The sequence below is a fragment of the Mauremys reevesii genome, linkage group 1 (genome assembly GCF_016161935.1).
Source record: "Mauremys reevesii isolate NIE-2019 linkage group 1, ASM1616193v1, whole genome shotgun sequence".
NCBI classification, from domain to species: domain Eukaryota; kingdom Metazoa; phylum Chordata; order Testudines; family Geoemydidae; genus Mauremys; species Mauremys reevesii.
The window spans coordinates 91440156-91584334 of NC_052623.1; the positions used below are offsets into that span (position 1 = coordinate 91440156).

General features: G+C 41.3%; 1 long non-coding RNA gene across 2 annotated transcripts; it reads right to left on the reverse strand.

Moving 5' to 3' along the window:
* Positions 1-8947: 8947 nt before the first annotated feature.
* On the reverse strand, positions 8948-120777 carry LOC120377075. 2 transcript variants are annotated; one of them, XR_005587475.1, is made up of 4 exons: positions 120595-120777; positions 89537-89636; positions 50812-50883; positions 8948-11448 (listed from the first exon to the last, which is right to left on the reverse strand). It is a non-coding gene; the product is annotated as an uncharacterized LOC120377075 (long non-coding RNA). The 2 variants fall into 2 exon arrangements; XR_005587474.1 differs by lacking the exon at positions 89537-89636.
* Between the last annotated feature and the right edge of the window lie 23402 nt (positions 120778-144179).

The window sequence follows — 144179 nt, forward strand, 5'->3', positions numbered from 1 at the left end:
TAGTGTCTCTCCCTTGGAAGCCAGCCTCTCAGAGCATGAGGGACTGTGCTCCATTTCAGAGCATTCCACTATGTCAGGGGTAGGCAACCTCTGGCACGCTGCTCGCCAGGATAAGCACCCTGGCGGTCTGGGCCAGTTTGTTTACCTGCCGTGTCGGCTGGTTCAGCCGATCGCGGCTCCCACTGGCCACAGTTTGCCATCCCAGGCCAATGAGGGTGGTGGGAAGCCACAGCCAGCACATCTCTCACCCACGCTGCTTCCCGTCACCCCCATTGGCCTGGGACGAAGAACCATGGCCAGTGAGAGCCGTGATCGGCCGAACCTGCTGATGCAGCAGGTAAACAAACTGCTTACCCTGGCGAGCCATGTGCCAGAGGTTGCCGACTCCTGCACTATGTATTGTTGCTTCTCCCCATTGGATGACTTCAAAAATGAGGTATCATTCTTCCTCCCTGATAGTGTATAAGAGTTTGAAGAAGTCGAAAAACTTGCATGCCTCTAAGTCTAATAGATCTTCCTCACTGAAGAGATCTCAGTCCCCAGAGGAACCCTACAGAAGTAAAACAGATATTGGTAGGAGAGCACCAGCTCTGGATAGGCTAGCACCAGCTCTCGCTAGGCTCTGCCCAGTATTGCATACTATCCTGGCTCCACAAGCAGTGTCATTGATTCCAGCACTGACATCTGAACCATTGCCTGTGCATCTGATTCCTTTGTCTGCACATCAGCAGGCAATTGAGGACACTGCATTTTTGGTACTGCCAATACCTGAGTTGTATGCAGCAACTAAAGACTTGCTTTGCTTTTCAAAGTTATACAGGAAGTAGTTATTGGTACAGACTACTTCACAAGCTCTGGTACTGTCTTCTTCATACAATGGTATGCCATTCAACTTCAGCTTTGGTGCAGCAAACCTGCAATGAGGAAGGCTTCCACATATAACCTCTTGGTACTGTCTCAGGCCTCGTCCACACTTAAAAAAATAGATTGATCTAGCCACGTCACTCAGGGCAGTGAAAAATTTCATACCCTGAGCACTGCAGCTAGACTGACCTAGCCCCAGTGTAGAGGCAACTATGCTGATGGGAGAATTTTTCCATTGAGCAAGCTACTGCCTCTTGGATATGTGGATTAACTACATCGACTGTAAATCCCCTTCCAGTGATATAGAAACCCTTGACACTACAGCTGAAGTGCCATAGCTGTGCCGCTGAAATGGCTGTAGTGTAGATAAGGCCTCAGGGAAATCCACTGATGCTTTACCCACTGCCCATCATGTCTGGTCTCAGATGATATTCACCTGCACCACATGGTACTGTTTCACCATGGCTGTTTGACTACTCTTTACTCTTCTTCAGATGCAGAGGTGGGATTTTATACAGCCCAGTCTTAATATAGGAGTTCTAGAAGCAGGTCTAGAGATAAGGGATAATGGGACACTTTTAACTGGGGACCCATGCTTATCAATGGCCCTTTTGGACATATCACCAGCTTCACGTACTTCTCCAGTTCCTTACTTGGTTAAGTCACTTCCAAGGCAACAGGAGATATCCAGTGCTGATCTGAGTGCCAGACCCAGTATGACCTTTATTGATCAAGTCCCAGAGGGGTCTCGGGCTGATCCTGACCCAGTTGATTCACCCTCAATGCATCCATCTGTTCAGGATATTTCTGTACAGGTATACCTTAACATGTCATTGTCCTTACCTAATGAGGTGACAGTATCTGAGTCCACTCCTCTGATTCAGGATGATAATAAGACATACCAAGAGTTATTGAAAGGGTGGACAATTATCTTGGTATACAAATTGAGTTGGTGCAGGAGAATCCACATAAATTAGTGGATATCTTGCAGGGCCTAGCAGAGTAGCTTTACCAATTAATGAAGCTATCTTGAAGTCCTCGCAAATTTTATGGCTGACTCCAGCATCTCTTCCACCAACTACAGAAAGAATGTGGAGGGAGGAATTATGTGCCATCCCAATGTTATGAAGATTTTTATTTGCACCCTACCCCAGGTTCATTGATGGTGACTTTAGTCAATGAGAAATCATGCCCAGGTCACACTAAATCCACCCACAAAACATAAAGACTCAAAAAAAAATCTGGAAGGAAAATGTATTCAACATCAGGGTTACAGTTCAGGATTGTAAATGCTCTCATGGCCAGACGAGGTTTTTCAACCAGAGATGATATGGCAATATATTTACTGATAAACTACCAGAGGACACTAACCGGGAATATCAAACCATGATAACTGAGGATCATGTGGTAGCCAGACCCTCCCTTCCAGGGGCCTTGGATGGTGTGGATTCCATCACTAGAGTGATGGGATCTGCAGTCACTTGGCTGCAATCATCTGGATTTCCTGCAGAGATCCAAAAGACAATTGAGGATCTTCCATCTGAAGAAAATGGACAAAGCACTCTATTTTCTACAAAATTCTAGGGCAACCATTAGATCTCTAGGTCTGTATACACCAGGCCCTAAGAATAATCAGTTTTGTTCTCAGACACCCAGAGATATCTGTTTTACCCTCCAAGGCAATTGAAGAGATGATTTAAGTCCCAGAGGAGACCACCTACTCTTCCCTCTGCTTGAATGTCATTCAAACAGAGTGCATCCTCTACAAAGTCTATTTACTTCTTAGTTGAGGACAGCGAACCATTGTGTCATGATTTAATCTGTGCTATACTTCCCTTTGGCAACAGGTTATCCCACTTCCAAAGTGCTTGGACCCCTATTACAATGGATTTCTGGGTTCTAAGCACTGTGTGTAGAACACACTGCCCTTCCCCATTCTTTTTCAGGGACCATTCTCACAAGACTGTTTTTATCCAAAAACCACTGTCTCCTTTACAACTGGGTGCCATAGAAGAAGTACCTCCTCAGATAGGGGAAAGAGATTCTTTTCCCATTGTTTCCTTAATTAAAAATCCAAGGGAGTCCTCAGACATATTTTGGATCTGAAAGACCTGTACAAATTGGCATGGACACTCTAGCTTCTATTATCCTGTCTCTGTATCCCAATGATTAATACTCTGCACTCAACTTGAAAGACCCTTACTTCCACATGGCTATATAAACAGGCAAATACCTGGACTAGTGAGGTTATTTTCTCCTTGTGTTTATCATTGGTGAGCCCACAAGTGGAATACTGTATCTGCTTCTGGTGTCCATGATACAAGAATGTAGAAAAATTGGAGAATATTTAGAAAAAAGTCATGAGAATGATTAAAGGAATGGAAAATATTCCTTTATAATGAAAGACTCAAGTTCAATCTGTTTAACTTATCAAAGAGAAAGTGAAGGGGTAACTTGATCAGTGTATAGGCAGAGTCCCCTCTTGTGTAAGTATGTTCCTAGAAGGTATGCAATTAGCCATATTAAAACTCATTGTTTGCTTGCACCCATCTTACCAAATGATTAAGATCGCCCTGTATCAGTGGCCTGCCCTTTTCATTATTTACCACTTCCCCAATGTTTGTGTCATCTGCAAACTTTATCAATGATGATTTTTTGTTTTCTTCCAGCTCATTAATATAAATGTTTAATAGCATAGGGTCAAGAACTGATCCCTGTGGACCCCACTAGAAACACAATTTTGTGGTGATGATTCCCTATTTACAGTTGCATTTTGAGACATATCAGTTAGCAATCTTTGAATCCATTTAATGAGTGTCATGTTAATTTTACATCTTTTTTTTGTTTTTTTTTTAACCAAAATGTCATGCAGTACCAAGTTAAATGTCTTATAGAAGTCTCAGAACATTATATCAACACTATTTATGAACCAAACTTATCTCATTAAAAAAAAAACAAGTTCATAGAATACCAGGGTTGGAAGGAACCTCAGGAGGTCATCTAGTCCAACCCCCTGCTCAAAGCATAACCAATCCCCAGACAGATTTTTGCTGCAGATGGCCCTCTTTGGAATTGAACTCACAACCCTGACTTTAGCAGGCGAATGCTCAAACCACTGAGCTATCCCTGTTTGACAGGATAGGCTTTTCATAAACCCATGTTGATTTGCATTAATTATATTACCCTTCTTCAATTCTTTATTGATCAAGTCCCATATCAGTCTCTTCATTATCTTGGTCAGGATTGTAAGACTAACAGGCCTATAATTACTGGGTCATCCCATTTACCCTTTTTAACTATTGACACAACATTAACTTTCTTCCAGTCTTCTGGAACTTCCCGGGTGTTCCAAAACTTCTTGACAATCAACATTAACAGTCCAGCAAGCTTCTCAGCCAGCTCTTTTAAAACTCTTGGATGCAAGTTATCTTGACCTGCTGATTTAAAAAATGTCTAACTTTAGTAGGTGCTGCTTAATTTCCTCATAACATACTAGGGGAATGGAAAGTGTGTTATCATATATGAATACATCTGATTTTTTTCCCAAAATCAGAACAGAAATATTTATTGAACACTTCTGCCTTTTCTTCATTATTCTTGATAATTCTACCATTTCCATCTAACAATGGACTAATACTTAGGATTATTTTTGTTCCTAGTATACTTAAACACCTTCTTATTGTCCTGCTGGCCATAGCTCTCTCCTTGTGTCCATGTGTTTCCCTTATCAATTTTCTACAATTCCTACCTTCTGATTTATATTCATTACTACCAAATTCCCCTTTTTTCTATTTGTTCTACATTATTTTTTATAGCTGACCCCACTTGCCCTATAAACAAGGCTATTTTTTTAAACAATACTGCCTTTTACCTCAATATTGGGTTTGGGGCCTTTTTGGACATCTAGTGGTGGTCTTAAAAAATCCCAAATATTATTCAAATTTTTTAAATTAAATTCTTCTTCCCAGCTTACTACGAGTTGTGGTACATTCTCCATCACTGACAATTATAAAGCAAGTTGTATTGTTTTCCAAAAACAACTTCCCTAGTTCAAACAGAATTAAATCAGGCAAGTTCTATGGCCTGTATTATTCAGCGGGTCAGAGGACATGATCACAATGGTCCTTTCTCACTTTATTATGAATCAATCTATGAAACAATAGATACTCATCTAAACAGTATTTTCATTTTTCTCTTAAATTGCATTTTTCCTGTGTCTGTGTTCTTCCTATTATCTAGTAATCACCATATAGTCCCTTCCTGGCTGCCAACTGAGTACTAAGACCTAAGAGCTGTGCAGAAACACACTTTTATTGTTAAACTGGTGAAAATCGTACCTTACCCTAATGTGACAGTTGCCCCTTGAAAATCCCAAAGTATGAGCAGCTAGGATCAGAACTCCCAGTATAGGCAGCCAAAGCATGGGCTAATTTTCAGAATTCCTGGACAATCCACTCTCAGCTTTGAAAATTATCTCAATTTTAAGAGTACCTGATAAATAAATCTCAGTGCATACTCCAGTGCCCACCTTTGAAAGTCATCCTACTAACCTCTCTGAATGAATTTCCACCTTACCTTCTCTAAGATGGGAATTACCATACTTAACTAGCACACATGGGGTCTTATGAATATTAATGTTTCTAAAGTGCTTTAAATTAAAAAAAATATATTTTAATTGCTGGATATTATTAATAGTCATGTGTTGTACACACATAATTAATGTGTCCCTGAAAAAATAGACTCGCAACGTCTATGACAGCATTTAACGGGTTGAAATCTAGCTTTGTTGTTTGAGTGACAAACATGTCTGAAACTGTTGGGAACCGTAATTTGTCTCTTGATTATTTTACAAATAATTGTGGAGACTAAGGTAGATAGGGAACGTGTTAAAAAAACTGCTGATATGCTAATTTGACTGCTGTATGGAATGGAAGTGAGTGGTTTGATTTCTCAACCCACGAAAGATGGAATATCAGAATAACTGAGACTCATGCATACTGGACACTGAGACTGGATTCCGTATTACTGGTTTGGTGTGCAGATGTGTATGCCTGTGTAATGCAAGTGTATTGATCTGTAACTACATTTTGTCTTCTACACACAGGACACTAACATTTGTTCAATTGAAGAAGTATTTGTAGTGAAGCTTAGAATCTCAGCAGGTCTTGGACATAAACCAGCTATCCCTACTCCCAGGTTTGCATAATTGGATCTTAACTCTATAAGGCATGAGTTAGAATCAAGACACAGCAGCTACTTACTATATTTTTGACCAAAAAAGTTCAGCGTTTGTCAGCCTAAAGTTAGGCTTCTAAATTCATATTTTATCCCCTTTCCTGGACTCTTTTTTTTCAAAAAGCACCCTCTGGTCCAAGTAATTAAAATATAAATTATAGCTACTCAGCACTTCTTAAAATTAGACTACTTCTTTATAAAGCCCAAGTGTAGAATTAAGTGCCTACTTTGGGATAACAAAGTTTGAAAATTTGAAAATAAGAAACCCAGATGCTGTATTTTGAGGTGAGAGATTTTATCTCTCTGTGTGTGCTGGTGAAGCTACAGTATTTTTAGTATCAGCTATCATATTTCTGCATCTTAAAAAGTATCTCACCAACAGCTCAGTTAACATTAATTGAATTGCTTGTTAGTGGCCAGGAAAATGAGCTTTTATTTTTATTTTTAATCAAAGTGGTAGAAATAGACACATGCTTATTAAATAACACACATAATGCATAGCTTATTTTCCCCTTCATCTCATTCAGAATGGAAGGATGACTGTGTTTAAGGATATGGGAAGAAAAAGGTTTTCATCAACTGACTTCCTCTGGAATGTTTCCTAAGGGTGTAATTCTGCACTAGGAAATCTGAATTCCACAATACATATTTTCCCTATGTGCAGCTTTGTCCTGGAATTCTAATACACAAGATCAAGAAGCTGGAAGAGGAGGTAAAAGGTGTGGAAAGATTGTGTGAAAAGAGGAGAAATTGGCCCCAGGAGAAAGTCAGCATATGCACAGTACAGTCATAGACTGTTGAAGCAATGCAGGTAGATAGGTGTGGTGGGAGGTTTGCCAGAATATGTGCTACCATAGTTTCTTTTCCTCTGTTTCCACAGATGTCTTGTAATTTTGCTTCCCTCCACCTTATCCAGTGGAGGAAATACATTTCATTGTCCCAGGTAATTTGAATTATTCTAAACTCTTTTAGGAACAGTACATTTTAATCATAATATGCCAAATATTGCATAGAGAAACAGATTTGCTAATTAACTAATAAATAAATCTCATCCGATAAAGATGTTTAGTTCTCTCTATGCCTTTGTCTTTAGTATAAAAAAAGGTGTGGTCTTAACTCTCAAGTTAATTAACCTGACTTAATTAAGTTAACGTAAAATCCCACTGAAGATAAGACAGTTTGTACTTAAAGACTTTTTTCATTTTGGTCTAAATCTTTTACAGTTCCTTGTCTTTTCTTCTTTTTTTTTAAGAAACCAAACCAGAAACCATAAATTTTAAACATTGTAGGAAATGAATCCCATGTGACTTCCTGGAGTGACAGGGAGAGGGGCAGACCTTACGCTCCCTGCCCCAAATGATGCATGAAAACTCTGCTAGTACTAACTAGCAGGATTCTGTCCCCTAGACAGGAACCCATGTGAGAGAGAACATGTGCCTAGGGGAAAGGATGCTAAAAGTCTGACTTGAATTGTTTGCTTTGAACTGTAAATTCATATACAATTACAAATATCTTTGTATCTTTACAAATTAGTCTTTAATCAAACCCCTTTTGATAAAAGAAACCCTGTTGTCCATAACTCCCTCTGCAGTAAGGAGGGTTATCTGTTGATGCATGTTTTACTACCTGGCATGGTAACATTGGAGAAAGCATGTATCCAAAAGCCCACAAGAGGATCCAGAGGACATATGGAGACAAATACAATCTCACCAAGAATGCTGCTATTTACAGTTGGAAAGTAATCAGCATTACAGTACTAATTCTTGTACTGAATAGATTGTACCACATGCATGACAATGTCAAGTACCCATTATGTGGGCCAAGCAGTGGACCTAACCCTGACCTCACTTTCACTGGCTTTATACCCATATAATTCTGCAGTCAAGGGGACTACTACAGATTTATATTAGTATGAATTGAGAATCAAGCCTGTCATGAGGATAAATAATGAAAAGTAAATGGAATAATTTGATCAGAGGTGTTAATATTGGATAGAGTTTTAGCTGAATGGGAGTGATAAATAGTTATCAGTTCTAGCAGTTGATTGACATTAATAGTTAGTTACCATGGTGTGCTTTGCCTAAAACTATTTCTATTCTATAATTGCATACTAAGACAAAATCTATCAGTCAATGTGTCTAGTCCAATATAAACTACGTAGGACCAGATATAGATATACTGTTGGTCTTCCCCTCACCCCAATTTACTGCATCATTTGAAAATATTACAGAGGTTTCCAAATATTGAACAGGGCACAAAGCAGTGAAATTAAAGGAAGTTTCACAGAGCTTAATTTTCTTGTTTTGTTGGTTCTTCCAGAGTAAATCAATTTAGCTGCTTATTCAGGAAATCGCTTAAGCACAAGCGCAAGTGTTTTCCTGACTCTGGATGAATTAATCTGGCGCCTAAGTGTCCTCAGCGTAATTCAATATAAGCATTTGCAAAGTGCTTTAATGAATGAGGATGCTTTCCTGAACCACAGGCTTAGTTAGTAAAAAAGAATGCAAAATTGTGACTGCAAACCACCATGCTTTGCAAAATGCAGGGTTTTTTTACTCAGATCAGGAGAGAAAAAGAACAGAAAGCTGTCTCTTTGTATAATATCTCCCTTTCCCCACTTTAGATGGAATATGGAGTTGGAATTTATATCGTTATTTGTTCATGAAAGTATGAATAGTTGTCACTTTGCTACTGCTACAAAAGCAAAATTGAAGTGACAGCAGAAGAAAGCTGTCACTTACTTCCTTCACTAGTCTTCAAACATAAAGTATTGTCAAATGTGATTCTTTTTTTTATTTGAAAGAGAGAGTGAGAGATTAATAGAATACAAATATGGTCACTGGTGGCTAAGAAGTAAACAAGATAACAACATGTAGAAACAAAACTCTGCATGGGGCAGTTGTCTACTCTTACAAGAAAGTAAACATAACAGGAGTTGACAGTACACTCTCACACATGGATTCTTTTTTGTTGTTGTTAAGTCTGTCTTTTAGGAGGAGAAAATATTGAACAGAATACAAGAGTTTTCTAAGAACTTTTTCTTGTCTAACTGGAAACTGTTGCCTATGTTTCAAAGAGCAGAACAGTAATGGCTGTCATGTTTATCCTCTCTCAATGTGGAATCCTGTCAAAGTGAAATGAGGCAGAATCCTCCAACTCAGGAGATATAGAAAATGGCACAGTTAAAATACAAAATCTGTGGAGAGTTTGAGATCAAATCAAAGTTGAAGCAATGATTTTAAATTATTCTGCTTTGTTCTGACTTGACTTTAATTTGCCATCCTGCATATTTATTGTCAAAGTTCTTCCAAACCAATGTCTTATCAGGCTGACATGACTAAGGCACATCAGTTTCATAGCCAATGGTACATAAGGGAGTAATGTGGCTAGCATCACATCTGACCACCTTTCACTGCCTTAACACAATATATCAGGTACCTATTTTGCAGCTGGGTGAACTAGAGATGACCCAAGCCTCAAGCCCATGATATTCAGGTTTATAATCAAGTACTCTTACCACTCAGCCACCTTACCTTGTTTGACATGCACACTCCCTCACTCTCAAATTACACTGGTAAACTGAATTTATTCTTCTGTCTTTTTTCTCTATCAGCAGGTGGTCTCTTTCTTCTCCCTCTGCCTATAAAGTACCACAGCCACTATCTCCATCTTCCCAAGGTGATTGTGTGTCACTTTTCACCTGCCTCCAGCTTCATGTTAGTTCTCTCCCTGACCTTGTATGTGTGCTGTGCTTCTGTCCTGCTGGTTCACAGCTCAACGGTCAGAGAGAGAAACTAGTGATGGGGAAGAAGGTCCTGCAGGTAGTGCAAGCTGGGGATTGAGAAGGATACTGGGAAAATCTGGATTTATCTGAGGGAAGAGATCTGATTAGTGCATTGTGATGTTGTCAAAATGGCAAATAGCCTCCCTGATTGCCACTTGGGAGGTAGGCTTAAAGTGAGCTCTGCTCTGAGAAGTTACTGTCTATAATCACTGTTGTTTGTTCCTTGTTTTTCATCTCTACACAACTGTTTTCAGTTTATAATATAAAATTTGGTTTGTTTTCCCGTAGTCATGAGCCCTGCAACCTGACTTGGGTTTTAAAAGTACAGCTTGGGTTTTAAAAGTCCTTTTGCATGCCATCAAATCTAATAAAAGCTGAGATAGACTCTCAGTTACACTTGGGTGATTCCATTGTCTTAAAATCATGCCCTCAGTGACAACTGTGCAAGCCCCATTGCCTTCAGTGAGTTTGCACAGGTATAACTGGTTGCAGCTTAGTAAAAAATTCCATTGGTGATGCACAAGAAGGCAAAGAATCACGCTCACTCAATCTTAGCTCTGTTGGCCTAGCAATGCCAACCAACTATAGGGGAATAACTATAGGTCACCTTTATACCACTGCATCCATACTAGAACTTGCATCAGCAAACAAAATATATCCCTAACTGAAACAGTAATGCTGATAAAACTTTTAAGTATAGACCACCTGCACCTCATTTTATTTACTAATGTGTGATGGATTGTATCTGTGGCAAAGGAACTGCAGTGGAGAATGCTTATCCATCGGTGTAGGTCTTGTCCACAAATTAAGGACTCACAAAAGTACTTACTATTTGTTAATAAGACTAAAGGGTTGGGGAGGGGAGAACCAAGCCCAGACAGCTAATATTTATCTTCTACACAGCAAACAATTCTGCCAGTAATTCATTGTAAAAGATAAAAACTGGAACTACTAAACATCTTTCACTTCGTTATGCCTTACTAAAGCTAATGAATAAAACAAGTCAGTTGAGGTTATTAAATTTAATGGTTAGAATTTAATGGTTTTCTGTTTTTTTCTGCATAATGCAACTGTTCATGTCAAAGAGGAAGAACAATCTTGTGGTTAAACCACTGGACAGGGATTGTTCTTGTCTTTGCCAGAGATTTCCTGTGAGACATTGGGCAAGTCACTTAGGACAATATTTAAAAAAATGGCCCCTGAATTTGAGTCCCTATATTATTTCGAGTGCAACGCTGTGTACCCAGCTTTGAGTACTCATGACTAAGGCAAGTGTGCCAATAAAATGCTGACACCTGTACTGAAAAATTTAAATAGGAGGAAATGACAGCTGATCTTAACAGCTATGACTAAATATGCAATAGAGTGAGAAGTGCTATTTCAAAACATGCTATCTTTCCAACAACAGTGACAAAAGTTGGGCAATATAAAAAGGGCATTCTGAAGAACATTACAAGGCTTTGCAGTGGTAGACTGGTCCCACAATGAATGACTGGATCATTAAGATGAGAATGGTCATAGGATGAACTGAAGTTTGTAGTGCTGTCCATGTTGTTCTTTTCATTCTATTTGAAACAATGAAATATTGGCTGGTTAGAAACTTTTTTTAAGAGCATGGAATGTTTTGGTAATGGAAACAATGCAAGATTGTGCAAGTAATCAAAGGTTTTACACAGGACTCATGTAAAAAAAATGATAGGTGTGAACTCAAGGCAGCCAAAGTGGCATTTTAGCACATTTAGTCCCATTAGATTTGAAAGTGACCTCATTAACATATTAATGTATGGACTTGTGTATCTTGGAGAGCATTGGAATTTCATTGAATATGGTGGACTCTCAGACTGGTCACATATACCAGTTGTGCTTGCTGTTTTACCTTTTTCTTGGATCAGTCCTTGCTAAGTGAGCTACACTGAGCTAGACAACCAAAATATATGTGTTTTAACCTTGAATTTTGTTGGTATTAATAAAACAATAATAAATACATAATTTACATTAAAATAACAATAAAGGTATTCAGTATCATTACAAAAGATGACCTGGTTGGTCTGGAATGTACTGTATTCCAAAATCTATTAAGCAGCGCTTCCTTCTCTTCTATTTGCCCACAAATTGATTCCAATACGTTTTCAGTTATTTTTTCTAAAATAGGTTCATAGGCCACAAACTATTTGGGACATCTTTCTCTCATTGTAGACTCAAGCCACGTTAGTCTTCTTCCAGTGCTTTGGCACCTGACCTGATTTCTGAAATGTATTAAATATTTATTGCTAGAGGTTCATCTGTTTCTTCAGCCAGTACCTTCAGAACCCTTGGGACTCATTCCATCTGGCTCTGGAAACTTGTGTTCATTAAGTTAGCTAAGTAAACTTTTATCATCTCCTTTCTATTGTTTAGTTCTATACTTTTCTTTTTATTTCTTGAATTTGGCTCCTGGTGCATCTCTATTCCTGTCTCCCTCTTCTTAAAAACAGAAATACTAGCAGCTGCATCTCTTCTCAGTTCTGTTTTCCTCTTGCCTTTCTTTTGATTTGCATATAAATAATCTCCTACATTTCTTTCATTGCAACAGGCCCCAGTACTGCTTGTGGGTCCACTATAATGAAATCCTGGACCTGTGAGAAATCTCACTGATTGTAATGGGACCCTCTATGGACCCAGTGATGGCAACAATGGATCTCCATGAAGGATACTGGATTCCTTAGTCAACAGAATTTTATTGAAGGGGAACATGAAAGAAAATACAAATGTTAGGGGGCAATGCATATAAAACAAACTAGCAAGAGAGAAGCTTGGGCAACCAGAGAGACCAGGAGGGAGGTAAAGAAATGAAGTTGTGAAATGCCTTGAAAGTGAAGAAAAACTGGTTTTGTTCTGCTCCATACCCCATTAGTTGTTATATAGCAGATTTGAACTGTAAAAGTGCTTTGATTTCATTTATTTTATAATTATCCATACGGTTTGATTTGCATTTATGCTATGATGACCTACTGTTCCAGATTTTCCTGATTTCTTCGCTTATAGGGTCTGATAAAATATAGCATGGTTTTGTTATTGCCTATGGAGAGTGAGTGCCCTCTTCCTTTAGCAATATGCAAGATAAGCATCCAGCAAATTAACCCAACTGTCCTTGTGTCTGTCCACCAGTTATTAGTCACAATGATGGTCATAGTTACTCAGTCATAGTCATAATTGTGGATATTCAATAGTCCTCAGATAGTAGGGTCCTATTGTGCTTGGCACTGTAAAATCAGAGAATAGAAAACAGTCCCTGACACAAAGAGTGTACAAGTACAGCTGGTTGGAAATTTTCCAATGCAATTTTTTCTGTCAGAAAAAGCTAATTTGTCAAAACCAAAACATTCTGTGGGGAAGTTGAGATTTGTATGAATCTTTTGGTAGAATCCTGGCTGATTTTCTTCCAGTTCACCTGCTTGTCTCCCTGGCTCCTTGGCCTTCCAGCTGCTGGGCTATACAGAACCTGGGCAAGCTAAAAAGGTACCTGGATTCCAGGGTCCCTATCTCCACAGCAGCCCATCTAGCTGGGAAGCACAGGCTATTGGTCAGAACTGGGAGCTGATTGAAATTGATATTTATTTTCTTCATAAATAATTAAGAAAGACAAACAACAAATAAAAGTAGCAAAAAGTCCTGTGGCACCTTATTGTTGCATCCAACGAAGTGGGTATTCACCCGCGAAAACTCATGCTCCAATACGTCTGTTAGTCTATAAGGTGCCACAGGACTCTTTGCTGCTTTTACAGATCCAGACTAACACAGCTACCCCTCTGATATTAAACAACAAATAAGCAATTTGTCAAAAGTACAAAACTTTGCAATTTTTCCCTGCTTTCCCCTGCCACAGCCAATCTCCTGCACTCTCAATGGCCACAAACAGTGGCCTCTGTCTACATCCTGTACAAAAACAAACAAACAAACAAACAAACAACAACCTTTCAGCCTGAGTCTGGGAAAAGAAAGGCCAGGGGCAATGGCTGAATGTCTACTCCTGGTTGTTTCTCACCCCCTGGAGTTGGCGGATGTGTCCCAGCCATAGCCCTAGGAGGAGAGGGCAATCCCTGTCGACTCGCCATTTGCTACATACACTATTATTATAACTATTTCATTTCTTATTCATTTCTTATAGCTGGAGTTGGTAGTTAGGGTTACCTGATTCTTTCTATGATAAGATTCGGTTTCAGTTGCTTATAACTTTTGCCAAACTTTAATTGTTCAGGCTGAAATTTTCCATGTTAGATGATTGTCTCAGTCTAAACTTTACTGGAGAGTGTAAACAAAAACAGTTCTGAAATATTAAGTTAAAATATATTATTTTGCCCATGTTTAAAAAAAAAAGAAAAGAAAAAAGTTTTGTTGAGATACTGTAGCACTCCTATACACTCGAGCAGGGACTTGAATTGTTGCAGGGGGGTTACCCTGGAAGTATGTGCTTTTTGCTGTACCTGTGGGGAAAACACTCAAATCTGGAAAAGATCTAAGTTCACATATGCTCAATACGCACTTGTTAGAGCTAAATTCTAACATTCTGTGAATTCTCTAAACCAGGGCAGAGCATGATCTTTCTTGCAATTGCTGCTGTATGATGCTGTGATACCAGACATGAGAACTGAGCACAAGGGGTCTGTATCTCTTGTATTGTCAATGCTCCCCCTGTTGGCACCCAAGAAATATGGAGGAGGAAGAAGCCTGACTGAACTGGAGAGGAAACAAAAACTGGCTATGTGAAGGTAGGCAGGGGTCCTGTGGGCAGAAACATGTGATCACATAATTAAAGAGACTTTATTAAAATGCCTACACAAACGGGGGCCAAATAAAGATTGCACAGGCAACCTAAACGCTGACATTGCGTAATGCTTGACTTTGCAGCCTTTATATTCTTTTCATATAGCTTTTGTGTATAATTTATATATATTATCACAGTATCAGAGATCAGAGCTGCATTATGTTAGGTGCTGTACAAACACCAAGTTAGAAACAATCCTGCCCTGAAGAGCTAGAAGTCTCAATAAACAAGACAAGCTAGTAATAGAAAGTGAAACAGAAGCACAGAGAGATTCCATGACTTGCCAAAAGTTCCAACATGTCGTTTTCAGAGCTGTTAGTTGAACCCTGCTCTCCTCACTCTGAGTTCATTATCTTATCTGATGGATTGTCCTGTCCTTCTAATATTTAATGGGCAATTAATTGTTTATTTTAGTACATATTTAAAGCTTCCTGTATGTATAATTACTGATATGCACTCCCTCTTCTGCATTAAATGTTAGACAATGTATGCTCTATTATTTTAGTGAAATAATATACATTGTTTAACTTTAAGACAGTTTTATGAACTCTCACCGCACAACTCTGCACATAGGCATCTCCAAAAATAATATGACATAGGTTGTTTGCCCTAATTCTGATTCATTCGATGAGTGATCGTATTGATGGCTGTGAATGACAGAAGCCAGAGGCATTCTTGCGCAAGGTTTAAGGAGTAATGAGACATGGTCTACACATTGTGCATATACATCACCTAACCTGGAAATGGTAGCAATGTACTCCGCTCAGTAGATTAGTTTTATTTAGAGTAATCTGCAAAGTATTTAGAGGAGCTTGCAAATGGGGCTACTTCTACCTGGAATATATGGGGATATTTATATTCTTTCACAGTATTAATGTGAACCCTTTTAGAAGGAAATTACTTGTTGAACCAAGCTTTAGGCCCTAAGTGAGGAAATTCAGTATGAACGCTTTTATTGCATTCCCAGATCACACCATCAAGACTGACATTTTTCTTTCATAGTTATGAGTTAGAAATTTTAATTTCCTGGCTTATCTGTCTGTTTTACATCCTTACTCTATTTACATCATCAAATTTTGTCTTTAATTGCATTCTGTATAATTACTTTTCAGTCATTTCTCAGATAACGCGTCCCTCAGCAATAGTTGTTCATGCTTGATTATCGTTGTGTGTAATTACCCAATGAACTTTAACTTGGTTACTTGACCCTTTAATACAGAAGAGGGAAAAAGATATTGATCTCACTGTTGATTAGAGAGAAACAAATGAATCATATTATTGTATGACCTAGAAAGTGGAAATGCAAGTCTTTAATTAGAAATCATCTGTGTGTGTTGCTCAGCTCCTAAGCCTTTTTTTAAGATTGTCTTATTTGGTTGTAACATCATCATTGCACAAAAGAGGCAGATAAGTGTCATACAGTCATAAATCTAATATAAGAATAAAGGTGTTTGTCTGAGGGGGAGGGGAGTTTTAATTATGTAAAGACAAAATGAAATTATTATTTAAAATATTTTACTTATCTTAACAGTACATTATCATGCTCTTTCTCTAACAGTGACCCCACACTAGGAGAGAGAGCTGTTTGCATTAGCGATCATTTTGGACATGATTATTAAGTTCTAGTAGATTTTATCAACATTTATTTTTGCTGTTGAACACAACACTAAATGATTACCAGTACATAATAGGGAAATGGAAAGGGGATTGTTAGTTCTCTTTCCAATGAACCCCACATATAGAAGCTAAATTATATATGAACATGTCTGCTTGCCCATCAGGCGGCTCAGCAATTTGATAATCCCCCCTTCAACACATCTTACTCTTGTTCAAAAAGTGGCTTCCATTCCCGGAGCAACACTCTTCTGAAATCATCCTTCTGCTACTGGAATGGGGCAAATCAAGTGAGCAGGGAATTGCATATACCAAGGAATGGTCAACTTTTTGTAGAAGTTTTATTTTATGTGTTGGTGTGTGTTTGATAAATATCTGATTAATAATATAAATACTGTTGATGGTCCATTGAGTTCACATGACAAAATATAACTTGTATATTGGCATGTCTCTCAGAATGAATAGCTGCACCGGAAAGCTTATGGGAATAGTCATGCTTTGTCAAACAAAGACAATAACCATCCTAAGAGGAGGGAAAGAGAGGGATATTCCGATCCCATGCCCTTTACAAACAGAAGGCAAGCAAACAATATTACATTATCCTGTCATGACAAAAGATTTTAAGTAATACAGAAATAAGTGACATATAGGTTGCACTTGGATAATAGGTGAACTTGGATGTGCCATAATAACTTATGGTCTGGATCAGAATTCAGAGTATCTGTGATATCCACTAGGTCCCAAAGGAACCCTGAGAACTACTCTAAACTGGACAGCAACAGTTGTCCAACCGTGTATCAACGTATTATATAATTTTCTGTAACCACTGGACAAAGGAGAGGCTTATTTTGTTCCTGAGCCATCCTGCTAATTTGAAGATGTAGATAGATATGTGATATGTTTATAGAAGTGAATGTTTTGTATAGGAATGGGTGAAGCTTGTGAAGTTGCAGGTTTTTGTAAACCTCTCAAACTATTTGTTGGGTTCAGAGTACTAGTCTGAATTGTCAAACTTTTGATTCCTGTAATTGTAAAAACATTTTTCCCTAAGGTGATTCAACTTTAAAAAAAAAAAGTTTTTCTAGCTAAACACCAGACATAGAGCACCATTAAAAGTAAGCAGTGGAAGTGGATACAAATATACTTTTGGGTTTGTTTGGTTTTTTTCTATATTTTCTCTCTCACCACTCTCTGCTCTTTTTATCATACTTTCTTTTGTTTGTTTTGTTTTTACTCTGCTTCCTTCATTGCTTCATTTCACAGTTTATTCTAAGTGGAATGAATATTCAGTAATGATGAACTTCTGAGCCATCTTTAAAACTTCTATGGCTTTAAAATTAGGCAAACTGATTCTTAAATGTATAGCAACTAAATAATGTAGCATTTAATATCCGTTCAAAACCTCAGAGGAAATAATTTCAATACTCTGGCTTCACTGAAACAGGTAGCAGTTTTAAATTAGTACATGATTGTGGAAGTGCTTAAGGGGATGGTGAAGAAAGCCATCCTATTCTTTCCACCTGTAAACTTGGGAGCACAAAGCAATGCTGGACAGTAATGTCAGTAGCACTAGTGGGTCTTGTCGTATCTTTGCTCTCTACATAACATTAAGAATATGAAGAAACCCCACAGCCATAGTTGTGTGTAATGAATAACTGTTTTAGTAACTATATACAAACATACAGGCCTAGCCACAAATGTGCACTGTTGCTCTGTTAGCATCTAGCAGTGTTTTTGGCAATAGAGCATACAGAGACCCATTAGAAAGCTCCCAAACTATTTAAAGGTAGAGGTAAAACCCTAGTGCAGACAAAGTAGTTTGTAGTTGAGTTGACAGGTTGATCTACAGACTAGTGTGCCCCATAGATTTTAACTTGACTTTCCAGCCCATGTGACAACTGGAAACTGCCTTGTCAGTGCTATGGTTTTATCTTCTAATTAACCTGAGTTAGGTAACTTTCATTAAGAACACACCTGTTTTTCCTAGTAAAGACAAGGCCATAAGAGACAAAATTGAGCCTTATGTGTTTCTATCTTGTTATCCCCAGATTTCTGCTCTTTTTTCACATGGAATAATTCCTTACTATATGAATAGCCTCATTGGTTTAACGGAGCTCCTGATGAAGTAAGGAATTACTCCAGGTACAAGTGAAACAATCTGGCCTGTATGGCAAGATTGTAACATGCTAATTTGTTCTCTGTTTCCCCATTTCCTTATTCTGGTGGGGAGAAGTAATCTGCTACTTGACCAGCAAAACTGGTTACATGCCCAATTCTTTAAATAAATTAGGAAACATAATTCTATTAATGCATCAAAATTCTACTCCATTCCCTCATTTTAAGCTGAGGGAATGGAACAGAAACTGAGATGGGTTGGTGACACAGCTGACCATACAAACCTGTAAACCAAGGTTGATACATGTACAATGTTGCAGACCTGATTCACCTCTATGTTATGATTTAGCAACACTAAATCATTTGATTTCCTATGTGAGGACTGTACTACCTGTGTAATATTTCTACTGTAATCTCCCTAGATTTCATTTTTCTCCATTTCCTGTACAGTCTTGAATGCAGTATTTATGTTCTATAAATAATGCAATAAAAGTAAGCTACAGTGAATTCAGAAACCAACTAAGAGTTAAAATAAGTATTTGGGAAGACCCAGTGTAAATACTGCCAGTGCCCTTAATCTCATCGTAAAATAGCAGTAGTTACTTGTCCAGGAGCATTTCCTCTGTAATTACTTGAGCCTTACTAATCCTTCTCACTATAACTTTTTTCCCCCCCACCAGCATGCCTTTGTGGGGTTGGTCTTCTAAAGTTGACAGAAACAAGCACCTGCAATCCTGCAGTGATACTTTTGAAAATGGCAGCTGCTTGCTCCATATTTCTCTCTTCTTTCTGTTAAGTTGTATCCTGTTAAGTTTTCCCTTAGTTCTGGTTTTTGTTTTGTTTCCAAGGAGGTAGTTAATTCTCACATCTGTCATTTACTGAGAAGATATGATTAAAAAAAGAATCCACCCCACATATGATTACATTTCTCTTGATGGTCATTTAGAAAACTAATGTATTTATACACTGCTTTCTCTGCCTTTTGGGAATCCCAACATTTTATAGATTCCTAATATCTGGTTGAATTCCACAATGTGTTTGACATTAAAGATACAGTGCCCGACATTTGGAATTTACAGTCTCTAAGTCCCCTTAAAGTAAAATGAACTAATCACATGACATATGGCTTCAGGATAACACACTAATTTGGGTGCATAATTGATAAACATAAAGCAATTTTTGTGTCTCCAATAAAATATGTTTACTTCCGGTATATTATTGAGACTGAATTCATCTATGGGCTCTCTAGAGTTTCAGAGTATAGTTGCAGGTAAACAAGTCAGACAAAGCTGGAACTTGAGTTTGGAGAAGGCCAGAAACTGGGAATGGGCAACAGGGATCACTTGATAATTACGTTGTTCTGTTAATTCCTTTTGGGGCACTAGGCATTGGCCACTTTTGGAAGACAGGATAATGGGCTAGATGGACCTTTGGTCTGACCCGGTATGGCCGTTCTCATGTTCTTACGCTGTTTATTTGTTCTGTACATGTAGCTGTTTTCTTTAATAAATATCTCCTATTCAAGATGTGCAGTGATTCTATGTATTGTGATACCTAGGCCCTAGTGTAAGGAGCCTTCTGTGAGGGAGTTTTCAGTGTATTGAATTAGGAGTAGAACTATATAAATAATTCTGTGATCTGTCTATCTGTATGTATCCATCTATCCAGAGTGTCTATTGATTTTATAAAGTATTTATCTGTGTGGTATTAACTACTGTACACAGTCTAAAAATACAGTAAGAATTATACATTGGGCAGTCAGGTGGTCTGTCAATAAGTTTTTGGTTTCTAACTGAAGAGAGGCTAAGTATACCTGTCTGGCATTTAAATAAATCAATTACTGTGTGAACAAGGCTCAACAGAAGGATTTTTTTTCTGATTTCAGTAGGCAATAAACAATTGTAACTTTCTGTCTTATACTCTTTTAATATATCAGATAGTCACTTTACTTTTGTTTGTCATTTATTATTGAAACAGAGCTCTAATAAATAATTTACCAACCTAATTACACCTAAGCTCCATGTTCTTATTACATTTACAAGCAATTTTAGGTTTATTTATTTGAATTTTAATAACCATCTCAGGATGATATACATCAAAATAGAACACTCGTTTTTTGTTTTTAATTTCCTTGCTAAAAGTATTTGTCTGGATGATACTGGAGACAGCGTGGTTCCTGTCTGGCTAAAGTGGTAACATCAGGTGGCTAAAATATTTCAGAAGTAGCATTGCTAACTCCAAATGTTCAAAAATCATGAGTCAATCCTCCAAAATAATTAGTTTTTGTTTTGTTTTGTTAGTAATGATAAATGTTGGGGGCTTTTTATTTGCCTTCTGCTTTTAAGCATTTAGTGACCATTTGCTTCATATTTTCAAGCTTTTCTCCATAGCTGTGAGGGAGAGAAACTTAGTTTACATGAGAATCTCAACTTTCATAAAAAAAAGATCACATGAATCTGGGTGTTGGGATTTGAAGAAAAACACCAAATATTGAGAAAGAAGGCAGACGAATAAAATATCTACCATTTGCATCTTATGGTATTAACTTGCAATTTCCAATAACCCTTTCAAAATACTCCATTATGCTAAAGAAATAATACAGTAACACTATCAGTAAATTGACTGCAGTGTTTTGGCCCATTACAGTTGAATACTTATTTGATATCAGGGAAAGGGCATAAAGTAATGAGACTTTCAGATATTCCATGACTGCAAAGCTCAAATCACCATGGCATCTGCACTACGCCACAGGATCCCCCTATCAGAAATTATATTCTAAAAAAGATTTTGGTTCTTTACAGGTTGACTAACACTGCTCTTTCTGGAGTTTACACCTGCCTTATTTTTGTCTCTCCTCCACCATAAGCATTACTTGCAGATGATTGATTGGAGCTTTAAAAAAAATCAAAACACTCGGCCTCTTTCTTCCCAGTGGGAGCCGCGATCGGACGGACCTGCGGACAGGGCAGGTAAACACACCAGCCCTGCCCACCAAGAGCTCTCCTACACAAGCGGCGACCCCTGTTTGAGAAACCCTGGTTTATGCAGTGTTTTTTTTAAATATATAATTGTACAGTTGTCTAGAAATGATATAAAATAAAACAGATTTGAATATCTCAATTCAGGTAGGGATAGGGTCCACAGTGACATAGACAAATTGGAGGATTGGGCCAAAAGAAATCTGATGAGGTTCAACAAGGACAAGTGCAGAATCCTGCACTTAGGACAGAAAAATCCCATACACCGCCACAGGCTGGGGACCGACTGGCTAAGCGACAGTTTTGCAGTAAAGGACCTGGGGATTACAGTGGACGAGAAGCTGGATATGAGTCAATAGTGTGCCCTTGTTGCCAAGTAGGTTAATGGTAGATTGGGCTGCATTACTAGGAGTGTTGCTAGCAGATCGAGGGAGGTGATTATTCCCCTCTAACATTTTTAATGCATCTAAAGCCCTTACCCTCCTTTAGAGCTGGCAAATAGCACCACACACCTAACTTTTTTCAATTCCCATTCCTTAAGCCTTTCTTTCAAACCACACACACACACACCTGCAACCCAGCCATTGCGGGAGAGGAAGCACATTAAAGTATCGACAGAGTAGCATATCTTACTGTCCCACAGTCCATCTATCTGGGCTGCTGTAACATTGCTGAGGTCACCGTTATGGGTTCTGTGTGAGTGTGAGTTTGATGATGGTAGAGTATGAATTACTTTTCCCTATCGGTTGGAACAGGAAGTGAAAGCCTTATGGCCTATTAGGGTGATATTGCCTAACATGCTGTCAATATGAAGGGGGCAAATAATTTAGGGAGACTTCATTCTTAACTTCTTATTTCCACGTTTTTAAGATTTTATCATGGTGAGGTATATCTTGAGGCAATCTTAACTGTCACTAAATATAATGTTTGTTTAAAATGAAAAAAAAAAAAGGTTGGAAGGGTTATTAATCATCCTTCTTCAGGGCATAATGAGACCTTTAACTTATGGAGTTGGAAAGAAACTGCCCTGATAGGCAGTTTATTCTACAGCTTCCCAGCTTGAGCTATCACATCTTCCCCTGAAGCATTTGATATGGACCATTTGTCTGATACAGAATGGCAATTTCTATGTTCTGGTGTTAGCAATGGTATAAACTAATGTTAAATTCATAGTTGAACTACAGTCTATTGTTGGAGATCTTCTAACATTGCCTGAGAGTGCAAGCTCCCTTTTTTAGTATAAGAACATAAGAACAGCTGGATCAGACCAAAGGTCCATCTAGCCCAGTTTCTGTCTACCGACAGTGGCCAATGCCAGGTGCCCCAGAGGAAGTAAACCTAACAGGGAATGATCAAGTGACCTCTCTCCTGCCATCCATCTCCATCCTCTGACGAACAGAGGCTAGGGACACCATTCTTTACCCATCCTGGCTAATAGCCATTTATGGACTTAACTACCATGAATTTATCCAGTTCTATTTTAAACACTGTTATAGTCCTAGCCTTCACAACCGCCTCAGGTAAGGAGTTCCACAAGTTGACTGTGTGCTGCGTGAAGAAGAACTTCCTTTTATTTGTTTTAAACCTGCTGCCTATTAATTTCATTTGGTGACCCCTAGTTCTTGTATTATGGGAATAAGTAAATAACTTTTCCTTATCCACTTTCTCAACATCACTCATGATTTTATATACCTCTATCATATCCCCCCTTAGTCTCCTCTTTTCCAAGCTGAAGAGTCCTAGCCTCTTTAATCTTTCCTCATATGGGACCCTCTCCAAACCCCTAATCATTTTAGTTGCCCTTTTCTGAACCTTTTCTAGTGCTAGAATATCTTTTTTGAGGTGAGGAGACCACATCTGTACACAAGATGTGGGCGTACCATGGATTTATATAAGGGCAATAATATATTCTCAGTCTTACTATCTATCTCTCTTTTAATGATTCCTAACATCCTGTTTGCTTTTTTGACCACCTCTGCACACTGCGTGGACATCTTCAGAGAACTATCCATGATGACTCCAAGATCTTTTTCCTGACTCGTTGTAGCTAAATTAGCCCCCATCATATTGTATGTATAGTTGGGGTTATTTTTTCCAATGTGCATTACTTTACAGTTATCCACATTAAATTTCATTTGCCATTTTGTTGCCCAATCACTTAGTTTTGTGAGATCTTTTTGAGGTTCTTCACAATCTGCTTTGGTCTTAACTATCTTGAGTAGTTTAGTATCATCTGCAAACTTTGCCATCTCACTGTTTACCCCTTCCTCCAGATCATTTATGAATAAATTGAATAGGATTGGTCCTAGGACTGTCCCTTGGGGGACACCACTAGTTACCCGTCTCCATTCTGAGAATTTACCATTAACTCCTACCCTTTGTTCCCTGTCTTTTAATTAGTTCTCAATCCATGAAAGGACCTTGCCTTTTATCCCATGACAGCTTAATTTACGTAAGAGCCTTTGGTGAGGGACCTTGTCAAAGGCTTTCTGGAAATCTAAGTACATTATATCCACTGGATCCCCCTTGGCCACATGTTTGTTGACCCCTTCAAAGAACTCTAATAGATTAGTAAGACACGATTTCCCTTTACAGAAACCATGTTGACTATTGCTCAACAGTTTATGTTTTTCTATGTGTCTGACAATTTTATTTTTAACTATTGTTTCGACTAATTTGCCCGGTACCAACGTTAGACTTACTGGTCTGTAATTGCCGGGATCATCTCTAGAGCCCTTTTTAAATATTGGCGTTACATTAGCTAACTTCTAGTCATTGGGTACCAAAGCCGATTTAAAGGACAGATTACATTGGGTACCAAAGCCGATTTAAAGGACAGGTTAGTTAATAGTTCCGCAACTTCACATTTGAGTTCTTTTAGAACTCTTGGGTGAATGCCATCTGGTCCCGGTGACTAGTTAATGTTGAGTTTATCAATTAATTCAAAACCTCCTCTAGTGACACTTCAATCTGTGACAGTTCCTCAGATTTGTCACCTACAAAAGCCAGCTCAGATTTGGGAATCTCCCTAACATCCTCGGCCATGAAAACTGAAGCAAAGAATCCATTTAGTTTCTCCACAATGACTTTATCGTCTTTAAGTGCTCCTTTTTGTCTGAATTAGCTGGGGGTTCGTTCAAGCTTGGTATTGAGTGAGGAAAAACAGGCAGGACCAGGGTAACACTGAAAAGCCAAGTGGCTGCGTTTATTTAGGGAATAATTACAACTTGGGCTGGGATGGTATTAAAAGTACAAACACCCCCCAAAACACAGTAATAATTCACTTTATACTGCTCACCACACCACACCAAATAGGCAGACACACCAATCACACAGATAGGAATCAGGTTCGTCAGGGCGATGCCTGGTGCAAACACAGAAAAGAGACCCACAGGCCACTGCCTCAGCCACCCTTGCTTTCACACAGAGGGTAAACCCAGAGTGTGGTGCGGCTGCAGCTGGGCAGATTCCACTCACTCAGACCGCGGGGACTGGACCCCCTTGGTCAGCCACCCTCTAAGTAGAGGCAGCTCCCCAGTTAAACACACACACACTGGGCACAGACAGAGCAGTGATTCAAACACATAAAACAATTTGCAATTAACAATTCAATAACTAATAGAACAATAATACAAGCTAGCTAAACAATTGTGCAATTCTGAGCTCTCTAATACAATCCTGAGTAGATATTTGGTACCAAGTTAGGGAGGGGAAAAGTAAGAGGCTAAATAAGCTAACTGTCAGATATCAAAAAGCAAATACCACACTCCAGGGGCAGCTGACCAGCAGAACAGACACCAGAAGCATGACGAGCTGACAGGGATCAGGTCCAAACGACAACGAATCCAAACGATACGACACGAGTGCACTTTACCGGGAGGAGACCCTGGCCGAACGAGTGATCAGGTCCTTCAGCTAACACGCGGATGCTCCACACAAATTTTGGGGGGAAACCTAGTTTTGTAGAAGGGTCTCACTCCCTGTGTCAACATCTGATTGGCTCCCTGGTCCCTCCTCCCTTCAGGTTTCGAGCTGTTGCCACCCCACGTCGGAAGGCTTTGCACACGGCACACTGGAGTTGACGAGTAAACAAACCTGACCCTTAGATGACTGGGTCCAAAAAGAGCGGGAAAGTGAGTCTCTGGGCAGAACTAAGGCTCTGTATACAGTACTCTGGAGTTACTAGGCAGAACTAGCCTGACCTCCAGACGACCGACCCAAAAAAACAGGTTGCTGGGCAGAATCAGGCCTTCATACATAGAACTAGCCTGACCTTTAGATGGCCCAGCAACAGAACAAAAAAAACAAAAACACAGGAGAGCACAACTGACTTGGTTGTGACCAGAGTTTTTTGCCCTCTCATCTACAACAAGAATCTGGTCCAAAATGGAGGCTGCCTTGTCCTTTTAGCAGGACAAGATGGCCGTGGACCAACAATTGGCCATACAGAGCCATAACTATGAATCGGATTGCGACACTTTTGTATTTCGATCGTCAAGGGGCCCCACTGGTTGTTTAGCAGGCTTCCTGCTTCTGATGTACTTAAAAAACATTTTGTTATTACCTTTGGAGTTTTTGGCTAGCCTTTCTTCAAACTCCTCTTTGGCTTTTCTTATTATACTCTTGCACTTAATTTGGCAGTGTTTATGCTCTTTTCTATTTGCCTCACTAGGATTTGACTTTCACTTTTTAAAGGAAGTCTTTTTATCTCTCACTGCTTCTTTTACATGGTTGTTAAGCCATGGTGGCTCTTTTTTAGTTCTTTTACTGTGTTTCTTAATGTGGGGTATACATTGAAGTTGGGCCTCTATTATGGTGTCTTTAAAATGCGCCCATGCAGCTTGAAGGGATTTCACTTTAGTCACTGTACCTTTTAACTTTTGTTTAACTAACCTCCTCATTTTTGTATAGTTCCCCCTTTTGAAATTAAATGCCACAGTGTTGGGCTGTTGAGATGTTCTTCCCACCACAGGGATCTTGAATGCTATTGTATTATGGTGACTATTTCCAAGCGGTCCTGCTATAGTTACCTCTTGGACTAGCTCCTGCGCTCCACTCAGGATTAAATCTAGAGTTGCCTCTCCCCTTGTGGGTTCCCGTACCAGCTGCTCCATGAAGCAGTCATTTAAAGTATTGAGAAATTTTTTCTCTGCATTTCGTTCTGAAGTGAAATGTTCCCAGTCAATATGGGGATAATTGAAATCCTCCACTATTATTGGGTTCTTAATTTTGATAGTCTCTCTATTTTCCCTTAAAAGCAGCAAAGAATCCTGTGGCACCTTATAGACTAACAGACGTTTTGCAGCATGAGCTTTCGTGGGTGAATGCCCACTTCATCAGATATAAGAGTGGAAATTTCCAGGGGCAGGTAAATATAAGCAAGCAAGAAGCAAGCTAGAGATAACGAGGTTAGATCAATCAGGGAGGATGAGGCCCTGTTCTAGCAGTTGAGGTGTGAAAACCAAGGGAGGAGAAACTGGTTCTGTAGTTGGCAAGCCATTCACAGTCTTTGTTTAATCCTAAACTGATGGTGTCAAATTTGCAAATGAACTGAAGCTCAGCAGTTTCTCTTAGAAGTCTGATCCTAAAGTTTTTTTGCTGGAGGATGGCCACCTTAAGATCTGCTATTGTGTGGCCAGGGAGGTTGAAGTGTTCTCCTACAGGTTTTTGTATATTGCCATTCCTAATATCTGATTTGTGTCCATTTATCCTTTTCCTTAGAGACTGTCCAGTTTGGCTGATGTACATAGCAGAAGGGCATTGCTGGCATATGATGGCATATATTACATTGGTGGATGTCCCTTAGCATTTCATCATCACTATTACTGTCCTGGCCAGGTGGTCGATAATAGATCCCTAATGTTATATTTTTATTAGAGCATGACATTTCTATCCATAGAGATTCTATGGAACATGTGGATTCGCTTAAGATTTTTACTTCATTTGAATCTACATTTTCTTTCACATATAGTGCCACTCCTCCTCCTGCACGACCTGTTCTGTCTTTCCGATATATTTTGAACCCCAGGATGATTGTGTCCCATTGATTGCTCTCAGTCCACCAGGTTTCTGTGATGCCTATTATATCAATATCCTCCTTTATCACAAGGCACTCTACTTCACCCATCTTATTATTTAGACTTCTAGCATTTGTGTACAAACACTTTAAAAACTTGTCCCTGTTTATTTGTCTGCCCTTTTCTGATGTGCCAGATTCTTTTTTATGTGACTGTTTATCATCTGATCTGGCCCTTATATTATCCTCTTCCGTCCTCAATATATATAGATATTTGAGGGAGTCTGTCTGGCGGAGTGCAATTAAGTTTAGGAGCTGGGTGTTTCTGCATGATAAGAAAATACTGTCAAAACATATACACACATAGCCAAATTTTCAGCTGTGATTAGTTCATGCTCAGTGCAGCTGAGTTACACTGGGAAAGAAAGTTGTCTGTAGGCTACCTTTCCAGACCCCCAAGCATGAGTCTGCAGCAGACCTAAAATGCCCCCCAATGTAACACAAAGCCTCCAAAATGATACGCTTAAGTTGCAACAGTTTGCAAGAGCCTATAAATCATCTGAGGATTTGAACCACTGTCTTTTCTCTAATCGTCCCATTGTAATCATCTAATTGCCATCTAAATATTGAAGAGAGGGGGCTTGAGCAACTGTCACCCTTTTTTATTATTCTCATAAGTATTGGTGTAACAAGAGAGTGTTCTTTTTTTCAGAGTGCAATAGTATATTTCCATACATTATTCCTTAGTGTGCTACTACTATAATCTCCTAGCTTCTGTGATTATTGTTCCAGACACCTCATTGAATGAAGGATGACATTCCTCGCAGAGGAGAAGTTCCTCACAAGTCTCTTCACTGAACTTCACTTTAAAAATTGTTATGTAGAATTGTGTAGAGAACACTTGTGAATATCACCTCTGGTGACTAAGTGCATTCTTGTACTAGGATGAAACAGTTAATGTTTGTACAGTACTTCTGGAATTAAAAATTGCTTAGTAATATCATAGTCTTAATTCTGAGTGTAGCCCCCCTTAACTTGCTTACAACAGCAGCAACCAAAGTCATTCTGCATGTAATTAGTTCTCAAGTTAATTGTGTCATGGAATTTTGAGAACTTCCTGAAGAAATTTATGATTACTTTGCAGCCAGTGACAAATACAATAAAATGTGCTACAGCTTTGAAAGACATTGCTAAACATTTAATATGAACCACAATATTCAGGATTCCCCACACCAATCCTGGTGGGGAGTGATAGCTCAGTGGTTTGAGCATTGGCCTGCTAAACCCAGCATTGTGAGTTCAATCTTTGAGGGAGCTGTTCAGGGATCTGGGGCAAAAATCTGCCTGGGGATTGGTCCTGATTTGAGCAGGGGATTGGCCTAGATGACCTCCTGAGGTCCCTTCCAACTCTGATATTCTATGATATCTTCCTCCTACTTCAAAGAAAACTAAATGCCTTTCATAAAATAACTGTCCAATTGGAAAATAGAGGCAGTAGTATTGCAATATGTAAAACTGCTATGATTCTTACTGTTCAGCATATTAATGGATTTATTTTACATATTTTCTTGTATTTGTACATAATGGATAGTGTACCCTATGGTGAAAATATAGATTGAATAGCCATGTGCCTGCAGCCTTCTTGCAGACCTAGCAGGTTTTTGATTGGCTATGACAGGTTTGGGGAAATGACCATTTCAGACAAGGCACAATGAAGCAGAAAATGGGCAGATGCTGTAAGTTGCATAATCAGTAAAAAGAAAATTCATCTGCCATTTATAGTACATAAGGAAAACTGATGGGATGCTGACTGTTAAAGGCTAATTTAATGACAATCTCTAACCATCTGGATAGAACGCCGTATTTTGCGAAGGCCTAATGCTGACCCACATAAGTGGATCTAAAAACAGTTGGAAAGTTTTAATAATGGATTATACATCAAAGCAAGAACTCATTACTGTTACAAGCCATGAAATATTTATTTTTAATCTGACAGTTCTATAACTGCTAAACAATAAGAGATTACACTGTGAAGCAGCATATATAATAAATGACTACTTTAGCTCAGTTAGTAAATGCATAGCTTTCTGGGTGCCATGCTTTCACATGCTGGCTGTGCGAATCTATGGGAAATCAAGCTGTTCTCATACACCTCTAAGTGCTCTAGCACCAGATCTCCCTGTGTTGGGGTTTCCTCTCCATACAAGCCCTGAAAGAGTTGAATTAGGCCAGATGGGCCCAATTAAGCTGCAAATAGGGGGAGGTTTAGGCTGTGTGGAAGGTGCTAATTAGAAAGAAGCTCAACTGTGAGGGAACAGCGAGGGCTAATCTATGAAGCCAAGAGGCTAGTATCAGTGTGGAAGGGGGTAAGGAGAAAGCCTGTGGTCTCTTTCCCTGAAGTAAGAGAGAAGGAAGGGGAATAGGAACCCATGACGAAGGGTGCACCTAGCAGGCCAAAGAGAAAGGGGTCTGACTAGGAAGGCTGGAGAATGAAAAGCTTGGAGAATCATGGTGGGAAGTAGTACAGGGATGAGAGCGGTAAAGTAGATGTAGCCATAGACCTTCACTGATTTCCACCGGCCTTGGGCCGGCCTGGGTTCCTCTACCATCCACTGAAGACTGGTGTGGCTTAGGGCAGTGAATGCACAGACTGTGAAAGTGACATAGTCAGGGCAGCAGGAGTGAGGACTGCCTGATGCTGTTTCTTCAGAGAGACTTGAAACAACTGCTCCAGAAGACGAAAACACAGAGTGAGTTAGCTGGCCATAGGGTTGAGTCATAAAGCAGCCGTATTCCAACTCCATGAGCGGGACAGGTCCTGCAACAGGGAAAGAGAAGAAAGGGGGTACTGAACCAGCCAGAGCTAATCCCCAGTATTGCAAGAAGGCGGTACCACCCAGCAATGAGCAGAGCACCCTGTTACACTCCCCCACACTCTATGCTATTTGTCTGTAATGTTTGCAAAGTCAGTTACTTTGGGATCCAGCTGCCTTGAAGTGTTCTTTCCACCTTGCATGTCATCATCAAAAATAAAGATCCTACAAACCAGATTATGCCCTCAATGACATCTATGTCACTTAAAAGTATTTTAAGTGCATCAAAAGCAGGAAGCCTGCTAAACAATCAGTGGGGCCACTGGACAATCGAGATGCTAAAGGAGCACTCAAGGACGATAAGGCCATTGTGGAGAAACTAAATGAATTCTTTGCATCAGTCTTCTTGGCTGAGGATGTGAGGGAGATTCCCAAACCTGAGCCATTCTTTTTAGGTGACAAATCTAAGGAACGGTCCCGGATTGAGGTGTCATTAGAGGAGGTTTTGGAACAAATTGATTAACTAAACAGTAATAAGTCACCAGGATCAGATGGTATTCACCAGGGGTCGGCAACCTCTGGCAAGCGGCTCGCCAGAGTAAGCACCCTGGTGGGCTGGGCCAGTTTGTTTACCTGTCACATCGGCAAGTTCGGCAGACCACGGCTCCCACTGGCCGCGGTTTGCCGTCCCAGGCCAATGGGGGTGGCGGGAAGCACTGCGGGCCAAGGGATGTGCTGGCCGCGGCTTCCAGCCACCCCCATTGGCCTGGGATGGCAAACCGCAGCCAGTGGGAGTGGCGATCGGCCGAACCTGCCGATGCAGCAAGTAAACAAACTGGCCCGGCCCACCAGGGTGCTTACCCTGGCGAGCTGCACACCAGAGGTTGCTGACCCCTGGTATTCACCCAAGAGTTCTGAAGGAACTAAAATGTGAAATTGCAGAACTACTAACTGTAGTCTGTAATCTATCATTTAAATCAGCTTCTGTACCAAATGACTGGGACTATTCATCTTAGAAAAGAGTCGACTAAGGGGGGATATGATTGAGGTCTATAAAATCATGAGTGGTGTGGAGAAAGTAAATAAGGAAGTGCTATTTACTTCTTCTCACATCACAAGAACTAATGGTCACCAAATGAAATTGATAGGCAGATAAATAAACAAATAAAAGGAGGCAGCAGGTTTAAAACAAACAAAGGGAAGTATTTTTCACCTAACGCACAGTCAACCTGTGGAACTCCTTGCTAGATGATGTTCTGAAGTCCAAGACTATAACAGGGTTCAAAAAAGAACTAGGTAAATTCATATAGGATAGGTCCATCAATGACTATTAGCCAGGATGGGCAGGAATGGTGTCCCTAGCCTCTGTTTGCCAGAAGCTGGGATGGATCACTTGGTGATTACCTGTTCTGTTCATTCCCTCTGGGGCACCTGGCACTGGTCACTGTCGGAAGACAGGATATTGGACTAGATGGACCTTTGGTCAGAACCAGTAGGGCATTCTTATGTTCTTAGGTTCTTATAGTCTACTCTGGGAGGGTATTAGTGCCCTGTCAGCTTCGCGATAACCCTCGGAAAGAATATTGTTTAGCTGCCTGACCATATTCACTTCCTATTTCACCCAAGGATACTAGGTATATTAGAGACTTGAAACAAAGACACACTAATGGTGGAGTAGTCTTTCCTGTTTTCTTCTAGCCTCAAATGTAGGAGAGAGTCCATTAAAATTAAGTCTCTTTCAGTGCATACCACCAGGCTTTTGCTAAAAGGTCCAATGGGACTGCTGTCAGATATTGAAGTTCCACAACAGACCTTTGTAGAAAGGATATAATTATTACACTTCCTCAGATGGGTCACAAAATTTGTAGAAAGAATATAAATTTTCTATTAAACTGTAAAGTTTTTTTTCTTTTCTTTTTCTAGAAGGGTTGTGAGACTAGGCCTCAGCTGAGGAAGATGTCAATTTATGATACAGGTCTGTCACCACAGTGGCAGCAAATTTATGCAGAACTGTTCTGGGTAGTAAGTTATTTTATTAAACTGGAGTGTTTCCATTAAATCCCAGTAACCAGCACATCCCACTATGAAGACCTATATGCCCTCTACACAGATAACACCTCCTGCATTTGCGGTGGCCGCTCTGGACACAAGAACAAGAACTTGCCCTTTCATACAAAAGAAGTCCTGGAAGCTCTAAGATATACCCAAGCCACTGCCCTTGCCTATGGTCCTTGGTCTTCATGCTAGTGAAAGAAAGCTGATATAACTTAGGAATTCTATTAACAGAAATCATTAGAACTCATCAAATTGTGACAGTCTTTTCATTAAAAATTTCATTTAATCAAAACCAAAATATTTTGCTGGAATGTATTTGGGTCAAGAGGAGAGATAAAGACTCCCAGAGTAGCTAGTAACTTGATTAATAGGTCACTCACTGTGTATGTGGGGAATCCACATTGAAGTCCATGCCCTGAATCAGTCACAGCAGAGATTTGAACCTGTTTCTCCAATATACCCAGTGAGTGGCCAACCCCTGAGCTGTTGGGTATCCTAGTTTAGCCCTTTCTGCATTAGAGATTACAGTTTGAGCCTATATTTATTTCAAACCTGTTTTTTTCCGTGTATTTATTTCCATTAAGCAATTACTGGCCTTTTCTCCTGCTCTATTCTTTTCTCTTTTTTCATTCCTTTTTATATTTCTCTCTTCCTCTTCTTTCTTTCTTGCCCACATAAAAATATGCACTGCCCTTATGGGGTCAGGACTATGTCAAACTTCTAGTGGAGTTCTGCTGCTTCTCTTCCACATTAAAAGAGAAATAATAGCAAACATTCTTTCTTTCTACAGATCTGTAATCAGTTTGCCCAGGGAAAAAAAGTCAAGGTTCCAATTCCTAACCCCAAAATAAGGAAATTGTGGCCCACAGGTTTATATTTACTCAAATTCACAATCTGGTTCTGGATGCAGGCTTCAGATTTCTAGTGGAAGGGAGGGAAGCGTAGCAAATCAGGGTGTTGTCTTTTGGGCTCATCTCTATACCTAAACAGAATCTGAAAAGAGGTTCTTGAACTATCAGCCATATCTTACGGTAAGAGTGTTTCTTCCATTAATTCCTATTAGGAGAACAAATGTTTCCCTCCATGTTCTAATGCCCATGCAGAAATCTCACTGTAAGTCATCCTTAAAATCATTATTCCAGTTCTCCAGGTTTTTTGTTCTTTCCAGTGTCTGACATGAGATTTATGTCATATTGTCTTGTGATATTTGCATTAAAATCTATGTGTGACTCTTTACAAATTTGCATTTTGGAAATGCGAAAACCTATGAGAAGAGGAAAACAAGATTACATTCCTAAAGTACAAATAATATCCCTTCAATAAAAAGGCTCTCTTTGGAATAGCATTTTTTATTTCTTCGGTGGAAACATCTCATAAACTATCCTCAAGTGCTCTTGGCACATTTTTTTCTCTCACTTTTAAATCATAGGTCTAGAGAGCATTTTAGTCCTGTTTCTTTATTGATCGTGTACAGAGTCTGTCAGTAAACTGCTGCCGAGAGAATTATTGAATGACAAGTTTAATGAGAAGTTCCAAGTTGTTTTAATGAATTTTGTTCTTTGCTTTGTTTTACTGTTTTTTCTGAGCATGAAAATAAATGGCAGAACACAATCAGCAACATTTTGCCTCTGCTACTTCATTTATCTTAACCCTTTACTTTGCTCACAGAATTGTTTGAGCAAATTGTAAGTATGTTTAAAAGAAAAATGGTATTCATAATCTGACTTGAATGCCCCAAGAAAGAAAAGTCAGAGATAGAATGGTGTATCTTAATATCACAATGCCTCACTCGTTTTTCTTTTATTCCATCTCTGACTCACTGCATGCTGTAAACGAAGAAAAAGGGTCCATTCTGCACTTCTTACTAAATCAGTACTCCCACTGAAGCCAATGGAAGATTCAAAAAAAAACTTCAATGTTACAAATCAGCGGTGACTTGCTTGTAGTCATTGGATTTGCAAAGATGTAAAACTGAGAGATCATTATAAAGTCCCAAATCGCTAACAAGTCAGTCCCCTCCCTTTATCATAATAACTCTTCCCATAAAATACAAACAGACATTCTTCCATTTTGTTACTCTTTAAAAATAGTCTCCTTCCTACCCTGATATACATCATGATAGAAAAAGTAGAAAACTCTCAGACTTCTCCTGTGTTAATGAGCACTGGCCTGTTAAGGGAGCCTGGGATCTGCTTTAAAGGGTTATTTCCCACTCTTAGTTGGTAATTGGCAATGGGAAATCAGTGAGCTACAGGGGAAAAATAAACAACTCTTGTGTGTAAGTCTTCTTGTTTGATGGGGTGGAACTCTTTTTAAATGGCTCACGGAGCCCTTGCATTAGCTTGCTTTATCAGTAGTTTACCCCTTGTTGTTGTTTATCTGCCTGTAGCCATCAATGTGCTAGGATTTTATTAATTAAAACTGAAACTACTAGTACATACTAGGTTGAGACCAACTGGAAGAAAACAAACACACTGAAAACATAAAAGTCCTATTCACTTAAGTGGGCCCTTAGTAATAAACCTCAGTATTTCATAGAAAGATACTGGACGTAATTCAGAACTCACTTGCACCAGTGTAAATGAGGGATACTTACAACAAAATCAATGGTGTGATGCTAGTCCACTGTATGCACTACCTAACTTGATGTGCTATACAACTGAGTTTCATGGAGCTGCACAGTGTGTGTAAAATTTGGCCCATCTTGTCAATCCTTCCAACAGCGCTGTGAGGTTGGTAAGCAGATATATGGCTAGATTTATGCCTGAATCATACTATACAGGGACCCCAGAAAGTCTGCTTGTAAGAAGGGGATACCACAGTGCAAGTTGCTTGCAGTTCCATTCCACCGTGGAAGGGGAAGTCATGGTCTGCAAGCATAGCTCCAAAGGTGGGTGGCGCTAACTCAAGAAGGGACAGAGTCAGTGATGCATTTATTCAGCATATCCCCTTGGGAGCTTCCACAGGTGCAGCTCCTGTGGAGGACTGACTAAAGACTTTCCATTGACTTCAATAGGCTTTGGTTCAATCCCATGGAATGCCAACCACAAAGATACTATTCTTCAGCAGTAATCCCACAGACACACAATGGCTTCTGGTGGAGCAATTTGAACTGACAAATTTTACAAATGATGAAACTAAAGCAGATACATCTTTTTAGTTGCCCAGTGTAACAGAAGCAGTATTATATTGAGGATTAAAAAACTGATTATTCCCTGTCGTTGGTTAAAACCACTAACTAGAGCAGGTTGGAAAATAGTAATATTTTCATGAAAATTTTCTCAAAAAATGTCCTTTTATGTCAGAATTTTGCACTTTGTTTTTTTTAACCAGCCTTACCACTAAATCACTCTCTTCTCACAATTCCAAAATACTTTAGTTCATCTTCATACATAACTTCTTAGGACTCATTCTTGAAAACAAGCCTATGGATAACTTACATCAGGGGTTCTCAGCCCCTCAAGGTGCTATAAAAACTCTGCAGCCCACCTGTGCCACAACAACTTTTTTTCTGCATATAAAACCATAGGTGCTGGAACTAGGTGAGCTGGGGGAAGGTGCAGCTGCACACCCTGGCTTGAAGTTGTTTCCATCACATACAGGGTTTAGTTTTGTTCAATGGCTCTCAGCACCCCCACTGTTCAAATTGTTCCAGCACCCATGTATAAAAGCCAGGGCCAGCATTGGGGGTAGCAAGCAGGGCAATTGCCTCTGGCCCTACACCACAGGGGGCCCTACACCACAGGGGGCCCCACAAAGCTAAGTTCCTTAGCCTTCGGCTTCAGCCCCAGGTGGCAGCGCTTTGGCTTTCTGATCTGGGCACTAGTGAGTCTAATGTCGGCCCTGCTTGGCAGACCTCCTGAAACCTGCTCGGGGCCCCCCCAGGGGGCCTCAGACCCCTGGTTGAGAACTCCTGACTTACATGAGTAGGCTCAACTCAATGGGACTACTTACATGATGAATCTTCCAGAAAACACCATCCTGGCTACTATGGATGTAGAAGCTCTCTACACCAACATTCCACACATCAGGAATAATATCTCCAATAATGTGATGGCAAACCTGGTGGTTGAACTTTGTGACTTTGTCCTCACCCATAACTATTTCAGATGTGGGGACAATTTATACCTTCAAGTCAGTGGGACTGCTATTGGTACCCACATGGCCCCACAATATGCCAACATTTTTCTGGCTGACTTAGAACAACGCTTTCTCAGCTCTCAACCCCTAAAGCCCCTACTCTACTTGCGCTACATTGATGACATCTTCATTATCTGGACCCATGGGAAGGAGGCCCTTGAGGAATTCTACCAGGATTTCAACAATTTGCACCCCACCATCAACCTCAGCCTTGACCAGTCCACACAAGAGATCCACTTCCTTGACATTACAGTGCTAATAAGCAATGGTCACATAAACACCAACCTATAATGGAAACCTACTGACCACTATACTACCTACATGCCTTCAGCTTTCATCCAGACCACGTCACACGATCCATTTCTAGAGCAGGGGTCGGCAACCTCTGGCACGCAGCTCAACAGGGTAAGCACCCTGGCAGGCCGGGCCAGTTTGTTTATCTGCCGTGTTGGCAGGTTCGGCAGACCACAGCTCCCACTGGCCGCAGTTTACCATCCCAGGAGAATGGGGGTGGTGGGAAGCCACGGCCAGCACATCCCTCGAGCCGCAGCGCTTCCTACCGCCCCCATTGGCCTGGGACAGCGAACCACAGCCAGTGGGAGCCACGGTCGGCCAAACCTGCCAACGTGGCAGGTAAACAAACTGCCCCCAAGCCGCATGCCAGAGGTTGCTGACGTGTAGAGTCAAGCTCTAAGATACAATTGCATTTGCTTCAATCCCTCAGACAGAGACAAACACCTACAGGATCTCTATCAAGCATTCTTAAAACTACAGTACTCACCTGGTGAAGTTAAACAGATTGACAGAGCCAGAAGGGTACCCAGAGGTCACCTACTACAAGACAGGCCCAACAAATAAAGTAACAGAACACTACTAGCTGTCACCTACAGCCCACAACTAAAAGCTCTCCAGCGCATCATCAGGGATCTACAACCTATCCTGAAGGACGATCCCTTATTCTCACAGACTTTGGGAGATCAACTTGTTCTTAGATTAAGTCTAAGCATTGAAAGAATTAATCTCAAAGACATTTTCTTTTCAAATATAAATATTTTGGACACTTACCTATGTAACTGCAGATCAAAAATAAGTTTTTATACCAGGACAGAAGTGCAGTATTTTTTTCTAGAATTAAATCCAGTTAGCCTTCCCATGTGGGGGCTGGTCAGAGAGACTGCATGTAACTGCAGCTGACTGTGTCCTTACCTGTATGTATGCTGGTGAAAGTGCAGGCTAGAGGGCTTTGCAGCTTGTCACAGAAATGCAGTGTAAAAGAGAGCCCAGGCTGGTGGGTTGGGGGGATCATAGAATCATAGAACATTAGGGCAGGAAGGGACCTCAGGAGGTCATCTAGTCCAACCCCCTGCTCAAAGCAGGACCAATTCTCAACTAAATCATCCCAGCCAGGGATTTGTCAAGCCTGACCTTAAAAACCTCTAAGGAAGGAGATTCCACCACCTCCCTAGGCAACCCATTCCAGTGCTTCACCACCCTCCTAGTGATTTTTTTTTCCTAATATCCAACCTAAACCTCCCCCACTGCAACTTGAGACCATTACTCCTTGGTCTGTCATCAGGTACCACTGAGAACAGTCTAGATCCATCCTCTTTGGAACCCCCTTTCAGATAGTTGAAAGCAGCTATCAAATCCCCACTCTCTCTTCTCTTCTGCAGACTAAACAATCCCAGCTGCCTCAGCCTCTCCTCATAAGTCATGTGCTCCAGCCCCCTAATCATTTGTGTTGCCCTCCACTAGACTCTTTCCAATTTTTCCACATCCTTCTTGTAGTGTGGGGCCCAAAACTGGACCCAGTACTACAGATGAGGCCTCACCAATGTCGAATAGAGGGGAATGATCACGTCCCTCAATCTGCTGGCAATGCCCCTACTTATACAACCCAAAATGTCGTTAGTCTTCTTGGCAACAAGGGCACACTGTTGACTCATATCCAGGTTCTCATCCACTGTAACCCCTAGGTCCTTTTCTGCAGAGCTGCTTCCTAGCCATTCGGTCTCTAGTCTGTAACAATGAATGGGATTCTTCTGTCCTAAGTGCAGGACTCTGCACTTGTCCTTGTTGAACCTCATCAGTTTTCTTTTGGCCCAGTCCTCTAATTTGTCTAGGTCCCTCTGTATCCTATCCCTACCTTCCAGAGTATCTACCACTCCTCCCAGTTTAGTGTCATCTGCAAACTTGCTGAGAGTGCAGTCCACGCCATCCTCCAGATGCAGCAGGGTGGTCACCCACTCCTGTCCTGAAAGGGTTTGAAGCCAGCCCTGGGAGAGGGTTGGGGCTGTGAGCTAAAGCCTCACTGATTGGGGAAGCAGCTGCAGCAGGGCCACACCCCAATCAGACTGCAGATGGCCCTATAAAAGCCAGTGAAGCCAGGCGCTCAGAGGACTCTCCCTCTAGCTCTTGAGGGAAAAGGGCCTGGATTCCTGGGATCTGAGAAAGAGAACTTAAAGTGGAGCAGGGCTGGGGGAAGGCTAGAGGAGAGCTCCAACCTGGGAACCCCCCTAGTCTGCAGGCCCTGTTAAATGCCAGAAAGGTTAGTGGGGTTACAGAGGGGCAGCCCAAGGGTAGGCAGAGGCAGCAGGTCCAACCCCCTCTTGCCGGATATGAGTGCCATTTACACTGCAGTTTGCCCCAATGAATGGGGGCTAGATCGAGACTGGCAGTAGCCATTGTCTTAGGTGAGGTGGGGATAGAGGGTGGGGAGGAGAGACCCAGATCTGTGGGGGTACTGCCAGGGGTAGCACCCCAGCCTGAAAGGGGCACCAGGGTCCAGGAGGGACTTGGGACCAGCGGCAAGCGAGACACCGGCCTGCAGAGGGAGCTCTGGAGGCTGGAAAGACTAACTCCCTGGACGACCAGCAGGAGGTGCCACAGGGGTGAGTCCCGCCCCATGACATCGGCCCAGTGGTACCCCAGTTCCAGTTGGCACCCTGTGGGGAACCAGTTACAGTGTGGTTAGAGGATTTTGGTGTGAATGGTCCTGTGGATCCCCCATGATCTACCACAGGGATCGACAACCTTTGGCTTGCAGTTCACCAGGGTAAGAACCCTGGCAGGCCGGGCCAGTTCGTTTACCTGCCACATCCTCAGGTTCGGCCAATCACAGCTCCCACTGGCCGTGGTTCACCGCTCCAAGCCAATGGGGTCATCGGGAAGTGGTGGCCACCACATCCCTCAGCCTGCACCACTTCCCGCAGCCCCCATTGGCCTGGAGCGGCAAACCATGGCCAGGGGAAGCCTCGATCGGCCGAACCTGCAGATACGGCAGGTAAACAAACCAGTCTGACCCACCAGGGTGCTTACCCTGGTGAGCTGCATGCCAAAGGTTGCCGATCCTACTGTGGATCCTACTGCAGCCTACTGTGTAAGGATGGAGGCAGGGAAACTTGTTTCAGATCACCACACCACTGGGGAATGGAAAACTCAATGAGGAGATTCACCTGGAGAATTCCTTCCCCAGTGTTTGAATTAGTTGTTATGTTGTATATACCCTACAAGTGACAAGCAAAACCACTCAATTGATGGTGAGCCTCATGATTGTATATCTGTTACTGCTGAGCTTATGACCCCTAGAGATGATCTGCAGGATGTCCCCCTTCAAAACCCTGATTTGATATTTTTTGTAGATGGATCTTGTCTTAGGAATTCAACTGGCCAGCTTATGGCGGGATATGCTGTTTGTGATTTGTATAGTATTGTAGAGGCTTTTTTCCTTCCAACTGTTAAATCTGCTCAAATAGCCGAATTGTTTGCCCTTACCAGAGCTTGCCACCTGGCTACCGGATATTCGGTAACCATTTATACCGACTCCAGATATGCCTTTGGAGTTGTGCATGATTATGGGCAGCTCTGGAAATATAGGGGTTTTCTTACTTCTAGCGGTTCACCTATTTGTAATGGCTCTTATGTTTCGGCCCTTTTATTTGCCCTCCAGCTCCCTTCTTCTATTGCTGTAGTAAAATGTTTGGCCCACCGAAAACCCTGCGATGATGTTACGCGAGGAAATGCCCTGGCGGATGCTGCCGCCAGGCAAGCGGCCCTTTCCGGGTCTCTGGCTCCCACCGAAATATTCCCCCTTTGTGTACTTCAGCCTCTTTCTCCAGCTACGTCCTCTCAGGACCTTGCACTTATGCAGGAATCTGCACCTGAGAAGGAGAAGGTTGTCTGGAGGCTGTCTGGGTGTTCGAAACACCCAGAAGATGCTTTGTGGCGTGATCTAAATGGTCGCTTGGTTGCGCCCCAGGCTTTTCTTCCCTACCTGGCTCGCTTGGCCCATGGCTTGGCCCATGTGGGTAAGGGGGGGATGATTGCATCGGTAGCGAGACATTGGTATGCCCCAAAGTTTTCCAGTGTGGCTCAGCACTATTGCAATTCTTGTTCCATCTGTTTAGCACATAACAGCGGTAAACCAGTCCGCACTAATCTGGCAGCTCACCCTGTACCGTGGGGCCCATTTGTGAACATTCAAATTGATTTCATAAGTATGCCAAGGTGTTGTTCTTATGAATATGTGCTAGTGTGTGTGTGTATGTATTCTGGGTGGGTTGAGGCCTACCCTTGTGTTAAGGCTGATTCCATCACAGTGGCGAAAAAGCTATTGAAGGATTTTATTCCTAGGTTTGGACTACCTGTCTCTATAAATAGTGATAGAGGTACTCATTTTACTGGCCAGATCATGCAGCATCTTTGTAAGGCCCTCAACATCGTGCAACATTTGCACTGTGCTCACCACCCTCAAAGTGCAGGGGCAGTGGAGCGTAAGAATGGGGAGCTTAAGAACAAGCTTGCCAAGCTTTGTTCTAAAACTGGCCTGATGCCCTGCCCCTAGCTCTGATGCAAATGAGGAACACCCCGATGCGAAAGCATGGGTTGTCTCCACACGAAATTCTCATGGCTCGACCAATGAGAATGCCAGTCTCCCCACCCTTACTCCCTAAGCAAAGTAACTTACAGCTAGATGATGATGCTGTTTTAGATTATTGTAGGGCACTAATCCGTCATGTCAGATTTATCCATTCACAGGTTACAGACGCCCTACCTGAACCTGCAGATACTGCATGCCACCCATTGCAGCCCGGTGATTGGGTCTACCTTAAAGTGCACCAACGGAAATCCTCCCTGGAACCTCGGTGGAAGGGCCCTCACCAGGTGCTGTTGGTTACTCACACGGTGGTCAAGTGCCAAGGATTCCCACGTTGGGTCCACGCCTCTCACTGCAAAAAGGTTACCCCACCTTTGGATCCCACTACGGCACCCTTCGTTCCTAAGGTTCAAAACCAAGTCACTAAAAAGGACTATAATCCAGTAGAAAATTCTTTAACACCTAAGCCCCAGGAAAAGGAGCTGAGATATAATCTCAGGAAAAGACTTTAAAGGAGAACTAGGAAAAGACTTATTTCCGATCTGTTAAAAGACTCATTGCAATGGCTGATCCAAGAGCAAAAATCAAAGAATCAGCCATGGTGCGAAAATGGCTTATGCCGTCCCTTTGGTTTATTTGTGTAACCATGTTTTTTTTGTTGCTTTTAAATTTTCATGATACCCTTATGTTTTTTTGGATGCCAGGGAAAGTTAGTGCTCCCGTTACCCCGATCCCTATAACATCTTTAAGTCCCCCCTTACGAAAGACCAAACCAATCTTGTACAAAACAAAACCAACCCCACCCACGAAGCCATGCCCAGCCCCAGTAAAGAAAAGGATAGCGCGGTCGGCTGAGGTGAGGAAGGGAATTAAACCTTTGACCATAAATGATATAGAGAATTGGCCCTGGTATAAAAGACGCAATATAGTCCACTGGCAGGGGGGAACATGTGGAATATATTCTTGGGAATGTGGTACCGAATGGCTGGCAGGGTTTATCCCACAAGCTGCACATTGTACAAGGGGCCAAGTACCATACCCATGTCAAACTATTCCCTACTTCTTATCGGAACCTACTCCTTCTTTTTCTATGGCCCCAACAAGAAAAATTGTTCCTACACTCCATCCCCGCCCCCACCAAGAACAGAACATGACCTTTGACGATTTTACATGGCCTAGGCCCTCTTCTATTAGCAATTTATTTTCTTATTGTTCAACCAAATTAATTTTTTTCGCTCAAGGCCGCCTTTACCAGCGGGTAATGGAGTGGGAACCTTTGGGAACTGTACATGTTCATTCTATTAACGTTTCTGTTTATTATAATACCAAACCCACAAAAACCGTTTCCTTTATGCAACAGTGGGGAAAGGATACAGATGCAATGTTATTTCCTGGCCTGTGTCAAACCCTTAATACCCAGGGTACCTTTTGTTTCCTAATCACCCAGGTGACAGTAGACGCTGTAACCACCCATAGACGATGTTCCACGCAGACCAAATTTTTGTGTCAAGAAACTTTCCCTCTCACTGAAAATATTACATGTACTCTTGTTCAATTTACCCCTACACATACTGTTAACGAGACCATATCTAAGCAGGGTGTACAAGTCCACCCACAGCGGTTGTGGTATGAACCCTTGAAAACTACTGATCCCGAGGGATTTAAATGGACTATACTTAATGCCACATTAGGGACTATTAGGTTTATATTGCCTTTAACTCATTTTCAAATTGCCACCATTTATCCTAATTGTTCCCGGGGGGCGGCCATCCCACTAGTATTACAACGTGTTTGGATTCATAAGTCTAGGAAAAGGAGGGATCTTCCTAACACATTGTGGAAGGGGGCAAATAGTGTTGCCTCCGCTTGGAGTGTCTATAAGACCTATCAACATGAAAACAGATTGGGACAATTGGAACAAGCAGCGGGTTTTATTACCGGGGCACAGATCACTGGGGTCAAGGCTGGGGTTGGAGAACTGCATTTAATCTCCACCCTTAGTGTCATCACCCACGACATGTTAAGCCAAATGATCCGGAGCGTTTCTGAAGCTGGGAAGGCATCGCAGTGGGACCACGCATGTGCAGAGGTACAAGAATTCCTTAATGCCCAATTAAATTCTATTCAAGAAGACCTCAAGCACCAAACTTGGCCCACTGCCCTTACAGATACTTCGGGCGTGCCACCTGACTTATGGCCATGGAAACATACTTGGAGATTCTCAGAATGGAATTGCTTAAGCTCATATTGCTCCTTCCAGGCTTATGGTCCTGTGACAGGTGTTTGGGCCCCCACATACCGCATTCTACCTGGACCTTGGGGAGGTTGCTTGTGGGACTGGGTAATCCACCGAGATGTGTGGGAAGTTAAGCCACCCCATGGCCCCAATTGGTTTTTGCTCGGTGCCACGGAAATAAGACCTGATCTTTGGATAGGATTGGGTAATTTGTGGACTTTATGGCCTTTAGAACCACCCCAATTGCAGTGTATTCGTAAGCTTAGCCCTGGAGAGATTGTTACTATACATGAGCACATATGTTGGGAAGGTAGCGGAAACTTAACAAATCTCACTCCCCAGCCCATTATCCAAGCCAATAATAGTTGCATAATAGTTAACTCATTTGACTTAAGGGATTCAATTTTTAATTTAATTACTGACTCTGGCACGCACGCAATTTATTGGCCGGCAGAAAAAAAATATCAACTTTCTTTGTCTTTTATTATTCCAGTTAATTGGACTACCCTAGTATATGATCGATTTTCCTCTTTAATATCTCTTTTATCACAGATTCAACAAATTTCTCAACTACAAGGGCAGATTCACGTCCTTGAAAACATATACAACACTGAACTACATGCCTTTCAAACGACCCATAGAGTTACAACTCTCTGTACAGACACAGATGTCCTCTGTTTTATTACTCAAATTTTATACTCCCGGACCCATAGGTACATTTTATGGGGTCTCTTAGGCGGATTGTTGTTATGTTTTTGTCTTTGTTTTTGTTGTTGTTTTTGTTGTCCCCGTTTAATACCCATTTTCTATAAGCCCTCTCCCCAGGTGACCCTCGTTCCATTGAGAGAAATAGATGTGGACCTTTGCCCCCCTGACTCCCCTCTTAACCTGAATACGCCCCCCATCGCTAAAAGTAACTTTTTAGAGAACCTCCAGGAAATCAAAGTTATTAACCCAGACATTCAAGACCTAATGCATATTCAGATTTAAATGGGTTGATGCCTATAAAAATAGGCATCAAAAAGGAGGGAATGATAGGGAAAATTTGCCCCACCTGTCCAGCCTAGGTTATTATTTGCTTGCAGCTTTTATTGTAGTAGGCCTAAAGGCCTATAGTCTAGACAACTGTGATATATAAGCCAAGGTTTGCATTTTTTGCTCTTATATATTTATCTGTATAAAGGGCATTCAGGGAAAATAAGGAACCGAAAGAAGGAAATAAGATAGGCGTATTCAGCTTGTTTTTTGCTTTCTGTATGAATTTTAGCTGGCATAAGTAACCGCAAAGAAAGGGTCTTAAGACTGGCAGACTACCAACGAAAATTGCCCAGAAACAATGAAAGGAAAAACCATATATGGAAGAAGATTGCAGTAGCTTGCTTATGTTATAAGTGTTACTCCCAAATAAGGGAATTTTAAGAAAATGCTAATTTGCGGTTTTAACCTTTATAAGCTTGATAAGATTTGTAACAGGCAGAGGGGAGCTTAACCCTTACAGGGGAAAACGCTACCTCTCTCCCTGCATGCATGTTTGTACTCCAATAAAGTGCCTCAGGCTGCCTGATTCTAAATTCAAAGGTGTGGTCAATTTTTCCACAACATAAGTAAAGTAATAAAATATAAAAATGAAAACACATTTTGCTGTTACTGAATGAAACCTTGAAGAACTCTACATTGTAGAACTCTATCATAATTGAAAAAAAACAAACAGAAACTTAAAAATATCCATGTATCATTGAATAAGGATGAATGGGGAAAAAAGGAAAACACAAGAAACAATGGGATGTGAAAAAAAATGTTTCTATTAAATAACTGATCTTGATAAAAATATAAAAAATTCTGAAAAAAATAACAGGATGTGGTGGCAGGAGAAAGAAAAAGAACAAGGAAATAGAAGGGAAGCCACAGGGGTTAAGGTTATGAATGATTGGCACAAGTGGTTAGTTTTATTTTCTGTTTCATTAATTTACTCTTGAGAGTGATCACCAAATGCCTCTGTGCCCAGCCATTGGAAGAAAATAAAAATACCAGAATGCATAAAGGAGAAGATATGTTGGAAACATTACCTACTATGAAATAAGAGTATCAGAGGGGTAGCCGTTTTAGTCTGGATCTGTAAAAGCAGCAAAGAGTCTTGTGGCACCTTATAGGCTAACAGACGTACTGGAGTATGAGCTTTCGTGGGTGAATACCCACTTCGTTGGATGCATGTAGTAGAAATCTCCAGGGGCAGGTATATATTCTGTATTTGTGCAAGAGGAATGAAATAAGAGGAATTTTACTGCTTTTGGGGAATCAGGCTATTGTGATTTCAGGAGATACATCTTGATGATTTAACAAAAGCAATTGTGAATAGAAATAATAGGCTGTAGCAAAATATTTCCTATTTTGGAACAGAGTTCATCCTGTTTCTAAAGACGTCCTAGACAGGAACAGACTAAATGATGGAAATTAAATTTATTGTAAAAAAAATAATAATAAAGAGTTGAAGGTTAGACAGATTCTACTTGTGCATTAATGGGCTGGGTTTTGCACACTGTTTTAAGACTTCCCCTTCTGTAGAAAATTGTCCAACATTTTAGAGGTGATGCAGTTTTTTGATGAATGTTGCTTTTTTTTAGAACTTCTCTCTATAGTCATGGGTTATGGATATATAGAATAAGCACCTAAGAAATCATAGAGTGGCATTTTATTTAGGAATTATCTTAACTTCATTTGACATTACCCAGGGTTCAATCTGGACAGATGGCCAGCTGTATCACCTCAATTCTCCAACCTGGGGTACCTTTTACACTGCTTTGCTGTGAGAGTAATCACTCCTGGTCTGTTTACACCCAGTCTCCAACATTTAAATTAATCCCAGCTATAATGTATAAGTGTTATAGCCAGGCACTTTTGAATTACACTGCAGGGCAACACCTGCAAACTTGCAGTCCCAGATTTCCTCCAGAAATGTGCATTTTATACAGCCCAGTTCTCTCCTTCTGGACAATACAAGTTCATAGAAAGTCCATAATTTATTAATAGAATTGATTACAAAGAAATAAAGTATACAACACCTAGCAAAAGTCTCTCCATCACCACATGTTTTAGCAGTCTTTCTGGTGGAATTCCTTTCTGCCATGATCCCTCCCCAGTCCAACAATGCTTCCTTTGTCCTTCAAGTGTTGCTGATGCCCTGAGTAGAGCTGAAGGGAGAGATCTTTTGGAGCATCTGTTCCCCTTTCTTATAGATCTTTTTTCTTTGAAAATTATTTCCAGAGAGGTTCAGGAGACAGTAAACCTATGGAATGGGAAATTCTATGTGTTTCTTTATGAGAATAGAGATTTCTCACTCACACTCTTTTTCCTGCCAAAGAATGGCTGCTTAAGCATGTGATAGAGATATATGACTCAGGCATCAGTTTGCCTTTTGTCTCTCAGGAATTGGTTTGTGCCTGATTTTCTAAACTTGGAACATATCTCAGCAATGTTATACAGTAGAATTTTAGAAATTTACATACAATGTTGCCACACATATTTTACCAGAACAATAATGTGCAGCAAATTATGAGTTTTCAATGATATCTTAGAAGGCATACTTTGTACAAATGTATCATAGTCTTGTAAAAAGGGAGAACACAGGGATACAGATTGTCACATACAGATACCGAGATTCTGGTATTTGAGACATCACGTCAGGAGAAAAATTCAGAATACAGCATGAAGGTAATGGATTTGGATGTTGAATAACTTGGATTTTCAGAGCAAGAGTACAGATGTATAGTGAATGATCTGTGCTGAATTGAAGCTTATTTGCAGAGATCTCAGCCATATTGGAGAGCGCTCTTGTAATCTCTTGTCCAAAAGATGGTCTGAAATTCTTTGCCAGTGGAGACCTGGGAAGTGATTGCACGATCCTACACCTCACAGTAGGAAAAGAGTAATCTATTACAATAAATATAATTGAGCTACTTGATCTAACTTTTCCCATGGGGTATGCAAATACCCTAACCCAGGGATCGGCAACCTTTGGCACGCGGCTTGCCCGGGTAAGCCAGGTTTGTTTACCTGCCACGTCCGCAGGTTCGGATGATCGTGGCTCCCACTGGCTGCACGGTTCGCCACTCCAGGCCAATGGGGGCTGTGGGAAGCAGCGCAGGCTGAGGGATGTGCTGGCTGCCACTTCCCGACATCCCCACTGGCCTGGAGTGGTGAACTGCGGCCAGTGGGAGCTGTGATCGGCCGAACATGCACACGTGGCAGGTAAACAAACCGGCCCGGCCTGCCAGGATGCTTACTTTGGTGAGCCGTGTGCCAAAGGTTGCCAATCTCTGGTATAGGACCAGTCTTGTTCAAAGTACTTGGACTCCAGAAATAGCCACAGAAAATCTTTTAGGACAATCTGAGATGCAGTTTTCCCTACTGTTAGTATCTGTTTTGAATGTTGAATTCTCACTAAAAGCAGCATCAGATTTGTCCTAATAGGGATGTTGGTTGATATTTTATTTTATTTAAAACAGGTAAACAACCTGCAGGTAAACAACCTGCATATATATATTCAATTTACTTTTTTGTTTTCATTATGTGCATGTCTTTCAAGGACTTTTCATCTGCTGTACCATTGCTGTAAATGACTGTTATGTTTTAAAGCATTTTATTCACAACTGATATGAGGACTAATACTGAATGCGCCTCTTCAGTCACAGTATTCAAATGCTGCACTGCTAGAATATCACAATATCAAAATAAATCTTTACAATTCCATCATATTTGCAAAGACTATTTCTTCTGCTTCTGAAGGCCAATCATAACAGTTAAAACAAATAAGGCATTCATTAGTAGTGGGGAAATCTGTTTTGAATATGTTACAAAAAGCAACCCATTAATACCATTAATCATATTTAAAGCTAGAAAACTGAAAATCCATGAAAAACACCAGGGGATATATTTGCACTACAGTGAAATAGACATACAAAATCAAAACTATGTATACACAGGCTGTTCATAATTTTAAAATGTCAGTGTTTGCCTTCACATGCGTATGTACAATACTGTACCACAGTTTTGTTTATATACTTAGGATAGGAAATAATTGTGTGGGAAACTGTTGGTAATGCAAGTTGGTGTATGAACTTCCATATTTGTGCTCACATACACTGAACTATTCACTTTATAAAAGCAATTTATTGGAAGGACTGCTCTATATTTTTACCCCTCTAACTATTGCAGAGAAATTATTTTCATGATAATGTATTCAGAGTCTAAGGTGTTACTTTTGAGTTTGTTTATAAGGGCTGCCTGTCTGTCTTTTTGGAATTACAGCATGTTATTGTGAGCAGCAGGGGTGACTTCAAGTGTCTTGTAGTGCATGCAATCATGTACTCCATAGGCATGATCAACATAAATGGAGTACGGTTTTCTTTCATTTCATTACTGTACATGTTTGTAGTACAGGAGTAGTAAATTATTTTTTGTCATAGTCTAAACTTCTTGGTCAAGGTAGACTCAAGATCCAGACTTAAGAGAAACATTTTTCACACCACAATAAGAATAATTATAATAATAAATAAATAAAGTTTTTGTGGTCCACAGTCCACCTATTGACCAACCATGTTGTAGTAGTTCCTTATCTCCGCTATGTTAGGAGTTTGAGTTCTGGGTAAGCATGCATTTGTTTTCTTGATTTTTTCCTTCTATATGTGTGTTTTAAAGAAATAATTGCTGAAAGCCTGGAATAGGTACCTTTTTTGTTTCTTATAAATAAAATTTTGGCAAAATAATAAAAATAGTAATTTAATTTAATTTACACATACTCAGGAGTAGGTATAGAACCTTAGACCTTTCATTCCATAGACAGTCATCACTAGTAAAGCTGGGTGAAATTTTTAGGGGGCAAATACTTTATTTTCCAAAAATGCAGTTTGGGGCTGACTGCACTATTTGTGAATTTGGCACAAACTTGTGGAATAGTTCTGGAAAACTCTTTTTTTCAGGTGAGGTTCATAAAAGAGGAGGAGATGGCACCCCACTTGTGCCATTAGGACATTCACCTGGGATGTGGGAGGTTGAGCTTTGAGTCCCTGCTCTCCTTGGTGTCCCCTTAACCTGCATGAGTTTGCCAATTTTAGTTGGACATACCTCTGGAGGTTTCATCACATGCTACAATCATTAATTAAAGATTAATCTTTCATTCCTGGAGACTCCAGGACAATCCTGAAGAGTTGCCAACCCTACTAGCCACCAGACTACTCAGTATGCTGGAGTGTCTCTTTTTCAGTCTTTCCTGTTGAAGCTGTTACACTTTGTATAAAATACTTGGGTGGTATGTGGCCAAAAGGACTAATATGATCCTTAGATATATAAACAGGGGAATATTGAGTAAGGAAGTTATATAGCCTCTGGAATCCATAGTGATGGGACCACTAGAGTAATACTGTGGTGAGTTCTGGAGCCTACAATTCAAGAAGGATGTTGATAAATTGGAGAGGGTTCTTCTCTGAATCACAAGATTGATTAAATGATTGGAATATATACTCTACAGTGAGACTCAAGGAGTTTGATCTATTTATCTTAAGAAAGAAAAAAATATTTCAAGAGGTAACTTGATGAGTCTATCAGTTACCACCTACATGGAGAACAGAAATTTGATAGAAGCCTCTTCAGTCTGGCATACAAAGGTATAACAAGATCCAGTGGCTGAAAGCTGATGCGATATAAATTCACACTAGAAATAAGGCACACCTTTTTAAGAGTGAGAGTAATTAACCATTGGAACAACTTAATTTCTTCATCTCTGAAATTTTTTAAGTCATGACTAGATGTTTTTCTAAAATATATTCTCTAGTTCAAACAGAAATAAAAATCAGGGAATTCCTTTGGCTTGTGCTATGCAGGAGGTCAGACTAGATGATCACAATGGCCTCTTCTGGATTTACAATCTATGAATCTACATTGGTGAACTGAACATTTTTGGAGCCTGATTGATTTCAGTGGATCTCTGTAAGATTCTGCCAATTGCAGGATCAGAGCTTAGACTCAAAGCACTTCTTGAGCAGGCACTGCCTCTTAAATATGTTTGACAGCTCTCGTTGCAACATGGCACTGATCCTGCTTGGGGCCTCTGGTCAGAACTTCTATAATACAGATGCACAAAAACAAGAATAACAAATAATTTTACCTTGAAATTTCAAGGAAACACAAAACTTCTAGAGCATGAAATTGCTCAATACAAAATGTGAAAACATGATAACATTTAAAAGGTTGTGTCAGCATTGCTAAAAAGAAATTACAATTCTTTACCCTGTTGCATGAGGTTTCCTTTTGGAGGTCTTGATCTCCTGGAGCTTAATGTTTGTTTCTGCTCTTCAATTTCTGTAGTAAAAACAAATGGAAATCTGTCTGTCTTTCTCTTGCCTTTTTGTTAGGAAATATATAGAAATGATTTATGTAAATTAAATCTATGCCCTTGAGAGTCTCTTTCATGTTGGTCTTCTCTTGCCCCTCCCACCCCCATTTGAATTTTTCCAGGTGAGAAAAGGATAAAATACTTTTGAGTACTTTTGTTGTGGGAAGTGGTGGCCCAATCCGCACTGCTTCCCACAGCTCCCATTGGCCGGGAACGGCAAACTGGGAGCTGCAGATATCTGCAGATGCTCACATAAACAAAGTGTCTTGCAGCCCGCCACGGGCTTACCCCAAACAAGCTGCAAACCAAGTTTGGGAAACCCTGACCTAGGTGATCTGAAGGATAGAGTAAAGGATTATTGTGAGTCAGAAAATGGTGTCTACAAATTCATCAGAGCCTAGCTTCTATAGACTTGCATTTATTGTTCCTTCTATGTTCCATCTCTACAAGATAAGCCATTCAGCCAAACAAAATTTCTGGATTATAAAATAAATTAGATAAATAAATTAAAGAACCACTAACATATGCTCACAGAAAATGTCCTAGATTGTAGACTGTCCTGAAACAAAGTAAAACAGGCTTAAGAATACTAGAAGCTGCGGCTTGCATATTCTCTAGAATTTAGAATTTGTGGAAATAAATGCTGTACTTTACAAAATTTAAATTTGAGTACTGTCTCATTCAAATTGTGGATTTAAGATTAATCTTATTTTTAAAAAAAATTGTGTCTAAAGTGAGACAATTTTCATTTGGATTGGAAAAGTGTTTGAGCACTTTTGGTTTTTCAGTGCAAAAGTATACAAAATTCTGTTTTGAGACAAATTCCTGTGTCTAATTACATGAATATACTGCAAATATAAACAGATGTTTCAACATTTTTGCAACAACAAAAAAAAATCCAGTTTTCCCGCACTTCTTAGCTTGTTAACTTGTTAAGATTTACATTAGAAAAAATGTTGGCTGTTTCTGTTTTAACATAATTGTATTTTTCTCAATGTTAGGGTGATCAATTTGTATATGAGAATTTTTGTAGAACTTCTGGTACCATTACAGAGCCAATACAACCATTGCAGATTGGAAAGAATTCTTTCCAGGCTCGCGCCTCATCAACAGAATTGTTAACCTACATTCTGACTACAAATTCTTAATGGTGGTGGTTCAGAAATTGAAAAGAAATCAGTTTCACTTTAAGATCTGACGTTTAGTTTCCAGGGCTAGCAATTAAGTGAAAAACAAACATTATTTTCCTTGTAAAATGAGCAAATTCAATGTGGAGTCAGCAAGAGATAATACAAATTATGCTCCATAATGTCATATTTACAATTCCTTTATCATTGCACCTTAACATTGATCTCAGGTGAAATATCTGTCTAATGTAATATATTGCCGCACCTTTTTGATACCCTGGTAGAAACCTCAATTATCTTCTTGATAATTCCCAATATCTCAATGGTGATTCTAAGTAACTTACATTCTTAGACATACTGGAGAACTAGCATGTTCACAGGGTATTCCATGAGGAACATCATATCACTTGTCAACCTGCATGTTAGGAAGGGAGTTAGCTGAAGCATAAAAATGATACACTTTATAATACAAATGTGTTTTCCCACAGCTGCATGAGAGATAGCATAAGGTTTTATATGAATTGTGTCTGTCTGGATTTTAAAGTAGCATGAAATTTTGACTTAGATGTTAACCATTAATCTTCTCTTAATAATAATTTTACCAGCTTTAAGAAGGAATATCAAATGCATACAGTGTAGGGGAAAACTGGGGAAGCTCCTCTAGCAAATGCATAATAATTTTTAGTAGGTAAATTTTATACAAGGATAATTAGTTGAGTTAATAGTCTTTAATACCTCAAAACATACTGTTAGATTATATTCTAGGGGTTGGCAACCTCTGGCATGCGGCTCGCCAGGGTAAGCACCTTGGCGGGCCAGGCCAATTTGTTTACCTGTCGCGTCAGCAGGTTCAGATGACTGCAGCTCCCACTGGCCGTGGTTCACCGTCCCAGGCCAATGGGGGCGGTGGGAAGTGGCGTGGGCGAGGGATGTGCTTGTCGCGGCTTCCTGCTACCCCCATCAGCCTGGGATGGCAAACAGCAGCCAGTAGGAGCTGCGGTCGGCTGAACCTGCTGACGCAGCAGGTAAGCAAACTGGCCCGGCCCGCCAAGGTGCTTACTCTGGCGAGCCCGGTGCTAGATGTTGCCGACCTCTGTTATATACTCTAAATAAAATGCATGATTATTTTGTGTATAAAATTTACCTATCTTTGTTCCTTAGATTAAAAGGAGGGCTACTTAGCTTCCAATTAAATTGGATACCAAGTGAGAGCTTTTGTCAGGTAAACTGACACCCCTTAACATCAATTCTTCTTTGTAATGTAAATGTCAGACTATCAATACAACTGGGAAGAGGAAGAATTTGTGGTTTCCTGTGTCATGTTCTGTTATCTGACTATGGCGGAAGAAGGACAGGACACCCTGGATGTGATTTAATTAGGTCACAATTTTATTATTAACTGTTTGGGAGTACTTGGCAGATAAACATGTACCGTGTAACTAATTCCATTATCATTTCAATATATATCCAGAAGGCTTCCATTGGCTCTCCCTGTTACCTATCCTGGTCCCCTGTCCACCCTCTTCTGTGACTGCACTTTCCCCTGCTCCTTTCCCCTAAAGGAGGGTTAAAATTGGCTATAAAGGGCGGGGAGGGGGACTTCCTACAGTGACAGTCATAGGAGCCCTGAACTGCCCCCTCACCCCATATACACTCCTTCAACAAAGACTCATTTAAATCAGTTACCAAAACACTTATCTAATTGCTGTATCGTGTCCCTATGGAGTACCTGCACTGGAAATCTGCCCCACATCAGCATAATGAGTTGTGAAATCATAGCCTAAATCCTGTTTCATGTTTCCCACAACTAACACCCCTTCTCCCCTGTGATCCTGCCGTGGGGAAGGTGAAAAAAACAAACAAAAAACCAAACAAACCATGTAACCTAAGCCAATCTGACAGGGAGCAAAAAATTCCTTCCCAGCCCTCAGAGAGAGGAGGCACTAGCGCAATGCCCACATCAGATCCTGACCAGGTACTTCACTACTTTCATGGATGGAAGGGTGGGTGCTGCTCCTCCTGGTCAAAGTAAAAGAGGGCTTTTCCTGCCTGGTACGTAGTTATATAACTTATCCTTCTCTTCCGGTCACCTGGAGGGTATGGGTCAGTGTTCTCAAGCTGACCTGCTCTGTGGTTGCTGCAAAATCACTCTGTATGCCTCTACATCATCCTCCATCAAGCCAGAAAATGCTCTTGCACCCCTCACTTAATCTGTGGTGTGGTCATTCTCTTTTGTTTTATATAGGTTCCTATACTGCACTTATCATAGTAGTATCTGAAACTCATTCACATGCAGAAAATTTTGTGAGGAGAAGCATTTAGCTACTGAGCTTCCTGTTCTCCACCTATCTTCTCTCATGCTTTTTTCTGCTCTTAGCAATTTAGTGCACACTGAATGTTCAAACGATCCCAAAGCGCAGAAAGAACAGCAAATATGGCAGGCAACCAACTTGGCTTAACAGTGGAATCTTCGGTGAGCTTAAACTCAAAAAGAAAGCTTACAAGAAGAGGAAATTTCCACAGATGACTACGGAGGAGTATAAAAATATTGCTCGAGCATGAAGGGATGTAATCAGGAAGGCCAAGGCACAATTGGAGTTCCAGCAAGCAAGGGATGTGAAAGGTAACAAGAAGGGTTTCTACAGTTCTGTTAGCAACAAGAAGTAGGTCAGGGAAAGTGTGAGACCCTTACTGAATAGGTGAGGCAACCTAGTGATGGATGATGTGGAAAAAGCTGAAGTATTCAATGCTTTTTTTGCCTCTGTCTTCACAGACAAGGTCAGCTCCCAGAGTGCTACACGGGGCAACACAGTATGGGTAGGAGGTGAGTAGCTCTCAGTGGTGAAATAACAGGTTAAGGACTATTTAGAAAAGCTTGACGTGCACAAGTACACGGGTCAAGATCTAATGCATCCAAGGGTGCTGAGGGACTTGGCTGATGTGATTGTAGAGCCATTGGCCATTATCTTTGAAAATTCGTGGTGATCAGGGTAGGTCCCGGATGACTGGAAAAGGGCAAATATAGTGCCCATATTTTGAAAAGGGAATAAAAAGAACCGGGGGAACTACAGACCAGTCACCTGACTTCAGTCCCCGGCAAAATCATGGAGCAGGTACTCAAGGAATCCATTCTGAAGCACTTGGAGGAAAGGAAGGTGATCAGGAACAGTCAACATGGATTCAACAAGGGAAAGTCATGCCTGACCAACCTCATTGCCTTCTATGATGAGATAACTGGCTCTGTGGATATGGGGAAAGTTGTGGATGCGATATATCTTGATTTTAGCAAAGCTTTTGTAACAGTCTCCCACAGTATTCTTGCCAGCAAGTTAAAAAAGTATGGATTGAATGAATGGACTATAAGGTAGATAGAAAGCTGACTAGATTGTCAGGCTCAACGAGTAGTGATCAACAGCTCTGTCTAGTTGGCAGCCAGTATTAAGCAGAGTGTCCCACGGGTTGGTTCTGGGGCCAGTTCTGTTCAACGTTTTTATTAATGATCTGGATGATGGGATGAATTGCACCCTCATCAATTTCGCAGATGACACTAACCTTGGGGGACAGGTAAATACACTGGAGGGTAGGGATAGGTTCCAGAGTGACCTAGACAAATTGGAGGATTAGGCCAAAAGAAATCTGCTGAGGTTCAACAATGACAAGTGCAGAGTCCTGCACTTAGGAAGGAAGAATCCCATGAACTGCTACAGGCTGGGGACCGACTGGCTAAGCAGCAGTTCTACAGAAAAAGACCTGGGGATTACAATGGATGAGAAGCTGGATATAAGTCAGCAGTGTGCCCCTGTTGCCAAGAAGGCCAACGGCATATTGGGCTGTATTAGTAGGAGCATTGCCTGCAGATCATGGGAAGTGATTATTTCCCTCTATTCGACACTGGTGAGGCCACACCTGGAGTATTGCATCCAGTTTTGGTCCCCTCACTACAGAAGGAATGTGAACAAATTGGAGAGAGTCTGGTGGAGGGCAATGAAAATGATTAGCAGGCTGGGGCACATGAGTTACGAGAAGAGGCTGAGGGATCTGCAGAAGAGAAGAGTGAGGGGGGATTTGATAGCAGTCTTCAACTACCTGAAGGGAGGTTCCAAAGACGATGGAGCTAGGCTGTTCTCACGGGTGGCAGATGACAGAACAAGGAGCAATGGTCTCAAGTTCCAGTGGGGGAGGTCTAGGTTAGATATTAGGAAACACTATTTCACTAGGAGAGTGGTGAAGCACTGGAGTAGGTTACCAAAGGAGGTGGTGGTATTTCCATCCTTAGAGGTTTTTAAGTCCCGGCTTGATGAAGCCTTGGCTGGGATGATTTAGTTATTGTTGGTCTTGCTTTGAGCAGGGGATTTGATTAGATGACCAGGGGCAGCTCTAGGTATTTTGCAGCCCCAAGCATGACAGGCAAGTTGCCTTCAGCGGCTTGCCTGAGGGAGGTCCCTTGTCCCGCGGATTTGGCGGCACGCCTGTGGGAGGTCCTCCAAAGCCGCGGGACCAGCGGACCCTCTGCAGGCATGCCGCCGAAGGTAACCTGCCTGCGGCCTTCACAGCGACGGGCAGAGTGCCCCCCGTGGCTTGCCGCCCCAGGCACATGCTTGGCGTGCTGGTGCCTGAAGCCGCCCCTGTAGATGAGGTCTCTTCCAATCCTAATATTCGATGATTCTCTGATAGTTTGGTAGAAACACCTTTAGAGCTTACACATACATGTTAGTGTAAAATTTCTACATGCACTTATTTGCTCGTGTACTTAGGGGAGAGGTCTACACAATTTCTGTACTTGAATGTATTTTTTATTCACACTTAGGGTTTTGATATATTGAGAATTGTTAAAAACAGTCATGTCTGCTGGTTAAGTTTATACTGTAAGGTTATCTTTGATATGAGCAAAATGTTGCTTTAGTGACCTTATTAGGGCAAAGGGGGATGTTTTTAATACAGGATATGCTTACATTGAAGACTACAGATCTACAAAATGTACTGCTAAATGGCAATTGGGAAAAGGCAAATGTTAAAAAAAAAAAGATTCCAAAGTCCCCAAAAGCCCTCATGTAGAGAAACAGGTCAAACTGACCTGGCTAAAATAGGCACAACTACAGACTAATATGAAAATAGCAAGGGACACCAAAATGTATGCCATTTAAACTTCATGCATTCATATTGTATGAGTTACATAAGAACAAAAGAATGGCCATACTGGGTCAGAACAAGGGTCCATCTAGCCCAGTATCCTGTCTTCTGACAATGGCCAGTGCCAGGTGCCCCAGAAGGAATGAACAGAACAGGTAATCATCACGTGATCTATCCCATATCAATCAAGTGATCCATCCCCTATTAAATAAGATAATTATTCATAATACTAAATGGAAAATAGATGAAAACTAATGAATATGTAATTTGGATGCATATAATATGTGGGATATTGTAAGGGGCAGTTAAGAGCTTCATGGGAAAAATCCATCGTGACCCATCTATGCTCCAGGAGAGGATAACTGGCTATTGCTTTTTTCTCTGTGTCTATCATTTCTCACTTTAATAGTAACTGCAATCACAAGGAAAGATTTTGGTTAAAATAAAGGTTTGAATTAATAAACCCAAGCATCTTGAATCTTCATATGTGGCATTCTCACCCAACATACACAAACGGAGGTCACTGAAAATTGGGCATTCTGGAGAGTGTGTGTATAGTTTTCTGTTAAAGGGTGATTTTATTTTATTTATTTATTACTGTGGGAGGCCTTGTTTGCTGTCTTGTTTGTTGTATGCATTGTTTACCTGCCAAAAGCCTTTGTTTAAAAATAAACTAATAAGACATACATTAAAATATTGAAAACACATCCTGCATCTGATGGGGGAAGGGACATGCTGCTTCAATCACTCTCTCTGCATCAAGTGGAAAATATGTATATGTCCTGAGCCTTTATTAGATGATGATTTGATCAACCCCTGAATCCTTTAGTATCAGGATGCACAGACGAGACATCTTCCTAGAATTCTGTGTCAAATTTTCCTCCAGGGAAGATTGGCTATGGCCCTGGAGGTTTTTCGCCTTCCTCCGAAGCATGGGGCAGGGTTCACTTGCTAAGGAGTGGGTGGATCGGCTTATGTGGCCTGCATCTTGCAGGAGGTCAGACTAGATGATCATAATGGTCCCTTCTGATCTTGAATTCTATGATTCTATGATTCTATGAAATGAGGCCTCTGTGAAAGCCAGCTTAAAAAATACACTACCATGCTAGAATTCTTGTCAGTTTCCCCTTTGAGCTTACTCCTTATATCAAACTTTATATAGAGCTAGCAGGCTACAAAGAGAAACTGGGTAGGATCCCACAACTACAGTTGTTCTCTTTTTGCAAACAGCACCCTGTAGAAGATGATAGAAAAGGAAATGGGTTAAGATTCCTGGCTACTCCAAGGTGGTTTTATTCAGTATCAAGCTCTTTGGGGACCTAGCTATTTTGCTGTCTCCTCTGAGGGTAAAATTTTTGAATGGGATAAGAGATAGACTAATACAACTATTAGAATCCTACTCATTTTCCTTTGTAATCTACAGTCTTTCTGAGCCAGTTCATCCTCTATGGCCATGTCAACATGAAGAAAATTCATTAGAAAAATTCCCAAATATAGAATCATAGAACTGGAAAGGACCTCAAGAGGTCATCTAGTCCAGTCTCCTGCATTCAAGGCAAGACTAAGTATTATCTAGATCAGGGATCACCAACCTTTGGTGTGCAGCCTGTCAGGGAAATCCGCTGGCAAGCCAGGATGGTTTGTTTACCTGAAGCATCCACGGATTCGGCCAATCACAGCTCCCACTGGCTGCAGTTCACCATTCCAGGACAATGAGGCCTGTGGAAAGTGGTGGCCAGCACATTCCTTGGCCCACATTACTTCCCGCAGCTGCCATTGGCCTGGAACGGCAAACCATGGCCAGTGGGACCTACGATCAGCTGAATCTGCGGACGCTGCAGGTAAATGAACCGTCTCGACCCGCTAGCAGGTTTCCCTGAAGGGCTGCATGCCAAAAGTTGCTGATCCCTGATCTAGACCATCCCTGACAGGTGTTTGTCCAACCTGCTCTTAAAAATTCCCAATGATGGAGATTCCACAACTTCTCTAGGCAATTTATTCCAGTGCTTAACCATTCTGACAGTTAGGAAGTTTTTCCTAATGTCCAATCTAAACTGCCCTTGCTGCAATTTAAGCCCATTTCTTCTTGTCCTATCTTCAGAAGTTAAGAAGAACAATTTTTCTCCCTCTTCCTTGTAACAATCTTTTATGTACTTGCAAACTGTTATCATGTCACCTTTCAGTCTTCTCTTCTCCAGACTAAACAAACCATATTTTTTCAATCTTCCCTCATAGGTCAAGTTTTCTATATCTTTAATCATTTTTGTTGCTCTTCTCTGTACTTTCAGCAATTTGCCCACATCTTTCCTGAAATATGGTGCCCAGAACTGGACACAATACTCCAGTTGAGGCCTAATCAGTGTGGAGTAGAGAGGAAGAATTACTTCTTGTGTCTTGCTTAGAATACTCCCCTAACACGTCCCAGAATGTTTGCTTTTTTTGCAACAGTGTTACACTGTTGACTCATATTTAGCTTGTGATCCACTATGATCCCCAGATCCCTTTCTGCAGTACACCTTCTTAGGCAGTCACTTTCCATTTTGTATATGTGCAACTGATTGTTCCTTCCTAAGTGGAGTACTTTGCATTTGTCCTTATTGAATTTCATCCTATTTACTTCAGATCATTTCTCCAGTTTGTCCAGATCATTTTGAATTTTAATCCTATCCTCCAAAGCACTTGCAACCCCTCCCAGCTTGGTATCTTTATAATTGTACTCTCTATGCCATTATCTAAATCATTGATGAAGATATTGAACAGAACCAGATCCCTGTGGGACCCTCACTTGTTATGCCCTTCCAGCATGACTGTGAACCAATGATAACTACTTTCTGGGAATGATTTTCCAACCAGTTATACAATTACCTTATAGTAGCTTCATCTAGGTTGTATTTCCCTAGATTTTTTTATGAGAAGGTCATGTGAGACAGTATCAAAAGCCTTACTAAAGTCAAGACATCTACCACTTTCCCCCATCCACAAGGCTTGTTACCCTTTCAGAGAAAGCTGTCAGGTTGGTTTGACATGATTTGTTCTTGACAAATCCATGCTGACTGTTATTTATCACCTCAGTATCTTCTAGGTATTTGCAAATTGATTTCTTAATTATTTGCTCCATTATCTTTATCTGTAGTCAAAGCTGCTGTACCTATGCCATTTGTTATCAACATGTCATTTAGGTTTGTGGGGACCGATCTTACCCACTCTGGTTCCTTTATGCTGACTAAAGGGACCAGAATGTCATACAGGAGCCTTAAGCCTTATATCTGCCAGAGGGAGGAATACTCCAGTGTATGAACAGCAAGAGATAGCTCTAAAGAGACAGGGAAGTAGACCAGTTCCCACCTGTCAGCTGGGTTGTGAGCTCCAAAAGGTGGCCTGTCAGGCCACAAAGCTAATAAAATGGAAGAAGCTATTATTTGGAGGAGCTCTCACTGAGTTTAACTATCACCAAGCTAGTTTCTCTTCTCTTGCTGGTGATTCTGCAAGAATTAGTGCTGCTCCAGGCCTTTAGTAACGTCAGAGTTTGCAGGAAGGTGAACTAATAGAGAGGATGAATAGTTCACTGAGCCCCTTGTCTTTTCTGACCCTCCAGGAGCTGGACTACAGAGAGGCTGAGCAGCTGCTTTCAGCACCATATCATGCTGGCTTAACTGTCCAGAGTGTCAGCCAGAGCACTACACTCAACTCCCCATTATAGTAGTATGAGCACAGCAAAGACCTTAGGAAGAGCCACAGGCAGAAGAGAAAAATGCCATATCAGATAAAGACTACTGTGTATCCTCTTTCCAAATGCTACAAGGCAAGCCAGCCTCCTGACTCATAAATGTTCTAAACACTTGTGCAATGCTGGATGCAATGGGTGCCCCTGACCCTTGCAGGAGTACAATTGTTATTGAAGCAGGAGATTTGATTATACTTATCAATAGCTTAGAAAGAGGAAGATATTTACCGTCTTAAATTCCAACGGGTTGAAGTCAGTATTGTTCAGTTATTTATCATTTATTGTTGGTGATTCTAGGGTTTGAACATTTGTTAAGATTATGACCAAATGAAATTTAAAAGCTACATTTTATAATAATTTAGAGAAGTGTTTTGTGAGAATTTAGAAATTGCTTGTGTCCTATAGTAACCATTTTTGTGTTTGTATTTGTACAAACAAACTTTGAAAACAACATGAATTTTACACAGCTAACACAAATCTAGTGGCTTTCTAGTGGGAACAATTAAGGATAATCAGAGTGCATTGAAAGGGTAATTGGTAACCAGATGAGTACTTTCTACTAAAGATGGGACAGGTGCAGATGTCTCTGCCTACAAGGAAACACAGCCATCTGTATGTATAACAGTTTAATTGCTATGTGACAGCTTCCTTCTGAAAACTGTGCAGCTGAGTTTGGAGTAAATTGGACAAAGTCACTTTTCATATATATCAGTCATTTATTTGTACTGGAGTGCCACAGATTATGTTTTGTTCTGTTTCTTCAGACACTATTGGTAATTTTGTTCCACTTTCAAGAGCGAGAATGCTACGTGTTGGGCCTGGTGACTTTTCAAAAGGATTTAAAATTACATCATACCATCTGTTTGGAGTCATAGTGCCTAAACACTTAAGGATACGGAATTCACATGAACAAATATAATTCATTATAGCATGCATGCTGGGACCACACATTATGGTTAAAATTGCTGAGTGCCCACACCAATTCCACTACAAATCTCTTCTTAGAGGAAAATGTACGTGCTTGGGTTCAGCCCAAAGGTGATTATTTATTTTAATAATCAAACCAAAATCAGGTAAAAGAGTTTAGTTATTTGCACATGAGGGAAAAGGAGCATATTAGCCCATGGGTTCTGATCAGAATTTTTTTCTGTAGAAAACCTAATTATTATAAATTTCAGTTATAAATGTATACTACATTTATTTCCATTATAAAATGGAACTGTGCTATAACTCTATTTTAACTGGACCTTCTTGAATGTTCAGAGTCCTTTTTCTCAGCAGGTCTGGCAGAGTGGTCAAGGTTCCATTTATATTATAAAATAGAACTGGGCTGTAACTCTATTAAAACTGGAATCCTTGATACAAGAGGACCTAACTCAAAAAGAGTTGAAGGTATATTCTTTGTACTTGCACAATTTATATACTCATATAAATGTAGGGTTGGAAGGGACCATCTAGCACAGCCCCATGCGCTGAGGCATCACAACATATACCTAGACCATCCTTGACAGGTGATTGTTCAGCCTCCAATGGTGGGGATTCTACAACCTCTCTTGGAAGCCTTTTCTAGTACTTAGTTATCCTTATAGTTAGAAAGCCACTTGTGATAAATGAAGGGAGGGGCATAGCTCCCTTTTATGTACACCCAGCCAGCCAGTAGCTATAAAATCCCTTGCAGTAGCTGTTCTCTAATTGCTTTACCTGTAAATTGTTAAAAAGTCTCACTGCTATGCACAGGTGAAAGGAAGTAAGTGGGCACCTGGCCAAAAGAGCCAATGAGAAGGCTAGAACTTTTAAAAATTGAAACAAAGACTCCTCTTTTGTCTGTCTGTTATTATTCTCCCAGGGAGAGGTGGCCAGTGCAGAGTTATGCTGTGGGAAGCTTGGGCCAGGTATGAAAAAGTCATCAGTTTCATACCTAGGAACTACTAATTTAAAACCACAGATATGTAAGAAGATCAGGAAATGTCTAGGAAGACGCGATTAGGTTTATCTCTTTTTATTTCTTTACGGCTTGTGGACTCCTCTGTGCTAACCCCAGGTGCTTTAGTTTTGCTTGTAACCTTTAAGCTGGACCTCAAAAAAGCTATTCTTGGTGCTTAATCCTTGTAATTGCTCTTTTAAAATCTAGCAATAGCCTGAGTTCCCAGATGTATTTTCTTTATTTTTATTAATAAAATTTACCTTTGTTAAGAACAGGATTCAATTTTTGTGTCTTAAGAAGTTTGTGCACAAGTTGTTTAATTAACTGGTGGCAACAGCTGGTTTCTTTTTTTTTTCTTTCTCAGCTCTTCCTTGGGGTGGGGCGGGGGGTGAAAGGGCTAGAGGGTACCCCACAGGGAGGAATTCCCAAGTGCACCTTCCTGGGCTCTCAAAGGGGTTCTGCATTTGGGTGATGGCACAATCTACCAGTCCAAGGTCAGAGAAAAGCTGTAACCTTGGGAGTTTAATACAAGCCTAGAGCGGCCAGTATTAATTTTTAGAATCCTTGTGGGCCCCAACCTTCTGCACCCAATGTGCCAGAGTGGGGAATTAGCCTTGACACCATGTATTCCACATTTTACAGTTGTTCATTTGATTTTTCCTTCCTAAGTAAAGTACTTTGCATTTGTCTTTATTGAAATTCATCTTCTTGATTTTAGACCATTTCTCCAATTTGTCAAGGTAGTTTTAAATTCTAATCCTGTCCTCCAAAGCCCTCACATCTTGGTGTCATCTTCACATTTTATAAGCATCTCCACTTCATTATCCAAATAATTAATAACAATATTGAATAGTACTAGCCTCAGGATTGACGCCTTCTGGATCCCACTAGATACATTGCCCCAGTTTTACAGTGAATCATTGATACTCTTTCAGTATAGTGATTCAATCAATTGTGCACACTCCCAATAGCAATTTCATCTAGACCACATTTCCCTAGTTTGCTTATGAGAATGTCATTGGGGACTGTGTCAAAAGCCTTGCTAAACTCAAGATATATCATGTCTCTACAGCTTCTTCTTCTCCCAGCTTGCTTGCCTTGTGAGCAGGGATCTACATATCTGTTCCCTTTCCTGCCCAGGAGAAAATTCATAAAATCCATTGCCTTAGGATCATTGGCATGGGCTTTCCACCCCTGAACTGTGACACTACCCCACTGTGACCAAATGCCCCCCTGTATTTACACCCATTGTAATAATCTTGGTACACAATATGCTTTGTGAAGTATCATTTGAAAACTAACTCACTGAACAGTAATATCATGGCGAAAAGTATTTAGCAATATTATATGTAAAGTTATAAATCCCTCCTGTATGGTGGTGTTAGTACATGTTCCAACCCACATAGCCCTGACTAAGCAGAAGATGTTAAATAGGTCCATCTTAAACAAAGGAATGTGTGTTACCTCAGTTTACATATAAGTAGTAATCCATCTTTGGGACACCAAGAGGGCATAAATCATTTTCTCAAGGACAAAGAACAAGCTGATGCAACGAGCTCAGGAAAATGAATTTCAAAAGGTAATTAGATTACAAAATTGAGGAGCAAAACAAAGGAAGACAAAGGAACCAGTCATTTGACTTTGGTAGGGGTCCTGACCTCAGAGTTTGATAAACAATGTTGCTGGGAACATATCGTAGGGATTTTACTTTGAACCAAGATTTGTCTGTTAAGTTTTAGCTATTAGAATTTTTTTATCTTTATGTGTCTTGTAACCATTTCTGACTTTAATTCTTATCCTTGTAGCTAAATAAACTTGTTTAATTTTTAATCTAAACTAATTCAGTGTTGTGTTTAAACTAAACTGTTTGGTTACTCCAGTTAAAGTAGCACACTGTTGCATATTGATCCTTACAGGGGCAATGGGTCTCTAATATCTGAACTGTCAAGGAGAGGGCTGGACAGTGCAGGACACATGTTTTTTGGGGAAAAATCAGTCTTGGGAGTATGTTGGGGGTCACCCATCAAGTAGTAACTAAGGTGGGTGGTAACCAGAGCGTGATTGGTCTATTGCTAACAGGCTGCTGTGGTCAGAGCTTCTGGACCAGAGCTGTAGCTATACACAGACATTCAGGGTCTGACTGGCATGCTGTTTGGCTGTGAGTGGCCCAGACTGGGAGCTACAAAAGCAAAGCATTATAAGGCACCCAAGGTTGCAAGACAGGTGGAGACACAGCTCCTCACTGGTCTGGATTGCACCATGGAATGTGATGCCCACCTGGAATGGTGGCGGCAGGAGGGGTACATTATCATCACAGGTAGGCTGCAACAGTAGCATTGCACCCGTTATTGCCATCAGAAATAGTAGCAGAGGCCTCGCTGCCCATGAGAGTGGGCCAAAGTAGTAGCTGGGATGTTTCCCTCTGGGTGGGTGGGGTGGGACATCTCTGCCACACACGGAGTCCTCTTTCAGAGAAGTGTGGGCACCATCCCCACAACAGTGGGTCTCAGAGTTAACACCCTGTTCATGTGCCTGGAGGTCAGGGTTGCACCTCTTAGAAATATTGGTTATAGATGTCTGCAGACTCAGGCAGATGTCACTGAATTGGTTACACTCAGTGCATATTTTCAGGCTTTTCTTTTCAATCATGAGGGCTAGAAACATAGTGGTTTTTCCCCTAGAAGCTGAACTAATCACATGACTCCAGGACCCAGGGAACTAGGGATCGGTTATCGTGCCTATGCCTTATCTAGCTTTGTTCCTACTTTGGGGATGGTATGTTGACTACAAAAGTCCGCCCCCCATCAACCCATTTCTGAAGGACATTAGAAGAGGAAGTCCCTGATCCTACCCTTTCCCTTCTTGCTCCTCACCCTGCCCTACTAGGTTGGCTGCAGGGTTTCCTTGCTGATAGCTTTATTTAAAGTAATTGTCTGAATATGTGTACAGTACTCAGAGCATTGCTGCTCTATAGAGCTAGTCAGACAACAGAATTTTGTATCCTGTGGGAAATCATGACATTTTGAAATTTCCTTTTGTTCAGAATCAGGACAAAAAATTGAAATGTCAAAATTCACAGGAGAACAAACTATTCAAAATGTTTCATTATGGAAACTTCAAGCTATTAGTACTGTAACACCCTGTACCCCACATTCACCATTTTTATATGGTCATATCTTTGTAAAAATAGGTCTTGTGAGGCATCATTTGAAAATGCATAATCTAATGAACATCATTGTCCTATTAAAATGTGTGTATCAACATTGTATATGGAGCTATGAGATTTTACTTATGATTGTTACTTCAATATGCTGTAGTTTTAGGTAACATCCTCAGACCATTTTCTCAAAGACAACAGCACATTGGCACATCAACTAGGAGCTAAATGGCCATTACCTGCTTAATTGGAAATTCACCAGCAGTGAAGTTGTAAGCAATAAATTTACAAGTCACCTGAAGGACGATTGGTAACTGATGTACACCATGGAAATGCCTGATCCCATGACCCAGCAAAGACTTTTCCAGTACAGAGGGCCAGATTATAAAAAGCAGAGACAGTGACCGCCTCATCATCTCGCCTCCCCCATTTCTACTCATGGCAGGAAGATCATTTGAAAGACAAAGGTGCATCATTGAACTAGGTGGAGTTGTCCTGCCCTGGAGAATTTCCAGCCAGTACAGACTGTGGAAAGCCTTTGGGTGTAAGAAACCTTTTTGCTTATTAGCTTTGGTAAAGTTTAGGAAAAAGCTTGTGTGTTTATCTTTTTATTTCTTTTGTAACCAACTCTGACTTATATACCTTATCACTTATAATCACTTAAAATCTATCTTTCTCAAATTAATACACTTTTTTTACTATTTTATCTAAACCAATGTATTTGATTGACATGTTTGGGAAATCTCTACTCAGGTCACCTGGGCTGGGGCATATAAATTACCCTTTGCTGGAATGACAAACTAATTTATGAGCTTATATGGTCCAGTTGACTACTCAGTGGTACAAAAAACACATTTCTGGGTGGCAAGGCTGGGGCTGAGGGATATGCCAGTGTCACCCTGTATCTATTCACAAATGGCTAGGCATAACATTCATGTACTCAGCTGGGAGTGACTTTACATGCTGGCGGATGAGAGAGACAGGGCCTGGAGAGGTTTGTTCAGTAGCGGAACAGTGCAAAAGATATCCCAAGCTGGAAAACTAAGGGTATTCAGCACTTCAGCTTACACCCTGGGGAATGTCACAAATACCTATTCTCATTATTTAATATTTGCTTGTAGTAGTGGCCACAATATACTATGTGATTCCCAGATATATAAGGAGGGATGATCCCTGCTCTGAGGTGCTCACCAATGAAGGACAATTAAACAAGTAGACAGGCTAGTGGAAGGGGAACAACAACAATGGGCAATTTATATGAAAGTCAGTTGACTCTACTACATGCAGCATGACAGAAATTAGCCTTTAAAAAGTACTTAATGGTGCAGGCTCCAGACAATGTAACAAGCACAGCTGGCCTGTAGTAAGCTTCCTGATTGGCTACATCACCTAATTGGTAGGAAGCTTTAGTAGACCAGCTCTGAAGCCTGGCAGCAACACCAGATTGGGGACTGCTGAAAGCATTTGCTCATGGGTGTGATAGCTTCTGTGCCTGTTCCCAGCCCTGCCCCTGTCCTGCCTCACTCCAGATAATCTCGCTCGTACCAGTAGGTAAGACTCTCCATGTCCTGGTCGCTGATAGTCTGCATAGTAAAACAAAATGCCAGTAGTGTATTGAAGTACCTGTAGCTCAAGCATGACCATAACTTTTCTGGAACGACTATTTCTAATTAAAATGGCCCCGTGCCTGAGAAATTCACTAAAATATTCATTCTGTCCTTCCCTGCTCTAACAAGGACTCTAGCTGGCTGCTGCTACTACATGAGTTTTTTGATGGATGCTCAGTGGTCTGCTGACATAACTGCAAGCTGTTGGAAACTCACTGGCCATTTTAATAACTTGGCTTGCATCCCAGCTGTGTTACCATTTCTGCCTGCAGTTAAAAATATACTTAAAATCATCTCAATATTTGTCATAGGACTGGGGGAAGGGGCACAATCTCTCTGTCTTCACAATTCAGTCTGTATCAGTGATAATGAGCTTGAAACTAAAATTCCCACTTCATCAGTTGCAGCATTCACTGTGCACTCCAACTCTTACACTTCAGTCTTCACTAATGGGGGAGGTAAAAAAAAACAGCGTTAAAGGAATTAGAAACTGCTCCTGCTAAGAAACATTTTGGGGTGGCTGTTTGAATCCATTAAGTTTTGGTTCATGAAAAATATGCAGATTAAAGCAACTCCACTAGATTTGCTGGATGAATCAAATTCAGTAAATTCGGAACAAGCAAAAAAATAGTTAATGCTTGCATTTAAAAAGTGATTGGCTTTTGAGCTAACATGCCAATGAGATAAATGTCAGGCAGAAGTTCATACCCCTCAGCCAGCATTTCAGGCTGTCTGCCTACCCAGGAAGATGACATATTTCACACAATGTTAACTTTTGAAAAAAGTTTTTCTTTGTAACCGGGGGAAGGGGGGGGGAGGGCGTTGAAAGTTACCTTTTAATTTAACAAAAGTCCATTTTTTAAATTTTTATAGCAAAGTCTAGACTCTAGATTCTATATGTGCAGACCATCAATACAAGTTCTTAGTCAAGTGACTGTTTATTTGTGGAAGCACAAGTGTATCCATCTGCAAAAAAAAAATCTGCTTTGGAGGTCTCATAAGGTCAATAATTATTCACATTGCTGTTTGACAAATATTGCATGCATTAGTTGGTATTCATCTGAATAATGAAAATTGCTATTCGCCGCATCCCACACCAAACTTCCCATTTATACAATCACTGACAATGAGTAATAAAGTTGAATCTTTCTCAGAGTAAGCACATCATCTCAGCAATAAACTATAACCTTGTAGATTCCAACAATAAAATATGCAGAAGCTGTGGTTTAATTAAATAAATTGCCAAATCTGACAAGACAATAAGCAATAAAATGGAAGGAGGGGAACAGACTTATTTCCTGAAACTCAAAGGATGAATGCAAAGGCATAATACGTTGGCATGTACTTCATTTACTCATTATTATGGTCAGCTGCTACTGCTAAATCCCCCACCCTCCTAGGATATTAGGAGTGAGCCCTTAGATCTGATTTTTCAAAATACAATTGATAAATTATTATACTGAAAGTGTTAAAGTGAGACCATTCAGCAAATTCTGCCCATGGGTATCCACCTTCTCAAAGTTTGCTTTAATGGTGACTGAAAAAGAAAAACAACCTCATAACCTCATCAACATCAGCCTAAACTCTCCCCTTAAACCTATTTATGCCAAGAATTTCCTGCAGGACCTTCTTGTTTCTATTCCTGGTAAGTTATGTCTTCTTCTGCTATGTCCTTGTGAAGTAATTGAACTTCACATGACACAGGGAGTCAACAATATTTGCTCAACAGATTTATGCAAGGTTCCAACTTGTTGTATCAAACCAGGCAAGGCACTAACAGTCTTCAACAGGACTTTATTTTTACAATGGAGACCTCTTTACCAAGCTGCAGCTGCACCCTCTGTAACTCTAACTCAGCCTCCTCAACTCCTCCGCCTTCCTTCCTGTTTCCTGTCCTTTCAGACTCCCAACAGCCAGTGCTCCCAGTTCTAATAATACAAGCAGCATCTAAACACCACATTCCCTCCTCTCTTAAGAAACTTTCCCAAATAAAATAAACATTGTTGTTCTAACCACAGGAACAAATATGAAACAAGACACTATACTATTGGCAAAAATATTACACTGAAAACACTGTAGAATATTTTCTCTCAGCATTACTCAGTGTCCTTGAAGCAAATGCAACAGTCCTCTCGGTGCTGTCCTCATGAAGTTGTGTGAGGACAGCCCCAAGTCCATAATCAGAAGCATCAGTAGTTACAATTGTGAACAATGTGGGACTGAATAGTGCAAGTACTGGACTATGTACAATCAAGTCTTTCACCGTTTCGAAACTAGCTTGTGCATCCATTGTCCACACTGACGTTGAACTTCTCTGTAGTAATTCTCGTAATGGTTCAATGACAGAAGCATAACTAAGAATGAATTTTGCATACCAGGAGATAAGACCCAAGAAGGAACGTAAGGTTTGCAAATCTGTTGGAGGAGGAGCATTTGAAATTGCCAGGATATGATCTGGATCAGGTTTTAGTCCAGCCTGTGAAATTGTATGCCCCAGAAAGGAGAGTTCAGTTTGTCTAAATTTGCATTTGGACCTATTGATCTTGAGGCCTGCTTTGCTGATGCAGTTTAGTATAGACTGCAGGTTATTGTCATGCTCTTCAGTAGTATTTCCAAACATGATAATATCATCCAAATAGCACTGAACTCCATGTTGATTCTTCAGAATCAATGGTATCATTTTTTGGAAGGCACTTGTGCCTGATGCGAGACGGTATGGAACATGTTTAAAACGAAATAGTCCCTCATGTGTAATAAATGCTGTGAGGTCTCTGCTGTCTTCATGCAACATAACCTGGTGGTAGGCGCTCTGCAAATCAAGAGTAGAAAAATTATTTGCTCCATGGAGTTCTGCAAATACTTCTTCTGTGTGAGGAAGAGGATGGCTGTTAATCCCAATAGCTTTATTTGGCTCCCTTAAGTCCACTCAAAGGCGAATGCCTCCACTCTTCTTCTGCATCACTACTATAGGTGAAACCCATTCCGAGGAGTTAATCTCTTCAATAATGTCCTTTTGAACAAGTTTTCTAAGTTCCTCTGAAACAGCTTCCCTGACTAAAAATGGTAAGTGCCGTAATTTCTGTTGTACAGGCGTCACATTATTCCGCATTTTAACTTTATGTAGAAACCCATAAGCACAGCCGAGTTTTTCCTCAACCTGGTGTTGGATCCCAGCTGAAACTGGTGTGTGTACCGCAAGAGTACTTTGCTGAGGAAGATCAATTCGTCCATTAACTACCCAATACATCTCTGCCAAGGATAGGAGTGCCTTTGTGGACAATGTAGAACTCTGCAGTTACAAAGCAATCACCAAAAGTAACTACTGCTGGCAGGCAGCCATGCACTGGAATATGGTTTTTCAAATGGTACACCAACTGAAGTTTGGGTTCAGTAAGAGGCACATTTTTTAAAGTAATGCAAATAGATGGAATCAGGTAGTATAGATACTGCTGAGCCAGTGTCCAACATTAACTGAACAGAGTGTGATTTGCCTGAGGGTATGGCGGAAACGTTTACAGTGCACTTTATCTGTTCTGGAATATGTGCAGTAGTGATTTTGTCCACACTCAGCACAGTAACATCTGGTATTGTAACTGCATGCACCTGTTGATTGAACTGGCTACTGTGACATACTTTAGCAAAATGCCCAATCTTTTTGCAGTGATTGCACTGAGCTACTTTTGCTGGACATCCTGTGTAGCTTGCAAGATGTTGTGGGGATCCACAGTGAAAGCATGTTTTTACTATATTTTGCATTTGCTGATTCAGTGGCTTTTTATTAGTTTTCCTCTTGCAATTGTTTCTCTGCAGAGATAGTGAATTTTTCTGCAAAGGAGTCACAGCGTGGATTGTTGCTCCTGTATCTTTGCTCATTATTTTAGCTTCAGCTGCAGCTGACTCAATCTGAGTAGCAATAGTTATTGCTTTTTTCTCGTGTAAGTTGTGGTTCTAGAAGTAAGCGTTCTTTTACATGAAGCATGGTTGTTTTCTCAATGAGCTGGTCCCTAATCATCTCATCTGCCATATTCCCAAAGTCACAAGTTACAATCAGACTCCTCAGGGAAGCAACATACTGCATTATAGTCTCCCATGGTTTCTGCTCACGCTGGCGAAATCTGTAGCGATTAGCTACTACATTCACTTTTGGCACAAAAAAGTTCTTTAATGCAGTGAGTGCAGTCTCATATTTATCATCTGCAAGGGGAAAAGTGTAAAATATATGCTGCCTTTCTGCTCCAAGGCAGTGGGTTAGCAGAGCATGCTTTCTTACTTTAGAAATCTCTGTAGCACTGATTGCAAGCAGATAAGTCTCAAACATATGGATCCAGACAGTAAAAGCAATTGGAGGCTCACCTGGGCTTTGCAGAAAGGGTGCAGGTGGGTTCAGAGGCAGAAGATCCATCCTCATCGCCAAAATGTTGTATCAAACCGGGCAAGGTACTAACAAACTTCAACAGGACTTTATTTTTACAGTGGAGACCTCTCTACCAAGCTGCAGCTGCACCCTCTGTAACTCTCACTCAGCCTCCTCAACTCCTCCCCCCTCCTTCCTGTTTCCTGTCCTTTCAGACTCCAAACAGCCAGTGCTCCCAGTTCTAATAATACAAGCAGCATCTAAACACCACACAACTTCTGCTATCAGAATAGCTCAGTGGAAGGATCCAACATAAGTTTGTGTCATCATTGACCCGGACAAATTTTTGCTTGAGCCCTCTGTTTGGATTGGATGTGTATATTTGTTGGGTTTAATCCATCTCAGTATACAAAAGAAATATGAGTAAATATGGCAAAGTACAAGATCAGAGTAGTGCAAGGAAATGTATAACTGTCAATCACAAAAGCTAGTTGAATAGCCCACCAACTATAGCTAAATTGCACTTCACAAACTGGTGATGAAAAAACCATAGCAACAAAAATGTAGAGGCAACGTTTCACAGAATTTGCTAGCAGTATGAAATGCCTCCAAGCGAGGAAATGGAACACTAATGGTTTAATATAGAAAACAAGATGACACCTTACAGGGATAGCCCTCAAGCATTATTTAGCAACAAAAATGGGGCCCACATTGTTGGAGCAAATAGATATTTCTCAGTATGAAGATAAGAAGTGGCAGGCTTATAAGGTCAGAAAAGCTGGCAACTTAATGTGGAAACATCTGACTCCAGAAAACACCCCATCTGAGGTGAAAAAAACACAAACATTAGATGTTTTCCTAATGTTGCATATTAAAATAAACAAAACCAAGTTTTGTAAAGTATGTAGAACTAAACAGCATTTGTTAATTTTATTATCTTAAGAGACAGATTTTTAAAAAGATTAGATGCACCTTTTCACAGGCAAAGGTACTAATATTGTGTATGTACATTCAAGATTGGTTATAGCTGCGAGATGAGTAAACAAATAATGGTGCTCATACAGCAGAACCAGAATCCCCTGAATGTAATAGTATTAAAATTAAACAAAAAGTAATGTATAGAAAGACACACTATTATATAACACTTTACACCTTAAAAAAAAAAGTCTCATTCCCTGTCCTAAGGAATATGCAATCGAAGCCCCCAAATCCTGCAAAGGCTTCTTTGTGAGAATAACAGTTTTTACATGTGAATCCCTTTGCAAAATCAGGCTCTAAGACATAGTTTTTAAATCTAGTGTATATATATATATTGTTGCAAAAATCAAAATTTGAAACTTTTTGATGATAAAAAGGACATACTTGGGGGAGAAAAAAAATTGTAGGAAATTACCATTTTTTTCTCAACCAGTTCTGCTATAATTTAAGAACTATGGCTTCCTGAATGTATGAAAACATAATCTTCACAATACAAACTTTATCTAAACACAAAAATTATGTGAAAATGTTTTCCTGTATATGAAAATGCAAAGGTCTGTGCTTTAATACAGGGAGAAAGGGAAATGTTTAAGGCTACATTTATTGTGCTGTATTAATAGATTTCATTATTACTCTTACCCAACCTTAAATGTAGGGTAGAGAATTTTGCAGAAGAGGAAATTATGATTCTCTCTAGACAGTCTCCCAAAGTCCCTCTTTCCTGACAATAAATTCAGTCATTGAAAGAGACTGATTCAGGAATAGCACAATTGATGTACAGAACCAGGCTCTTATTTTTAAGCAGATGCTTGCCAGCCTTTGCACGACATGCAACATCCCTAATGCCAAAGAACAGTGGGCAATCTGTTCTTCCCTTTTTGATGATGATTAGCTAGTCATTCATCTCATTCCTTAATTACTAGGGGTGGGCAAAATAGTTTGGATTTTAAAAAAAAAACATCAACCTGTAACTCTGACTAAAATAGAAACAAATCCCAAATGTTTAGTTGAGATTTAACAAATTTCTGGAAGCAAAAATACCTAAAGAAAAGCATTTTTATACAATTTCCAGCCCAGTTGATATCAGGAAGTAGTGAAAATCACACAAAGATTGTTAATATGCAGTTTTCTGAATCATTCACCCAAAGGTTTATGTGAATTTTGACTATACGCAAACCTTCAAATCTCTTCTCATTACTTATACTATATCAAATGACTTGTAGATTGAAATGTCTCTAGAACTAATATACTGTACCTATACAGTTATTATTCTGGTAGCACTGCTAGCATTTTGTTAGGAAAGGAGAGTACTGTAAGGAAAACTAGGGCACTGTTGCTAAGTGCACTCCAACTTTAGTTATGTTTATTTAAAGAATCCATATAATTGTATATTTCACACTGACATTCTGAAACTGCAGAAACAGATTACTGTCCAGAAATGTTAATTAATAGGTGTAAGTAAGACTTCCTCATGGAGATAGATATATATATTAATTTTTACCTTTTTTCTGCCAGTCTGATTCCTCTCTTGAATAAATATTTGTTGTATGTGTGTTTGTTTGTTTTATTTGCTATTTAAGAGTCAGATTTTTAAAAAGATTAGATGCACATTTTCACAGGCAAAGATGTGCACCATTCAGTCCTTCATTTTTGCAAGCAATTTCCAGAAATACACTTACAAATGGCCAGAGTTGACCACTTGTGTAACTCAGCATCCAATTTGTAAATGCAATTTCGCACACGAATTGAGCATGCATTTGGCAGACACATGTTATGTGCCTAAATCTTTTAAAAATCTGTCCCAGAGTACTGAAGCATAGAGTAGTCTTGAAAAAGATCAAAATCTTGCATGGCTCAAGTTTTATATTCTCTCGCTTCTGGGCTTCCTCCCTTGTCTCAGATTCCTTCCTTTGAGTCCATTATTGAGCATTTCTTATACTAGTCGATTGGAGATTCTTTGCTTCTTTTGTTCCTCCCTGAGAAAATCTTGAAAATGGGTTTATCTTAATGTAAAAGGAGGAAGGAAACATACTAAAATGAAAAGATGGAACTCTAATAATATTCTTTATAGTTATTTCCAGGAGTGGTGAAACAAACTGTGTAGTGGGGGGTGCTGTGAGCCATTGACCCAAACTGTAAAACCTGTATATAATGGAAACCACTTCAAACCACTTCAAGCCAGGGGTTGTGGCAGCTGGTATAAATCCACTGATTCTGTTGGCTACATTAATTTATTTCAGCTAAATATCTGGACCTCACTTCTTGTTATTAGGCAATTTATGGTTCATTATCATGGGATATTTTTATAAGTATTTTTTTAAGGTTTTCCTTGAATTATATCTCTGAAGAAGAGCTCTGTGTGAGCTCTGGAAAGTTTGTCTCCCTCCAATAGAAGTTGGTCCAATAAAATATATTACCTCATCCACCTTGTGGCTCTAATCTGGAATCTCTCTAAAAGACTTTGTTCTATCACAAACAGTCTTATATATGTGGAATGAAAGTCTGGCACCATTGAACTCAATGGCCAAACTCCTAGGGTTTCATATCTGGTACCTAAGTATCTAGATATTAAAACTGGCCCCTTAGAAGTGTCAAACCCAGAAATGCGCTTTCAGAAATTATGGGGGAGTCTAAGGGTATGTCTACACTATGAAATTACTCCGATTTTACAGAAGTCAATTTTTGGGAACAGATTGTTTAAAGTCGAGTGCATGCGTTCACACTAAGCACATTAATTCGGTGGTGTGCCTCCATAGTACCATGGCGAGCGTCAACTTTCGGAGCGGTGCACTGTGGCAGCTATCCCATAGTTCCCACAGTCTCTGCTGCCCATTGGAATTCTGGGTTGAGCTCCCAATGCCTGATGGGGCCAAAAATTTGTCACGGGTGGTTATGGGTAAATGTCGTCAGTCAACCCTCCCTCTGTGAAAGCAACGGCAGATAATCATTTTGCGCCCTTTTTCCTGGATTGCCCGAGCAGACGCCATAGCACTGCAAGCATGGAACCCGTTCAACCTTTTTCACTGTGACCATATGTCTACTGGATGCTGCTGACAGACTCGGTACTACAGTACTACACAGCAGCAGCTCCTTGCCTTTGCAAGTTAGCAAAGATGGTTACCAGTCATACTGTACCATCTGCTGCTGTCATGGGTGCTCCTAGCCGGCCTTGGTGAGGTCGGGGGCGCTTAGGCAGACATGGATAGTCCTGGCTGGCCTCCGTGAGGTCAGTCGGGGGCGCCTGGAAAAAATAGGAATGATTCCCCAGGTCATTCTCTTCTTTAAGTTTTGTCTAATGGAGATTCAGTGCTGCCTAGAATATCAGGAAAGCCTACTAAAGAGCCACAGATACAAATGGCCGCTCCGGGTCAGAGCCCCAGACATCCTGCAGAAATGATGAGCTGCATGCCATTCTAGGGGGTGCCCCTACAACAACCCCAATTGTTGCTTTCCTCTTCCCCCACCCCTCCTGGGCTACCATGGCAGTTATCTCCCCATTTGTGTGATGAATAAAGAATCCATGAATTTGAAACAACACTGACTTTATTGCCTCTGCAAGCAAAGATCAAAGGGGGGAAGGGAGGGCGGTTGGCTTACAGGGAAGTAGAGTGAACCACCATTCTGCACTTGATCAGCCTATAGTTGGACTGCTCCTTACGACTGTCCAGACTTCATGAGCCATGGGAGCAAGGTGTAGGCTGGGGTAGGTGCAACTGCGCAGTGCTGCCGACTGGGAGAGCAGCCTGAGGCAGAAGCCTCCAGCGCACATGATATTCCAGGCAGGACTGAATCTCCATTACACAGAACTTAAAGAGAGAATGACCGGAAGTCATTCCCTTTTATTTCCAGGGGCTCCTGACCGACCTCACCGAAGCCAGCCAGGAGCACCCATGTCTGCCCAAGCGCCCCCGACCGACCTCACCGAGGCCAACCAGGAGCACCCAGGGGCCAATGATGATGATACCAATCATACTGGACCATCTGCCATCCTCAATGCAAGGCAAAGGGATGCTGCTGTGTAGCACTGCAGTACCGCGTCTGCCAGCTGCATCCAGCAGACATACAGTGAAAGTGAAAAAAGGTGAGAAATGATTTTTTCCTGTTGCTTTCATGCTGAGTGTGTGTGTGTGTGTGTGTGTGTGTGTGTGTGTGTGTGTGTGTGTGTGTGTGTGTGTGTGTGTGTGACAACATGTACCCAGAACCACCCGCGACAATGTTTTTGCCACATCAGGCATTGGGAACTCAACCCAGAATTCAAATGGTTGGTGGAAACTGCGGGAACTGTGGGATAGCTACAGTCGTCAGTCACCCCTCCCTCTGTGAGAGCAGACAATAGTTTCGCACCTTTTTTCCGCGCAGACGCCATAGCACGGCAATCATGGAGCCTGTTCAGCTCACCACAGCAGATATAAGCATTGTAAACAACTCACGCATTATCGTGCAGTTTATGCAGAACCAGAAGCTGAAAAACCAGGTGAGGAGGCGACCGCAGCGTGGTGACGAGAGTGATGAGGACATGGACACAGACTTATCTCAAAGTGTGGGCCCCGGCAATGTGGACATCATGGTGTTAATGGGGCAGGTTCATGCCATGGAACACCGATTCTGGGCCCCGGAAACAGCAACAGACTGGTGGGACTGCATAGTGTTTCAGGTCTGGGATGATTCCCAGTGGCTGCAAAACTTTTTCATGCATAAGGGCACTTTCATGGAACTTTGTGACTTGCTTTCCCCTGCCCTGAACCGCAAGAATACCAAGATGAGAGCAGCCCTCACAGTTCACAAGCAAGTGGCAATAGCCGTCTGGAAGCTTGCAATGCCAAACAGCTACCGGTCAGTCGGGAATCAATTTGGAGTGGGCAAATCTACTGTCGGGGTTGCTGTCATGCGAGTAGCCAACACAGTCACTGAGCTGCTGCTATCAAAGGTAGTGACTCTGGGAAATGTGTAGGTCATAGTAGATGGCTTTGCTGCAATGGGATTCTCTAACTGTGGTGGGGCGATCGACGGAACCCATATCCCTATCTTGGGACTGGACCGCCAAGGGAGCCAGTACATAAATCGCAAGGGGTACTTTTCAATGGTTCTGCAAGCACTGGTGGATCACAAGGGACATTTCACCAGCATCAGTGTGGGATGGCTGGGAAAGGTTCATGACGCTAGCGTCTTCAGGAACTCTGGTCTGTTTAAATGGCTGCAGGAAGAGATTTACTTCCCAGACCAGAAAATAACTGTTGAGGATGTTGAAATGCCTATAGTTATCCTTGGGGACCCAGCCTACCCCTCAATGCCCTGGCTCATGAAGTCGTACACAGGCACCCTGGACAGTAGTCAGGAGCTGTTCAACTGCAGGCTGAGCAAGTGCAGAATGGTGGTAGAGTGTGCATTTGAACATTTGAAGGGTCGCTGGCGCACTTTACTGACTCACTCAGACCTCAGCAAAACCAATATCCACATAGATATTGCTGCTTGCTGTGTGCTCCACAATCTCTGTGAGAGTACGGGGGAAACATTTATGGTGGGGTGGGAGGTTGAGGCAAATCACCTGGCGGCCGATTTGCATTCAGACATCAGGGCCTTCCTGTGAGTCAGGCTGGGAGGAATGAAGGCTTGGGGTCTTACAGTGACATGTGATCATGTCACCTGAACTGGAATCCATCTTTAACCTGGTGCTTTTCCAGTGAGGAGGGGTGGGAACTTGCCCAGGTGACTCCTAAACTCCATCTTGGAACTGGACTTTGCATAGGAAGGAGGAGGGGATTTCCACCCACAAGAGAAAGTCTATGTAAACCCTTGGGAGACCCCTTCATTTTGGTCTTCAGATGGCTGAGGAGAGGAGCCATCATGAGGAATCCCCTAGCTACCACCTGAGCTGGAACAAGAGCTGTACCAAGGGAAAGGATTGTGCCCAGACTAGGAAGGTGTCCAGTCTGAGAAAAGAAACTTATTGAAACAACTCTAGGGTGAGATTTTACTTGCATTCAGTTGTATTACTGTATTAGGTTTAGATTTGCATGTTTTTTTTTATTTTACTTGGTAATTCACTTTGTTCTGTCTGTCACTACTTGGAACCACTTAAATCCTACTTTCTGTACTTAATACAATCACTTTTTACTTATTAATTAACCCAGAGTATGTATTAATACCTAGGGTGGGGCAAACAGCTGTGCATATCTCTCTAACAGTGTTATAGAGGGTGAACAATTTATGAGTTTACCATGTATAAGCCTTATACAGGGTAAAACAGATTTATTTGCACTCCATTGGGTGTTGGGCATCTGAGTGTTAAAGACAAGAACACTTCTGTTAGCTGCTTTCAGTTAAGACTGCAGCTTTGGGGCAAGTAATTCAGACCCTGGGTCTTTGTTGGAGAAGACAGGCATGTCTGGCTCAGCCAGACAGGGTGCTGGGGTCCCAAGCTGGCAGGGAAAGCAGGAGCAGAGGTAGTCTTGGTACATCAGGTGGCAGCTTCCAAGGGGGGTTCTGTGATCCAACCCGTCATAGGCTGTCACTTTAAAAACGTGCTTGCACATAATGGAAGTCCTAAAATTTTACCAGACCACTGAGTTCAAGATGTTTATATTTTTTAAAGGTCATTTTCCATTTGCAAAACCATATTTTGCAAACAGTTAGTTTTCTGAAGTTATTCTTGGCAGTCTCGGAAGAAGCGATTCTGCAGTGATGGGCATGTCTTTTCTGATACTGTGATCAAATGTATTCAATAATTCTTTAAAGGATATATTTTTTATGTTTCTGATCACAGGAAACAGAGACGCTATCTTGGATTCCTTGACTTACAGAATTAAGTGGCTTTCATGGGACTCTACAAAATCCTGCTGGAGGCTCCCAGAGATAGCCATGCTCTTCATGTGATCATAATATTAATATTAATCTTCAGAATAATATTAATTAATGTAACATAATATTAATATTAATCTTCAGAGTCCACCAAGTCCACATATATGACTTGGATTTTGTTACAGAGATAGGAAAATAGAAACAAAATTTAAATGCTGGTGCTTATAATCTATTAATGTAATTGACTTGTTGAATAGAGATGGGATTTCTCAGATGGTTAATGCTGAGCATGTGTCTATGTTCTTTGCTGAGACTGGGCCTATGTTGGGAAAGATAATCTATGGTTTGGTGTCTGCCATTTTAAGTTTTTACATGTCTATGGTCAAAGGGAAAATGAGTTTGTGGAACTAGGGGAGAATGAGCTACAATTTTCATCCAGGGTTAAAACCGAGATGAAACATGGTATTTTTATATTTTATCATAAGCACTTGGAATGCAGTGTAGAAGAATGTGACTTGTTTTTGCAATCGCTACCTGTTTTTCCTAATATCCACCCTTCTCATAACATCACTTCAGTGTAAACCTGACAGCAGCAATTATCCAAATTATGGGCCAGATCCTCAGCTGGTGTATTTCAGCATAGCTCCATTGACTCAGTGGAACTATGCCGATTTAGACCAACAGAGGATTTAGTCCTATGAGCTCTGGGGTTTTCCTGCTTGGAAAGGGCTTAACGTTGCTTAAATATCCAGGAAATCTTTGACATTCCCAGCATGGTCTTGCACTTACACACATAATGGAATTATTTAAAAATCCATGTTGTGCAAACAAATCTCTCTGCATATCTTATGACATCGCTCTTGTCTACTCCTCATTTATTAGCTAATTATCCATAGACTGTGGCATTTTGAGAAACACGCTCAAAAGGATTTTGTTTCATTCTATCCTAGTTTGAAACAAGACTACCTATTTTTAGGTGTGGAAATGTTAAAAATAACCATTGCCTGATATTGTTGAAAAGTGAACATAGAAATACATTTAGCTAACTGTGGAGATGATGACATTGGGATTAACTGAGGTTTCAGTAGCTACGTGGATAGGTTTGGTTAGATCCGCTACATGTACACTTTGACACAGCTCCATTGATTTCAGCAGGGGCATACTTGTTTACAGCCACTGAGGACCCAGATAAAGATGCTTTACTTGAAAAAAGAAATGGCACAATGTGTAGTTTAGGAAAAGTTGGCGCAAACTGCTGATATTTTTCAAAAATGCATTGTTTATCCTTTTTTTTTTAATGCATAAGCATATTTCTTTTTAACTTTTCCTAGAAATGCTTTATTTTAAGACATCTGTGGATTCAGATTACATAAGCTTTTTTAAACTGAATTCATGAAAACTTAAAACTAATGAGTACTACAGTTATTTTCATCTTCCTGCCTTTTATTTCTCAACTGCACAAGCTTTTCAGTGCTACCAAATATTAAACTTTTTTTTTCTTTTAGAAATATACTTTAATAAAAATAATAATACGGCAGACATATCTCATTTCAAGCTAAGTAGCTTGAGGGTAGATCTACACTGTAATCTGAAATATGATTGCAGCTTGGGCAGACATATCTGCACATGGAGGCCTAAAAATAGCAGTGTAGATGTGGTGATACAGGTGTTCGAAACACATTCACTGGCCTCATCATGCTTGTACAAACTATGCTAAAGCCTGTACCACCACATCTACCCTGCTATTATTAGCCATATAACGCCTCCAAGTTTTAATATAGTCCAATATGATTTAAGGCAGGGGCCAGCAAACTCTGGCATGCGGCTCGCCAGGGTAAGCACCCTGGCGGGCTGGGCCAGTTTGTTTATATGCCGCATTGGCAGGTTCAATGGACCGTGGCTCCCACTGGCCGCGGTTTGTCATCCCAGGCCAATGGGGGTGGCGAGAAGCCATGGCCAGCACATCCCTTGACCCAGGACGCTTCCTGCCACCCCCATTGGCCTGGGATGGCGAACTGCAGCCAGTGGGAGCTGCGGTTGGCCGAACCTGCCGACGCGGCAGGTAAACAAACTGGCCTGGCCCGCCAGGGTGCTTACCCTGGCGAGCCACGTGACAGAGGTTGCCATCCCCTGATTTAAGGTTTAATAAAACAGTGGACTCTTTGAAGAAAAGTACTAATTTTAATTCAGAGGTAGCCTTGTATTTATGGATCAAGTACTGGACTGGGAATTAGGAGATTTGTGTTCTATTCCCAACTTGGTCATTGACATGCTTTTTAACCTGAGTCAAGTCACTTCATCACACTGTTCCTCTGATTCCCATCCTACACTTAGTCAGTCTTATCTGATTGTAAGCCATTCAGGATAGGTAAGGACTGTCTTTTACAGTGTGCTTGTACAGCACCTACCAACATGGAGCTTCATTCTCATTTGGGGCTTTGGGGTATTATAATAATAATAATAATAATAATTCTTAATTGTGACAAATGGTGCTTACTGGAAAAGTAGGCCCTCAAGTTTCTGAACCCCTGAGATGGCACTGGAGAAAAGGGATACTGATTATTCTTCACATGTAGCTGCAGTTTGGGTGAAGCTATTGGCTTTCAGAGCTCCTGAGCACCCTCAGCTCCCTTTGAATTCATTTGGGGTTGTGGGAACTCAGTGCTTCTGAAAATCAGACCCCTCTATGAGAATAGCTTGGACAGGCCTCATCTTTCAAACATTTAGTAACTTTATTTGGGTGAGTTGTGGACCTCCCCTGTTCATATTGGACCATGTCCCCTGTCCAAGTGGACCTCCCCTATTCATATTGAAGGGTGTGGGCTGTGGTCAGCAACCTTACCAGCAGTACTCCCCCCATACCCTATAATAGGGGTCGGCAACCTTTCCGAAGTGCTGTGCTGAGTCTTCATTTATTCACTATGATTTAAGGTTCCGTGTGCCAGTAATACATTTTAACATTTTTAGAAGGTCTCTTTCTATAAGTCTATAACACTGGTCTACAATTTTTGAGAAGTCGTCTGCTTCAGAGATAAAATGTGCTATCTATTATGTATTTTGATGTGCTGAATTCAAATATGACAATTAAAACAACTGGTTGGCTACTGTTTTTAAGTTATTTAAGTTTTTACATTTTATGTCTATGTATATTGTGTAGATAGTAGAGTTTTAATCATAAATTGTAAACCTAGGTCTTTTCATGTGTTTATGGTTGCTTTACATGATAATATTTCACCTGTCCTGTTTATGTAACACTTTAAAAATCAGCAAAAGGTTATATAACTAAAATTTATTCTGAAACAAAAGGCAAAAAACTATTATGTACATAGTTTAGTCCTATTCAGTGTCTACTCGGCGCTTCTTGGCTTGTCTCTTGTATTCATTAAATGGAGCATCTCTTGTCACTGTCCAGCACTAGTCTGCAAGCATTGATGGGCTCCATTTGCCCTGATAGAGTTTCTCCATTGTTGCAATGTCCTGGTGAAATTGCTCGCCGTGCTCGTCGCTCACTGCTCCGCAGTTCGGTGGAAAAAAATCTAGATGAGAGTGCAAAAAATGTCTCTTTAGTGACATGTTGCAACCAAGGCTTTTGTATGCCTTGAGGAGGTTTTCCACCAACAACCTGTAGCTGTCTGCCTTGTTGTTTCCGAGAAAATTTATTGCCACTAACTGGAAGGCTTTCCATGCCGTCTTTTCCTTGCCACGCAGTGCATGGTCAAATGCATCATCTCGAAGAAGTTCGCGAATCTGAGGACCAACAAAGACACCTTCCTTTATCTTAGCTTCACTTAACCTTGGAAATTTTCCACGGAGGTACTTGAAAGCTGCTTGTGTTTTGTCAATGGCCTTGACAAGTTCTTCATCAGACCCAGCTTGATGTGTAAGAGTGGTAACAAAATCTTCTTTGATTCAACAAGTGGTGGATGCTGAATACTTTTCCTCCCAGGCTCCAATGACTGTCGGAGTGGCCAATCTTTTTTGATGTAGTGGGAATCTCTTGCACGACTATCCCATTCGCAGAGAAAACAGCAGTACTTTGTGTATCCAGTCTGCAGACCAAGCAAGAGAGCAACAACCTTCAAATCGCCACAAAGCTGCCACTGATGTTGATCATAGTTTATGCACCTCAAAAATTGTTTCATGTTGTCATAGGTTTCCTTCATATGGACTGCATGACCAACTGGAATTGATGGCAAAACATTGCCATTATGCAGTAAAACAGCTTTAAGACTCGTCTTCGATGAATCAATGAACAGTCTCCACTCATCTCGATCGTGAACGATGTTGAGGGCTGCCATCACACCATCGATGTTGTTGCAGGCTACAAGATCACCTTCCATGAAGAAGAATGGGACAAGATCCTTTTGACGGTCACGGAACGTGGAAACCCTAACATCACCTGCCAGGAGATTCCACTGCTGTAGTCTGGAGCCCAACAGCTCTGCCTTACTCTTGGGTAGTTCCAAATCCCTGACAAGGTCATTCAGTTCACCTTGTGTTATGAGGTGTGGTTCAGAGGAGGAGGATGGGAAAAAATGTGGGTCCTGTGACATTGATGGTTCAGGACCAGAAGTTTCATCCTCTTTGTCTTCCTCGTCTGACTCAAGTGAGAATGATTCTGGTGCATCAGGAACCGGCAGGCGTTCTCCGTGGGGTACTGGGCGTATAGCTGATGGAATGTTTGGATAATGCACAGTCCACTTTTTCTTCTTTGACACACCTTTCCCGGTACTGGAGGCACCATGCAGAAGTAACAATTGCTGGTATGATCTGTTGGCTCTCTCCAAATCATTGGCACTGCAAAAGGCATAGATTTCCTTTTCCTGTTCAACCACTGGCGAAGATTTGTTGCACAAGTGTTGCAGCATATGTGTGGGGCCCACCTCTTGTCCTGATCTCCAATTATGCAGCCAAAATAAAGGTGATAGGCTTTCTTAACCATAGTGGTTATACTGCGCTTTTGTGGTGCAAAAGTCACTTCACCACAAACATAGCAGAAGTTATCTGCACTGTTCACACAAGTACGAGGCATCTCTGCTCTCTTTGGCTAAACAGAAATGTGTCCCTTTGCAAAATCAAACACTGACAATAAGAGAGCACGACACTGTATGATTTCTAGAGCTGATATAGGGCAATTTGTTCAGCAGAGTGATGTAAGCTTTGTTATGATTGCATCATCCATGACTTCTAGGAATAACATGATGCAATTCATATCATGTATGACGCAATACCAACTTCAGATTGCATCATTCATTGTTTTGCCTAAAAAGCAAGTACTGTCCAAACCCAGTCATAGATTTATTCATAGATCCAGTCAAAGATGTATTTTAGTCATTTCTGGTTTAAATTGAGATCCCTTCCCTTTATAACTTACTTATCCTCCGCTATTCCCAAGTCAAGGGTCGTATATACTGACCCAATAGCATATCTTGAAAACTAGAGCCAATCAACAATTTTAAGCATCATTTTCGTTCTCGGTGACCCAGAATTAGTAAAGTTTGACTACATTTATTTCAGAAGCATTTTGCCTGTAGAGCAGTGTAATATATAACTAAACTATTGTTGTATGTAAAGTAAATAAGGTTTTAAAAATGTTTAAGAAGCTTCATTTAAAATGAAATTAAAATGCAGAGCCCCTCGGACTGGTGGCCAGGACCCGGGCAGTGTGAGTGCCATTGAAAATCAGCTTGCATGCCGCCTTCGGCACGCGTGCCATAGGTTGCCTACCGCTGCCCTATAATCTCACAGAGGGTATTATCATAGAATCATAGAATCATAGAATTCAAGATCAGAAGGGACCATTATGATCATCTAGTCTGACCTCCTGCAAGATGCAGGCCACATAAGCCGATCCACCCACTCCCTATCAAGCGACTCCTGCCCCATGCTTCGGAGGAAGGCGAAAAACCTCCAGGGCCATTGCCAATCTTCCCTGGAGGAAAATTCCTTCCTGACCCCAAATATGGCGGTCAGCTGAACCCCGAGCATGCGGGCAAGACTATCCAGCCAAACCCTCTGGAAAAGGTTATATCATACCATTGACCCATTGTACTATTTACCAGTGTGGCACTTAATTGACCTATTGACTAAGCCCGTTATCCTATCATACCATCTCCTCCATAAACTTATCTAGCTTAATCTTAAAGTCATGGAGGTCCTTCGCCCCCACTGTTTCCCTCGGTAGGCTGTTCCAGTATTGCACTCCCCTGATGGTTAGAAACCTTCGTCTAATTTCAAGCCTGAATTTCCTGACTGACAATTTATATCCGTTTGTCCTCGTGTCCACATTAGCACTGAGCTGAAATAATTCCTCTCCTTCCCTGGTATTTATCCCTCTGATATATTTAAAGAGTGTAATCATATCTCCTCTTATCCTTCTTTTGGTTAAGGAAAACAAACCGAGCTCCTCAAGTCTCCTTTCATACGAAAGGCCTTCCATTCCTCGGATCATTCTAGTGGCCCTTCTTTGTACCTGTTCTAGTTTGAATTCATCCTTCTTAAACATGGGAGACCAAAACTGCACACAATACTCCAAATGAGGTCTCACCAACGCCTTATATAACGGGACTAGCACCTACTTATCCCTACTAGAAATACCTCGCCTAATGCAACCCAAGACCGCATTAGCTTTTTTAATGGCCACATCACATTGCCTACTCATAGTCATCCTACGATCAACCAGGACCAGCTGGAAAGACTTTAACCTACCAGAATACCTACTTAACTGATGGACAATTTCTGCTATGCTTAGGAATCATGTCGAATCTTTTATTGTTTTATGTGTTTTTTCTGTAATTTTTTTGTTCTTAAAATAAATGTGCTTTGCTTTGCGAGGTCCATGTGGTCACTTGTAACTGTTAGCAATACACTGTTTATAGCCCTGGGAGAGAAAGCATAGCATAGAGGCTGGCTGTTATGCAGACTGGCTTGCTGGGGATATCACAGTGGAAGGGGACTGTGCAGCCTTAAAAAACCCCAGTTAAAAAGAAGTGGGACACAGGTCCCTGCTCAGAGACAGATGATTGCTGCAGACCTGACACTTGGCTGAGCACTTCTGGAGAGGACAACGCAGGGGGTGATAAACATGCAGTTACCTTGCAGGGGCATTATTACTAGAATTCCAGAACCAATAAAAAACGAATGGGCAGATCTGTCTGATCATTTTACATTTTGTGAATATTTTGATTGCCTAAGATTATTGTGAAACGCCTTGAATCTATTAAATGATAACTACATTTGTAAATTAAGTGAGTAGCATTCACTACAGAAATAGTCTTCTAACAAGACTTTCAATGTCATTTACTGATGCAGCTCTAGTTTTCTTCTAGCTGTTTAGTTTTGAAATACATCTCTAGTAGAGCCTAGAACATTATCTGGGTACTAGTATAGACTGTAGTTTTTAAATTGATTGTAAATAAGGATAATTGCAAATAGATTCTCAATTCATGGAGGATTTGTTGAAATTTTTAGATTAAAAATGGCCATGTGCCAGCTATTTCTCAAATTATAATAGAATATATCCCTCTTTGTTCTGTCAGTCGTCTTCATAACATCCTTCCCATTAAATAAAGTCCAATGTGATATACACCATTTGATATATTTTAGACTAGCTGTTGAAACCCTCTCTGTCCACAAAACAAATGGATATTAGCACGTTTTGCTCTGACAGACCAAATTGGTAAGATGGATGATATCAGAATCTTCAAAAGAGTTTCTAAATGAGTAAATTCAAATCTTGCTCTACAAATTCCTAAAGCTACTCTTTCCATTACAGGACTTTGTTTTGACATACATAAACAATTAAAGTCAGGGGAACAGCTTTAAAATATAAACAATGCAAGAGCCTCAGCTGGTATAAACTGGAGATTTGTTAATACACAGGAGCCAAGCATATGGCCTAGAGAGTTTATTTGCTCTAACTTGACTAGAACATTTGTACTTTGCATGCAATATTTTTATTTTAAATCAAGTTCTTAAGCATTAGGTATTATGGATCCAAAATGTTAAACACAAGTAGTTTAGTGTTTAACATTTTGGATCCATAATACCGAATGCCTAGAAATTAGTTTTTGTTGTTGTTTTTTTGTGGACATCAGCAATACTGGGTGGAGATATATATGGTTTTAGTTTTCCTCAACATACAGACTTATTAGTGTTAGTTGGATATTTATGTATCTTCAGCAGTACTTTATTCTGGAACCTAATTAAAGTTTTGTAATCCACTATATAAAATATAAATGCCTATAAAGTTATGACAGGTTTCAGAGTAGCAGCTATGTTAGTCTGTATCCACAAAAACAACAGGAGTACTTGTGGCACCTTAGAGACTAACAAATTTATTTCAGCATGAGCTTTTGTGAGCTACAGATCACTTCTTCGGATGCATAGAATGGAACACACAGACAGGAGATATTTATACATACAGAGAACACGAAAAGATGGAAGTATGCATACGAACAGGAAGAGTCTAATCAATTGACTTCATGTTGGTATGCATACTTCCACCTTTTCATGTTCTCTGTATGTATAAATATCTCCTGTCTGTGTGTTCCATCGTATGCATCCGAAGAAGTGAGCTGTAGCTCACGAAAGCTCATGCTGAAATAAATTTGTTAGTCTCTAAGGTGCCACAAGTACTCCTGTTCTTTTTATAAAGTTATGGGTGATTTAAACAAGGTCAGTAAATATAACAAAGCTAATTATTTTAAAGCCTCCATAGTTGAAACCTGCTTAAATTACTACTTTTGAGAATTTATAATGGTAACTTTGAAAAAAAAATGAATTTATTGTTGGGCTGAATTTATTGATTGCACTGAAGTTCAATATTCACACAGAGTTATAATATAGACAAAAAAGTTATAATATGGGCTGTAGCTACATAGACTACCTCACACTACATTGATACAGTGCCAAAGTCTGAAGTTCTTGAACCGAGAATGTAGCCCAATCTTCATGATTTTTCAGCCGTTTTATGCCTTGGTTACCCTGGTGGTATGCAGACATGACAAACCTGAGGGGAAAAAAATAAAAATTGGGCATGTTTTTGGCTTAATTTTGCTTGTGAGTTGCTTCTTGGCTAGTTTTTGGCTTGTGGCTTGCTGCTGGTTGTAGCTTGTTGCTTCTTTTTTCTTATTAGCTCCCAGCAAGCAGCAGCAAGGGGCAAGCAGGGGCAAGGGAGGAGAGAGTCAGGGGTGCACAGCAGGCCCACTACAGTACCAAACTGCATGCCAGTGGGATCTAGTCTCATACACTGTTGTGGTTCTTAGGGATTGGCTTCTTTTGGCCTTGTTTTGAAATGGGATTAGCTTGGTTTTTGGCTTATTGTGAAAGCTGGGGTGCTTATTTACCATGTGAAAGTTGACAACTGTGGTGGTATGTCTGTACATCAGTTGTCCTCATGATTTTTGTAGCATGGATGTCTATCTATTAGGAACTAGACGGAGACCCACTAACTCGCTTCACAAACTACCAGATGATGATGATGATGATTCAATCATTTCTAGCTTGTTCTAGATTTGAACCACCAATAATTAAAGGAAAGGCTTCATGTTACATTCCTAGGCATTTAGCCCTTTAGGTATTATATATTATATTAGCACTACTACTACAGCATCAGAAGATATGCCAAGAGGCATTAAATGGACACCCTTCTCATCCCTTGAAGACCTGGACTTCGCAGATGATCTCGCTTTCCTATCACGTAAACACCATATACAAGAATACAAGAATACAACAACTTGACTTAATGCATTCAGACAGCAAATTTGACTGAAAATCAGCTACAGTAAGCCAGATATCATTATCTTTAATATTGCCTCACCATCATGAGTATGCACAGAGGATTATATTCTCACCAATGTAGAAACATTCACAGACTTGGGCAGCACTATCATCCTGGATGGTGGAACAAGTCAGGACATCTGGAAAAAAATCAGTAAATCCAGGAACACCTTCAGGAGCTTAAATATAGTCTGAAAATCATCAAAATACAACATCAAAACCAAACTCAAGATTTATCAGAGCTGCGTACTTTCAACATAGAATCATGGAATATTAGGGTTGGAGGAGACCTCAGGAGGTCATCTAGTCCAATCTCCTGCTCAAAGCAGGACCAACACCAAGTAAATCGGGGGTTGGCAACCTCTTGCACGCGGCTCGCCACGGTTAGTACTCTGGCTGGCCGGGTCAGTTTGTTTACCTGCCGCGTCAGCAGGTTTGGCCGATCGTGGCTCCCACTGGCCACAGTTCACCGTCCCAAGTCAATGGGATACCATTGCTTCTTGTTCTGATATCTGCCACCATTGAGAACAGCCTAACTCCATCCTCTTTGGAACCCCCCTTCACTCAGGTAGTTGAAGGCTGCTATCGAATCCCCCCTCACTCTTCTCTTCTGCAGACTAAATAACCCCAGTTCCCTCAGCCTCTCCTCATAACTCATTTCCGTTGCCCTCTGTTGGACTCTCCCCAATTTGTCCACATCCCTTCTCTAATGGGGGGACCAAAACTGGAGGCAATACTCCAGGTGTGGCCTCACCAGTGCTGAATAGAGGGCAATAATCACCTTGATCTGCTGGCAGTGCTCTTACTGATACAGCCTGATACAATTGGCCATCTTGGCAACGAAGGCACACTGCTGACTCATATCCAGCTTCTCGTCCACTGTAATCCCCAGGTCTATTTTCTGCAGAAATGCAGCCTGTAGCAGTCCATGGGATTCTTCCTTCCAAATTGCAGGACTCTGCACTTGTCATTGTTGAACCTCAGCAGATTTCTTGTGGCCCAATCTTCCAATTTGTCTAGGTCACTCTGGAACCTATCCCTACCCTCCAGTGTATCTACTTCTCCCCTCAGTTTAGTGTCATCTGCAAACTTGATGAGGATGCAATGCATCCCATCATCCATATCATTAATAAAGATGTTGAACAAAACCGGCCCCTGGACCGACCCCTGGGGCACTCCACTTGATACTGGCTGCCAACTAAACATCGAGCTGTTGATAACTACCCGTTGAGCCCAACAATCCAGCCAGCTTTCTATCCACCTTCTAGTCCATTCATCCAATCCATAGGTTTTTTTTTAACTTGTTGGCAAGAATATTGTGGGAGACCATATCAAAAGCTTTCCTAAAGTCAAGATATATCACATCCACTGCTTTTCCCATGTGCACAGAGCCAGTTATATCATCACAGAAGGCAATTAGGTTGGTCAGGCATTACTTGCCCTTGTTGAATCCATGTTGATTGTTCCTGATCACCTTCCTCTCCTCCAAGTGCTTCAAAATGGATTCATTGAGTACCTGCTCCATGATTTTGCTGAGGACTGAAGTGAGGCTGACTGGTCTGTAGTTCCCCGGGTTCTTTTTCTTCCCTTTTTAAAATATGGGCACTATATTTGCCTTTTTCCAATCGTCCGGGACCACATTACGAATTTTCAAAGATAATGGCCAATGGCTCTGCAATTGCATCAGCCAACTTCCTCAGCACCCTTGGCTGCATTAGATCATGGACTTGTGCAAGTACAGTTTTTCTAAATAGCCATTAACCTGTTCTTTCACTACTGAGGGCTGCTCACCTCCACATAGTGTGTTGCCCAGTGCAGCAGTCTGGGAGCTGACTTTGTCTGTGAAGACCGAAGCAAAAAAAGCATTGAGTACTTCAGCTTTTTCCACATCATCTGTCATTCCACATCATCCACATTACTCTATAGTGCAGAATGCTGGAGAATGAGAAAGTATGACATGTCCAAACTGTCTTCATTCCATACAACCTGCCTCAGAAAAATCCTCTGTATCTTTTGGCCCAGAACAAACTCAAACCAAGATCTACTGACACAGTGAAGCCAAGAGGACATGAGCACCATCATTGACAGGAGACGCTGGAGACGGATTGACCATATGCTTGGTATGGAAATTGACTCCATCACCAGAGTAGCAATAAGATGGACACCTGAAGGCAAATGAAAACGAGACCACCAAAAAACAATATGGTGAAGAGCTGTGGAATCTGAGCTGAAAAGTCTTGGGCAACACTGGGGAACAATTGAAAAACTTGTCAGAAACAGATAGGAGTGGAGGAGCTTTGCCACTGCCCTAAACACCAGAGGTGTAATGGGAACATGATGATGATGGTGACTACTAATAATGATGATTTCTATATTGCCCAAATATGATATGCACTTCACACAGATGAAAGGAAACAGCTCCCTGTTCTGAACAGTTAATATAAATGCTTAGCATAGGGACAAGAGACTGGAAAGAATAATGCAGCACAAAACAATTTAAATGGGGGGAAAAACAGCCATTTTTCTTTTTTTTTCTTTTAAAACCTGTGGCTATTTGGCTATTTTCTCCCCTTCTTAGTATAAGCCAAATAGACTGAGTCTTTTAAAAAAAAATCTTGCTATATCTACCTAGGTATTTATAGGGACACCTTCACAGTGGAATCTGACTGCCCGTAGCCTTAAGGCCTGATGTAAAGCTAATTGAAATCAATGGAAAGACTCTAATTGATTTCAGTGCACTTTCAATCAAGCCCCTAATATCCAGCTGCTGTAATGCCTACCCTTTGTTGGAAAAAAGGCTAATATCATTCTGGAGTATGTTAACAAGAGTGTCATATATAAGATGCAGGATGTAACTGTCCCACTCTACTCAGCACTGGTGAGGCTCAGCACTGGTGAGGCTTCAGCTGGAGTACTGTGCCCAGTTCTGGGCACCACACGTTAGGAAGGATGTGGGCAAATTGGAGAGAGTACAAAAGAGAGCAACAAAAATGATAAAAGATTGATAAAACCTGACCTATGAGGAAAGGTTATAAAAACTGGGTGTGTTTAGCTTTGAGAAAGAAGACTGAGGGAGACCTGATAACAGTCTTCATATATATTAAGGGCTGTTCTCTATTTCAGTTGGAGGTAGTAAAATGAGTAATGGGCTTAATCTGCAGCAAGGGAGATTTAGGTCAGATATGAGGAACAACTTGCTATATAAGGGTAGTTAAGCTCTGTAATAGACTTCCAAGGGAGGTTGTGATATTCCCATAGTTGGAGGTTTATAAAAACAGGTTGGATAAACACCTGTCAAGAATGGTCTAGGTTTGCTTGGTCCTGCCACAGCACAGGGGGCTGATGACTTCTTAAGATCCTTTCCAGCCCTACTTTTCTATGATTCTACGGCATAATTTTAACATGTACTCCAGAAAACATTTTCATTCAAAAAATTCTGATCACCATCCAAAACAGACCCAAGACTCTCAAAATGTCTCCTTGCCACAGGCAACAACCTGCAGCAGACCCTTCTTACACTCCCTAGTGGAAGGGAGCTGATCATTTTATTCCATTAGTTAGAGGCAGGGGGCTGGTGTCCTGTTTTTTCCTGTTCCCCACACAGTCTTAGTTCCTTCTTTCACTCCAAGGTTTAGGAGGAAAGCCAGATTCCTAGCCTTGGAGGCTCTGATGAGGGGTTGGGAGGACAAGAACCTGGTGTTCTAGTCCCTGAAGCATTGTGATCTTTGAAGATCCTAAATACAGCGTTAAAAAGCATGATTGTGGCATGTTAAACCGCTTTTTATTGTAAACACTTTCGTTTACAGCACTCATTTTCAAATAGACACTGCTGTAAATCTATTTAAAGAGTGAGCTATCTAACTGATGAGCAATGTTTTCCATTTAAATAATGGGTAGTAAACAGATAAAAATCACTCCTTTTTTTTCCTTGGGTTCATAAAAAGGTTTGAAAGAGAGATGCAAGTAGTCCTGAGGGCTACTGTGTCGAAAGCTTGCATTTTTTTGTGATTGAAATCATTACATCCAAAGTTCAAAGACTTCTCCATGTTTCACTCTGTGGCTCTAATGGAAGGATTCTACATGGAAAGGTAAATAGGGGGGAAATAGAATTTAAGCTCACATCATCTAAATTTCCAAAATGTTTTGGGACACTACGAAAGGTTTTTTTTTCTTCCAAATAATTTATTTCTATTTTGTTTGATTAACATGAAAGTTACACACACATTCAAGCTTTTAAAATTCTACATCAGGGTTCGGCAACCTTTCAGCAGTGGTGTGCTGAGTCTTCATGTATACAGTCTAATTTAAGGCTTTGCATGCCGGTAATACATTTTAACATTGTTTAGAAGGTCTATAAGTCTATAATATATAACAAAACTACTGTTATATATAAAGTAAACAAGGTTTTCAAAATGTTTCAGAAGCTTTATTTAAAATTAAATTAAAATGCAGATCTTATTAGTTTAGTGTGATCCTTGCCCTTGCTTTTCCTTGCTGAGTTTTCCAGTGTCTGGTGGCATGTATTTGGATACTTTAAGCTGCACACAAGCTTCTGAGTGATCAGTTGATAACCGGCTGGCAGGAGGTCAGCGGCTGGAACCCCAGACTGGCAGCTGAGGTAAGTAGAGCTGGCGGCTGGTAGGGCTGAGCAGGGCTGAAAGCCTGGACCATGTCTGGCAGGGGGCCAGTGTTGGAACTCCAACCAGAAGCAAGGTGAGTGGGGCTGCGGTGGGTACCCCGGCTGGTAAGGGGCCAGCAGCCAGAAACCCAGAGCGACAGCTAGCTCTGGGGTTTCTGGGGTGGGCTGAGTGTCTCCTCCAGCCTCTCTCTGGGGTTTCAGCTGCCGGCACCTGCCAGCCGGGGGCTCAGCCCACTGCCAGCCTGGGGTTCCTTCTCCCAGGCCGGCAGTGGGCGCTGAGTGGGACCGGTGGCGGGACCACGGCTAGCAAAGGGCCAGCAGTGGGAACCCCAGAGCAGCGGTGGGCTGAGCGGCTCAGCCTGCCCTTCTCTGGGGTTTTGGCCACTGGCTCCTGCCAGCTGGGTCTCAGCCTGCTGCCAGCCTGGGGTTCCTTCCCCCAGGCCAGCAGCGGGTGCTGAGTGGGACCCTGGCTGGCAAGGGGCCAGCAGCGGGAACCCCAGGGTGGTGGTGGGCTGAGCAGCTCAGCCCGCCACTGCTCTGGGGTTTCAGCTGCCAGCTCCTGCCAGCTGGGGTCACAGCCTGCTGCCAGCCTGGGGTTCCTTTCCCCAGGCCAGCAGCGGGTGCAGAGTGGGACCCCGGCTGGCAAGGGGCCAGCAGCGGGAACCGCAGAGCATCGGCGGGCTGAGCAGCTCAGCCCGCCCTGCATGCCATCAAAAATCGTCTCGCATGCCACCTTTGGCATGTGTGCCGTAGGTTGCCGACCCTGTTCTACATGAACCACATTGTTTCTCTTTTCATTGTAACTCAATCTCCATCTAAACACTTAGGTTGTTTCCCTGCTATGTCTTATTAAATAAGTATCTACTGACAATACCCATTTCTGTTACAAGCATCTGTGCTCTTCAAAGCCAAAGAAGGTCATGAATTTTACCATGGGAGGACAAGATAATATGCAGAAAAGCAAGCCTATCAGGTTGTCCCACATTTACCCATTACTGATCCTCCCATGTGTCTTTCCTTCTACACTACTCCCCCCTCCAAAAAGGAAGCTACACAACTAAACTCACCTTTTTTTTAACTGCATCCTACCATTGTGGATTTCTCTTAAAAATTACTCTGAAAACTCTCCACAGAATGATTTTATTTTGTTTAGAACCACTGAATGGAATCTTACTGCAGGGATAAATTCTCTATTAAATCCTATTGGAGGATAAAAAAAAACTTACAGAATGGTTCTCCTTTTTTATTAAATTCTATAGAACTTCGCTATGAAGGTCACATCCCATGATGATACACTAGGTTTCCCTTCTTCCTTGGTAACATGGGGCACAGAACATATTTCTAAAGCTCCATCTGGGATAACTCATGAGGACAGCCTCCCAGAATTTTCCACCTCCACAGTGTGATAGCAGTCAAGGGCCAGACTTTCATGCACAGAATTAGAATGTTTATCATATTTTTTCTAACAGTTGAACAGACGTATTCTTTTCTCACTTATGTTGGGATTTGGGAGCTCTTCTGTTCCTTCTGGGCAATCAGAGCCTTTTTTGGCTATCTTCTTTCTCTTCTGTGCAGTGTGACACACAACATGGAAGAGAAATCCAAGAAGGTGAAAAGAAAAGAAATGTTCATCTTGCCACTTTCTGCTGCCTGGCAGCCTTGAAGGTGATCTCCATGTAGGTTCCCTTCAGTGCATGGGATGAGATATCACACACACACACACACATACACATGGAAATACAGAGGCAGTTGCCTACAGAGAATACTACTGTCAAAGGGTCAGAACAGTCAGGAGTGAGTCAGCCTTCCTCTTAGTAAGTGATGATGTCACCAGATTCCAGAAGAAGTCATTTGCAGTGCATAAAAACAAGTTTTATTGGTCCTACAAAATCCATGAACTATGGTACTATGCTACTGGTACTTTATCCATTGACCTATTATTTACATATATCAGTCCAATCACTATTCCTTTCAGCCCTGATTCCTTTATCCTCTTCATAGAATGTGGACGTGCCTCACAGCCTTATCAGGTTGATGGTCATGCATCTAATTAGACAAGCATGTGCCTTTCCCACCCTCCCTATTCCAGGGCTTGTCCTCCAGACTTCAGCATGGGGATTCATGTATCTTCTCCTTTTCTTCCTCAATAGGGGCAGATCCCAAGCAGAATATCAGCAGAATTCTGCAAACTAATAAAACATGATGTTCTGCCACACAGTCCTCGTCCATGTGTGGATACCACCTGGAGGAGAATTATTGGTAAATGCTGATAAACATGGATTTCACTGTATCCACACACAAATGGACAAAATTATTTCCATTGATAGTAACAGAAATGGACAGATAGGCAAGGTAAAAAAATTGCTGCTTGAAAAAATATTAGTTTGATTTAAGGATATTTACTTTCTATGTTTAAGTGCTGAAGTTGACCAAATGGAATAGTTGCCTTGGAATTTTAATGAACTCTTTCCTGGGCAACCAGATCGAGCTAAACAGATCTGGTGGGACAACACGTCAGGTCACAAGATAATGTTTGGGACCTCCATACTTTCCTAGGTCCTGTTGAAATATGGAAGTTTAATTTTAACTTATTTTTGTTGAAGACCTGGCGTGGTTGGTCTGTCACTTGTGAATTTCCAATGAACAGGAAAGAATCTAGAAACAAAAAAGGAACCATGTACCCCTCCGACCTCATGTTTTGGGGCATTTTGTTGTTTGCACTTTTCTGACTTGGCTATGCAAGTTGCTATTTAAAGTAATGTTGCTTTGTATCAGTTTTATTATTATTATTATTTTATTTTTTGCTTGGTAGAAACCTTCTTTACAGGGATTATGTATGTGTGAATGTGTGTTGTACAAAATATGAAAGAAAAACTCTCTACATTTTGAATTCATATCTAGCCCTATTATAGGTTTGATTCATATTTGGAACTAAATACAGTGTGGCCTAAATTTTCATCTCCATGGATGTTCAGAAGGAAACATGCTTGGTCCATTTATATTAGAGCTCAAATATGATGCACAGTATCAGATATGAATACGATTGCTGTGTTGATGGCATTACAGTTGATTTCATATGGCAGGTTAAAAAGGAGAACAAAGACTTTTGAAAGAAACACCAAATTACAACTGAGAAACTGTTTTTCTGTCTACTATACATGGGATACCTTTAAATTAGGTTCTGAACATGCAACTTTAGTGTTGTGGAATATTTACAAAGTGAATAATCTCCTAAATGATTGTAATGTATCTGCAGATACAAACAAACAGTATTAGTTTTGAAGTTGGAGCACCTCTGTTCAGAGATTCTTCAGAATAAAAGCAGAGGATAAAAAAAATCATACCATCCTTACTCATGTTGAGTAGGATGACACCCTTTCTGCATGTGGTCGCAGTGAGATTTATTGGTTCACTCATACTTTTCAACATTGGTAAAGGGGGCAAAATCAGGTGATTAATATTTTGATTTAAGAGATCAGGCCAAATTCTGCCCTAATTTACCTCTATGCAATAGCAATGACTCAAAGGCTTTCACTCAATAACTGAGAGGATAACTTGGTCATTTGTGTAACCACACAAACCTGTGATTGTAGGAGAATGTCATACAGAAGTCTAATCAAAATGATAATATATAAAGAATAACATTCATATTTTCCTGGGTTATTTCAGTATGATTCTGCTCTGAGTTACAAATGTTCATCAGAGGTAACTCCCTTGAAGTCAGTGCAGTTACATTAGTATAAAAAGTGTGAATTGAGAATCAGGCCCTTTGTACATTATTCTCAATAACTCATCGACATATTTTCAAGCAGTAGTGAAAGTCTCCTATAAATATCATCACTGGTCCAAAGATCAGTTCAATTTATTTATTTATTTTTAAGGCTTGAAACATTTTTGAAATGTCTCATTATGAATCAGTAAAAGGTCAATTGCAAATGAAACTATTCAAAAATAATGAGGGAGATATGTTTGACCTATATCTTATTATTATTACTTGCATGGCAGATAATCATTCAGAAAAACATGGGATTTTTTTTGTCATATTTATCAGCTTGCAAATATGACATTTCAGCTGAGTGAAGCCAATCAAGTCCTATAGAAACTTGTACCAAAATGGAGAAATGAAACCCTTTCCTTTAGGAATTCTTTATAATAGTTTTCCCTTAAAAAAAAAAATTAAAAGTCCCAGCCTATATAACAGCAGGTAAACCACTTACAAAAAATGTGTTTTGCTTCATAGAAACAAAATGGGTGCTAGATCATTGCAGGGACTGTAAACTGAGGAAGTAGAAAAATAAGCTAATATTATGAAGAATTACATGACATCAAATTCTACTCCAAGATTTTGAAAACAGACTAGTGCTTTTGGGTGCCTCAGTTTTTGGTTGCCCAACCTTAGACATCTTAAGTGATGGCTCTGACTCGCTCTGTGACCTTGGGCAAGTTGCTTAACCTTTACCTGCCTCAATTTCCCCAATGTATAAACTGAGCCGTAAATGAGAAAAGAATTTTTCTCACTCCTGTGCCCTGTCTACTAGGCTACTCAGCTTCAAAGAGTGATTATATATGGTTATATTCTGTTTCTGACATGCCCACAAAGCTGATGTGCCTGTCTAGACTCCCATATTGGCTCAAACGTTATTTGTGAATCAAGTTTAAATGTTGTTTGGCTCTGTCCATTGTGGCTGGTCAAAACTGTATTAAATCATGGTTCATTTTTAGTAGTTTTTCAAAATCAGGGCCTCAGGCTGACTTGGAGAGGGGAGAGTTCATGTAATAGTCAAGTCAATTAATTCTTTGTGAGCAGGCCTATTAATGTTTGGGTGAAGACAGAAATCTCAAGGGAAAAAAAGTCCTTTTTACCAGTGTAAAAGAAGGGATGACTCAAGGATTTGTAATGGGATATTATATCTTTCATCTGTAGGCTGCCGGTTTGAGTTAATCCCAGGTCAGTAGTGACTGAAAGTTGTTGCCATTTGGTGGCCTATTAAAAATGTGTTTGGTTGTCAAAGTCTGCTTCCCAGAGTGCAATTATTCACATTACAAAAATGATCACTACACTTGGTACTAACTGCTAGTGTGATTGGGAGTCATAGCAGAGAGTGTGAGAGCTGGATGGACATGAAGACCAGACTATTGTCTCACCCTTAGAAGTGATTCCTCCTGCTTGAGCATCCTGGGGTTCACAAGAAAAAACTTGTACTGCTATAACCCATACTGTTGGGTACTTGTTCTGGGGCTAATGAATACTTAGTTCACCTTGCCTGTGGATCCAGCACCTTCCCTGAACCCTAAATAGACTCATACACAGGAATGTGCATGAGGAAAAGGATGGCTTCTAACCGTGATGAAGTGATATAGCTAAGAGAAAGTCAGAGAGTGCACTTGGAGTTCAGAGGCATCCTAACTGCAGGTTTGAAGTTGGGAGAGTCTTTAACAGTCTAAAACTTACTGTGACAAAATTAAGTAAATTTAGAGCCAAGTGCAGGGATTAACAACCAGGAAAAGGTTCCTGTGATGGAATGTTCACCCACACCTGCTGAGAAAGGATTAATGTGGGTGTGAGGCCAGTTAACCTCTCTGCTCACACCTGGAGGGTGGGAGAGGCCTAATTAGGGGAAAAAAAGCCATATGGGTGAAGAGCAGGGCTTGTTGCCTTACAGAGCAGGATGAGCCCAGTTGGAGGGACCAAAGCCAGAGGAGAGGAGGTAGAGCAGGGGTTGGCAACCTCTGGCACGCATCCAGTCTGAGGAAAAAACTTACTGAAGCATCTCTGAGGGTGAGATTATCTATGACAGGGGTCAGCAAGCACATCCCTCGGCCTGCTCTGCTTCGTGCCACCCTCATTGGCCTGGGATGGTGAACTGCGGCCAGTGGGAGCCATGTTCCGCCGAACCTGCCGACACGGCAAGAAAACAAACTGGCCCAGCCTGCCAGGGTGCTTACCCTGGCAAGCCATGTGCCAGAGGTTGCCGACCCCTGTCATAGATAATCTCACCCTCAGAGATGCTTCAGCCATTTTTTTCCTCAGACTGGACACCTTTCAGGCCTGGGCACAATTCTTTCCCCTGACACAGCTCTTGTTCCAGCTCAGGTGGTAGCTAGGGGATTCTTCATGATGGATCCTCTCCTCAGCCAGCTGATGACCAAAATGGAGGAGTCTCCCAAGAGTTTAAATACACTTTCTCTTGTGGGTGGAGACCCCCTCCACCTTCCTATGCAAAGTCCAGCTCCAAGATGGAGTTTAGGAGTCACCTGGGCAAGTCACATGTCCATGCATGAATCACAGTTTTTACAGGTAGCATCCCTTGTTTACATGCTACCTTGAACATCCTAAAGTAGACTTCTTATGTGGATTGGAGCATTCTAAGATCCATTGTCCTTTAAGTGTTTCTTGATTAGGTACTTAATTTCAACATTCCTTTCTCCAGGAACTGACCAAATGCTCTACTAAGGTTATACTGAATACTGAAATGATACATGCATACAAATAGGATTAATACATTCAGTAGATCATAACCTTTACAGAGATATGTTACATGGCATATGTAGCATAAAACACATTCTAAGCATATTTCCATAAAGCCTTATGGGAGGTATCCTCACAACAACACTATGTATCAGGAAACTATTGTTCAGCATTGTGCTAACTTGATGGTGCAAGTTTCTTCTGCTTTAGTAAGTAGATACTGGAACCATCAAGCCTTGGCTGGCTACATCGTCTCAAAAAGGAGAATGACCTGATAGTGAAGCCTATGAGTTTTAGAGAAGAATTGACTTTATAGCGAAGGTAGTCTTGTGTATTTGGCAACACACAGTGATTTCCTGCTAGCAATTTCGTTGGGACCCTGTTTATCAGTAATTTAGAAACGCTGTTGGGAAGCAGGAGAACTTAAGCTTTAAAAATGCCAGTGACTAGGTTTTAATATCCATTGGAAAGGAAAATGTGACCAAGAAGACAGCTGCTGATTACTAGAAATGGGCCGAATTATTGATCTTAATTTCAAATTCAGCCAATGTGTTCAAAAGCTTGGTCTGAACTCTAGTATTACTGGGTTTGCATCTTGCTTGGGAAAGATTGAAAAAAATATTAGTGGTGGTGGGAAATAACATTAGAAATGTTGTGCGTGTGTTTCCATGAAATACACACTCAAAGTGAGAATCTTCTCACTCCAGTTTTCATTAAGGGAAACTGCATTTGCCATGGTGAAGTTCCTTATTTATTCATTTTGAGTGAAGACAGTCAGGCCCAGTATCCCCAGTCCATCCTCAGAAAGATTATATTTTTGTTTAGATTTAAAAATGTGTTTAAACAGAGTTACCTTGGGGGAAACAAGACATGAATTTAAATAGCAAAAAAAAAAAAGTGTTTAGTAAACATAAGCTCTTATAGCAACCCCCCCCCCAAAATAGTCCAATTACTTCATAAAACCTAAAAGTCCACCAGGTTCATTCATTTGTACTTTTTACTGTCTATCAAAATTAAGTTGGTGTGACATGCAGGGCACTTGTGAGGCTTTTTGCTGTTGTTTGGGATGATTTTTGAGAAGTAGATTTGCTCCAAAGATCAAGAGGTGGTTTGGCCTTTGATTAAATTGAAAAGAAGAGCTATGAGGCTCTATGCTGCTCTGTGAGGTAACTGCAAATTACAGATCAAGCAGCAGTGTGGGGCCCCTTAAACACATTGAAAGGAAGGTATAATTCCCTGTGAACTAAAGTTATATGAAAACACTATCAAAGGACAGATGTCCAATTAGAATGGCTTTTCTGAACCTTTGAGCTATCCCTTGGGCAAAGAAACTGCAGGCACTAGAGAAACAGCAGCAATGTGTTAATATGTTAGATATTTAAGGAAATGTTCTTAAGTTCTTCGAGTTTAATGTTATTCCAGTGAGCTACACAACAAAATATGTGATTACTATATTCTGAGCAACTTTTCACTTTTATTCATGTTAAAACACAGCTTTAAATATTTTGTGAAATTTATAACAGGAAAAGTAATAGTCATTTCCTGCCCAGGAGTTAATGTTTTCCGTTCTGACCTCCTGTCTTCAGTCAATGCTTTCTGAAAATTTCACCTTCCAGGCATGAGACTTTCCGTGTGTGGTCCCTGTATGAAGGTGAATGTTTGTTTGTTTGTCTGTTGAAATTCTGAGAAAAAAACAGTGTGGAGTATGAAAAGGCTAGAGAAATACAAATTTCTCATCTATAAAAGGCACTATGCTCTATCTTTGCACAGAGGCTCAAAGCAACTAGGTGTCGGAAGCTCTTAACCAAGGATGCTTAATATTTTCTCAACAGGTTTTTAAAATCTGCATTTTAATATTAGACTAAGTCTTGTCCTATTAAAAACTATTCATGCTAGTTACTACATTTGGTGATTTGCTCCATAAATTTGCTACACTGTTATGGGGGGAAAACAGACCTAACCCCCCAAAAAAACAACTCTCTGGGATCTTGCAATGCACTAAACCACTCCCTCATAAGAATGGCAAATATGCTATCTCAAAAACATAACTTAAAAATGAAATCAATGTATATGCGTCTAAGTCACTTGAAGCTTTCCTGATGACAGCAGTAACAAAATCAGACCTTTGTAGTACATCTTTGTAATGATAGAAATGGAGATTAAAAAACAAAAAAAAATCAGACAAGCTAGCAGAGCTTAAAAGATCCTTGGTACATCACAGGATTGCTAGCACATTGCCACTGTTAGTCTTCATTACTGATCCATCATTTATATACCTCTAGAGTAACTGCATCCTCAAAGCACATTGATGGTTGTACCTCAGATATGACATGAGAAATGTCAAATTTGTTACAAAAGCTGTAATTTAAAGTAAAAAGGATACAGGATGGTAGAATGCTTTCTGGAGCACTGTCAGTCTAGCAGAACACAGTAAATTAAAGCACAGGAAGGCAGGGGGACAACATCTTGGTAAATAATGTGTGGCATTTGTAGTTGATTAACCAGTGCATTGACCTAGAGTTATATTGGTGTAACTCTACTGAAAATGTTACACTGATGTAAAAATGGAGGAAGACTGGTGAATCAGGACACATATGTATCGTAGGGAAAAATGCATAAAAAGAAATTTGATCAACTCATTAAAGAAAACAAACTGTAATACTTATGCTACATGTGGTGTTGTATTATGAATATTATAACGTGGCCCAGATCACAGAAACAATATCAAATATGAGTTCTTGTTTATTATGACAGATAAGTAATACTAAAAATTTTGACAGCTTGTAATAAAAAAATAAATATAAAGTGGTGTGAGGTCTGACAGATTAGACTAATGCTATTGTAAATAATTTGGTACATTAACTTTTTGTGTGTTGATACAAAGGATTTCAACATTCTAGGCACTTTGGGGTGTTGCTGGTGTAATTCAATCAGTAGACTTTTGGAATTATATGTGTGTAAAAGTGTAACAGAGGGGAGAATCAGGTCCAGGTGCTACAATAGTAATGTAAACTCAAAGTGCTAGATTCTGCTCTCAATTATACCATTGTAAACTTGTAGTAGTTTCACTGAAATAAATTGTTACTCCAGATTAACACTGCTGTTACTCGAAGCAAACCTGGCTGAAAAACTCTCCTGCATAGTTGATGAGCAAAAAGTTATGATTTTAGTTTCTGAAATTCAAAATGAAAATCAGTGTTTATTTCGGTCTGGGCTCATATTATCCAAAACCCACTGCTCAGAGTTAATTGTGAGTAGTTCAGCTTTCCAGTGACATGATACTGATCTTTTTTTAGGTACACTACTGCAGTGAACACAATAACTGCTGATCAGGCACCCCAAAACAACCAATTTCACATGTTGCTGCCGTTCATTTTTCTGATTAGAAACTGATGCACTATTGTCATGTCTGTATTTTGTAGTAGTATATGTGGGAATCTTACAGCAATTATTGGGAGAACAGAGTGTGCTTAGATGCTTTCTGGAGGAAATGGAACTGCTCACTATAAATGTGAATACTCACAAGCTGCAATGGTGCTCTCTCCTCCTTGATGCCTACTTAAAGGCTGTTTCACAACTGTTGTCTCATTTTTCAAATCAAAGCATGTGAAAGAATGCCACTTAGTCTGCTTTGACTCAGACTTTTGTAATTCAAGAGATATGGTTAGATGCTTTGGAAGTGCTTAAAGCTTGAACCCAAGTACTCTTTGGATGTGGGTGTTTTTTTTCTTCCTGCTTTACCCATATAAAACAGGCAGTATCTATTCTACTAAAAGAAAAATCCTGCCCTCTTTTGCACTGCTGCCTGTGGAGAAAGACATAGGAAGTCTTTCTTCTCAGCATCAGATTAACACCAGAGCAGAATTGCAGTTCATCATTCAAGACAGACAGGTGGGAGACTATCTACTTACATAACAAGGCTGCTATTAAAATGACAGTTTTTATCTACACTTACCAGGCAGTGACATCTGAGAAACTAGAATTGCACAGAAAGGGAGTGACTTCTCAGGTCACATTGGGTAGCTATGCAACTATTGACTACTAAGAGTGACTACTATGTTTTCCATCCACAGTATAAGCATGTGTACTATGTGTGGATTTTAAAATGCAATAGATCTTTCCAGAGGGAGACAGTCAGTTCTCTGTTCTTTTCTTTGATTTTGCAATTGGCTTCAAACTTTGAGCATGCTGCCAGGATTTTCTATTGCTCCAATTATTTGGGGAATGTTTTAGTGAAGTGAAATCTTTCCCAGAATGTAGTGAGTGTTGGACTCATCCTTGTGTAGCCCCTCCCCAGAGGTGTGGTTTCCTTGCAGGTGCTTGCTGCTTGGAGTGGCTTCTCCCTTCTCCTCACATGGGTTCGGTCCTGGGTTCTTTTTTTGTGACACCTCATACATTCATACCTCTATCCTCACTGTGCCTGAGACACAAGGGGTGATGTCCCTTCAGAAAATGAATAATGCTACTACTGCTGGAAAGGAGCATAAAAAACAGTACTCACAAGAAACAATTAAGTACATCAATACAAACCCCAGCAGAGAAATGGCACCCAACCAAAATAACAATAAAACAAAGGGGAATGTATTGGGAGAAGGAGAACAGGATGTGGGTAAGGAAAGGGTTAGGGTTAACTTATAGAAAATGTCAACTAATTTCTCACTTCCCACAACTCTTCCCAATCCCCACTCCCTTCCCAGGCAGATGGTAAACAGAGGACAAGTCCTAAGGGTATCTCAATTCTCAATTCTTTCTGGAGTCCTGTGGAGGTCTCAGCTGGCTCTCAGCAGGCAGCACTGGGTTGGACCTCTACCACTGAGGATGCTGGTCTCTGCAGGGCTGGAACTGCCTGACCCATCCTCCAGATCTCACAGCAGTTTAAAGACTCCTTTTATCAGAAAGTCCCTGACTGTTCTGATTCTCTCTTATCTTCCAAACTCAAAGCTCAAAAGTGAAACTAAAACTAGACTCTTCTCAATCTTCCCCAGGACTGAGAGGTTGGAGATGAGCAAATGGTAGTTAGCTGTAAAAGAAGTTGTCCGGTACTGAGCACTGATTTTAAAAGAGACTAGATTATAGCCTATTTTAAGGTATTTGATGAAACCCTCTTCGTGAGGGAGGCAGTGGGTCCTTCCATTCTTTTGGGTTGCTAGCAGGATGGCACCGTCTATGTGCGTATGCCACTCTCAACAGGAGGTCAGAGTACTTTCATGTCCTCTGCCATGCATTCCTCAAGCCCACTCAGGCCTCTTGAACCCAGCCTCTTGTACACCATCAGAGGGGAGATAATTTCACCTACACTGTCCACACCCTTCGCTATTCACCCAACTTTGCCCACTTACTAGTGGGGGAGGAAGCATTTTGCCCAAATTGTTTAGCATAATCTTTCAGGCTAGGTAAAAAGGAAGTATGTGGATGACTGTATAATGATTTGTAGTGTATTTCAATGTATTACAAATCTTTTACTGCCATAAGCCGGCCAACGGGGCGGCTAACAGGGGAGTTTGAGTGGGAGTTTACAGGGGGAGGTGGAAGGGAGCGGCGCCGTGTCCCCCGTGTTCCCCAGGTAAGAACGCCGAGCAAGGCTGAGACAGCAGCAGCCATGAGCCAAGCTGTGGACGATACACCGAGGATGAGAGCATGCAGCAGCTGCGGTATGTACATGGTTCTAGCGGGGGACCCAGAACAGTACTATGTATGCATGAAGTGCCGCCTAATAGAGCTGCTGGAGGAAAAGATCCAAGGCCTAGAGCTGCAGGTAGAAACCCTGGTAGAGCATAGAAGGGGGTTCGAACAGCTGATGGAGCAATGGCAAGCAGTGACCGAAGGGGAATGCCCAGGGGTACAGGGGGAAGCAGGGGCTAAGGCCAGTGAGGGGGGACCGCCGGATGAGGAAGAAGGGCGGTGGAAGCATGTGACCGTGAGAAGCAGGCCGAGAAAAAGGAGAGCCAGTGAGGGAGAAATAGAGCTAAGGAACAGGTTTGAAGGTCTGGAGAATGAGGAAGGGGTAAAGCAGGTGGTAGCTGACAGTGGGAGGCCAAGGAAAAAGAGAAGAGTGGCTAGTCCAATAGAAAGAGGGGAGGAGTCCATGGAGGCAGCACCAAGTGTGGGCCAAGGGAGGATACAGGATGGCTTAACGGGAACCACAAGGAATGATAGGAATGAAAGGAGCTTGCAACCAGGGGGGACGGAGGATAGGTTAGAGGACAGCACTGTCCCCAGGCAAAGGCAGGTCTACATGATTGGGGATTCCATACTGAGAAGGTTGGACAGGCCTGTGACCAGGGCCGATCCAGAGAACAGACGGGTGTGCTGTCTACCGGGCGCTAAAATACGGGACATGGACCTGAGGTTGAAAAGGATCCTAAGAGGAGCAGGTAAGAACCCTTTGATCATCCTTCATGTAGGAACAAATGACACGGCTAGATTCTCGCTAGAGAGGATCAAGGGAGACTATGCCAGGTTGGGCAAGACGCTCAAGGAAATTGAGGCTCAGGTGATCTTCAGTGGGATCCTACCTGTCCCTAGGGAAGGGCGCCAAAGGGGTGACAGGATCGTGACGATTAATAGTTGGCTGAGGGAGTGGTGTTACAAGGAGGGCTTTGGGATGTATGGGCACTGGGAGGCTTTTGGGGACAGACAACTGTTCTCACGGGATGGGCTCCACCTAAGTAGGGAAGGAAGTAGACTTCTAGGAGGGAGGCTGGCTCATCTGATTAAAAGAGCTTTAAACTAGACACTGTGGGGAGACGGTTGGGAGAGGTCCAGATGCTCTCCACGCCAAATTTATACATTGGGAGTGAGAACAACAGGATAACAACAGATATAGCCAGAGGGGGACGGTTAGGTGTAAGGAAGAGGGGGGGGATGGATACTAGATCAACAGGTCATACTGGTAGTACTGTGTCCCTACCAAGTTGGGTGAAAAGGGTGAGAGAAGCCAAACAGCAAAAATTAGGATGTTTATTCACCAATGCGAGAAGCTTAGGTAACAAAATGGAGGAACTGGAGCTCCTGGTCCGGGAATTGAAACCGGATATCGTAGGAATAACCAAAACATGGTGGAACGGTAGCCATGACTGGAGTACAGGTATGGAAGGGTATGTGCTCTTTAGGAAAGACCGATGCAAAGGTAAAGGTGGGGGAGTAGCATTGTATGTCAATAATGAGGTGAAATGTAATGAAATAACTAGCAATGCAATGGATAATACGGAGTCTGTTTGGGCAATGGTCACATTGGGGAAGAAAACTACTAGAGCGTCCCCTGGGATAGTGATTGGGGTGTGCTATAGACCGCCGGGATCTAGCCTGGATATGGATAGAGAACTCTTTAATGTTTTTAAGGAGGTAAATACTAATAGGAACTGTTTGATCATGGGGGATTTTAACTTCCCGGATATAGATTGGGAAACAAATGCTAGTAATAATAATAGGGCTCAGCTTTTCCTAGATGTGATAGCTGATGAATTCCTTCATCAAGTAGTTGCTGAACCGACGAGGGGGGATGCCATTTTAGATCTGATTTTGGTGAGTAACGAGGACCTTGTTGAGGAAATAGTTGTAGGGGACAACCTTGGCTCGAGTGATCATGAGCTAATTCGTTTCAAAATAAATGGGAGGATAATCAAAATTGCATCTGAGACTAAGGTATACAATTTCAAAAGGGCTAACTTTACTAAATTAAGGCAACTAGTTAGGGAAGTGGATTGGACTAACATATTTAGGGCTCTAAAGGCGGAAGACGCCTGGGGTTACTTCAGGTTGAAGTTGCAGGAGCTGTCAGAGGCCTGTATCCCGAGAAAGGGAAAACGGCTCGTAGGTAGCAGTTTTAGACCGAGCTGGATGAGCAAGCGTCTCAGAGGGGTGATTAAGAAAAAACAGAAAGCGTACAAGCACTGGAAAATGGGAGGGATCAGCAAAGAAACCTACCTTATTGAGGTCAGAGGGTGTAGGGAAGCAGTGAGAAAGGCAAAGAGCCGGGTGGAGATGGACCTAGCGAAGGGGATTAAAACCAATAGCAAAAGGTTTTTTAGCCATATAAATAGGAAGAAAACCAAGAAGGAAGAAGTGGGACCGCTTAAAACTTTAAACAGAATGGAGATTAGGGATAATCTTGGAATGGCACAATATCTGAACGAATATTTTGCCTCGGTCTTTAATGAGGCTAATGAAGGGCTAAGGAATAGTGATAGAGGGACTGATGGGAATGAAGATATGGGGGTAGACATTACGGTATCTGAGGTAGAAGCCAAACTTGAACAGCAAAATGGAAGTAAATCAGGGGACCCGGACAATCTTCATCCTAGAATATTAAGGGAATTGGCGAGTGAAATTGCAAGCCCGTTAGCGATGATTTTTAATAAATCTCTAAACTCGGGGGTTGTACCGTTTGACTGGAGATTAGCTAATATAGTTCCTATATTCAAGAAGGGGGAAAAAAGTGACCCGGGTAACTACAGGCCTGTTAGTTTAACATCTGTAGAATGCAAAGTCATGGAAAAAAATTTAAAGGAGAGAGTGGTTACGGAGCATGAGGCCGATGGCAACTGGGACAAATTACAGCATGGATTTACGAAGGGTAGATCGTGCCAAACCAACCTGATCTCCTTCTTTGAGAAAGTAACAGATTTTTTAGACAAGGGAAATGCGGTGGATCTAATATATCTTGATTTCAGTAAGGCGTTTGATACGGTACCGCATGAGGAATTACTGGTTAAATTGGAAAAGATGGGGATCGAAATGAAAATCCAGAGGTGGATAAGGAGCTGGTTAAAGGAGAGACTGCAGAGGGTCGTATTGAAGTGGGAACTGTCGGGTTGGAGGGGGGTTACCAGTGGAGTTCCTCAAGGTTCGGTTTTGGGTCCGATTTTATTCAATCTATTTATCGCTGACCTGGGAACCAAGAGCAGGAGTGAGCTGATAAAGTTTGCAGATGACACCAAGTTGGGAGGTATTGCAAATTCGGAAAAGGATCGGGATATCCTCCAGGGAGATTTGGATGACCTTGTAAACTGGAGTATTAGTAACAGGATGAAATTCAATAGTGAGAAGTGTAAGGTTATGCATTTAGGGATGACTAACAAGAACTTTAGTTATAAGCTGGGGACGCACCAGTTGGAAGTAACGGAGGAGGAGAAGGACCTAGGAGTCCTGGTTGATTGTAGGATGACTATGAGTAGGCAATGTGATGTGGCCGTTAAAAAAGCTAATGCGGTCTTGGGATGCATTAGGCGAGGTATTTCTAGTAGGATAAGGAGGTGCTAGTCCCGTTATATAAGGCGTTGGTAAGACCTCATTTGGAGTATTGTGTGCAGTTTTGGTCTCCCATGTTTAAGAAGGATGAATTCAAACTGGAACGGGTACAAAGAAGGGCCACTAGAATGATCCGAGGAATGGAAAGCCTGTCGTATGAAAGGAGACTTGAGGAGCTCGGTTTGTTTTCCTTAACCAAAAGAAGGATAAGAGGAGATATGATTGCACTCTTTAAATATATCAGAGGGATAAATACCAGGGAAGGAGAGGAATTATTTCAGCTCAGTGCTAATGTGGACACGAGGACAAACGGATATAAATTGTCAGTCAGGAAATTTAGGCTTGAAATTAGACGAAGGTTTCTAACCATCAGAGGAGTGCAATTCTGGAACAGCCTACCAAAGGAAACAGTGGGGGCGAAGGACCTCCATGACTTTAAGATTAAGCTAGATAAGTTTATGGAGGTAATGGTATGATAGGATAACTGGCTTAGTCAATAGGTCAATAAAGTGCCACACTGGTAATTAGTACAATGGGTCAATGATAGGATATTGTTAGCCTTTTTCCAGAGGGTCTGGCTGGAGAGTCTTGCCCGCGTGCTCGGGGTTCCGCTGACCGCCATATTTGGGGTCGGGAAGGAATTTTCCTCCAGGGTAGATTGGCAGTGGCCCTGGAGGTTTTTCGCCTTCCTCCGAAGCATGGGGCAGGGGTCACTTGCTTAAGGAGTGGGTGGATCGGCTTATGTGGCCTGCATCTTGCAGGAGGTCAGACTAGATGATCATAATGGTCCCTTCTGATCTTGAATTCTATGATTCTATGATATCATTTCATTGTTCATCAGAAACTTCAGCAAGAATGTAGGTATTACTTCTGCTGCATGAATAATTTTATCTCTCATGCTTACATACATTGAGCAGTGTTAGTGTAAGTCACTCAATCTGTAATGATACTTTGAACATCTCCAACCCCTATGATTTGTTATTTTTAACTTCTAATCAGTTTTACTTAGTTCATATAAAATGCTTTAATTACTTGATCACATACACTGAGATTTTTCTAAGGATCAAAATTTGATCAAATCAAAGCCTTACTTCACTAGCATGCAAAGAAATACTTCTCAGTGAGCAGTATATTTACCCTACAAAAATCAGGAAATAAAGTTAAGGTCCAAATACAATCATAACTTTGCCTCCTTGTGCATATGCATTCTTTAATTACATGATCACATATAATTTGTCAAATGCAATACAAAATTATATTTTTCTACTACTTAAGATAATGTGTAGGTTCTTATATAGATTTTATGGTTGTATACTGGCCCTATATTTAGTGTCATAATGGTTAAGTATTACTTTCTTGGATTAAGTATCAGAGGGGTAGCCGTGTTAGTCTGGATCTGTAAAAGCAACAAAGAATCCTGTGGCACCTTATAGACTAACAGACGTTTTGCAGCATGAGCTTTCGTGGGTGAATACCCACTTCTTCGGATGCAAGTTCTTGCATCCGAAGAAGTGGGTATTCACCCACGAAAGCTCATGCTGCAAAACGTCTGTTAGTCTATAAGGTGCCACAGGATTCTTTGTTGCTTTATTGGATTAGAATCTTTTTTCATAAATTCTCTTCTCTCTAAGCTGTGTATTTTAAAAGGGTTCTGGGACAGTCTATTCCAAGCATTTGATGCCCCCTTGCTGGAGCGCCCCCCCCCCCAGGTTGACACACCCGTCCATAAGAAGGTGCCCTGCTGGAAGGGAAGAATGGGTGTTGCGTAGAGATGCCTGGGACCTAGAACAGTCTGTAGCAGGCAAAGGCCAATCAGACCCAGGTAAAAAGCACAGGCAACTTCAACTGGGGGCCAGTTCTGAGTGAAGTCTGATCAGGGAGAGAGGCTCTCCTTGTCCTAACCCAAGTAACGTGGCATGGAAAGGGGTCTCACCTAGCCAATATGTGCCTTGGAGCTACATGAAGGACCAGTGTTTATATTCTGGACTTTAAATCTGAACTTAAAATAGCCTCCTAAATATTATTTTTCTGTTAACCCTGGAAAACAACTGGACTGAGAGTTGACAGCCACAGAACTAGGCCACTGCAGCAGCAGATCATTGTTTAACCAAGACACAAGGGGGTGCTAGAGAGGAATAGAAGGCTCTGTGGTAGAGTGCACACTATAACAGCTTCTGTTCAGAAGAGCTTCCTTATTCAGAACAGCACTTAAACATAAGTACTCTTCTTAATAGACTGGGGTTGCATGTGTGTTTAAATGATTTTCTGAATCGGGGTCTTACTCAGCAGCCTTGTACTACCAATTTTAAATGCAGAGGTTGCATGTGCAACCATAATTTAGTTATTTTGTGACTTCTTAATTTTTACATGTGCTTCCTTACCAGTCTTTTCAATTAGTTTTTTGACAGATTTTTTTTAAGTGGATTTTGATTTTAAGTATCAAACTTTTACTTGGATAAACAGAATGCCTCATCTAGGCCTTATTTCTTATGAGGCCCACAGAACATAGCTTCTTTCCTTCAAATCTACACCAGTAGTTATGCATTTTGTATCTTAAAAGGTACACAGAAAATAAAGGAAGTGGTCCTGTGTAGCCCTAACATACTGCCCAAAGTTACTAAACTTAAAACTATGCAGCTAACTTAGTCAAGCACCCATGTACAGCATCACTTGTTTTTCACTCTTAAGGTTGCTTAAAAATGCTAAAGAATCATCATAAATTTGATGCAGGTGTGCAAACTATAATTTTTGAGTGCTCATAAATTGATCTAATCTAAAATGACATTTGCCACAACACTACAGAACATATATGTCACTTTAGTCTTCTTAAGCCATGAAAAGATTTAATTCTTTTGCTACAGTTTTATAATAAAAAAACCAGAGAGTACTTGTGGCACCTCAGAGACTAATAAATTTATTTGAGCATAAGCTTTTGTGGGCTAAAACCCACTTCATAAGATGCACACAGTGGAAAATACAGTAGGAAGATATATATATCTTTGTGGGAGATACCAATCCCTGCAGCCTGGCCAAAAAAAATTCCACCACTTCATCTTCCACTCACACTGTTTTGGCTATCATGCCTTCCTTTTTGAATCTCTTCCCAAATCTCCTTTTTTCCCATAGAAATGTCCAGCTTAATTGTCTCTTACATTCAGAGATCTCATCCAAGATATGGTAACTCAGCTTCTGACTCAGGTGTGCAGCCTGAGTTCAAGCCTATAGGGCAGCCTGGGGTTGAACTTGAGCTGCTAACCTGAGTTAAAAGCCAATTTGCCATGTTTTCACTGCTATTTTAACGCAAATTAGGTAACCTGAGTTAAGACTACACCTTCTTTAGCAGTGTAGACATCCTTACTCATGTGAGTAGTCCTTACTCCCATAAGCAAGCCCATATATATACACACAAAGGCCATGAAAAAATGGGTGTTACCATACTAACTATAACGAGAGTAATCAGCAGGAGAAAAAAACAACTTTTGTAGTGATAATAAGGATGGCCTATTTCCAACAGTTGATAAGAAGGTGTGAGTAACAGTATGTGTGTGTGGAGGGGGCGAATTAGCATGGGGAAATAGGTTTTACTTTGTGTAATAGCCCATCCACTCCCAGTCTTTATTCAAGCCTAATTTAATGGTGTCAAGTTTGCAAATTAATTCCAATTCTGCAGTTTCTCGTTGGAGTTTGTTTTTGAAGTGTTTTTGTTGGAGTATTGTGACTTTGAGGTCTGTAATCGAGTGACCAGGGAGGTAAAAGTGTTCTCTGACTGGTTTTTGAATGTTATAATTCTTGATGTCTGATTTGTGTCTATTTATTCTTTTGCGTAGAGACTGTCCGGTTTGGCCAATGTACATGGCAGAGGGGCATTGCTGGCACATGATGGCATATATCACATTGGTATAGTTCCGGCCAACACTTCTTTAATTCTTTATTAATTCTATATTAAGTCTTGTAGTTCTAAACTCTTCTAGTGGGGTAAATCTGCCCCCTTTTATTGTGTCTACAACAGTTGCCCTTTCCTCTCTCTTCACAGCAAAAACTTTCTTCCACGGTCTCTTTTAATTTCCTTGACTAGACTGCTGTAAACTCTTCTCAAGGGTTTGGGGGAGATACCAATCCCTGCAGCCTGGCCAAAAAAAATTCCACCACTTCATCTTCCACTCACACTGTTTTGGCTATCATGCCTTCCTTTTTTAATCTTTTCCCAAATTTCCATTTTTCCCATAGAAATGTCCAGCTTAATTGTCTCTTACATTCAGAGATCTCATCCAAGATATGGTAACTCAGCTTCTGACTCAGGTGTGCAGCCTGAGTTCAAGACTATAGGGCAGCCTGGGGTTGAATTTGAGCTGCTAACCTGAGTTAAAAGCCAATTTGCCATGTTTTCACTGCTATTTTAATGCAAATTAGGTAACCTGAGTTAAGATTACACCTTCTTTAGCAGTGTAGACATCCTTACTCATGTGAGTAGTCCTTACTCCCATAAGCAAGCCCATTGATTTCAAATGGTGTATTTGTATATGTAAGAACAACTTTATATGATTAGCAATTTACATAATATGGCCCTTAGTTTATAATTTATTTGGGGAAAATTTGCCTGTTACAAAATTCTGTAAGGCACTATATTTGTAATGACAATACAGCAGGAACTCACTAATTCACACTGATGTTGTGGAGATCCATTTGACATTGCTAACTCATGCAAACTGGTAAGTGAATAAACATGGCCAAAAAAAAAATCAAGCTATTGGAGCATAAGCTGTTCTGTAGTCATTTATACTGACAAAAGTGATGTAACATAATTAAAATTAAAGGACTATATATATGTATATATTTAAAAAGTAATGACACGTTAATAATATGGAAATGTTAAATTGTTGAATCTTTCCTGTGAAATGGGGTGAGAAGACAAATGCTTTCATGAGATTTACTTAGCTTGCAGTTCAGTGGAAGACTTAGTGTGGGTCTATTGTACAGTAATATTTTTGCTAGTCATGTATACTATACTACCAATAAAAGTATACCTGAATCATCAGGAACCTAAGGAGAAAAATGTCTGTAAATTTAACAATACAGGGACAAATTCACTGAGAGGAAAATTTGTTCCACATTCTTTAGGGTTTTGCATCTTGTATTTAAATATCAAAGAGGAAATGTGACTTGAGAAATAATGGATAAGACACTGAAGTGAGAAGAGGGAATAATTTTTTGTTATAGATTAATAAATTTCATGCAGTTGAAGGAGATGCAACAGAGCTAATCTCCCTGGATTTCAGTAAAGGATTTGATATAGTTCCACATGGGACATTTTTATTTAAATTGGAGACAATGGGGATTAATATGAGAATTGAAAAGTAGATAAGGAACTGGTTAAAGGGGAGACTACTAAGGGTCATACTGAAAAGTGAACTATCAGGCTGGAGGGAGGTTACTAGTGGAGTTCCTCAGGGATTGCTTTTGGGACCAATCTTCATTAACATTTTTATTAATGATCTTGGCACAAAAAGTGTGCTAATAAAATTTATGGATGACACAAATTTCGGAGGTATTGTCAATATGAAGGAGGACCAGCATATCATAGGAGAAGATATGGATGACCTTAAAAACTGGAGTAATAGAAATGGGATGAAATGTAATAGTGCAAAGCGGAAAGTCATGCATTTAGGGATTAACAACAAATTGTTTTGCCAAAAACTGGGGACTTATCCATTGGACATGACCGAGGAGGACAAAGACTTGGATGTATTGTTTGATCACAGGGTGACTGAGCCCCCAATGTGATGCGGCAGTGAAAAAAGGCTAATGCAGCCCTAGGATGCATCAGGCGAAGTATTTCTCATGGAGATAGGGAAGTTTTAGTACTGTTATACAAGACACTGGTGAGACCCGCATCTGGAATATTGTGTGCAATTCTGGTTTCCCATAGCTAAGAAAGATGAATTCAGACTATAATTGGTGCAGAAAAGGGCTACTAGGATGATCTGAGGAATGGAAAATCTACCTTATGAGAGGAGACTCAAAGAGCTTAGCTTTTTTAGCCTAACCCAGTGTTTCCCAAACTTGGGATGCCGCTTGTGTAGGGAAAGCCCCTGGTGGGTCAGGCCGGTTTGTTTACCTGCCGCGTCCGCAGGTCCGGCCGATCGCGGCTCCCAGGCCAATGGGAGCTGCTGGAAGCAGCAGCCAGCATATCCCTCATCCCGTGCTGCTTCCAGCAGCTCCCATTGGCCTGGAGCAGCGAACCGCGGCCAGTCGGAGCTGCGATCGGCCGGACCTGCGGATGGGGCAGGTAAACACACTGGCCTGGCCCGCCAGAGTCTTTCCCTACACAAGCAGCGTCCCAAGTTTGGGAAACACTGGCCTAGCCAAAGGAAGGCTGAGGGGAGATATGATTGTTCTCTCTAGAGAGATAAATACCAGAGAGGGATGGGAATTATTTAAGTTTGGTGCCAATGTTGACACAAGAACAAATGAGCCATCAATAAATTTTGTCTTAAAATTAGATGAATGTTTCTACTAATAAGAGGAGTGAAGTTCTGAAATCGCCTTCCAAGGGGAGCAGTGGGACAAAAAACCTAACTGGCTTCAAGACAGGACTTGATGATTTAATGGTGGATAAACTGGGTATGGTATGATGACACTGCCTACAATGGTGCTACTGCTAGTAGCAAATATGCCCAACAGATGGTTCTATGTTACTACAGTTAATTCTTTCCTAGGTGTCTGGCTGGTGGACTAGCTAAACACCCAGGGTCCAATTGACCACCATATTTGGGGTAGGAAAGAAATTGTCACCTATGTCAGATCGACAGGGACCTTGGATTTGTGTGGGGGGGGGGAGGGGGATTGTCTTCCTTTGCAACATGGGGCAAAGTCACTTACAGATTTAAACTAGTGTAAGTGATGGATACTCTGTAATTTCAAATCAGGATTTAAAGATGTCTTCAGTAACTCGGCCAGCAGTGATGTTTCAATTACAGGAGTGGGTGGGTAAGGTTCTGTAGCCTGCAATGTGCAGGTGGTCAGATTAGATGATCACAATGGTCTCTTCTGGCCTTGAAGTCTGAGTCTATAAGTCTGTGGAAGCCCCTATGCTGCCTGTGTACTATTGGTTTTCACTTTAAGCCAGAACAACATTCACATCACATGATAATAGACGTTTTTCATCTTCTTTATTCTCACTGTGTACATCTTGTGCCTCTTTCTCAGAGCAGTACAGGTAAAAGTTTCAAAATTAGGAATGTTTTCATTTTTTATTTTAAGGAAATTTGAGCCACTAAATACTTTCTCTCACACAGGGCTCTTCAGTGGGGGGATTGTTGCCTGCAGTGATACCGATGCTTTCAGAGTAAACATGCAATGGCAGTTAAGAACAGCAACATTTGCCAAAGGTCCCAGCTGCCTTCTCAATTTCCAGTAAATTATACAATCTTCTCTTGAATCTACATATTTATTATTATGAAAGTGTTCTTCTATTATTATAAATTCAGTGCCTATGTCCTCATAGTGCCATCCCACTCCCAGCAGGTGAGGCTGAAGTGATGCATCTGTACGATACCCCCGGGCCAAATTTATTCCTCATACAGTTCTATGTAGCTATGCCAGGGCTTAATATGATCTCATATCTAACCAAAGAGAGGTTTGTGCTAATGGTGTTGTGGCACTAAGGAACTGAAGAAATCCTGACTAAACCCAAGATTCAGTATTCAGAGCTTCCTACTCTACAACTTAAATAATGCTTTACCTGAGGTTAGTAAACTTCATGTGTCTGCTGGTGGCATAAGAGCTAGGGTGCCAATATAAAGGACTAGCTGAGCTCACTTCATATTATTTGGAAGTCTGCAAAAGCAGCTTGTGGGGTTACGTTTTATTTTACTTTAAAATGAAGACTGTCAACTGAAATACATCTGTATTAATCAATTTCTGATTGGATGATTATCTATGAATGTTAGTAACATATGTTATGTTGATGTAGAGGATTGTTAGTAATAGTTCTTTTTGTTTTTTTCCCCCTATATGATGTGTACCTTTGTATGTATTTTGAGCTATGATCACATGATAAACCCCACAATAGCCTAGCAAGGTTTAATGGGCTCAGTCAGCCTCACCCCAATACACCTGCACTTGCTGTCAGGCTTGGAAGGGGTGAATAAAAGGGGAGGGCCAAGCTACGTGGACTGATGGCTGGGAAGGAGAGCAGACCTCTTGTTCTTTCTCCATGTGAGAAGGCAGGACCAGACCTGGATGCATCCAGCAACTGCTGATTGCTAGAGCTTCCTGAGAGAAGGTAGGCCTGGCATGGGATTATTGTAGTTGCTTTTCTCCATGAGACTACTTGCTTTTCTACCGGGGTCCTTCTTCTGGTCCAAATAAGACTGCTTGCAGGTGGTGTGCATGTGGGGAGGAGTGATCACCCTCAATAAGCATCTGTTGATTTTGCATGCTACTTCAATGCACATAGATTTGTCCAACTTCCCCAGTTACAGATTACTATACTGCATATCTATTTATTATTTTAGATGACATATATTTACTTGAGCAAGTTTGTCTTAAGAAGAATTTCTCTTAAGATACACTGGTGGTGGTAGATACAATCAAACTGTGTCCCGGCAGAGATTTATAATGACTATTTTGACTGTGCCATAGGTTTCCATAACACTTCATGGACTCATAAGGCAAAATCTCTTCCCTGAAAAGTTCACAATCTGCTTGAATGAGGCACAATATCCCTTATGAAGGGATGATATTAGATGAGGGAAAGATGTTTGATTTTGTTTAATTCAGTTTTGGATACATCTTTAATGCCTCAACAGATAAATCTGTTTCAGGCAAAATGGCATTTCTCTATATCAGTCGTCCCCAACGCGGTGCCTGCGGGTGCCATGGCACCCACGGGGGCATCTTAATGCACCCGCGTCCTGGCCCCCGGGAGAGCACCCGCTGAAATGCCACCGAATTTAAGTGGCATTTTGACGGGGACGCCTCTTGATGACGATGCTTGCCACCGACAAGTGATGTCATCGAGAGGCGTTGCTCCCGAATTTTGGCGTGGATGCCTCTCGATGACACCGCTTGCCATCGACAAGTGACGTCATCGAGAGGCGTCGCCGCCGAAATTTGGCGGCATTTCAGTGGGTGCTCCACCGTCACAGTGGTCATTCGTCTGGCGCCCGCCAGACGAAAAGGTTGGGGACCACTGCTCTATATTATACCATCAGTTTTCAAAGCAAAAAAAAAATCCATTAGATAAACTAAATTACAGATAAATATCACTGGCACAATATGGCTCTTCATTAGAAAAAAAATCATAGGACTGGAAGGGACCCTGAGAGGTCATCTAGTCCAGTCCCCTGCACTCATGGCAGGACTAAGTATTATCTAGATCAGGGGTTGGCAACCTCTGGCATGTGGATCTCCAGGGTAAGCACCCTGGCAGGCTGGGCCAGTTTGTTTACCTGCTGCGTCGGCAGGTTCAGTGGATCACAGCTCCCACGGGCCGCAGTTCGCCATCCCAGGCTAATGGGGGTGACGGGAAGCTGCAGCCAGCACATCCCTCAGCCCACAGTGCTTCCCGTCGCCCCCATTGGCCTGGGACGGTGAACTGCAGCCAGTGGGAGCCGTGGTCGGCTGAACCTACCGACGCGGAAGGTAAACAAACTGGCCCAGCCCGCCAGGATGCTTACCCTGGCGAGCTGCGTGCCACAGGTTGCCAACCCCTGCTCTAGATTCAAATATATTATGTAATTAATCATTCATCTCTGTTCCACACTAGGAACTCCATACTATATGCATAGTTATCACCAGCACATAAGAGGTATGTTTAGGTAACCCATTGATAAGTGTACTAGAAGTTCTCCCCTCTGTGGTGATTCACATATAAGGCTAGGCTACGCTTGGGGGCGGGGGGTCAACCTAAGATACACAACTTCAGCGGCAGCAAGTTGACCGCTGCCACTCCCACGTGAACTCCGCTTCCGCCTCTCACCGCGGTAGAGTTCCGGAGTCAACAGCAGAGTGATCAGAGATCGATTTTATCATGTCTACACTAGATGCGATAAATCGATCCCTGATAGATCAATCACTACCTGCTGACATACCCTAAATTATTACAGCCCCAGCTACCAAGCCTTGACTTTCTACCTCAAGCTGTTGTAGTTTATACTTTTTAGCTCTGGAAGTGCCCAATGTGTTACTGGAAGATTTCTATTCAATTCTATTAAGCCAATGATGTTTGTTTACAAATTATGCTTTTAATTCAAAATATTTTGTTCTTAATTAATCTATTCTGGGAATTAAGGTTGTGGCCTGCCTAAAGGAATTTCCAGGAAAAGCCACAATTAGCTAACTTCCCCTTGAAAGGACATGGATACAGCCCTCCGATCAAGAATAGGCAAACAAGCAGTAAATTCTTCGAAAATAAAAATATTTATTTAGAAGTGAGTACAGTAACAGTTGAGATAATAGTTAAAATTAAAAAGGGGATGAAGTGGTGCAGCAAATAAAGACACACTATACCATATAACGCTATAACAATATAATCATTCACTTAATACTTTAACTTATAACAATATATCAAGTAAACATATAAATTACTTAACTATTTACACTAACATGCAATGAATACTGATCAGGCAGTTATTGAATGGGTAGGGGAAGATCTCCCTCAGACCACAGACACCCAGCTTTATTTACAAGCGAAACCCATATACTCATGGATGGTAAATAAAGGAAGACTTAAACTTACAGAGGCTTTAAAATTCCTTCTGAACCTTCTGCTACGTCTGGGGTTGAGGTACGATGGCTGTCAACAGCGATCTCGCTGTACCTGTGGCCGCTGGTGTAGAGTGGCTGTTTGCTACTGTTGAGCTAAAACGGCTTCTCAGGTGGAAGAGACGGAAGCCCACTTGGTAGCTGCTGCGTTGGCCTCCTGCTGGTTGGATATCAGAAGAGGCCGCTGCCCGGGGCAACCTCAGAACTCTGGGTGCTGCTGCAATAGCTGCTTTTCAGGCAGCTATCGGCTTTGCAGAGTTCCAATGCTGCTTTTTAACTAGCTTCTTCTGTATAGGCATCTTCTTACAGGTGTCTGGCAGTGTTCCGCTCTCTTGCTGGTCTCTGTTCCCTACAGAGCTTTAGCCTGCCGGCTGTCATCCTTATATACAATTTGCTCTCCCAAGTTCAGCCAATCAGCTTTTTGTAGCTCTGCCCATTCCATAGACTTCTGTGGGGCTGCAAAGTATCTCTATAGAATGTGCTAAGTTATCCTCCACAGGACGTGATGCAATCCTATGCCTTGATTGCATCACCCGGAAATGATGCACTCCTATCTCCCAATTACATCCTCTATATTCATTCCTATGGGCTTCAATGTATTTCCATGGTGGGGGGGTTCTTAGCTGACCTGTGGATGACCCCATCTACTTCCTGTCTGGAAGCCCCTATGAATTCCCATGGGTTCCAATGTATTTCTATGCAGTTTTGCTTAGTCATTCTCCTTGGGAAGTGGAATTTACCATTACATTACAGGAAGTGAGATTGTTACATCATAGGCAATGAACCCATATGTGCCTTAGAAATGGAATCTCCCCTGATATTATTTCACCCTATAGCCGCCATGTCTGAATATTCTAATTTATTTCTTTTTAATTAAGGCTCTATTTTTAAAACCAATCACTACTCTAAGCATCCCAAAAGGTCCTGACACTATCAGCACTCTTTTTATGTCCAATTAAGCAAATTATAATTTTCACAAATTTAAACCCCTTCCCAAGGTATTTTCTGCAAACCTTCAGTTCAGGTGCCGCAAAGTAATTTAAACAGCTAAAGCAAAAATCTCTCTACAAGTTCAGTCCTAAGTTGTGTTGGCCAAGATGGTGGCTGTCACCTGTATTGTGATTTAGGCCTTTATTCTGCTAACATCTATACATGTGCTTAATTTTATACATGTGAGTAGGCTCACTGAAATAATTAAGTTACTCTGTGCTTAACTTCACACACTGATGGATGGGAGTCTTAATCCTTTAACCGTAAGTAAGAATCTAACATGGTTTGATATGAGCATGATAGCTGTACAGGGATAGTAAACAATGAAAGTAAAGAGGAAAAGGACATTTTCTGTTACAAATGACTGAATCTGAGCTCACTAATTTTGATTTTTTAATTTTTTTTTAGTATACTCGATCAATCGGAATTCTGCACCACAACTTCTGATTAAAAGATTGTATACACTCTTCGATCTTTTTGTATGTTTTCTTTGATGCTATTACATCTTGGGGTGAAATCAAGACTAGAGAGGGGGGCTGTGTCACCCCTGCTCTGCAACCTTGGGTATCTTACAGTGTCCTGCTGAAGAAACTCCCAACTTGGCTGCTCACAGACAGCCTTCCAGCCTACCAGCCACACCACAATTGTCTGTGCATAATTGCAACCTTCCAGCCACATTTGGGTTACACTCTAACTTTTACAAGCCTGGGTTACTTATGCAGGGTGACCCCAAAACACTCCAAGTCCCAAATTTACTCCAGAAATGGATGTCCTGTACTGCCCAGTCCTCTCTTGGACAGTTCAAATATATTGTCTAATATTCCTTTTAGGGAATAATACATGACAACTTACCACCCTAAATGGCATTATCCAGACTCTTTAATTTAAACACATTAGATATAACAAAAAAGTTTATTAACTACAAAGATACATTTTAAGTGAGTATAAGCAATGAGGTATAACAATCAGAAATTTTTACAAGAAAAATGAAGATAAAATGCTTTGTAGTACCTAATATAATAAACTATATTGAATTTAAAGAAAAGTATCTCACCACATTCTTCCAACAGCATTACTGATCACTTTTCAGGTCAAGACTCCCTCCCCCATCCAATGGTTACTTCATTGTCTTCTTAGGTGCAAAGTGTGATTAGAGATAGGGATCAGGAGGGGTGTCTTAGGGTGTTTGCCCCTTGTTTTTAAAGTATGCTCTCTTGAAAAGCTGAGCACCAGGAGTCAGTCTGTGTAGAAGGATGTTCTCTGCTGATTTTTTTTTCACCTGTTTGAACTTCCTTTGTTATTTTCCTTCCCCCTTTCTGCTTGATGAGACTTTTTACTACTTAAATGCAAACTAAGAAAAGAATACACTCTTGTTTAAGACAGCTCTGTTTGACCAGTTCGGTGCTACGTGAGTATTTTTAATGTGATACAGAGGAAATATGTAACTTTAGACATAAAGCTGCAACACACACTTTACAATGATATTACTGATCAGCAAGTTGAGTTTCCAGATGATACCTCACAAGGCATATCTTGGACAAAGATTATTAAAATAGTGTTTAAGGTATGCACACAGATTCTGTCACAGATGCATCATTCATTTCAGTTTTATTAAAGATATTTTAGAGTTTTAGGCCAGAAGGGACTACCAGACCTCCTGTATGACACAGGCCATCAACACCTGCATACTGAACTCAAAATTAGACCGAAGTATTACAGCCTGCAGGAGACTAAACTGCTATGTGCCACAGGCAGAGAATAGATGTGATTGAGGTGCACAGGTGCCCAAGGTCCCTGCAATGGCAGGGAATTCCTTACGTGAAATATACTCAAGTAACCCTGGCAAGTGACCTTCATCCCATGCTGCAGAGGAAGGTGAAAAACCTCTAAGGTAACCAGCAATTTGACCTGGGCAAAAATTCCTTTGACACCACATATGGTGATCAGTTAGACCATGGGTCGGTAACCTCTGGCACGTGGCTCGCCAGGGTAAGCACCCTGGTGGGCCAGGGCAGTGTGTTTACCTGCCGCGTCGGAAGGTTTGGCAGACTGCGGCTCCCACTGGCTGCGGTTTGCCATCCCAGGCCAATGGGGGTGGCGGGAAGCGGCACAGGCCGAGGGATGTGCTGGCCGCGGCTTCCCACCACCCTGATTGGCCTGGGACGGCGATCCGCGGCCAGTGGGAGCTGTGATTGGCCAAACCAGCTGATGCGGAAGGTAAACAAACTGGCCTGGCCTGCCAGGGTGCTTACCCTGGCGAGCCACATGCCAGAGGTTACTGACCCCTGAGTTAGATGCTGAGAATATAAACAAGAGCCAGCCAGCTAAGCACAGGAGAGAGAATGATCAGAACTTCAGAGGAAGGAGATGACCAAAAATATCACAGTGAGAGGAAAGGGAAATTCTTTTCTGACTCCTGTGGGTGGTTGGCTGAAACCCTGAAGTGTGAGCTTTCAAGAACATAAGACATAAACTAGCATTCAGTCCCAGGGCTTCTGAGCCCTGCCCCCTATCACAAGCAATCCTATCACTAGAGCCCTACCACATTCACAGCCACGAGAAACTCATCACCAACTGCAGAATCTGGTCTTTTGTGTGCTTTTACCCTATACTATACACATTTCATGGGGGAGACCAGCATTTCTCAAATTGGGGGTCCTGACCCAAAAGAGGGTTGCAGGGGGCTCAGAAGGTTAATTTAGGGGGGTCATGGTATTGCCACCCTTACTTCTGTGCTGTCTTCAGAGCTGGGTGGCCAGAGAGCAGTGGCTGTTGGCAAGGTCCTGAGGTCTGAAGGCTGCGGCCCGCCAGCAGCAGCTCAGAAGTAATGGTGGCAATACTATACCATGCCATCCTTACTTCTGTGATGCTGCTGGCAGTGGCTCTGCCTTCAGAGCTGTGCTCCCAGCTAGCAGCCACTGCTCTCCAGCTGCTCATCTCTGAAGGCAGCGCTGCCACCAGCAGCAGCACAGAAGTAAGAAGAGCAGTACTGCAACCTTCCCCTACAATAACCTTGTGACCCCCTGCCTCCACACCTCCTTTTCGGGTCAGGACCCCTACAATTACAACACTGTGAAATTTCAGATTTAAATAGCTGAAATCATGACATTTACATTTTTAAAAAAATCCTATTAGCATGAAATTGACCAAAATGGACTATGAATTAGGTAGGGCCCTACCTATCGCACAATCCTAAATTTGTCCAGTTCCCTTCAAATTAATTACGTTGTTTGTCCCCACAACTCGTACTAGGAGGCTATTCCAGACCTCACCCCTCTAATGGCTAGAAACTTCCTTCCTCATTCAAGCCTGAATTTCTTCATGACCAACACTGTCTTTTAGCTTACCCTTTTCACCCTTCCTGGTATTTACCCCAATTTATCTAGAGAGAGAAGTCATATTCCCTCTCAGCCTTCTTTTTGCTAGGCTAAACAAGCCAGTCTCTCCTAGTGTCCTCTCATAAGACAGGATCACCATTCTCCTGATCATCCTAGTAGCTCTTTGTTGTACCTGTTCCATTCTGAATTAATCTTTCTTGAACACTGGTGGACAGAATTCTATTCAGTATTCTAAGTGAGGTCATATCAGTGCCTGGTACAATGGCATCAATACTTTTCTATCTCTACTGGAAACCCCTTAACTGGTTCATCCTGGGATTGTATTTGCCTCATTCACAGACACGTCACATTAGTGGCTCATAATCATCCTTTGATTGACCAGCTCACCCAGGTCTTTCTCCTCCTATATTGCTTCCAATTTATGAGCCCCCAGATTATAGCAGAAATTACTATTAGACCCTAAGTGACTCAGGTCTTCCTATGTAATAATCTGATCCTCTTCTGTATTGACTATTCCCCCCAAATTTGTATAATCAGCATTACAACACTCCTACCAAAATCATTAATAAAAATTTTGAATTAGATTGGTCTGAAGATCATTCCTTGAAGAATTCCACTAGTTACCTTCCACCAATAGTTCACCTTTTAGCATAACCCATTGCCTTTTCTCCTTTAGCCAGTTCCTTATTCACCTTACAATTCTTCTACTAATCTCCATCTTCTCTACTCTAATAATTTCCCATGTGGTACCGTGTCAAATGCTTTATGGAAGTCCAAGTATATTGGATCTGCTGAATTTCCCTTTTTTAAAAAAATTCTCTGTTGCCTCAAAGGAAGAAATCAAGTCGTTCTGGCACAGTTTACTTTTTGGTAAACCTATCCTGCATTATATCCCCATTTTCTTTTTCTGCCATTAACTTACATCACAGGATTAGAAGGGACTGCAATGGTCATCTAGTCTAAACTCCTCACAATATTCAGGATTTTTTGTGTGTAAACCACCCAAGACAGATGGCTATCCAGCTCCTTTTTGAAAATCTCCAATGAAGAAGCTTCCACAACTTCCCAAGGCAGTCTGCTTCATTGACCTATTGTTCTTACAGTCAGGATTTTTTTTTCCTGAGATTTAATCTAAATCTGCTATGTTGTAGTTAGAACACATTGCCTCTTGTCATGACCTTTTCTTCATCTTTATTTATGGCAGCCTTTCAAGTATCTGAAGACCACTGTCATATTTCCTCTCCTCTCCCCCTCAATCTCCTCCTTTTCAAACTAAACATGCCCAGTTCTTTCCCCCTTTGCTCATATGGCTTGTGTTCTATACGTTTGATCATCTAGGTCAGGGATCGGCAACCTTCGGCAAGTGGCCTGCGAGGGTAAGCCCCCTGGCGGGCCGGGCCAGTTTGTTTACTGGCCTCGTCCACAGGTTCTGCCGATCACGGCTCCCACTGGCTGTAGTTAGCCTTCCAGGCTAATGGGGGCTGCGGGAAGCGGCGCGGGCTGAGGGATGTGCTGACTGTGGCTTCTCGCATCCCCCATTGGCCTGGAGCGGCGAACTATGACCAGTGGGAGCCACAATCAACCGAACCTGCAGATGCAGCAGGTAAACAAACTGGCCCGGCCCGCCAGGGGTCTTACAGGGCCGTTTGCCGAAAGTTGATGATTCCTGGTCTAGGTTACTCATCTTTAGAGCCCTTTCAGTTTCTCTACATACTTTCCTTTCTCTACATTGGTGACCAAAATTGGACACAGTACTCCAGCTGAGGCCTAACCAGAGCCAAGTAGAGTGGTGCTATCACCTCCCGTGATTTGCATGTTATGCCTCTGTTTAATGCAACCTAAAATTGCATTTGCTTTCTTTGCAATAGCATCTCATTGCTAACTCATGTTGCGGTTGTGATCCACCACAAATCCCAGATCCCTCTCAGCAGTGCTGCTTCCAAGCCAGTTATTCCCCATTCTGTATTTATGCATTTGATTTTTCTTCACTACATGTAGCACCTTACATTTGTCATTGTTGAATTTCCTTTTGTTGTCTATAGCCCAGTTCTCAAATTCATCATTATCTCTCTGAATTGTAGCTCTATTCTCCAAACTGTTGGCAACCCGCCTAGCTTTGTATCATCTGCAAATTTGACAATATGATCTCTATACCTACATCCAGGTCATTAATAAAGATGTCAAACAACACTGGACCCAGAAAAGATCTCTGTGGACCCCACTTCAGAACTTAATTATTCTTTCCTTCACAATTTGTTCTAAAGTTGCACATACTACTGAGGTCAGACTACCAGTTCTGTAATTTCTCAATCACTTTTGAAAAGAAAGGAAAATATGAAAATGCACTAGAAAAAGTGGTGAGGAAAAGCCTCTAGAGAAACTTTTTTTTCCCAGGGAATCAGGTGATGATAGAGGAAAGGTTAGAATGGGCTGCTGCTTGTATCATTGATCAGAAATTGTACTCTTCAGTGAAAAGAATAAAAAAAAAATCAGATTATTTCTTTTGGCTAAATGTGTGTGTAGTGTGTTGTGTGGTTTTTTCCCCCCTCCCTTCCTCTGTAAAGAAGAGTGAACATGAACTTGAATGTGAATGTCACATCCCTTCTCTGCTTTGATCATGGAATATCTATTGTTTGGCAAAGAGATTCAGTGTTGAAAGTCTGGGCAAAGGCTCTCTGCAGTAAGAGGAGCTGTATGCTCCTCTATGAGGCAAACAGAAGGGGTTTTGTGCACAGCCGCATAAGCATTAAAATGGCAGATGCCTTAACTTTCAGCAGCTTAAACTGATCAGTCTGAAACAGCATTCATCAGCAAACATACAATGCAGACTTCTAGATGTCAAAAGAAGAGATGGTTAGAATGATTAGTGTTCTGTGTTTCATGAAAAGCGGTCTCCGTCTCATACTATGTAATCGTTCCTTTTCTTAGTGTAGTGAAACGTACCTCATTGCTTTCAATAACAGAAAGTATAAAGCTTTTGATTATAACTTATGTTTTTCAGCTATTGAGCAAACTGAAAACTTAAATCAATGGAAATTTTAAAAAGGTGCTACTGAGTTAAATAGCATAAATCTGTAAACAGCCTGACTTATTTTATTTCTTTTTTTTTTCAATTTAAAAGAATCCAAGGGAATAAAACGGTTTACATAATGGTCCAAGTTTCTACCTGGCATATAGCCATTGAAGCCACCAGGATTACACAAGAGATTAATTTGGCCAACAAATATTTCTATTTTTGTGTAGGATCTGTAGGGTTAGTGCCAATGTTATTAAAAATAGCCTCTGATTCGGGTGCCTCAATTTTTGGCTATCCAGTTTAAGGAATCCCAGTTTGGGTATCCAGAATCATAGGCCACTGCTGAAAATGTTATACCTTGCTTGTACTGAATTTTGTTTCAAATTCAGCACACCCTCCCTGAATAGAAGCCCCTGAATAGAAGCTCTCTAATATCATGGGACCAACATGGCTACAACACTGCAAACAAGAAATTTTGTGAGAATTTTAGTGAAATCTATATCAGCATTTGTTTTGAAATTGTTATCCAATTTTTTTGTTTATCAGAAATCTGGTTTAAATAAAAAAATATATTAGACATGTACTAAAGACAAAAATCCTCTCTCTCCCCCCAAATTATCCATTTTTAATGCTGTGAAATATAAACAACTTTGAAATTTTTCATGATTTTTTTTTGTGAGGGGGTCCAACTTCTACCTGGACCATTCTGATTTGATAGTATCTCCCCCCGCTTCTTTCTCCCCACAGGTATAAATGACCATCATATTACACCATTTGTAGAATTAGGCCCATTGACTTGCATCTTGGGTAGTTATTAACAAAGTGGGCATAAAACTCTACCATTTGATCTTGTATACTCCCTTTTCATATCAGGCAGAGAGGGAATTGAACCTGCTTTCAAGTGAGTACTCTAACCACTGGTCTAAAAGTGTTAAGGAGGCTGTCTTTGCCCCTTCTGCCTCTGTCCATTTTTGTGGGGGATGGTTATATGTGCTTTAAGCATGTCTGCCTGATTTGGCCCCGAAGGCAATGTAGATATGGGGGTGCCTAGTTTGTGAATTCTGCTAGGTCTTAGGCATCTGTTAGGCAATGAGCTATTGGGCAGTGTCAGAACTTATTTGGCTGTATGTGTGCCCACCACTGAACTTTGGGTATCTTGGGGACTTTAACTGTGGAAGGGTAGGTGCCCAGGGGCTTTAAGGGTGGGATTCACAAAGGTACTTAGGTATCTATTGCCCATTGAACCCCTAGATGCTTACAGAGTTGGGTATCAGCTGAGCTTGGATTTTGTGAATGCCAGTGTCATCTAAATGTTAACTTTAGGTGCCTAACTGCCTCTTTAGGCTTCTAAGTCCTTCTTGTAGCAGAGGGGTAGCCGTGTTAGTCTGGATCTGTAAAAGCAGCAAAGAGTCCTGTGGCACCTTATAGACTAACAGACGTTTTGGAGCATGAGCTTTCGTGGGTGAATACCCACTTCGTCGGATGCATGTGAGTCTTTCTTGTGAATCCCTTCCAGAGAGCCTATTGTAACTTATTCCCAGAATCAGAGATAATACAATGAAGAATACAAATGGAGAAAGAAATTGTAGAAACTAGACCTAGCAGTGGGACAAATTAGACTGCTGTTGGCAGTACTTTACGTGCTTTAGGACTTCTATATATCTAAGATATGTCAAGAAAAATGAACCGATACATCTTTTATATTTGTCCCTTAAGGGAAAACATGATTAGCATACTTTAAGAAAATGTTATGCTTGAGCAATAATTATAAAGCCACGACCTTGCATACCCACACAGCACCGGGCTATCCTTGAAAAAACGTTTGTAATTTAAACTAATTTTGATAAACAATTTTCAGTGGGCTTCTATGATTTCAATCAGAATTTAATTCAGATGTTCAAAGTAACTTAATCATTACCCAGCCAGCATTTTGCCCCTGGCAGAAGAGGTGGATTAATATAATTTAGACTGGAGTGGGCAAACTTTTTGGCCTGAGGGCCACATTGGGATTCTGAAACTGTATGGTGGGCTGGGTAGGGTAGGCTGTGCCTCCTAGGGTGACCAGACCAGAGTGTGTGTGTTTGTGTGTGTGGGGGTAATAGGTGCCTATATAAGACAAAGCCCCAAATATTGGGACTGTCCCTATAAAATCGGTCATCTGGTCACCCTAGTGCCTCCCCAAACAGCCTGGCCCCCACCCCCTATCTGCTGCCTCCCACTTCCTGCCCCCTGACTCCTCCCTTCAGAACCCTTGACCCATTCAACCCACCCCCCACTCCTTGTCCCCTAATTGCCCCCCTGGAACCTCACCCCCATCCAACCCACCTGCTGTATGTCCCCTGACTGCCCTGACCCCTATCCACACCCCCACCCCCGACAGCCCCGCCGGAACCCTCCACCCCTTATCCAATCCCCTTGCTCCCTGCCTCCTTACCATGCCACTCAGAGAACCAGGACTGGCAGCCATGCCGCCTGGCTGGAGCACTGGGGCAGGCCAGTGGCTCTCGCAGCTGTGCTTCCTGGCAGGAACTCGCAGCCCTGCTGCCCAGATATGATATGGCTGAGTAAGACTTAATTCTGAGATCTGAGTGAGATTTAATTCTGAGATCCTGACCAAATTTGGTTCCCAGAGCACTCCTTCGTAAAAGCAGAGATGTAAATTCCAGTGTCCAGACATTCCAATGTGTGCAGCAACATTCTGAATATTATAAAGAGAACTAGAAAAAGGGGTTCTGTATAGTTTCATGTGGACAAGATATGCAATGCAAGTGGCTTGATTTCTGTTTTTAAAAAGGAGACATTGACTCAACTGCTGTGAAAATAAGATTCTAGGTTTAACTATGTATGGAGTTGTCTTAATTAGGTGTATACCCCTTCCTACTTTCTGGTTAGAGTGAATAAATACACCTCATCACTGTAGTATCAGAATGCATTTATTTTCACAACACTCCTGCAAGATAGTGAAGTATCATTCCCATTTTACAGATGGGGAATGGAGGCACAGAGAGGCTAAAGTCGCACAGGAACTCTGTGATGGGAGCAGGAAATTAAACCAAAGTCTCCAAAGGCTTTGGCTAGTGTCCTAGCCATTGGATGAGCCACCTTCTTCTCCACAAGCTATTTTTAAAAGTAACAATCATCAGGAACAATCTTAATTTAAGCATTTTGTCGCTGCCAATTAGCAGTATATTTGGGAACCCTGGTTTTACCTAGTACATTTTCACTTTTTTTAAGATATTAAATTTCACTTGAGGCATATTGCAAGACTTGTATTATCTAATCCAGGGGTAGGCGACCTATGGCGCGGGTGCCGAAGGCGGCACGCGAGCTGATATTCAGCGGCACTCACACTGCCCGGGTCCTGGCCACCAGTCCGGGGGGCTCTGCATTTTAATTTAATTTTAAATGAAGCTTCTTAAACATTTTAAAAGCCTTATTTACTTTACATACAACAATAGTTTAGTTATATATTATAGACATAGAAAGAGACCTTCTAAAAACGTTAAAATGTATTACTGGCACGCAAAATCTTAAATAAATGAATAATAAGTGAATAAATGAATATTCGGCACACCACTTCTGAAAGGTTGCCGATCCCTGATCTAATCTTTTATTTAAAAAAACAAGGAACTGTTTGCATTAAAGTAGAGAATGCTTGTTACCACACAGATCCATAATAAAAGAAAAGTGAGGATACTATAGGAAATACACTTTACATTGTGCTGTAAATTATCAGATAATGTGCTCTGTTACTATATCTGCAGTTCATTAAATTAGGCTTTTAATTGGCATGTCTGCACCAGCAAATTTGATAATTTTTCTTGGTTTGAAAAATAAAAACACAAGTCTGCAACATGAAGGACAGTTGGTAACAGTACTCCAACCTTCTAGATGTTTCGGCGGCATGTCTGTCCTGCCAAGAAGTAACAAATAGTACCTGCTGGGTGTGAAAATAGTACCTGCTGGCCTTTCAAAATGAAGAATGATCTTGCAGTTAAGGTCAGAGCCAGCATTCAATGTAAACTAATTCATTTCTTGTGGTCTTTCAGTATAAGAACACAGCTTAGCCCTTCACAAAGTAAACTTTTGCAAAAAGGTCCCTGTTAGCAGCTTATTCCCACTCGTACAAAAGTGCTTCTGAACTGTTACCGTATCTGTCCTCTTCCTGTGCTTTTAATGTGAACAGTGATCCAACAGTTATTGAGGTTCAGATGACGGAAAACATAACTGACATCACTGCCTGTTTGACAATGGAGATATCATTCTTCATTTACAAGATTCTCCTGTATATTCCAAACCAGCCAAGTGCTAGTTAAGATCGTTTAGGTGTTTTGTAACTTTTTTTTTTTAATTCACTGTTTGTACTTGGTGCCCCATCCTGCATCTATTCTGTGTTTGAAAATTCCATTGACTTCAATGGAAGTTCTGTGAGTGATGCAGATATGCAAGTCGGATCTTAATTATTTAGTCAGGTACTTAAAGAGGAGAAGCCTCATTAGAACTTTATATTGGTCCTGGGCAAAACGTCCCCTCCATGGAAATGGAAATGTCTATACATTAAGATGTGTTGTATCATGATGGCAGCCTCACTCTGATTTCTGTTAGACAGGGATTGCCTAATTGGCACCACTGACATTCATGTTGGAAGCCTCAGTGCTGAGGCTAAGGGCTGGGACAGGTATAAAGATTGATCTATCTCAGGTATGGTTGGTCTGTTTCTTCTCTCATGTAAACTTGTACATGGGTGTAACTCCCTTGATTACTGGTGTAACCCTTCTGCCAGGCCGAATTTATAGCAGCAAGGGCCGGGTTCAATACATAGGGGTCCCTTCCCTACAACGTAATGCAAAACCAGCTCGAGCCCCCACCCAGTGACCTGGGAAAATCTTACACACACCCCTGGGCACCTCGAAGAGGCAATACTTCCCCTCTCGCAAGCACAGTCTCGGTGTAGCAGAAAAAGTTTAATTACATGAGATAAACAGCAAGCATAAAATTGGGGAAACACCTCAACTAGAGTTCATAGACCAAACCGTGAGCAAAGACCCACCCCAGGAAATTGGGCCGTGTCCTTTTCCCTGGGCTCTTGAGTCCAGCAACCCCCAAATCACCCCAAGACTCCAAAGTCCAATACCCCAAATGTCCCTAGAGTCCAGCAACCCAAAGATCACCCACAGTCCCAACAATCCCACAATCCAAAAGTCTCTGTCCCGGGTCAGTACAGCCCCAGAGTTCGAGAGTCTATCTGCAGAGGTCCCCTGCCCCCAGCCTGGGTAGAAAGGAGCACTTACGTGGTCCGGGGCCAACTGCCCTGCCTCTCCATGGGGTTCTGCTTCCGTCTTCTCCACGAACTGCTCCGCTCTACCAGCCACTCCACTCTGCTCCTCCAGCCATCCTCACAAAACTACTCTGCTCCGCCAGCTGCTCTGCTCCACCAGCCATCCCCACAAACTGCTCGGCTCCACTCACTCCGTGGCGCCACAAACTGCTCCACTCCACCAGCTGCTCTGCTCCGCAGTATAGCTTCAGGCTCCCTCACTAGTTAGCACAGTACTCAGTGCTCTCAGCTCAGCAATTCCAGCTCTTTAGTGATTTCAGCTCACAGTAGGGGAGCCCCAGTGCTAGTGCACCATTTGCCCAAAGTGAGTTCAACTGAGTAACCTGTATCTAGATTCTTAAGGGAATCAAAAATCAACTCTGATATTCCACAGTGGAGAGAGGAGTAGGTAGAACTGGTGCTTCTGGCTCACACAAATAGCCTACACCACCAGATACAGATACCTGTCCCCAGCCTCTCTCAATTCACTGCGTTTTGGAACCCATGTCCCTTGTCTAGCAAGTGCTATTTAGTTGATAGTGAAACTCTTTATCATAAAACAGTTTCGTAGTTCCTCATTTACTTAATCAGGGTGACAACATTTTATTCCTCCTGCCCCAATAACAAAGAAATTGGGGATCCCACAGCTGTGAAAGTAACCATTTTAGGCAGAGTGGGTGTGCCTATACAAACACAATCAGCCTCTGAAATTCTTTTGCACACTCATCATAATTCACCTCCAGATGTCAGGGTAGAGCTCATCCTGACTCTGCTTACACTGGTTTACACCTGATTTACATTGATGTGAGACAGGGATCGGCAACATTTGGCACGCGGCCTGTCAGGGAAATCCGCTGGCGGGCCGGGCTGGTTTGTGTACCTGCAGCTTTCACAGGTTCGGCTGATCGCAGCTCCCACTGGCCACAGTTTGCCATTCCGGGCCAATGGGGCTGCAGGAAGTGGTGTGGGCCGAGGGATGGACCGCAGCCAGTGGGAGCCACAATCGGCTGAATTTGCGGATGCTGCAGGTAAACAAACCGTCCCAGCCTGCCAGCAGATTTCCTTGATGGGCCTTGTGCCAAAGGTTGCCAGTCCCTGAGTGAGAGGAGAATCAAACCCTTTGACTGTTGGTGTGCTTGGTGCGCTAGTCAACTGGTACCTTGCTGTTGCCATTGCAAGTCTTGTATATTGGTGCCTTGCTGTCACCATTGCAGATCTGATTCTTCACTCTCCTGCATCTTGTTCACCCATTTACCACAGTAGAAAGTGGGTGAAAATGGTTACTATTCAGATGTGGGAACATTTAACACCACTTTGCACAGGGTGTTCAAGGACTACACAAGGTGAAAGGCAGTGAAGAATCAGGCTCTCTGTATCAGTTCTCTAAATAAATGGGACTGTCAGTGTCCACAGCTGTAAATAATGAACCATTCAGGAACACTAAATTCACATTACACATTGTGAAATGCTGTGTCTCACTTACCCCTATCAAAAGCAGCATTGTCACTTTGACTGATTAAGAGACTCACACATAGAATAGCTTTCCCTTCTCATTTACTATAGTTACAGGTTTAAAACTGACAGCGAGTGCCATGATGATGATCATAAATTCTCTTCAGATTCTGTTTACTCAGAAAAGTCTTTCAGACTCACTGAGGAATTTACCACATTCACCTATCAAGAACAAGAATGAAAGGTACTCTGCAGAAGAGCACTCAAAGTGAATTGAATATGTATCTCATAAACTTCCTTTTATTTCAAGGCAGACAATTGACTCAGAAGACTAAGCTTGGTGCAGGAAGTGGAAAAAAATAATTATTTTAATATGTATGACATGCAAAGCATTTCTATTAGTAGTGCATTTAACAGTGTAGTTGATTTCAGCTTGCTGGTGGGTCTAACTTCTGTTAGCACAACTAATTATTGCGTGGAAAGTGCTTTGAGACCCTTAGGTGGAAGACTTTTTTTTTTTAATTAATTGCAACAAATGTGTATTTTGATTAATCTGCTAAGCAAGAAACTGTCATTTCCATTATCCCCCACTCCCTGCTCCCTTGCTGACCTGTCACTCGCCAGGTAGGGCATGCAGGTGCATCCCCTTCCCCTAGCCAGTAGGGGATCGGAGGGGGAGGAAATTAGGAAAGACTCTGACTCATGATGTAACCTCTTTTTTGCAGGAAGGTATAAGCCATGTGACAAGCTGGCAGCAGAACAGGGAAACTGGATGGGGTCCAGGCTGCGACTGGTAGATGTTGTAACTGAATTCTGGTGCATGTAGAACTTGTAGAGCAGCAGCAGGGACTGGGCAGGGGCCCTACAGTCAAAGGACTGAGCAGAGGGGTCTGAAGGGAGATGGAACCAGCAGTAGCTCAGGCTTGTAAAGGAACAGGAGCCTGAAGGCCATTGCAGCCAAAGTGCTGTAGACCCTGGGGATAAGCCTGGGAAGTGCTCAGAGTGCACTGACCAGGTGCTGAACCCATAAGAAAGGGCTACTGTCCTTGTATAGGACAGCTGTATGAAGCCTGGGGACATGGAAGGCCTTGTAGCCTAGCCTAGTGGTAGGAGCAGTCCTATATCAGGATCTATGTAGGAAGTGGTGCTGCAGCAATGGGACAATAAAGCAGAGCTTTCTCTCCCCTCCCCCCGCCAATTACACATGCTATAGACGATTGATCTAACCAGGAAACCTGTGGGTTACCTACTTGCTTTTAATAGAGGAACAAACTGGAAAGGGAACCCCAGGCAGTAGGCCTGAGGAGACCAAACCTCTATTGGGCTGCCCCAGGGGCCAAGGTAGGAACTGCTATGTTTTACATTGAAATGTAACTGCTTAAATCCCTGGATCCAGAGTATTTGCAACCTTTCTCTTTCCTGTCAGTCGTAGTAATTTGTAGAGTGACCTATGGGATAGAGCATTAGACTGGGAGTCAGGAGATATCAGAACTATTCCTGGTTCTGCCACTGGCCTGCTCGGTGATCTTGAGCAAGTCACTTCCCCTCTCTGTGCCTGTAAAATGGGGACAATTAAATTGATCTCCTCTATAAAGTGCTCCGAGGTCTGCTGATGACAAATGCTATATACGAGCTAGGTATTATTATTAAAACTGTGCTATTTCCCCACATTTCATTCTCCAAAGATCTTAATCTCTGGGTCCTGTTCTGGCAATTTACTCAATTTGGGTATATTCTCCTGCATTTATAATCCCATTAGTGTAACAAGGTACATAAGCAAGGGTGGCCGAAATGAACTCTAAATAGACAAGACTAAAAAAAATAAAAATGTCCCCCTTCCCACAACATACGAGGAAAATATTTGGGGTGATGTTACACATGTGTCTGGTTAGCTCCAAATATCTTTTTTAATTCACTCCCAGGCTTCCTTCCTGTGACCATCCAAAGGCCCCAGACCACCATCAACCTTGCTTATTAGATGTCAGATGCTATAGATCAGGGGTTCTCAAACTGGGGGTCAGGACCCCTCATGGGCTCGCGAGGTTATTACAGGGGGATCGCGAGCTGTCAGCCTCCACCCCAAACCCTGATTTGTCTCCAGCATTTATAATGGTGTTAAATATATAAACAAATGTTTTTAATGTATATGGGGGGGTCGCACTCAGAGGCTTGCTGTGTGAAAGGGGTCACCAGTACAAAAGCCTGAGAACCACTGCTATAGATTGTGCCTCCAATACTTACAGTGTGCAATGGTACTCCGATAACTCTTGCCACACTCTCTCTTATAACTTGGGTGGATGTGGGAGGTGGAGTCATAAGGGGCTGTTCCATCTAGGCTCTAGGGATTGAAGCAAGCAACCTCCTGGGTGTTCCTGGAACCAGAACCAATGACAGCTCCTGCCACTCTCTGCCTACATGAAGTTGTTACATTGCTCCTTAATGTATTACTGTACGGTGTACACAATAGTGTGACAGCTTAATTTGTTAGATGCTGTTCTGGGTAGAATGACTCACCTATCTACTCAATGTTGTTGCTAATTTGACTTTAGTACCAGTAAAGTTTAAGTGCTTCTCCACAGGTGCTTCAGATCAAAAGCCACATATGTTTTGTTTTACTGCTTGCACACAAAGCAGGGCCAGAAGTGCAAAGTATTGTTCTTTATCTTTACAGGAATGCCTGCGAGCTAGTAGACTGAACACAGACTCGGGCGCTCAGAGTTTAAGTTTGGGTGGGTGTGTTTTTATTTTTGTGTTTTAATCCTGGTTCTGAAATTGACACCCTTTGTTCTGGGCAGGTCAGATGATTAATCATCCTGCCTCCTCTGAGAAATGAGAGGTACCTATAGGTATTATGGTACCTAAAGGTATTATGAAGATCAACTATTTAAAGTTTTAAAGTGCTTCACCAGTGCTAAATATTACTTTAAAAAATGAGAACTCAGGCCATTGTATTTTTCTTAGTCTTTCTTGTTTTCACGTAGAGCCCTGAAGATCTTCTGCTTTATCTCTTCACAAGCAGTCTCCCCACCTCTCCCGTATCTCAGACTCACATTGCAAGCATTGCGTTTCCATTGGAGGAGGACTAGGTAGGAGTTTTTCAGAGTATGTCAATGCTGATCCTCCGTTGGGGGAGACAGTGTTAAAATAGATGAGACGTTCCCTACCCTCTGCACTGTCTGAGCTGCACTATCATTTTTAGCCATTTGGAAAACAAATGCTATGACTGAAAATTAAACCTCAGGTTTTTTGTATAGCAGTGCCGTACATTTCAAGCAGGCAACAGAACAAGTGCTATTTCTTCATTCTGATGCACAGCCTTGGAAAGTGGTTTAATTTTTTTGAGAAAGTAGTGGATTATAAAATACCTGAAACCCAGAATTATTCATCATTGTATCACTAATGTCCTGCATGGAAATATCATTTATTTCTAGAAATATTTCATCCCCAGAGATGATGTTTCTGGAACAAGTTTAATTGCAGCAAACAATATCATGTTGCTCTGTAAGTACAGTTGCTAAGGCTACATCCTCATCTGGTATAAGTCAATGGAGCTACACTGCTTTACACCAACTGATGATCTGGGCTTGAAAAATATAGAGCATTTTTCAGGCAAGACGACCACAGTACTTGCTGGAGTCAATGGACCTGATCTCACACCATCTTTATGCTGGTGTAACTTCATTGACTTCCCTAGAGTTGTTCCTTATTTACATAGTGTGAGAGAGATCAGAAACAAGGCCAATGTTTTGTTATGCGTGTTTCGCTGTGTAACCTCAGAACACCAGAGACTGTCAATCCTTTACCTCAAGCTAATTCTACATTTCAGCAGTTTCCATAATAAACATTGGCTTGGTTAGTAACGTACCTGCCTGAGCATGCAAGTTGGATGATGCAAGCTCTCCTGATTTATTTTCAGTTCTATAAAAAAAACCCACCAGTTTTCATTTCTATGTTGTGCATTATTTGCTTAAATTGCAAACTAAATATTCTTGATTTATCATTTATTACAACAAAGTCTTTCAAAGGCAATGTCAAATATAATCTGTCACAGATAATGTTCTGTTTTGTAAGGTCCGCCTGTTCTTTATAATAGGAGGAGCTAGATCAGGGATCGGCAACCTTCGGCATGCAGCCCATCAGGGAATTCCACTGGCATGCCGGGATGGTTTGTTTACCTGCTGTGTCCGCAGGTTCAGCCGATTGGAGCTCCCACTAGCCATGTTTCACCATTCCAGAGAAATGGCGCGGGCTGAGGGATGTGCTGGTTCAGGTTCCTTTTCTCTTCACTCTCCTCAGAAGTTCCAGAGAACTAGTTTACTGGCGGAAAAGTTAATTGAATCAGCAAATAAGCACAAATCCATCCCCTGTGCTCAATGCAAATGGCCAGGTTATATGATGTGGAGACGTACAAGAGCATCTGTAGTAACATACATGGGGTCTTCGTACACACCTGCCTCTGGGTCAGGACAGGAGGATCTGTGGATCAGCGTCCTTCCCCTAGCCTGCCAATGCCCCACTCCATGCACTGCCACACAGTTCATTCCCCACCCAACATGGACCCCTCTATATCCAGCAGCAGAACTAAATATGTTCCACTCTACTGGGACCCAGTGCAATTCTGGCAGAAGGTTCTGGGTTTGCCCCTCATTGCAAGTTTTTGCCAAACACACACAAAAAAAATCAGAAATAAGGTTCTTATTTAACATAAGAACATAAGAACATAAGAAAGGCCGTACCGGGTCAGACCAAAGGTCCATCTAGCCCAGTATCTGTCTACCGACAGTGGCCAATGCCAGGTGCCCCTGAGGGAGTGAACCTAACAGGCAATGATCAAGTGATCTCTCTCCTGCCATCCATCTCCATGCTCTGACAAACAGAGGCTAGGGACACCATTCTTACCCATTCTGGCTAATAGCCATTTATGGACTTAGCCACCATGAATTTATCCAGTCCCCTTTTAAACATTGTTATAGTCCTAGCCTTCACAACCTCCTCAGGTAAGGAGTTCCACAAGTTGACTGTGCGCTGCGTGAAGAAGAACTTCCTTTTATTTGTTTTAAACCTGCTGCCTATTAATTTCATTTGGTGACCCCTAGTTCTTGTATTATGGGAATAAGTAAATAACTTTTCCTTATCCACTTTCTCAACATCACTCATGATTTTATATATCTCTATCATGTCCCCCCTTAGTCTCCTCTTTTCCAAACTGAAGAGTCCTAGCCTCTTTAATCTTTCCTCATATGGGACCCTCTCTAAACCCCTAATCATTTTAGTTGCTCTTTTCTGAACCTTTTCTAGTGCTAGAATATCTTTTTTGAGGTGAGGAGACCATATCTGTACACAGTATTCGAGATGTGGGCGTACCATGGATTTATATAAGGGCAATAATATATTCTCAGTCTTATTCTCTATCCCCTTTTTAATGATTCCTAACATCCTGTTTGCTTTTTTGACCGCCTCTGCACACTGCGTGGACATCTTCAGAGAACTATCCATGATAACTCCAAGATCTTTTTCCTGACTCGTTGTAGCTAAATTAGCCCCCATCATGTTGTATGTATAGTTAGGGTTATTTTTTCCAATGTGCATTACTTTACATTTATCCACATTAAATTTCATTTGCCATTTTGTTGCCCAATCACTTAGTTTTGTGAGATCTTTTTGAAGTTCTTCACAATCTGCTTTGGTCTTAACTATCTTGAGTAGTTTAGTGTCATCTGCAAACTTTGCCACCTCACTGTTTACCCCTTTCTCCAGATCATTTATGAATAAATTGAATAGGATTGGTCCTAGGACTGACCCTTGGGGAACACCACTAGTTACCCCTCTCCATTCTGAGAATTTACCATTAATTCCTACCCTTTGTTCCCTGTCCTTTAACCAGTTCTCAATCCATGAAAGGACCTTTCCTTTTATCCCATGACAGCTTAATTTACGTAAGAGCCTTTGGTGAGGGACCTTGTCAAAGGCTTTCTGGAAATCTAAGTACACTATGTCCACCGGATCTCCCTTGTCCACATGTTTGTTGACCCCTTCAAAGAACTCTGATTAGTAAGACACGATTTCCCTTTACAGAAACCATGTTGACTATTGCTCAAGAGTTTATGTTTTTCTATGTGTCTGACAATTTTATTCTTTACTATTGTTTCAACTAATTTGCCCGGTACCGACGTTAGACTTACCGGTCTGTAATTGCCAGGACCACCCCTAGAGCCCTTTTTAAATATTGACGTTACATTAGCTAACTTCCAGTCATTGGGTACCGAAGCCGATTTAAAGGACAGGTTACAAACCTTGGTTAATAGTTCCGCAACTTCACATTTGAGTTCTTTCAGAACTCTTGGGTGAATGCCATCTGGTCCCGGTGACTTGTTAATGTTGAGTTTATCAATTAATTCCAAAACCTCCTCTAGTGACACTTCAATCTGTGACAGTTCCTCAGATTTGTCACCTACAAAAGCCAGCTCAGGTTTGGGAATCTCCCTAACATCCTCAGCCATGAAGACTGAAGCAAAGAATCCATTTAGTTTCTCCGCAATGACTTTATCATCTTTAAGCGCTCCTTTTGTATTTTCATCGTCAAGGGGCCCCACTGGTTGTTTAGCAGGCTTCCTGCTTCTGATGTACTTAAAAAACATTTTGTTATTACCTTTGGAGTTTTTGGCTAGCCGTTCTTCAAACTCCTCTTTGGCTTTTCTTATTACACTCTTGCACTTAAGTTGGCAGTGTTTGTGCTCCTTTCTATTTGCCTCACTGGGATTTGACTTCCACTTTTTAAAGGAAGTCTTTTTATCTCTCACTGCTTCTTTTACATGGTTGTTAAGCCATGGTGGCTCTTTTTTAGTTCTTTTACTGTTTTTCTTAATTTGGGGTATACATTGAAGTTGGGCCTCTATTATGGTGTCTTTAAAAAGGGCCCACACAACTTGCAGGGATTTCACTTTAGTCACTGTACCTTTTAACTTTTGTTTATTGTTATGGTGGAAGGTATTACTGACTGTTCAAGAAATCAACCACAGACCCAGTTAGTCAATGGATGTAATAGCCTCCCTTTATTCAGTCTGAATGGAAGAAGCAATTATGCTTTTTTATGTAGTAAGATATCTGGAGGCAAGCAAGTTACCACCCAATGCATGAAGGTCTATGCAAAACCAATTGGAAGCTAAACTGTGTGTATCAGAAGGTTTCTAAGGGATTGAATGAAAGAGCTAATGGTTTGATTGGTCGCAGCTCTATGTGTGTCAGAAGTAAAAAGACAGCCAAAAAAGCCCAGAGAAACCCAGAGTAGTTGTGGTGAGCATGGCCCTGGAAGGAAGAGATGGAGCTTCTTTTGGGCACAGCAGTTGCTCGGAAGGCTGACTTGGATTTTTAGACAAGTAAATTGCCTGCAATTATTTGTTCCTAAGGTTTTAGGGAAACAATACAATGTATCTTCTTTGGGAAGGGAGTAAGGGGGACAAAAATAAACAAACAAAAACACAGAAGTACACCAAAGAAATACTCAACTCATATAATCAGTTTCTCCTCCTATTAGAAACAATCCAGAAAGGCCCCAGATATTGGCTAACTGCTCCAGTGAAGGGGGCAACATTATGTTTCTACAATCAGGGAAGAGAAAGATGCGATGTGACCTATGTGCCCAATCATACCAAAATTCTGACTATTGAGTGACTGTATTGTAGTATCTTTACCCCCTGTATCCCTGTTTCTAATCTATGCGATTTTGAAATACTAAATTATTTGGGTGATTTTTGGCTATTCTGGTGGAAAGTGCTTGGCATACTGTGGGCACTACTAAAAATAAATAATAAACAATAATTAAATATCAGTGATAAGCTCTGAAATAAGCTTCAGACCAAGAATTATTCATGGAAATTAATGGACAAATAATTCTGAATAATAAATTCAAAACAATCCATGATGCATTTGAAGACTGTTTGGAAGCACAAAAAGGTGACATTCACTAATACATTATTCATTGCAGTAATTTGCCCAGATCTAAAAATAATTACATACGATGAGTTTTCTTTCTGTTCTTTATCATTACTATGCCTCTTGTTCTAATGGCTACTTTTTGCTGGTTAAGGGTGAACAAAGAGCCACTTGAATGTCAGGAAGCTTCAAAGTCATAAATGATGAGAAAGCCGACAACATGTTCTCTAGTTGTGGCCACTGATGAGCAATGCGCTCGTCCCATTCCAAACTCCTGCCAATAAAACTTTCTCCATCTCTGCAGTATCTGGTATTTACATATACTTTATTAATTATTTTAGATATATTATCCAGAAACCAAAAATGGCTTTAGGGGTATCTTTCTTGTTATGAGCTGGTTCATTATTGCTGTTAGTTCTTCAGGTTGATCAGGAGCTGCTGAACATTCTCTGGAAGGCCCATACCTCTGGAACTTAGCCTCTGTGATATGTCACCAAGGCCCATTTTAGGTGAACTTGAGGAAATAGTACACCCTTATCTGTATGGCCAGGCCTTTATTTAGCAGATGAAATCAGTGCTGCATCAGGGTACAGGGATTTTAATTTATGTGACTGTTAGGTGCTATAAGGTGCACAAGTTCTAAGGCAAGGAGCAATACTTATACTTTTGAAAACAGTCCTTGACATGATGATCTTTTGTACAGGTTCATGTGTACCACGTTCTGGTGCTTGGATTTCTTATATTTTGTTGCCTGATTTATTGATTTAGTTTGCCCAGTTAGCTCTCTGTAATTTGGTATATTCCTGTCCCAAGATCAGGCCCAGTATTATCAGAGTTCCTGCTTTGGGAAGCCCAGGGGGCACAGCAGTGACAAAACTGACCCTCAGGGAAGACCTTCTGTAACTGTAAAAGTTTTATTATAATGATTAGTCTTATAAGTAAAACAATCCAAAAATGTAAAGTGACATAATAAATATTGTAAGAGCAAAGGACACCATTACAGGTATATACTCACTCTATCCTTGGGCAGAACTGTAAAAGTTGAGACAGATCCTAGTCCAGCTCTGGAATGCTGATGAAGAACTCAGGCTGTACCTGAGACCAGATGTTTTATAGGTCTTGATGGACTCGTATGGTAAAGAAGAAAAGAGCTATGCATACATATTTTAACTTCCTCACCCATATAACACTGGGGTACCCATATTCTATATGTTAGTATATTTATTAGGTTAAGCTCATTAACATATACATCAACTGGATTACTTCTGCTAACTGTAGTTATGCATCTGCTGTTGCTCCAAAAATATTCTAAACTGGTACAAATTGTCTTCTTGCAGTTACCTACCAGAAGTTTGCAATACTTGTGATTATTACAAAACAAAGCCTTGTGCCATCTTGTGACTTAAGGTCAATGTTAGTTTACTTACTTATGCTAATTCATGGACCAACTACCCCTACTCAATCTATAAGGCCTTATACTTATGCTAACTACATAAGCAGTTCTTTTATATCTA